This window comes from Sturnira hondurensis, unplaced genomic scaffold (assembly GCF_014824575.4).
Source record: "Sturnira hondurensis isolate 20B ecotype Veracruz unplaced genomic scaffold, ASM1482457v3 Scaffold0006413, whole genome shotgun sequence".
NCBI lineage: Eukaryota > Metazoa > Chordata > Mammalia > Chiroptera > Phyllostomidae > Sturnira > Sturnira hondurensis.
Genome location: NW_028079044.1, coordinates 53,106,461 through 53,229,033, shown reverse-complemented (window position 1 = coordinate 53,229,033; position 122,573 = coordinate 53,106,461). Strand labels below are relative to the sequence as shown.

The 122,573-nt window shown below is 63.6% G+C and overlaps 3 protein-coding genes across 10 annotated transcripts; 2 read left to right on the top strand and 1 right to left on the bottom strand.

The window, feature by feature from the left end:
- The first annotated feature begins 2,328 nt into the window (after positions 1 to 2,328).
- Positions 2,329 to 63,130, top strand: ZC3H3 (zinc finger CCCH-type containing 3). Of its 4 annotated transcripts, none has more exons than XM_037048815.1 (12): positions 2,329 to 2,715; positions 3,218 to 4,067; positions 5,437 to 6,730; positions 7,863 to 8,059; positions 26,574 to 26,727; positions 44,133 to 44,320; positions 48,300 to 48,342; positions 48,418 to 48,579; positions 48,674 to 48,743; positions 50,461 to 50,592; positions 60,103 to 60,287; positions 60,751 to 61,848. In XM_037048815.1, the coding sequence occupies exons 2-12, from the start codon at positions 3,638 to 3,640 to the stop codon at positions 61,217 to 61,219; spliced, it is 3,324 nt and encodes a 1,107-aa protein (XP_036904710.1). In that variant the 5' UTR covers positions 2,329 to 2,715; positions 3,218 to 3,637; the 3' UTR covers positions 61,220 to 61,848. The 4 variants fall into 4 exon arrangements, with proteins under 4 accessions (XP_036904710.1, XP_036904712.1, XP_036904709.1 ...); XM_037048816.1 differs by lacking the exon at positions 2,329 to 2,715 and adding an exon at positions 62,664 to 63,130 and having other exon boundaries at positions 3,003 to 4,067; positions 60,751 to 61,112; XM_037048814.1 differs by lacking the exon at positions 2,329 to 2,715 and having other exon boundaries at positions 3,002 to 4,067.
- Positions 63,131 to 69,477: 6,347 nt separating this feature from the next.
- Positions 69,478 to 72,017, top strand: MAFA (MAF bZIP transcription factor A). Its single transcript, XM_037048964.1, has one exon. It carries the CDS (start codon positions 69,863 to 69,865, stop codon positions 70,934 to 70,936), a length of 1,074 nt encoding a protein of 357 aa, XP_036904859.1. The 5' UTR covers positions 69,478 to 69,862; the 3' UTR covers positions 70,937 to 72,017.
- Positions 72,018 to 96,738: 24,721 nt separating this feature from the next.
- Positions 96,739 to 108,744, bottom strand: RHPN1 (rhophilin Rho GTPase binding protein 1). Of its 5 annotated transcripts, none has more exons than XM_037048872.1 (15): positions 105,213 to 105,661; positions 103,958 to 104,073; positions 102,904 to 103,032; positions 102,693 to 102,768; positions 101,995 to 102,072; positions 101,415 to 101,539; positions 101,146 to 101,312; positions 100,810 to 101,003; positions 100,349 to 100,505; positions 100,161 to 100,271; positions 99,666 to 99,860; positions 99,176 to 99,252; positions 98,894 to 99,040; positions 98,611 to 98,772; positions 96,742 to 98,206 (listed from the first exon to the last, which is right to left on the bottom strand). In XM_037048872.1, exons 2-15 carry the CDS (start codon positions 103,984 to 103,986, stop codon positions 98,000 to 98,002), a joined length of 1,854 nt encoding a protein of 617 aa, XP_036904767.1. In that variant the 5' UTR covers positions 103,987 to 104,073; positions 105,213 to 105,661; the 3' UTR covers positions 96,742 to 97,999. The 5 variants fall into 5 exon arrangements, with proteins under 5 accessions (XP_036904766.1, XP_036904767.1, XP_036904762.1 ...); XM_037048867.1 differs by lacking the exon at positions 105,213 to 105,661 and adding an exon at positions 108,459 to 108,742 and having other exon boundaries at positions 96,743 to 98,206; XM_037048868.1 differs by lacking the exon at positions 105,213 to 105,661 and adding an exon at positions 108,459 to 108,742 and having other exon boundaries at positions 96,743 to 98,206; positions 102,904 to 102,969.
- Between the last annotated feature and the right edge of the window lie 13,829 nt (positions 108,745 to 122,573).

Below are 122,573 nucleotides of genomic sequence, written 5' to 3'. Positions count from 1 at the left end.
GCGATGTCCGGACGCCGGGCCAAAATCCTGGGGCCACACGACGTCACCCTGAGTGCAAGAAGTCACCTCGGAAGGCAATGTCTCCCCCAACACCCGCGCACGGGGTGTTCAGGGCGGGAGAATCTGTAGAGACAGGTGGTTGCCAGGGACAGCCCGGGGGAAGGATGAGCTGGTGGGGATGTGAGGAAAACGTTGTATCCGGTTGCGGTGCGGGTTGCGCAACCCCGAATGTGCTGAAACCCATGGAGGTTTACACTTTAATGTGTGAGTTATATGGCATGTGAATTACATCTTTTTAAAAATGTTATTGATTTGAGAGAGAGAGACATCAATTTGTTGTTCCACTGATCCCTGCCTTCATTGATTGATTCCTGTATGTTCCCTGCCTGGGACCAAACCCACAACCTTGGTGTGTGGGACGATGCTCTTCCCAACTGGGAATGCTCCACCCAGCCAGGGCTGAGTCATATCTTCATAAGGCCCGCACAGGCCCCTCACCACCCTTACTGTCCTGGGCCACATGTGAGCCCTGCCTGGCACCAGGCAGCTGGACCCCACAGCCCTCCCCCCGCTCCTCATCTCGCCTCATGGCTGCTACCTTGGGGCTGCCGGCCCTACATGCCCCACCCCAAAGGTCTGCACAGTCGGTCACCCCATCAGGAGGTGTGGATCAGCACCTGTGCCAAGTGCTCTTCCCACACGGGCTGTCACAGTCACCCAGAAGGCGGCTTGCTGTGCCAGTGCGGTGCAGCTGCAGTGCCCACCGAGCAGAAAGGAAACATTGTCTCCTGCAAGCCTAAGTCCCTATCAGCTGAGTGCCCTGGGCCAGACACAAGCAGAAGCGGCTCTCCAGGGGATGGGCGGGGAGGGGCCTGGTCTGCTCTGGTGCCTGCCTGCAGCCCTGCTCACGCTGGGGCCCGGGCAGGCGGGCCTGTGGGCTATGCGGGCTGAGGGCCTCTGGGGGCTGGGCGCTCAGCAGCCTGGCCGGGGACTCCCAGGACTGATCCGGCCCCTGGAGCCACTGGCTTGAGGGAGGGCATCCTTGCTGATGATGGCCGGAGGCTCCCAGAGCCTGAGCAGGGCGGAATGTGAGTGTGTTCACGTGTGTGTGCAGTTTGTGTGGTGTGTGCATGTCTGTAGGTGCTGTGTGCTTCCACGTGCTGGTCCAGCCTCAGGGCCCCCCTCCAGCGAGGCCTGCTCCTCCCTCCCCAGCCACAGCTCCTCTGGGCCTCCAGACCCTCCGCTTCTTATCTGTTTCTTCAGTGGGCAGGCTCCAGGCCAAGGTCAGAAGGTCTCGGCCTCCTCAGTGGCGTGACCTTGCCGTGGGTTTCCAGCAGGGATTTGACCAGCCTCGTTTATTTTCCTGGAAGGCCTTGGCTGCTCCATGGGAGAATGCGGTGGGGGCAGCAGCACAGCTCTGGAGCTCAGTCTGTGGCGGAGGTGCCATCCACATGGCACCTGGGGACAGCATGGCACACTGCCCCCACCTGCCTGGCTGCAGGGACCTAGGGCTGGATGGGGCTGCATGTGGCCTGGCTCATGCTATTTCTTGTTACATCTTCAGCTCTAGCAATAACCAAACCAAGCCGCACTGTCAGGAGTGGTGGTGTCCCCTGGGTTTCTGACTCAGAGAGGACAGAGGTCAGCCTCAGGGACAGGAAGTGTGCCTGGTGGGGAGAAAAGGCGGAAGGAAGACGTGTGGGGCAGACAGCCAGAAACTTTGAGGTCACCCTGGACAAGGTCTGAGCAGGCCCTGGAGGTCCCAAACTGGCAAGGACCCCACGACCCCAATGGCCATCTGTGATCAGGGCTGCGAAGTGGGGAGGGGGCCTCTGCCTGTTGGTGGGGAGGGGCCAGCCTCGCTGGGCGGGCACTAAGGACGAGGAAACACAGGTCTCTGGGCCTCTGTTTCCACCCACCTGAATAAGGATCTGGTGCCTGGCCACACAGACTGCTGAAGGCAGAGTCCCTGAGAGGGAGGGAGCAGGTCATTAAGGTCTCAGAGGCGAGCGGGTTAGCGCACTGGACCGAGTGGAGGAAGCGGATGTGAGATTCTGCGGAGGAGATGGGACACTGGGTTAGAGGGCTGCATGCTGAGCCAGGAAGGAACAAGAGGCCAGGACAGTGTGAGATCCAGTAGGGGTCTGCGGGCTCGAGGAACCCACCCACGCTTCACAGGAGGGCTCAGTGGGCCCCGCCCTAGATCTGGACTCCGAGCCAGGGAAGTCCCGGCAGTCCAAGGCCGCAGAGGGACCCGGTAGGCACATGGGCGGTACTGTGAGCTCCCCAGAGTGGGCACAGCCTCCTGAGTGCGAGCGGCGGTGGTAGCCTGGGCCACCACATCCAGTGCAGGCTTGCCGGGACACTCTGGGGGTTTCTCCAGGGGAGACCACGCCCAGGGCAGCCCCGCCCCCTTCGTCCTTACAGTCCCCCTCCCCACCCCGCCCGGCCTGTACCCAGGTCTCAGCGGGCCCGAGCCACCTGACACTCGTGCCCAGCTCACAATTCTGCAGAGTGCCCCTGGCGAAGAGTAGCCGGGACTGAAGGGGTGCCAGCCCGGCTGCGGCGGCGGGGCCTGAGCTTAGACAAGTCCGTAAAGTCCTTTCCTTTGGGGAGCTGAGTCCCGGAGAGGCCACCCCCCTTCCGCTTGCTGCCCCAGATCCTCGGCCGCGGCCAGGACGGCACCCCAGTGCCCTTTGGGCTGCGGCTCCGACGGTTGGTCCACAGGCCCTGCCCGTGGGGAGCTCAACCAACGTTCGGAGGTCGCTGGGCAATGGCGGTAGTCAGTAGGCCCCAGAGCCGGGCAGGGGTGGGGAGGTGTCTCGGGTTCAGAGGCATCTTGGGAATCAGGAGAAGCATGGAGGGCAGGAAGGCCTGGCAGAGGTGGTGGGGGTGGGGGTGGGGGAGGTGCAGAGAAACTACCCTGGCCGCTCCGAGTCACCCAGAGGCTCATAGGAGGGGGCTGGCTCAGTTGGTTGGAAATCCACTGCCCAGGCCCCACCTCAAGGCAACCCTCCACAGTCCTGCATCCTTTTGGGGTCTCTGGCCCTGTGGTCGTGTGTCCTGCCTGGCACCCCGGGTTTTATGCCGGCTGGGGGGTGGGGGATACAGCACTCAGTCCACCCCACTGGGCCTCTGCAGGGGAGGCAGCCCCTTGGTCCTGCTTCAGGGGTCTTGAGTGTGCTCATGTGCCCCAGCTGGGGTCTCTTCCACGCAGGTGCTGGCGGGGATACTGCCGGAGCTTTGCCCAGTAGGAGGGCATGTGGAAGACTGTTGTGAAAGTCGCACCACCCATCCGTCGTGGTCCCTGAGAGCCTCGTGGAACTGTCCGGATGAAGGGAACGGCTGGCATAATCTTTTCTTCCGGGAGGACGTCTCAGGGTCTGAGGATCACGCTTGGCAGTGAGGGTCCATGCGAGATGTGATGTTGGGGTGAAGGACCTACGGGGTCTCGGGGTCTCGAGGGCATTTCTCGTATTTCTCTCCCAGTTACGTCCTGCTCCCCCAACGCCGGGATAAAGGCAAGTGGGCATCCGGAAGGCGTGGTCCCAGCCTGCCAATCATCTGTCCCATCGGAGAGCCTGCGGGGAGACAACCCCAAGGCGGTGCAGGCTGGGTGGGCGGAGGAGGCATAGAGATGGAGGGCAGGTGTGGACTGGGGAAAGAACTTAGGCTGGGGTGGGGTCCAAGTGTCGGCACCCCGCCCGGTCCCGCAAAGAGGGAGAGCCGGTGGCGGAGAAGCCCGCCGGAGCCCCTCCAGCAGGCGATCACCTGTAGCCCGCTCCTCCAAACACGAAGCAGGGATTCCTCTGCACTCAGTCCTGATGACTCCTGGTCCCTAGCTATGCGCGTGCGCGATCCCGCAGGCGTTGCCAAGGCGACCGTACGTCCCAGACGGTCTGGGCCTGGCCCCAGTGCGCAGTCTCGGAGTCTCCCGCGCCCCGCCCCGCCCCGCCCGCAGGGAAGCGGTCGCGCGGCGATGACGACGCGGAGGGCTGGCCGGGCGTCGCGGTGTCCGGAGATGGAGGAAAAGGAGCTGTTACGGCGGCAGATCCGCCTCCTGCAGGGTGGGTCGGGCTGAGGGGGGGTCGTGTGTCTTTTCTTTCCCCTCACCTCCCCGGGCTCGCTCTCCGCCCGCAGTCCCCACGGCCGGGCGGGGTCAGGTGGGGAGGCAGGTAGGGTCAGACGGGAGGTGGGAGACGCAGAGGGGCTTCCGGGCCGGCCGGGTCGGCGCTGTACCCGGGTTTCGTTGGACGGATAACGCATACCCTTCCGGCGCTGCGGCGGGACTGTCGCTTACTAACCGGCCGGAGGCGGCCCCCCACTCCCACCGGTGGACGAGTCCTCGGCGTCCCCGCGCTCCCGGGCCTTGACGCGGGGGCGGGGGCTGTGGCGCGGGGTGGCACAGCACCTCCTGAGGGGGCGGTGTTTCTTCCCAGACTCTGGAGTGCTCCGTACATTCGCACTCCCCTTGGTATTCAAGACCCAGACTCCCCAGGCCTCAGGTTCCAAACTTTCATTTTTAGACGCAAGTTGGGTTTTCTGCACTCTAAAGAAATCCTTTTCAAGTTATTCCTGTAAAGAGAAGGTTTAAGGACTTGGAAAGTAGGTATAGGGGAGAGTCTAGGTGTGCAGGTCCCTCCTTTGGGCCACTTCTTGGGCTTCATCACACTTGCCCGGAGGTGTCGCCAGTCTGGACGTGGCTCTCTTTGGGTGTGAGGGCAGGGCCTGTGGGGGAGGGTTGTAACTGGGGGCCGTGGGGGACGGGCCTCCTACTAGCTGTGGAGCTGTATAGGGACGGGACTCCTACTAGCCTGGAGTCTTGGGTTGTTCCTGCGCCGGGGCAGCCCTCCAGGGGTGTCCTGGGGAAGGCCCTGCGCTGGACTTGTCAGTCCACTTCGCTGGAGCTGGGGCTCCAGACCATCTCTCTCTCCTGGCGGGAGGACTGTGGGCCATTCTTATCAAGAGTTGAGTGCCCAGGGCTGTCGTTCTTGTGACACTCAGTGCCCTGTGTGACAGGCAGGGAGGTTGTTGAGGTGCAGCCTTGCCCCCTTTCTGTCAGTGGGCGAATCAGAGGGCCTCCTTCTTGCCAAGGCAGCACAGTGTGGGGCCTCGTTGGTCTCTTCCTACGGAGCGATGCTGCTCCAGAAAGGACTGGGCCCAGGAGAATATTCCCAGCACAGCGGAACTAGGGTGCCACAGGGGTGGGTCTTCAGGGTGGGCAGCTAGAGACAGGAGTGAGGTGGGGCAGGTAGAGAAGGGCTCCTGGAGGAGACAGTCCCGGGAGGTTTGGGCGAACTGTTGGAGGTTCTCAGACTCTGAGGAGCCCGGAACGGAGATGGGGTTGTGGATGTCTTGTCATCTGATGCCCCTCTCACGGACTGTTGCTGATTTTACTCTGACCCTCTGGTGAAGCCTTTGATTCTGTCTTCTTAGGTTTGATCGATGACTACAAAAACCTCCACGGCAATGCACCTGCCCCAGGCACCTCAGCCACTTCCCGGTGGCAGCCGCCGTCCTACAGCAGCAGCAGGACTTTTGGTGCTCGCTACCCTCGTCCAAGCAGGAGGGGCTTCTCCCCTAGCCATGGGCCTGCGTGGCGCAAGAAATACTCCCTCGTGAATCACCCCCCGGCATCCTTGGACCTGCCTGGCGATGGTGCTGCGCAGCCAACAGTCAGGGCTGGGAGCGGTCAGGACCCTGAACCCCAGCAGCATGTCTTGGAGAGGCAGGTCCAGCTCAGTTCAGATCAGAGCATGGTCATCAAAATCAAGCCACCATCAAAGGCCGGCTTGGCTAGCATTGCAGGGGCCTCTCGGGGCTCTTCAGAAGAATATGAGGGCCCACCCTGGAACAACCCCAGGCCTCGGGAAGGTGAGGGTGAGCCTCCTGGCGGGCAGCAGCAGCCCTCGAAGCCAGGAGGAGCCAAGGGGACCTGCAGCCCAGAGGATCCCCTTCTGGTCTGCCAGAAGGAGGCCGGCAAGCCCCGGGTGGTGAAGTCCGTGAGCAGCTTGAGTGACAGTCTCTCTGAGTCCCGGCGGACGGTCAGTGAGAGTGCCCTTTCTGTCAAGGCGCGCCTCCTGGCTTCCACCCAGTCCCCACGCAGTGGTACCGCCCTGGCCCGGAAGGCAGGCTCTCTCCCTGTGGCCCGCTCTGCTGCGCAGCTCCTTGGGGACGGGAGAGTGGATGCTGGCCACCCAGATCAGCCAGCTCCCTCTGGCTCTGTGGCAGGCTCAGCTAGACTGGCTTCTGGACCCAGGCAGGCCCGGGAGGCCTCGCTGCTTGTGTCCTGCCGAACCAAGTTCCGGAAAAGCAACTACAAATGGGTGGCTGCTTCGGCAAAGAGTCCCCGGGCCCCTCGGAGGGCCCTCAGCCCCAGAGTAGCTGCAGAGAACACATGCGTGGCCTCCTGTGGGGCAGCCGAGCGCGTGGACAAGCTGCAGTCCAGAGTGGACCTGGATGCCAAGCCCAGGAAGTCAGCCACCCCCAGCAAGTACAAGTGGAAGGCTGCCAGCCCCTCAGCTTCGTCTTCCTCCTTCCGTTGGCAGTCAGAGGTTGGCAGCAAGGACCGTGCATCCCAGCTCTCTCCAGTCCCATCTAGGTCCCCCCCAGGGGACAAACCAGCGGTGGGACCCAGTGGCTCGAAGCCCCTCTTCAGTGAGACCACAGGGCTCTCAGCTTACAAAGTGAAGAGCCGCACCAAGATCGTCAAGAGGCGGGGGAGCGCTAAGTGCGTGTCCCAGCTGCCACCCTAGGGTCCTGTGGGGGGGAGCGAGGGAGAGGGCCTGGCATGCCTTCCTGCTGCGCAGAGCCACTGGGGTGGAGAGCCCGCCTCCAGGGGTATGGGAGGGATAAGCATGGCGTCACCTGCCAGCTCTTGGTGACCACCTGGCCAGGCCTGTGTGAGAGCAGAGCTCTCAGCATGAGGCTGGCTTACTGCGAAGTGAGGGAGGCTCGGCCTGGCTTGGGGCCCCTGGGCAGGAACAGGGGACTGGGGGGCAAGTGGGCCCACCCTTTCTCCTCCTGGGAGGGGCTGCTGGGGTGGCCTTTCTTCTGGGCCCACAGGCAGGAGGCTTCATGCCTGGCCCAGCCCTGGGGGAGCAAATGCGGAGTGCAGGAGCCTTTCTCCACCAGGGAGGAAGGCTGCCCCCTGGTGGCCCAGGGACCACATGTCTCCCTCCCAGACGCTACCCTTGTGGCCTGTGAGGAGGCTCAGAGATAGTGCTGTGGCCCCGCCCTTGGTCTGGGGTCAGGGACTTAACCAGTGGTGGCCACTGCTGACAGAGCCTACCTCTGCCATCAGACAGGAAGGCGGTGTGCCCTCCCTCCCTGCGAGTGCCCCTCCCTCCCTGCGAGTGCCCCCTCCACAGGTCCTTCCCCGTGTCCCGCCATGGTCTTTGACCTATTTTCCCTGTGCGGGTGGCCTTCTTTTTCTGGACGGTGGCCTCTGATGTTTCAGGAGGGTGGACGGGGGAGCTGTGTGAGAAGCTTTTGTGAAGAGGGCTGGGGTGCTCGTGGCTGTCCCCCTCTGGACATTTTTGGTCTCCTTTGCCTCCAACCCAGTGCCCCTGGGGGCCCACTTAACAAACTGGGTGGGGGTTGGGCTGGCCACTGCACTCTGCTCTTTGCCTGTCCTGGCTCAGGGACCCTGGGACCCTCCCCGAATGGCTAGTAGCTGACAGCCCTGCTGCTGCTGGCTGGTGGGGCGGCAGAGCTGGAGGGGCTGGGACCCATCAGGCTCAGCCCGCTGTTTCTTGGGGCTGGTTGCATGGTGCTGGGACCCTCATGGGCCTGGGTGGGTGGGCCAGCCATCTGCCGGGGGAGGGGTTCTGTTGAGAGCCGCCTGTTCTTTGTCTCCGCAGCCTTCCGGGGGACAAGAAGGGCAGTCCCCCACCCGTTGCCACTGCCAAGAGCCAGTTCAGCCTGCGTAGGAGGCAGACCCACCGAGGGAAGAGCGGTCCCCTTCAGAAGAAGACCCCCACCAAGGGCCTGACACAGGTCACCAGACAGCGGCTATGCAGCCCGCCTGCTGGCGGGGCTCATACACCCACTAAGGAAGGTATGAGGACCAGGCTCTGGGAGGACTGGCTCTGGGGAGCCCTGAGCTGGGCCTGTGCCGGCCTGGGAGGGTCAGCTTTGCCCTCTATGTGAGTCGCTGGTGTTTTGTGGGCAGCGTGGGGGCAGTGTCCTGGGCTGTGGCCCCACCGAGGCGATGGCAGCATATTGGGGGGCTGCTGCCAGCGGAGGGTCTATGGGGGGGGACTTGACTGCATAAATCTGGGGCTGCGGGGGTGGACAAGAGGGAGGCGGGCGACCACCGTGGTGCTGTCCTGGAGAGCCAGGATTCATCTGGGGGCACTCGGTCCTGTGGTGTCCCTTTTTCATCCCCTGTGAGCCCCTGGGGGGCTGTGTGGTTGTGGCTTCCCAGGCCAGTGCCTTGGTACCTGGAGGTAACAGGGTTTAAGGCTGAGCAGGTTGGGCCTCAGGCTGTTCGGCTTGGGACTGAGGCTGTGCTGACTGCTGTGGGGAGGGCTTGGGAGGAGCCCAGCCTGCGGGGTTGAGCTTCTGCACTGGAGTGGACTGTAGAGGGCAGGTGTGGGGCCATCAGGGGCCCTGAGGAGGTTAGGCTGCAGGGCCCTGGTTGCCCACCTGCCCTTTCTGGGTGTCATGTCCCATGGGCTATGGCGAGTGTGCAGTTCATCTCAAGGTGACAGGGCAAAGGGAGCCCCATGGTGGTTGCTGGTGGCAGAAGCCCAGCCCCAAGTCCCCACTTCAGCTCTGCCGTATGGCCTGGTGGCCAGTAGAGGGCGTTCTTGCCCCTGTTTTCCCTGGGTCCACCTCCTTCTGGTAATTGATTGCCTAATTTCCCCTTTATGTGAAAGAAAGCAGATATCAAGTAATTTGCAGCAATAACCTGCTAATGCCAGGCTAGTATCGAAACTCCCCTGTTCATTTCAGGTGGCAGATAAAACACTAATACATAATTATCCTTGCAAATTGGATTGTTTTAAATAACCGAAAGGCTACGGCCAGAAGGGGACAGGCTCCCTTGCGTTTCTGTTGCTATGTAATTGCCCCATTCAGTCAATTTCCCTGGCATTAGAAATTCCATCACAATCAACATTAAGCTTTATTCATCGCGATGGCTGAGAGCCGGGCCATTTCTCCTCTTTTTCTTAACTGGCAAAATTAATCAGGGAAGAGATTTTAAACATTTACCCGTGCGAAAGAGGTCAGCTCTGCCACTGTATTGCTCAGCAGATAAGGGGCTAATAAAAAGGAAATTGAATTACTAATGATCACCAGGAACAGCGTGTGTAAAACCCGGCAACCGCCGGTTCAGGGAAAGGGAGAATCAATTTTCCTGGGACGAGGTGTGCTCGTTTTTTATTTGGGCGCGTATTATCAGCAGTTTAATTTGAGAGCGCATAAACAGGAGGAAACAGTTAAGGAATAATGAGCCTGGAGGTGTAGCGTGCTGCAGGATATATGCTGTACACAATTTATTTGGCACAACAGATAATCACTTTAATTGAATTCAAAACTGCATTGTTCAGCAGGCGTGGGCCATGGCTGCCCTGGGGATGGGCTCTGCGGGTCCTAGCCTGGCTCCTTGGCTGTCCCTCCTCTGTCCCTCCTCTGTCCCCTCACCCCTCCCTGTTCCCTGCCCTGTGAAGGGTCTGGCTCTTTGGGCTTGGAGGCCCTTTGGGCAGGGCCCTTTGGGCAGAGGCCCATGGGCAGGGGCCGTGGGGTCCTCACCTCTGCAGCCACTGTGTCTCTTGCCTTCCTTTCTTCTCTCCCCCAGGGACGCTCTGTCTGTGTGCAGCTGGGGGGCTGAGGGGCACCTGCAGAAGGGCCCAGGGGAGTGCAGCCTGTGGAGCGTGTGGGGAGGGGCAGGGTTGCCACGCTGCGGCTGCCTGGAGATGCTGGGCCCCCTGTCTCCTGACGAACAGGCGCTGGAGGAGGCAGGAGAGAACACCTCTTGCAGACCTCCCAAGTGGTTTCCAGCTTGCCGCCCATGTAATTGTGGCAATTAGCAATCCCAGAGAAGGGCATACGCCGCACACATGCCCTGGGCACTCAGGGCCAGCTGCGTGGCTCGTCTTCTGACCGCACTGGGCCGCAGTGCTGTGACTTGAGCTGCCCTGGAGTGACGGGCTGGATGCCTGCCCCTCAGTCTGGTCCTACGTGCAGAGGGGGTGCTGTCTGGCTTGCTTGCGCCCAGGTCAGGGGAGCCTGCTGCGTGGGACTGGCGCCCCACCTGTGCTTGGGCCCCAGGCCGGGGGCGTTTCTGGTGGGAACAGGTCACAGGACGCCTATACCCAGTGGGCAGTGTTTTCTGTGGTGAGCCAAGGAAAAGCCACGGGTGGGCATGGTGTCGGCACTTCCCAAGAGTCACCGAGGTGGGGGAGTCCCGCTGCTTCACCTGCTCAGGACAGTGGGTGTAGCCGTAGCCCACCCTCCTTGTCTGCCCCTCCTTGCCTGCCCCTGAGCCAGGGTCCTGCTGGGGAAGCCCCGGACTGCATGGGACGGGCTGGTGTGACGGGCTGGTGTGACGGGCTGGTGTGACGAGCTGCTCGCAGCCGTCCGGGCAGGGCCGTTTTTCATCCCGCTGATGAAAACTGGGCAGAAAGGGCCGGGTTTTCATCCCACTGACCTTCACTGCCCCTCACCAGCCTCTACCTCCTCTCACCAGGCCCGCCTCTCAGAACAGGTGTCCAGGTGTGCCCAGTGGGCCAGGCCGGAGCCTGCTGCTTGGCGCTGGGCTGCCTGTGTGTGGGCTTCTGGACTGTAGAGGGCCCGTGGGCGGAGGCGGCCTTGCTCTGGGTGTCCATGGTATGGAGGCATTTTCTTACCACCTGCGCTCCCCCAGGCTGCTTGGGGTGGTGGGGAGCAGAAGGGTCCAGCTTAGAGGGGCCAGGTTGCTGGGTGGGCCATGAGCTGGGAGGCTGGCTGTCGTGGAGTGCCCAAACTTCAGGGCTCGGCACTGGGGGAGCGGAGAAGCCTGGGGTGGGGGCCCTCCCCACCCTCCCCGCCCAGGGCAGCCTCTGGTGCACAGCATGATGTTGCCCTTTCCCATATCCCTAGGCCACCAGTCCCAGTCTCGTGGGGAACGGGAGCCCCGCAGTGAGCCCAAGGAAGGCTCTCTCGACCGGTGTGGTGGGCAGGGGCATGCAGCAGGTCTGCCCCCGCCCCAGAGCTGAGGAGGGGGAGGGCAGGCTGTGTGGGGTCCTGGCAGGGGTGGGTGCAGAGCCAGCCCGGCGACTTTCCCATGGCGGTCCCATTCTTGTGCGGCTCTGGGAAGCAGCCCTGCATCCCATGTTCATCCTGAGATTTCCTAGGGTGCTATTGTAGCCTCACCCCCGCCCCTTGGAACATCTGGGCCCCGGCTGAGGGTCGCCTCCCTGGGCTGCTGTGCAGACCATGGGAGCAGCCGTCAGGGGCGGGACTGCTGCCAGTGCTCTGCCACTGAGGGGTGGGTGGTCCCTCCTGCTTGCCGTGTGCGGTGGGCTGTGTGGTGGGCTGTGCAGTCTCCCTACGGCAGACACCAGAAGGGGCGCGAGAGCAGTTAAACCTGCAGTCCCGCTTTCCTAGGGGAAAAAGGAAATGCTGAATGAGGGCCTCGACAGGCAGGCACCGCCCTCCCCGTTCTTGAGGCTCCGGTTTTGCATTTGCCTTGGTTGCGATCATTAATTATGCCACAAGAGCTGGGCGGGGGCCGTGTGTACATGAGGGGCCCCACCAGGCTCGGCGCCTCCAGGGGGACCTCTGTGGGCCTGGGGATGCCCAGCTAGCCCCGAGAAGCTGAAGCCTGGAAGGAGGGGTGATGTTCTCAGGACAGCAGGAGCTGGCACCCAGGAAGCCTGGGGATGGGGAGCACCTGGTCTTGGGTTGGGGCCAGCTTGGGTTTCCCTTGCACCTAAGCAGAAGTGGCATGCCCACAGTGTCACCCCTCCTGTTCTGTCACCCCTGTCGCCCCTCCTTGCCTAGTGAGCCCTGTCTCTTCTCGGCTTGAGGCCCTTGCTCTTCCTGCAGCTGCCCCTCTGGGGTCTGTCCCACCAGCTGGCTTGGGCCCAGCCCCTCCCTCACCTGAGGCAGGGCTGGGTGTGACCAGATCACAGCAGGATGTGTGGCATGGCCCCCTGGTGGCTGGGTCCAGTGTCCTGCTGGCAGGCAGAGACTGGGGAAGCGAAGGCCTGTGGGGAGGAAGCAGCCCCCCAGTGCCTCCTGCCTGCAGAATACCTTGCTTTCCAGCTAATTACTTCTCTCTGTGCTGTCCTTGCCCCTGGTTAAGCTGGTGGTCACTGAATGGCACAGAGCCCCAGGTGCTGTGCTGGACAAGTGGCCAGTAGGCCAGCCTGGTGAGGCTCCCACAGCCTATGGCAAAAAGGGGTGATTCCAGCATAGGTGTGACTGAGTAGCAGAGAGAAGACAGAGTGGCCAGCTGGCCAGGAGGCAGGGGGCTGGTGCCAGGCTGGGCAGTACTTCCTGAGGGCCAGACGGGGGGGGGGGGCGGGGGGACCTGGGGTTGGGATGCGGGATGTTTCTGAGCAGAGTGCACAGTGAGTACCCAGGGGGTCAGTCAGGTGTTGGAGCAGGTGTGGTTTTCCTTCCCCTGGAGTTACCGGAAATGAAGGGACTTGGAACCGAGAGCCAGTGCCCCAGGCCAGAGGGCCCAAGTCACCCACCACTGCTGCTTCTCCAGCCTCTGGGAGGCTGCAGCCCTGCCTCCTCAGCGCCTTAGAGTGTGAGGACAGCTCCCTGCTCTGCCTTGCTGCGGGGCCTCCCAGTCACCTGGCGGTGGGGCACGGGGCACGGTGTGCTGCCCCAGAGGTGCTGGGCACAGGCCAGAGCACTGCCGCACCATTGGTGCTGCTTGATGGGCACTGGGCTTGCGGGAGGTGGCCAAGGGGGGCCAGGAGCCACGCTGTTTGTTACTGCCGTTCCCTCTGCCCAGAGGCGGAGAGGAGGCTGGGCAGCCCAGCCCTCCCCCGTGTGGGCAGCCCTCCCCCGTGTGGGCAGCCCTCCCCCGTGTGGGCAGCTGCCCCCCAGGAAGTGCCGAGCCCTGGGCTCTGTGCTGGCATTGGGTGAACATGGCATTGGCACCAGAGTGGGATGGTGGGGACGGCAGGAGTAGGGGCTGCGGTGTGACCAGGGAGGTCCAGATGCTGAGGTGGTGGCCCAGGACAGGGTACAAGCCCCAGCCATCCCTCAGCAAGAATCGGATGCAGGCTGGTGGCCAGCCTGGCTGCCCAGCCTGGCTGCCCAGCCTGGCTGCCCAGCCTGTCCCGGGTGATGGAATTCTGGTGGTGCAGCCGGGAGCTCCCTGGGAGTGCTCCTTGTAGACGTGGGTGGGGCCAGGGCACGGAGCCCTGAGTGCCAGATGCAGTGTGGGGGCCCTCAGGTGGGAACCCCTGAGCCGTGCTGAGGGACCTGGCACCCAGTTAGTAGCTGGTGGCCTCAGCAGGTCATCGATCCTGCAGTGTCTGCGTCTTTCTGTGCATGCTGGGGCTGGTGACAGGTCCTCTGGCTTGAAGTCTGAGGGCTGCGGCTGGGCCAGGGCTGGGGGCTGCAGGTCCGGGGCCCTGAGGCAGTGGTGCTGCCCTGAGTGGGGCCTGGGCTGCCCTCACCTGTCCCTCTGCTCTGAGTGGGGCCTGGGAGGGCTGAGACAGGCACCTCGCAAGGGGACTCCAGAGGCATTTCTTCTTTGGAGTCCCCTTTAGCCCGGCTCTCCTCACCTTTTGTCTTGAAACAGGGAGGTGCGGGGTCATTAGGTCAGGCTCAGGCTGTACCCCCCAGTAGTGCACTGTCCCCCTGCTGTGGAGTGGGTGGGGCTGTGGAGCCGCCCCGCCCCTCCAGCTGTCCTGGGTGCGGAGCTGACCAGCTGGTGGGGCTGGTGGCCTGGGCTCTGGGAGGTGAGGAAGTCCCCGAAGGACAGCATGTGGGCAGAGGGGCCACTGGAGGGCAGGGGCTGCTGTTCAGGGTCCAAACTGCCCACACAGCAAGCGCCGGGGGCCTGAGCACAATGGAGTGGGGTGCGGGCTGCAGTATTTTCTTTCTGAAATACATGATTGTAAGGTTCTAAACTACCTCCTAGGCAGAGCTGTATTCTAGAAGGTAATTTTCTGTTTTCCTCCCAATTTTTTTCTGTCCCATTTGGAGTTTCCTTTGACCTATAGGTCATTTGCAAGGGTATTGCTTCATTTCCAGACCCGAAGGGTTGGTGTTTGTGCCTCTTACTTTCTAGTGCAGTGGTGTGTCAGACCCCTGCACCCGCTGCCTGCTGGAGCGGGCGGGGCCGTGGAAAGTGACCGAGTAGCCCTGGTTTTTCGATCCGGCCTGCGCTTGCTGATGGGGCGGGGGTCTGTGGGCTGGCAGTCATCAGCGGCTCACACCCGCATGCCTGCCCCTCTGTCCCTCCCCGGGTTGTTGTCCTCCGGGAGCTGCTCCCAGGCCGCCTCCTTGCACGCAGACCCACCGGAGCTGTTCTGTCTCCCTGGTGGGCTGGGTCTCTGAGTGCTCCAGGTGCCCGTTTTTGTCCCAGGAAGGCTTCCTGCCTGCAGGTTCTCTCTCTCAGACACCAGTCTTCCCTGGCCTCTCCGTGCGAGCCGGGCGCTTCGTGCCCAGTGAGTGGCTGGGGTCCGGGCCGGGGTGCAGCCAGGGACTGCACGGGAGAGGGTCTCTGCCCAGTGTGGCGCCCTGGAGTCGGTGTGCAGTTCCGTCTCACTGCCCACCGCTTCCACCTGCTCTGTGCTCTTCCCCTCTTTTTTCAAGTGTCTACTTTGCATTCCCTGTCTCCTCGGTTAGCTCACTATCCAATTGTTGCTGGAAGCGGTTTCCCAGAGGTCAGAATGCACATTCCTGATTTCCTGATGCTTTGAGGTGACCACTCGGTCCCTTCCCAGCTGCCCTGGAACCGTGGTGACTCGCTCTCTGCCCGTTTGGTAGCTCAAGAGGAACTTACTTACACAGTCGGGTCCTGCCGAGAGGCACCTGCGTGCTCCTCCCCGTCTCCCTTCATCCCCACTCCCTCCCCTTCTGGGGAAGAACACTTCCTGGGTTTCCTTCCTCACGGGGGTCTCTCAGCACTGGGGTGCCTGAGCCATCCTTGCTTTTCTCCCCGATCGCTGCGGAGTGGGGAGCGCTGGGCTGCAGGCGCCCGGGCTCAGCTGCTCCCCGGGCATCCTCCCCGTGCGGGCGGCCTCGCCGCTGCCCTGGCCGGCATTTTTCTCTCGCTGAGCTTTCGGCAGCCATGTGCCTTTCATTTATCCTGCCAGTGTTGGTGATGCTTCTTGAAGCCATGGCTTGACGGTTTTCCCCTCTTGGGGAGAATTCTCAGCCGCTGAGCCGCCAGTGCCACCTCTGCCCCACCTCCGCCTCTACCTCAGGGCGCTCAGTGGCGCCTCCTCGGGGGTCCCACCTGCGTGCTTCCCCGCGTTCTGTCTCCGTTGCTTCTTTTGTCCCCTTGCCCGATTGCACTGTCTCCTCTCCCTGTTTCCTAGCTTACTTCCTGTCCCTTCAGCTTCCTGTGGTCTGCTAAGCCCATTAATTGAGGCCTGCAATTTACATTTGTCCTTTTACATAGTTTCTAGGTCTCTGCCAAACTTTTGAGTCTTGTCTTTCCTTTTTTTAATATTTTATTTATTTGTAGAGAGAGGGGAAGGGAGGGAGAAAGAGGGACAGAAACATTGATGTGTGGTTGCCTCTCGCATGTCCCCTACTGGGGACCTGGCCGGAGCCCTGACTGGGAATCGAACAGCGACCCTTTGGTTCGCAGGCCCACGCTCAGTCTGCTGAGCCGCACCAGCCGGGGCTCAATCTTGTGTTTAAGCAGAAATTGTATCAGCCATTTTGAGGAGTCCACACCTGACCACTCAGTTATGAGGATGCCCGTTCATTTCATTGTCTGGTCGTTTATTCTCCTTTCTTCTTCTTTGGTAAAACCCGAGTTGTGTTTTACTGACTGTGCTGTTAGAGTCGTCCCAACTCGTCCCTCTGCCGCTGCCACGCCCGCGGGTTGGCCACGATGCTGGGGGGACCAGAGAAGGCCAGGATTTATTTATAAAAGGCTGCATTTATTCTGACACACTGGAACTCCAGTCGCCGTCAGAGCCTCTGTTTGGTGCACTGCACCCATGGAGACGCTTTGTCCACTGCTCTCGACAGTTTCAGCTCGGTGGTCTGAGGCCTTTCAGTGTCGCTGCTGTGCCTTGTTTCGCCTCCTCCACGTGGGTGAAAGGTTTCTCTCGGAGGACTGTTTTTTCATCTGGGGAAACCAACCAACAAACAAAAAAGTTGCTCCGGGAGAAATTGGGTGAAGAGAGAGGGTGGGGCACGGGGATCCTGCCGTTTTTGGTCAAAAACTGCTGGACACTCAGCACCATGTGGGCAGGTGCTTTGGTACCCCCCCCCCTCCGTGAAATGGGCGAACGTGTTGAAAGAGTCTTCCAAAAAAAGGCACTGTAGCGAATGAACTCAGCCTCTTACAACAACACCAGGTGGTGCACTGAGCCAGGTGGGTTCCTAGCACACCCATCCAGCGGGGGAGCCTGTACTGCAGGGCCTGCCCTCCAGGGGGTAGTGGCCGTTTCTAGGTCCCCCTGCACGTGCTCTTTGGTCCTCTGTCTCCTGCTCTGTGCTCTGCGTGCCCCCCGCTGTTCTGTAACTGCCAGTTTGTGCTGCTTCGTCCCTCACTTCTTTCACTCGTTCCCCCGAACCCTCCCGTCTGGCAAACCTCAGGACATTCTCTGTATCTATGATTCTGTTTCTGTTCAACTTTTTTACTTTGTTTTTTAGGTTCAATAATACGTATGTTTTTTTATTTTTGCTTATTTTTTTCTTATTTGTAGAGAGAGGGGAAAGTAGGGAAAAAGAGAGGGAAACATCAGTGTGTGGTTGTCTCTTGTGCACCCCCTACTGGGGACCTGGCCTTCAATCTAGGCTTGTACCCTGACTGGGAATCGAACCAGTGACCCTTTGGTTTGCAGGCTGGCACTCAATCTGCTGAGCCACACCAGCCAGGGCTAATCCAGCAGTTTCTAATCACTGAGTGTCTGGTTATTGCTGGTTTGCCTAAGACTCTGTCTCCCAGGCCTGGCGGGAAGGCATGCTGGCTTCAGAGATGAGCCTCAGGCCCCCTGGCCCTTTCTGTGTCTCTGGTCCAGGGGTTCACAGGCCTGCAGAGGCCAGGGCCTGTCAGGGCTGGTCCACACAGCACTGGGACGTGGTGTTCAGCTCAGGGAGCCTGGCGGGTCCCCCTGCTGTGGGGCTTCCTGCGCGTCCCTTTCAGGCTCCTGGGGGCTGAGTCCCAGGGCCCTGCGGCCCCAGCACTGCTGGTACTCCCGAGGGTGGGAGTTCTGCAGGCCCCTGTGGGACCCAGAGCCAGTGCTCTCTGGGCAGGGCTCAGGCCACTGTCTGCCTCTGCCCCATGGCCCGTCCCCACCTGCAGCAGCTGTGCTGGGTGAGGGTACCGTGTTTAGGGATAGCTGTGGGAAGCTGGGGTCCTGGGGGTGTCTAGTGGGTGTGGCACTGGGCAGCGCCCTGTCCCAGCTGGTTAGGGTTCGTGGGTGTGGTAGGGCCCTAGGAGCTGGGCTGCCCCCTCACGCGCCCCTGCCTGTGGGGGGAGGCAGACCGGGGCCACCCAGCAAGCTTGGATGCGTCAGCCTGAAGCGGATCTCTGGCCCCTGGTCCAGGCGAGCCCTCCGGGCCACCCTGTTGGTGCTGTCATTCTGTGGCTCTGGGCCTGCCGGCTGAGCTCCCGAGCCAACCTGTGGCGTACCCTTCCTCAATGGGCCCTGGGCTGCAGGACCTCGCTAGGCACCTACAGCCTTTTTGCCTATTGCCCTTACTGCATCAGCAGCGGTTACGCGGCGCCAGGGCACTGAGGAGGCCGTGGGTAGGGCTGTGGGTGCACAGGGCTCTGGGAGGCAGCAGCCAGTCTGGCCGAGACATCTTATGGAGTGAGGAATGGCCAGGGATGCCTCCAGGGGCGTGCGTCCTGTGCTCTACATGCCTGTGCAGCAGGGAAGCTGCCTGCGTGTGCCACTTGGCCCTGAACCGGCAGGAGTGGGGACCACTTGGGGGAGCCGAGGGGCCGGCCCTGGTTTGGGTACACCTCTGGCTCTGCCTGCCAGAGTGCCAGGCCGGTGAGCGGACATGGGGGTGCTGGAGCAGCCAGTGATCACGTGCAGCTGGTTTCTGGCCCCCCAGCCAACAGGCCTCCAGGGCCTTCTACAGGGCTTGGCTCTAGCGGGGGCAGAGACTCTGGTCCTGGGTGGCATCTGGGCCAGCCGAGGGACAGATGCCTGCAGTGCCTGGACTTTTGGGACCAGGGTCTGTGCCTGGAGGCCGCCTCCCTGCACCTCCACGCCATCATCCCCAGGGGAGACTCACAGCTGTGGTGAGCTGAAGGGTGGGCCTGGGTGGCGGCTCCATGATGTGGGGACAGCTCCCGTGGAGAGCAGAGGCAGATTTCCCGGGCCAGAGGAAACCGGGCTTCGTCAGAGCCCCGTGCGCCCCTGGATGCGGCGTGCGGCCGTGCCGAAAGGGGGCTGTGCCAGAAGGGGGCCTGCAGCTGAGGGCCCTGCAGCCCCTTGGGTTCAGGCTCTGCAGAGACGGCGGGCTGTGAAGTTCGGCTCTGGGTGAACCGTGCCCTAAGGGAAGAGGGTGAGGACAGGCCACGTGGCCAGCACTGGAAGGGCCTCAGGGACACATACCTGGGTGGTGTGTCCCCTTCTTCCTGATGCCCCTCCACAGAAGATCCTTCCCTCCTGGGATCCGTGGCCGCAGCTCGGAATTGCAGTGTTTCTGGCTGCTAGTTGGGAGTGCCGCGTGGCCGTGCTCTGTGCTGCCCACCTGCCTGCCCACCTGCCACCCCTGGCCTGCTCATGGACACATGGACACTACCAAGAGCCAGGGTGTGTCCCTCCTTTCAGGCAAGCTGCTTGCAGCTGGGGCTGAGACCATGCCCCTCCTTGCAGGACTGATCCGTCAGTCCCCTATGGCTGTGTAGAGGCAGCTCTGTGCACGTGGCAGGGACAGCATGGGGCAGACCTGGCGGCTGGGCAGTGCCAGCCCTGATGTCCCCAGAGGGGACTGTAGAGCAGAAGGATGAGGACAGGGCTGCGTTTCCCTGCCCAGTGCCTGAGTCTGGGGTGATGGTTGAGCTGCCCCTCTGTGGGTCCCACCTGCTTGGGGCAATAGACCACCGACTCAGCCGGGCAGGGGCCTGGCAGTGTGTTTGCTCTGGACCTGCCGCCTCCTCGTCGCGAACGGCCAGGGGCAGTGCTGGGCACTTGAGCTGTTGACCGGAAGCCAGCAAAGGGCCTGGACCTGGAGTTGGGTTCTGGGGACTCATGACGCTGGGTACGGAGGGCCACATGTGAGAAGGAGCAGCCCGCTGGCAGCACACGGGCTGAGGGGTCCTGGCTGTTGGGGAGGTTAGGAATGGCCTTCAAGCACAGGGGGCACCAGGCTGGCCTGTGCCCCAGGACCAGGAGGAGTGGGTCCAGGGTGAGTCCCCAGTCATGAGCTCTGTCTTCTGGTTTTTAATCCTCACCTGAGGGCAGGTCTGTTGATTCCAGAGAGAGAATCATCAGTGTGAGAGAGAAGCATCAGTTGGCTGCCTCCTGTATGTGCCACAACCAGGGGTCAAATCCACAGCCCGCTGGTGTACGGGACGACGTTCAAGGCCACTGAGCCACTGGCCAGGGCCAGGGCCAGCTCTGTCTTTCTAGGTTAAGGCTGGAGTTGAGCCCCAGGACACACCACATGCCATGGGCTGACCCCTGTGCTCTGGTGGGTGCAGCTGAACACCGCACCTGTGTGTGTGCTGGCCCATGCGGGGCCACGGGTGTCGTGTTGGCACATCCACACACCCTGATGCCGTGCTGGACACAGGTCCCTCCTGGCTTCTGTGGCTGCAGAGCCAGAGGAGAGCGTGGCCTCTGTCCTGTGTCAGAGGTGGGTCTCGAGTGAGGGGCATGAGAAGCGGGGTGAGACCCCAGCTCCAGGGGGTCTTGCAGCTGCTCTGGGAGGGCAGATGGGTGCCGGGTGGGGCAGCAGCCTCAGGGTCGGGGCTGACAGCGGGGTCCTGAGCTGCCCAGGTCTGCTGGTGGGGAGTGGGAACCAGCGTGCGTGTGGACAGGCCTGCACCCGTGTGGACTCTGCTCCCAGCCTGTCCCTTCTCTGGGCAGGAGGCCCAGGGGAGGGAGCTCCTGCCTCTGGGACGCAGGGCCTGCGCACGCTCTGCCTGGAGGCCACTGCTTCCCACCTGGCTGTCTCCTCTGCCTTGGGGACCTGCCCCTGGGCCCAGCAGCTGGGGCACACGGAAGGGCCCTTGCTCTCCCCTCTTCTCCCCCATAGGGTGGCTGGATGGGCTGGGGAGACCTACCACCCGTAATTGGTAGCGAGTGCTGTGGAGCAGACCCCCTGCACGCTGCCAGGTCAGGTGTCAGTGCGAGGTCCGTGGCCTGTGCACAGTGATTATCGGAACCAGCGGCTCATGTTGCTTGAGTGAGTCTGAGGAGAGTGGGGTCTCAATCTTCTCTCTAATAGGCCCTGACAGCCCGAGGCTTCTGCGCCACGTCTTGGGCTGCCGGTGTCGGCATTAAACACCAGGTAGGGCGGGACAGGCAGCTGACCGCGGCCCTTTGTCATCGCTGGGCTGCCTGTGCCCCTCAGCCTGTAAAGCTGGCTGCTCCGGTGACACGTGGCCCTGTCATGCTGCCGCTGCAATTTGGTCGTCGGTACATGGTTGTCAGAGGCCAATCCCCACGTGAGGTGATGTGGCTGCGAGGAGGCTGGGGAGAGTGCCTTCGGGCTTGTGGCCGTGGGCAGGAGAAGTGGCCTGGGAGCTCGTCTGGTCCCCCTGACATGCAGGCGTGAGGCCGAGGGGCTGGGCCGGCCCTGGCCTCATCCCCCCAGGAAGCGCCAAGCAGCCCTAGCCAGACCCTCAAGACGGGCCTGGGCCGTGACACCCCTCAGAGCATCCCCTTCAGGGCCCTGGGGCCTCCGCACCTCCATGGCAGAGCCATGCGTGTGTGAGGATGAGTGGGGACACGTGTACCCCGTGCTCCCCGTGGGTCTCTGCAGGGGGCCTCAGCACAGGCTGGGTGGGGCCCCGAGCCTCGCAGCAGCCCCCACCAGGCACCAGGGCCCAGGTGTCTGATGGCAGTGGGCTTCCCCTGCCTTCGGGGTGCTGGGAACCATCAGGCAAGCACAGGGAAAGTGGAGTGATTTATTAGACTCATAAAGATTCATACTTTGCGATCCCAGTCACCCTGCCTGTCTGGTGCTTGTTAGAGCGTGGTCCCTGGCAGCCCCGCCTCCCTGCCAAGGCTCGTTTGGAGCGTGCACGGGGCCGCAGGCAGTTGAGCAGCTGTTGCGGGGCAGGGCTTTGCCGCAGTGTTGTGGCGGTGTCCTCATGGGGCGAGCTGGGGTCAGGCCCTGCCACCTGTGTGCTTTGTACACCTCTGGGCCCAGGCTGGGGCTCAGGGAGCAGAGCACTGGGGGGAGGACAGGCAGAGCCCTCACTGCAGGGAAAAGCAGGGGCTGGGCGCTGGCGAGCATCCTGGGAGCACAGATGGGGTCCACAAGGGTGTCTAGCAGCCTTTGCAGATGGCGCAGCATGGCCTCCTCTGTGGTTTTCCAGGCTGGTGTCAGTGGGAGTGGAGCCCCTGCCTCTCCTTCCTGAGGGACCCGGAGCCTGCAACCCCTGGAGCAGCCCCGGCCTGGCTCAGCAGGGCAGGCGGTCATTTTCCTTCTCTGGGCCTCAGTTTCACATCTGTGCTCCACTGGTCACTGCCCCGTCAGCTGCACCATGCAGTGGGCACTGTGCTTCTGTGTGGAGGGGATGAGGCTCCCCACTTCTCCCTACAAAGATTGCCCCTCAGCTTCCAGGCGGGACCCCAGCTGCCCAACCCAAGCCAAGAGGAGCAGGAATAGTGTCCTCTAACCCCAGCTCACCAGCCAAACCTGGCTCCTGGTGCCCTCTCCCAGGTCCTGGGATAAGTCCCACTCTAGCTGCTAATTGCCAGCAGCCTGGAGGGAGTGGCATCTGGGGCCCCCAGCCTTGCACCTACATCTGTCTAGCCTGGCTCAGGGCAGAGCTGAAGGGCCAGGGAGTGGCCGTGGCATGAAAGGCCCCTGGGGGCCGGCGTCTGGCAGCCAGGTCGCGCAAGCAGGAATCACCCGCACAGGGTGTGTGTGTCGGGGGGAGCAGCCCCGGGTAGCTTCAGGGACTGTGGTATGCAGTCGTTGGGGCAGTTCCAGGTCAGTAGTGGGGGCCCTGGGGCAGTGGGGTCTCCAGGTCAGCTTCCTTGTGGTGGCTGCTGCTGCTTCAGAGACTGGGAAGGAGCAGGCCTGAGCCTGGGCAAAGGCACGGCGACAGTGCTCCTGGGGCCCCTTCTTTGCAGCACCGAGCCCCATAGCCCGCACCCCACTTGGCCTTCCTCCTGGCTACTTCTCGTACACGGCTTGCCCACACAGCCTGTCCCAGTGGCCCCTGGGGTCTGTCACCCTTCCTCAGAGTCCAGGGTCCTTTTTACCCCCAGATGCAGCCCTGGCTTCACCTTCAGGGCCGTAGGGGTCACTGAGGTGACGGCTCAGATGGGGCCAACTTCCAGAAATGCCTTGATGGATGGGCAGTGTCCAGAAAGGGCAGGATGGAGCCAGGCAGGGTGTGGAGGCCACTCCCCAGCCCTTCACCTGGGCCCAGCCCTCTGGGAGGTGCTCAGGGCCTGGTGCAGGACATACGGCTCAGGAGCAGCGCTTTGCCTGTGTGGCCTCCTCGGGGGCAGCGCCCTGCCAGGCCCGGCTTGCGTCAGGCTCTCAGGCTCAGGGGCCGAGCCTGCTGCTCTGTGATTGCTCCTTTGGGCCTTCTCCCCAGAGCGCACCTCCACCGTCGCTGGGGCGAGGCAGCCGACCCATGGACCCTCCTCAAGTGGCGCTCCTGCTCCCGGGCCCTCCTGAGAGGCACTTGGGGGCACGGATGGCTGACAATGGGCCGGCCGAGACCTGAGCAGCTGGCCAGGAGAGTAGTGTGTGCATGGGGCAGAGATCAGCACCGAACTGGCGGTGGGGGGTAGGGGGCTGTTGGTGAAAAGCACATTGGGGCAGTACTCAGAGTTGGGTCGTGCTGGGTAGGGGTTGGAAAACCCGGACTGGCAGACAGCCTTGACCACACAGCTGTTTCCTGGTTCTGCACCCTTTGCCCGGCCCCACTGTGTTGTCCCTGACACGCTGGTGCCTGTGCCAACCCTGTGGCTCCCCTTAGCCCCGGGGGCCAGCCTGGAGCCCTGCCAGGAGGCTCCTTCCACCTGGGAGCGGCTGCTGGGGACACTCACCTGCGGCCTCGGGCTCGGGCTCGGGCTTGTTTGGAGAGCAGCCTTCTCTGTACTGGTCGGTGGCCCGAGGTGGTTCTTTGCACAGATGAGCAGTCTTGTTTCATTTTCTCCTTACTCAGTAAACAATTGGGAAGTTAGGAACTCATTTTTTTCTAGTTCATTCTTTGAAGTTCTGTAACAATCTGAACAACCCTCAATCCCCGCTCCCCAGTAAAACAGCGAGAGCTGTGGCCTCCTCTGATGGCTCCACTGTCTTTGGCGGCTAGGAGATGGGATGGGGCGGGGACAGCCCAGGCCAGAGTGGTGCCAGCAGGGCAGGGTGCAGCCCCTGCCTCCCTGCCAGTTGGCCAGTGTGCTGGGGACCCGACCACCCCGTGTGGCACAGACTCGCAGAGGATGGAGAGCTCCTCCTTCCCTGACTGGGGGGCAAGCACGCACTGGGGCCAGCAGGGCGGCCTTGACTCTGCTCCTGGGTTGCACTTGTGCTCAGCGCGTAGGCGGGTCCCTCGCGCCCTCCCAGCCTCCCCTGGCCTTCGGCCCAGAGCGCGGGACTGGGAGAGGCCGGGCAGCTGCCGTGTGCAGGGGCAAGGGCCCCGCTGATGAGTGGGCTCATATCCCACTCAGATGTGATGCCAGCAGTTTTCTGCAGTTCGTCTTCCGTTGCGGCAGTAAAGTTTTTAATTAGGAAAGCTAATGAGATCGATTAGTCATTAGAAGTGACCCCTGCACGGCGGGCGGAGAGGGCTGTGTGTGCAGGCCTGATAACGCCTTGCTGGCAGTAAAGGCGAGCAGGGCTTGATGTGAGCGAGACGTGCCACGGGAATACTCCACTCAGGGGCGGCACCGCGCTGGGGGTCCGCAGCGAGGGGGTGGAACGGCGTCTGGTCTGAACGGCGTGGTTGTCCACACAGACCCGCAGCCAGCCCCGCCAAGGGGGTGGTGCGTGGACCGGGGGCCTTTCTGTCTGCCTCCCAGGACCCCCAGGGTGGGGGTGTGCACCTGGCAGTAGCACAGGGGGAGTGATGAGAGGCTGGCTTTTTTAAAGGGCACCTGCTTGATTTGTGTCCTTTCAGGAGTGACAACTGGCAGGCATGAGTGACATGCAGAAAGTTAATGGGAAGCTGGCTCCCCTGTGGTCCTGTCTTGCACAGGACTGTGCTGTGAACTCAGATGCGGGGCCTCCTTAGACCATAGGAGTGGGGGGGGGCTTCCTGCAAGAGGGGCTGCACCAGGGGCCAGAAAAGGCCACATCATGGGGTGGAGCCGAGCCCGTGGGGGCTCATGGTGATCAGAACCAGGGCAATGAGGTTGCTGAGGAGGGATTCGACCCCAGCAGGGACCGGCCCTCCTCCCTGGCCTGCACAGAGGTGGCCCTGCAGGAGTTGGGCTGCAGAACAGGGGCTCTGCGGCCCGTGGGTGCATGTCTCACCCAGAGCGGCAGGCACAGGTGGATCTGCAAGCAAGGGGTGTGGTCCGCAGGTGCCAGTGAGGGGCCAGAGACAGGTGGACTGTCTGGATGCCAGGGCCTGGGAGCAGGGAGCCTGGGGCTGTGGTGTCAGCTTGCGCTTGGCAGTAGCTTATAGGAGATCTCGTGTTCTTGGGCTCTTAGAACAACCCGTTACTGACTTTTGTTGGTCTGTCCTTGCTGATGAGACCTTGGAAGCTCAATCCAACAAACATTCATTCATTGACACCCACTGGGTGCTGGGCTATGCTCTCCTCACCAGGGGTGCACATCACGGGCCCGGAGCTGGAGAGCCGCTCCCTCAGCACGGGCAAGTCCCCAGGCGATGCCACAGTGCCTGTGACTCTACTCCCCAAATTTCCCCAGCTGCGGTCCTTGCAGGGAGGGGGCGACGGAGACAGAGAGAGGAAGGGGAGGGGGTGAAAGAGAGGTCTCTGCCCTCAGTTTCCATCATTCCCTGGGCCACGTGGCACCGGGGAGTGTAGCGGTTTCCTGTGGGGCAGACTCCGCCTGCAGCTCCCCAGCAGATGTCTCCTAGGTGCTGTGCGCTGGGGGAGGCCTACGGGGGAGGAGCTACCTGGGCACCACTAAGGAGGCCAGGCCTTGGGCTGGGGGCCTGCTTGGCCTGGGGCTTGAGAGGCGATGTTCAGCAATAGGTCCTGCTTCTGTCTCTGGACCAGCAGCAGCTCCGGTGGTCTGGAAATGGAGGGGCTCTAGGTCTGGGTCAGGGGCCTGTGGGTGCTGGGAGGAGGTTGTCTTGTGCCCAGCGGAGCAAGCGTGGGTCATGGGGCACTGGTTTGTGCCTCGGGGCAGGGTGGTGGCCACAATCGGGGCTGGTGCCTGGCTGGGGAAGTAAGTGCAGGGGCCTCTGGGTCTCAGGCCACTGTGCACCTGTCCTGCTTGCTGTCCTGGGCCTTCAGCTAAGGGCTGGCCAGTTCTTGCCGGGGAGCTGAGGGCTCACCCTGCTGCCATTGTGCTGGCAGTGGGACCTGGTCCATGGTCCTCTGGTGTCTGCCTGACCTCCACCCACCGACTGGCTGCCTGGCAGAGCTGCCCAGCCTGGGTGTCTCTGTGGGCAGAGCCCCTGAGGAGCCCATGGGGCCCTGTGGCAGTCCCTCTCCTCGCAGAGCCCTGCATTTTGTGCAGGCAGGTCAGAGGCCATGAGGACAAGCCCGAGGCAGCCCAGCCCTCGGGATGCTGGTCCCAGCTGCATTAGCTCTAATGACCTAGGCAGTTGGAGCTGTGTGCCGTGGAAGTCGGGTAGTTAGCCGCGTTCCTCGAAGCTGTGGAGAAAGTGCCAGCTGTCAAGTGGATGGCAACTCAGGCAAAGAGTCCCTGTTAATTGCGTGAAACAGTTTCTGTAAGAGGAAAAGCTGGGAGGAGCAAAACGTCAGGACACACGAGTGAGGAGTACATAAATCTGCGTGGGCACACGGTGAAGGTGCCTGTGCATACCCTGGCCTCCTGGACCCGCCTGAGAAACCCTCCTTGCTGCCCGCGGGAGCTCTGGGGAGTTGGGACCAGTCCCAAGTTTGGGGGTTTGGTGCTGCTAGCTGAGGGCCACTCGTCAGCGCCTCCCGACCCCTCTTGCATCACTCAGCATCCCAGAGACCTGGGACTCGGGCCTGTATCCGCCCTCCTGGAGCTCCAGGCTACTGGGCTTCCTGGGGACATGCCTGTGCCATGTGGTGTGGGGCTGGAATGAGGGGTGGTGGGTGTCTCTGCTGGCTTCTGCTGACTGCTGCACTGGGTTCTCTCTGCAGCTGTCCGCCTGAGTAGCCTGCGGAGCCCTCCCACCAGCAAGGTGATCCAGACCCGGTACCGCATCGTCAAGAAGACTCCGGTGTCGCCTCTCAACGTGGTTCCCTTCCCCCTGTCCCTGCCTTCCTGGAGGACTCGGCGGCTCTCCCTGTCCAGGTGCTTGGGCCTGAGGTGGCTGGCAGGGCTCGAGGCCACGCCAGTCAGGGTGGGAGGGGCGGCGTGGGACTGAACTGGCCACTTGCAGGTGTTGGGTCTCAGTTTGCTGGCTGGGGAATGGGCTCGTCTTTCTGTTTGGCAGTCTCTGCGCCAGGTAGATGGCTGGCCTGTGTGCCATGCAGGCGCCACCCCCCTCCCCATGCACATTGTCAGCAAGCCATCAGCTGGCAGTGTGTGGCCGTGGCATCTGTCAGGAAAAAACTTGTGGTGAGAGGCTGGACGCCCTTGGGAACCTGTGAGCCCAGCTTGCCGGGGCCGCGCTGACCGCCGAGACGAGGAAAGCTGCGCACACCCCCACCACAGGGCTGTGCCCTCGGCCTGGCTGCTCCTGCTGAGCCTGTGTGGTGTGCAGCGGCTCCACCTTCTTTCCGGGGTGCCCCGGGCACAGAAGCCGGGGGACTTCCAAAGCTGGGGTAGCCATGTGGGGGCTTCTCCTGGTACTGCAGCCACGGGGCTTTGGGAGGCCCAGGACAGGGGTGTGGCCCCATCTTGGGGACAGAAGGGGTGGCAGCCCTGGCAGATGGGCGGGAGACCCCTCCCCTCTGCCTTCCAGCCCCCCTCAGGAGCCTACTCCTGCGGGGCAGCGTGGGGCCCCTTGGTCCAGGGCATGCTTCCCGCTGGGCACAGGGTGCTCTCGGGCCAGAGGCTGTGGGGGGGCCCCAGGGCGGAGCAGCGGTGCTGGAGCAGCAGGGGCTCCCGCAGCAGGGGCTCCCGCAGCAGGGCCGTACCGCCAGCCCTCACGGGCCCTGCTGTGGTCTGAGCTGGCCTGGCTCCGGGGCCGAGCGGCGGGCAGTGCGGCCTGCTGGCCTCCACAGGCGTGTGGGTGGCCGCCCAGCCTGCCCCTGCCGTCCACAGTGCCCACTGCCCTGCTCCCTTGCTGCCAGGCCGCAGTGGGCTGGGTCCTGCCGCCTGCTCCTCTGGAGGCAAGAGCTGGAAGTATATTTTAAATTAATTTTACTGCACTTTTTGTAATATTTTTGTTTTAAATAGATTTATAAGCATTTTGGGGGCTATTTCTACAAATTTATGAAGACAATTTTCACTCTCTCGATAAGGTTGAATTTACACCTGCTATTTCCATACTAATTCGCTGCGCTAAATGGGCTTGTCCTCTTCCGCTCCCTGTCTGGTGAGCGTGGCCTTTCCTAATGCAGTCTCCCCCTAAATCACCAAGCCGCTGTGGTCGGGAGTCAGGGCCGAGCTGAACGAACTTAATAAATGAGGTTAAATTAATTTACTTAATAAGGGCCCTGGATCATCATGAACGAGGTTCGGATTTATTGATTCTTGCTCCTGCCGCCCCTCCTGTCATAGGGGGCCTGGTCCCACCTGCCGGCCAGGCCCTGCCTCTTCCGGGGGTGGCCAGGGCTGGGGGAGACTCGTCAGGGTGGCCCCAGCAAGCCTCCCCTCCCAGGACCAGTGAGGGTTGGGGTTTGGGTCCTGCTTCGGCCTGACGGGGTCACTGAGTAAGGTGGGTGCTGGGCCCGGCAGGGCAGTGGCTATAGGCCCTCCAGAGGCAGCCCTGCCCTGCCTCTTCCCTGAACCCCTGTGGGGCAGGGAGCAGCCTGGTCAGGGAGGCGGCAAGGCTGAAAGGAGCCTGTGAGCTGTGTGGGCAGGTGGGTTGGGTCCATCTTGGGTCAGGTGGATGGGGTGGGCCCCCAGGGGAGGTCCAGCTGCCAACCAGACATAGCCACTGGCCTGCTGGCTCCCGCAGGTGCTGGGCTCCCCAGCTCCGTGCAGCCCCTGGCGTGGTGCTGTGTACCAGAGGCTCGGCCCCCACGGGCCAGGCCGCAACACCTCCCCTGCAGGTGGAAGCATGGTGACCCCACCTCAGGACGGCCCCGCGGTGACTGCGAGTGGGTGTATGTGGGGGTGTGTTCAGTGGGGCCTTCGGGCACAACCTGAGTGCCAAGCCCTGGACCCGGGGCTGGGGCCTGCACGGTGGCTCCTGGAAGGGTAGGGGGCAGGGTGCTGAGGGCTGGGTGGCCACCAGTGGGCTGGGCTTTTTTTGCTGAGGTCACCTATGTCCTGGCCAGGCTGCCTTCTCAGCAGAGTGGCTGCCCACCTGCTGGCTGGCCACTGTTAGCAGTGCGTGCCTAGGCTCGGCTACCGAGGTGGCAGGAAGGGCTGGGCTCGAGGTGGGGGCTGGGGCCAGGGCCGGTCTGATGCCTACCCGCCCACTGCCTTCAGCTTCACCAGAGGGAGGCTCTGGAGCTGGCTGGTTTTGGCCGAGTCCTCGGCCTCCGCCAGGGGCAGCTGCGGGCTCTTCGGTGCTCCCCAGGCAGGAGCAGCCGTGGGGCTCAGGCCAGCATGTGCCACGGGGTGCTGCTGTGAGGGGGGTGCAGGACTGTCCCACTGGGCAGTCGGCCTGAGCCTGGGGACCAAGGGCTCTTGGGCCTCTTGATCTGTACCCCCTGGGAGGGAGGACACCTCTGGAGGGGCTGGCAGGCAGACACAGGCAGCCTCATGGCCCTGGACCTCGTTCTCTGGCAGACGCTCACTGAGGGAGTGCAGTCACTACAGGGGATGCACGCTGTGTGTGCTGGGGGCTGTTGTCCTGTGGGGCTGGGGCCCTAGTGGGTGGTGCACACCGGATGACCCTGGGCAAGCAGGGTGGCTGTTGGGGTGGAGGTGGGTGTCGCACCCAACAGCCAGGGGCTCGGCAAGCCCCTACCAACCTGCCGGGGGACGACCGCCCCCTCGTAGTGGCAGTGGTGTCACCACACTTGGTCCTGCACCATGCCTTAAAAAGACTGTGGAGGTGACAGAACCACTGCCACCCCTGTCCCCACAGGGCTCACCCCATATCAGGGCCCTTCCCCTCCCCCACGGAGCTGGCACCCCTCTCGGGAAAGGCCGTCTCTTCTGCACACTCTGAGCTGCTCCCCCCGCACCCCCCACCTCTCCGCTGGCCCCCACTGGGCTCTGGGCGGGGGTGTTGCTCCTTCCTGGTGTGCACAGAGGCCCAGCATGTGGGAAACTTCGTGACAGCCAGCTTCCTGGGTCCGAGGCCCACAGGGGGCCTGGCAGGGCCCAAGGACTTCAGACCATGCTGCCCAGACTGGCCCTGGGGCTCTGGGGTCTTCTGGGCCGGGGCCCGGGGTCAGCAGAGGGCATCCCAGGGCCGATGCATGGATGGGCGAGGGTGTAATTGTTTTGTCGTAAGATCTCTGGGTTTGCCCGTGTTCTCTCTGGCTTCCAGCTGGTTCATTAGTCCACACTGCAGTTGAAGTGTGACTTATATCCCTAAATGGCCTGTCACTTTTTTCCCTTCCCAAACCCATTCAATGTAAACATGCAAAATAAACAAGCCCTGTGCCTGAGCAGCTGTGTCCAGAGGTAGCTCCTTGGGCTGCAGACAGCTCTCGGGGCTGCCTCCCTCCGTCTCATCTCACATCGTGCCTGCGCGAAATCTTCAGGAATCTCCGGGTGGCTTGACACGGTCGGAGCTTCGGCTCTGAAGGCTCTGAGATGCTTCTCTCAAGTGACATCTCATTAAAGAGGCGCTCAGCCCAAGGACTAGCAAAGCCCCTGCCAGGGTTCTCTCAGGCCATCTTCCACCCCTGCCCAGGCCGACTGCACAGCCTCCTCAGGCTCCAGCAAGACCCGGCTCTGCCTGCAGCAGCACACCGGCCGGGCGGCTTTGACCACAGGCTCCTCTCAGCGTTGTAGGCTGCAGGCCTGGGGCCAGGTGCCAGGCACCCTGGTCTGTTTCTCTTGCGGCCGCGTCCCTTCCTTCGAGGACCCTCATCCTTCACGGGGCTCACCCTCACCACCTCCTCTAGCCCTAGTCACCCCCAAAGGCCCCGTTCCCACACTGTCACATCCTTTCAGTTTGTTGCAGGGTGTGTCCTGCTTGTCACCAGGCTAATGAGCAGAGGCTCCCACACAAACTGAGAGGGTCAGCCAGCTTTGGGTAGTGAGCCAAGAGCTGGGAAGCTGCTGTGTGGCCCGCACTTGGCAGTGTGGGTCAACTAATGAGTGACCCTGGTACAGCTGCTGCTCTGGGCCCCCCAGGATGCCCGGGGTCCCACAGGTGGTCACAGTTGGGTGGCAGCCTGCACAAGCCTCATTGCTGCTGGTGGCCCCTCAGGGGTCTCGGGAGAGGGGCTGCCATGTGGGAGGGCAGCGGGGGGGAGGGTCAGGGCAGGCCTGGGGCCAGGTTGCAGGCGGAGGAGGGAGGGGGGGAGGTCTGCCCAGACTCAGCACCATCCCTGTCCCCCCAGCTTCTCGCATTTAATAACCCTTGGGGTGAGTTTGTGCTGACACATATGCACCTCCAGGAACGTTGCAGGCGCAGCTCTCAGCAGCCTTGTACCTGTCACTGGGGTCATGGCTGGGTGCACCCAGTGCCCCTCATTACAGCCCTCTGCGTGAGCGTGGCCTCTCAGCCTCTCAGTGCGGGTCGCCACCCCTCAGCCCAGGTCACGCTCACGAGTCCTCAGCCTCACTGAGGCCGGAGTTGACCCAGCCCCACCTTGTCTTTTGGGACCTGCCGTCCGGGGGCAGTGGCTCTTCTGCAGCGTCCCTGGGCATGTCTGCGACGAGGCTCAGGTTTGAGGGCAGGAGGCTGTGGGGGTGCTCAGGGGCCCCGGGGACAGCCTGAGAGGCCCTGCTGTTGCCCTCCGCCTGGAGCCAGGGGGCTGCCCACCGGGCTGCTTGGTCTGAGTGCGCTGCTGCCCTTCGCCATGCCCCCCTCCCCGCCCCTCCCCTGGAAGGCGCAGGGCCCCTTATCCCCCGGCACTTCCTGCCCCCGCCCAGCACCAGGCACCCCTGTGCAGAGCATGGCCCCACCGCCAGGGCCCACGCTGCGGTGCCTGGTTGTCAGCCCTCCCAGTGGACGCTGGGGCCAGGCCCGCTCGGGCTGTGGTGGACGCGGGCCGCCCGCTCATGTTTCCATTCTCTGCAGTGGCGCCTGGGAGCAGATGTGGGGACTCGGGTTGGGGGTGTGACTTCATGTGGAGCCACTGTCCCTGCAGCCTGGGTGCCTTTTCTGTTTCTGTCGCAGCATTTGACGTCCCAGTCTCTTTAACCCTCACTTTCTCCGTGCGAGGCGGTGGCTTGCTGTGGTTTCAGTTTGCGCCTCCCTGATGACCACTGGTGTCGAACACTTATCACGGCCTAGTGAGGGCCTTTCCTTGCCTTACTCTGTGGGAGACCCTCAGGTCCTCTGCACATCCCCTTTTTAAAAAGTGTTTACTCATTTATTTTTGGAGATTGGGGAAGGGAGGGAAGGAAGAAGAGCGGGAGAGGAACCTCACATGCAAGAGGAACATTGATCAGCCACCTCTTACACACCCTGAGCCGGGGGCCCGGCTGCAGCCCGGGTGCACACCTGGACCAGCTGGGCCCGAACCGGGGACCCTTCAGGCACCCGCCAGGCAGGCGCCAGTTTAGCCTGGTGAGGGCAGGGCCCTCTGCCTCCTGTGCTGAGTTGGCCTCAGCTGCTTGGTTGGGGCCTTGTTTCCCACCCAGGAGTCTGCATGTGGGTGCAGGGGGCTCAGCCCTTGTGCCCCGTGGCCACCATGCCACCATCCTGCTCCCAGGTTCGGAGTGCAAGGTCAAGTGCCCCTCCCCCGGGCCCCTCTTGGCTGTTGTCTCTGCCAGCACTGCTGTACACCTGGTAACCTGCAGGTGTGGTGCCCCTGGGGGCTGGAGCCCAGAGGGGGTGCCTGGTTTTGTGGGGCTCCCGGGCCTACAGGGGGAGCAGGCTCGGGCTCTGCCCCAGCCCAGGCTCGTGCTGGCCCTGCCCTCTGCACTCGCACCTGTTCCTCAGCAGCCCAGCGCCCCACCTTCCCTCCGCCCTCAGGGAGCTGGCCACCAGCCCGTATCCAGGTTGCCATCCGTGCCTTTGCTGAGGTGGGATTTGAGCAGAAGTTTGACCTGAGACTAACCAGGAGGGTGCCTCAGAGCCCTTGGTGCCCAGGCTCTGGCCAGCGGAGAGGGAGGCTGGGTGGGCGCTGGGCTGGGGGTAGCCGGGGGTGACCCCTAGGTGGTGCTGAGGCGGTCCCCTCTGGCAGGTTTCTGAGCACCCTGTTTTATAGGAACCGGTGGCTCTAGCTCCCCAAGTGTTGTAAAAGTTAATGTGATGGCCTCGCGTACTGTGCTCATTTTTATAATTTTTTATTTTATGAAACAGGACAGGGAGCTTAGTGACTTATTACTATTCATTTCGTTTCAATGCAGTAAATATTGATTCAGTTGGGGGTTTTCAATTTAAACTACTCGGCGATTATATAAAATATTACCGCCTGTGAGATTACGCTCACCGATCCCTTCGGCTGCTCATTAAGGAAGGAGGGCCAAGGCAGCCCTCTGCCTCCATCACTCTGATAGATGGGCTGAGCCGCCACTCTGCGGGGGAGGTGCCAGGGCCTGCCTGCGGGGGCCCCGGCAGCGAGGACGCAACTCTTAATTTGGAAGTCGGTTCAAAGCGCGCCAGGGACAGTCATTTATTTATTTCTCTGTCTGTCTGAGGCAGGCGGGCCTCTCTGCTGTCAGCAGCCCCTGGCAGTGGGGACACCTGCCCGTACTCCCTAGCCAGGTGTGGGGAGGGGCTGGGGCTTGGTGGGGGCTTGGTGGGGGCACGGGGCCTTCACCTCACACCTCCCGTGTGGCCTGAGAGGTGGGTGAGGGGCACTGGCCTTGCTGGGCACAGCCACCCCTAGAGCGGCGCTGAGACGTTGCTGTCAGAGACTGGCCTCCCTCCGGAGCCTGGTCCGGAGGTTGGGGCCCAGGCCAGCAGAGCACGCCCTGCATGCCTGGCTCCCACGGGCGCACAGACCTAGACGGGCCCTCTGCCTCCATTCTCCTCACATGATTCTGTGCTGTCTGCTGGTGGTCAGCCACCCACCACTGAGGGCGGCCAGTGGAAGCCCTGCCAGCCTCTCTGGCGTCTGGCCTGAGCCCCTCGGGTCTGCTTGCTCGTTCGGTCCTGGTCCCCACTGGGTATGCAGCTCTGGAGCCGCCTCTGTGCAGTGCCGGAGGACAGTGCTCAGCGCTGCTGAGGGCGGACAGTTGCTCTCTGGGCCCCAGGGCCACACACCTCCCAGGGAGCCCCGTGCTCCCAAGGCCGGGGGTGAGGGAACAGCTGTGGGTGCTGACCTACCACCTCTGTCAGTCAGAACCTCTGGCCCTGTGACCATTGTCCCGCGTGCAAGGTCTGTGCTGCTGCTTCCTCCCTGGTGGGGCCTAGGGCACAAGCATTGTGGCCCAGGTGTGTATGTGAGATGGCGAGGGCGGCCAGGCACCAGGGGGTATCGGGAGGAGGTGGTGCCAGGCATGAGAACCCTCTTCCATTCCATCTCAGGCCAGGACCTGCCCATGGCTAGGGCTGGTCACCTGTTTCTGGACCCTTGGTGAGCTGGCCTGGGCATGCCCCTGGTGTCTGTGTCCCTGAGGGCCATGCTGGTAGGTAGGAGGTGACTGGCAGGGCTAGGGCCAAGTTTAAGGGCAGCAGGGCACAGTGCATTCTGCCTCCCTGGCCTGGGCTCTGCCACAGGTGTCTGCTGGGATGGTCCCTGCCCTCTGGCCAGGCCCCCAGACCTGCTGGTCTCCGGAGTCTGCGAGTGTCTCTCAGGCCCTTGGGCCTTTGGCCCTTCAGTCTCTGCCCTGCCTTTTCTGCCACTGCCTCCGGGTGTCTGTGTCTTTCTCTGTCCCCGGGGCAGGGGCAGGCTCTGAGGGTCCCTGTGCTGCCCCTGCTCTGGCACAGCCCCGACGCTCGCTCCCCTGCTGTATGGCCCTGGGCCTGGGCCCGCCCAACACCCTGCAGGACTGCCCCTGGGGAGAACTTGGCAGGAGGGGGCAGGAGGGCAGGCGTGCTTCTCACCCAGGCCTTGTTCCTTTTGGACAAAACCCAAGGGGGCGTGACCGGGCAGGGAGGGCCTGTAAGACACCACCACCACCATGGTGGAACTGCAGGGCAGGTGAAGCCCCAGGGCCCCTCCCCCTGCCCCCCCTGGGCCAGGTGGAGCGTTTCCTGACACACCAGGAGGTGCTTTGTTCTGAAAAGGGCAGGGCTGCTGAGGAGGGGGCCTCCTGAGGTCCCAGTGGGCTGGTCCCTGTGGGATGTTTGGAGGGTCACCCTCAGGTGGGACCCGTGCCCAGGCCACCCTTGCCAGTATCATGGGCCCTCATGTGACTGCTGGTGCCCCTGGGTGTCCCTGGAAATGAAGAGCAGGGGCGGCTGAAAGCGCTGCCCCTGCCTGGAAGAAGGAAGATTCCCCGTCACCCACGGCACCTGGTGGCCAACACTGCCAGACGCCATCTGAGTGCTTTGTGACCCGGCGTCAGAGGTGGCGGTGGGGGTGCTCAGTGACTGCTGTCATGTTGGCCTCTGCTTGTCTGTTGGCCCGTTGGCCCGATCACACCCAGCCGCTCCTTCCCTGCTCAGAGCTGGGCCAGGGCCTCTGCAGGCACGGGGGATGCCGTCCCGGGGGTCAGGGCACACAGCAGAGTGGGCCCCCCATCTCAGAGGACTGCCAACCACTGAGGGCTGTGCCAAGGGGCCCGCAGACAAGTGCTCCCCCGGCCCCAGGCAGCCCCCGGTGACCTGGCCATGACCTGGTTCCAGGACCCGTTCTCCAGTGTTATTCATGGCTCTCTGGCCAGGGAGCTTCTGTGGGGTGGGGGTGGGGGGCCACCCAAGGAGGCTCGGCCCCGAGGGCTGTGTGTACCCCGGCCCTGGCTCTGGTGCTTACCTTCCCCCACCCTGCCTTCCTTCTGAGCTCATCCCACCACAGTGTGACTTGATGTCCTCGTCCTCAGAGATGGGACACTCCTCCACCCCGTCCGTCCATCAAGGGGTCCTCCCTGGTCCTCCCTGGCCAGGGTTGTGGTGCAGAAGGGCTGTCAGCGGGTCTGTTGGCCATTTCAGGTGCAGGCCCGGGGTGTTTTGTGTAAATGTTTGTCCCCAGGAGGGTGGCAGTTGCAGTTGCAGATACCTCTGTGAGGGGACAGCGGCCCTTGCCTGCCAGTCCCCCAGCCGCCCTCTGCTGGCAGGGCCGCCACTGTGGCGGGGGACCTGCCGGCAGAGCGCTTTGTTTTCCTCTGACTTCCCTCGGAGTCAGCAAGGTCCCCGGGCCGGCCCTGCCCGCCCCCCAGTTTAATTTGCGGTTAGATGTCTGTTAGGGCTGCGTCCGCTGCCCGAGTCAGCACTTAATTGGCAAGGCGCTTGATTTAACAGCGTGGGAGCCTCCACCGGAAAAATGGCTTGAATAAATCACTGCCTGACGCCAGAAAATAGATATAATCTCAGCATTAACTACATTAATAGTAGCAGGAGCCGAATTAAGAAGGCCATAAAGCATAGGTTGGGGAACGTAAATTATGGCCAGGCCTCTGTCCTCTCTGCATGGTGGGCGCCTCCGTTTCCTCCAGACCCCGCCCACTGGAGGCCACGCCCACCACCCACCGCGCCCCGCCTGCGTGTGGGCGGGGCCTACAGGTAGGCACCTAGGCCCTGGAAGGGTTGCCTGCCCCCTTCTGCCTCTTGGGACTCCTGAGGAATTCAACGCCTTGCACCTCCAGCTTTCACCCACCTCTCACTCAGCACCTACTTGGAGCTGAACCCAGGCAAAGCCCTTTACTTCTGGGCCGTCCTCTGTCCAGCAGGTGTGAGCCGCATTTCATCCACAGTAGTGTTTGGGCGCCCAGCTCTGACCTTCCTGCCTCCACCTGCTCCCTCCCACAGATGGTCTTTGTCCTCGGTGTTGTCTGCAGCCTGGAAGACTTCTTGGAGGAGGAGACTTTTGGCTTGTTGGTTGGGTAGACACAACTTGATCACCATTTAGGTCCCACATTGAGCCAGCTATTGAAATCACTCCCTTTTATCATTGTTTCTTGTCTTCCTCAGGGAGATCTGTGTGTCCCAGGCAGGCCTGAGCTGGTCTGGCTGTCAGGGCGCCCTGCAGGGCTTTGGGGTGGGCGAGGCAAGCGCCTCCCATGGGCCCGGGTTGCATCGTCTCATGCCCCTCTCTGTGCTGGCCGCCACTGCCGGACTCTGCCACTCAGAAGAGAAGGCAGTCCCGTTGAGTTTCAGCTTTGTTCATAGTCTCTGTCAAGTTCAACACTTCTTTATGCGGACTGTTCATCTGCCTGTGGCATGGTGTTTACATGTGCGCAAGGCTCTCTGGGTGTCCCATGTGTCTCCTCCTACCACAGCCGTACTCGTCCCCATTTTCAGTGCTGCTTTTCAGTTCTGTCCGTGAGGGTCTTGGATGGAGTCCGTGCTAGGCTGTGCACCCACCCTGTTGCTCTTCCGGGTCAACATCTGGGTTCACTTGGAAAAGCTCCCGCCTGAGACTGCGCTGGTTCCTTACGTGTTCCTCACGTTTTACGTCTGAAGCTTTGATCTACTAGGAATTTATTTGGGGACATGGTACACGAGTAAAGTTCAGACTTGATTTTGTGTAATGGTTACTGGGCTGTCTCAGGACCGTGTTACAAGAGTGTGGCCTTCCCTCCTTGTTTAAAAACGCCGTCCTCATCCCGCACAAACGCTTGTTCCTGCACCCAGCTTTGACTTCTCTTTGCAAGACACTTGTTGCTTGTGTCTTCAGGGGTCAGATCTGTGGACTTCTATCTTGTGTACCCACCACCTAGCGGGGGGGGGTGCCCCATCCCACAGGGGCCCCTCCTCTCTTGGATCCAGAAACTTGTTCTGGATCCAAGTTTGTGAGCGTCATGGAAATGGGATTGTACGTTAGCTGCTGCGAGGTGTCTGAGCGCTTCTGTCTGCTGTTTGGAGCGAAGCCCTGACCCGCTCTGGCTGTTTTCAGAGGCAGGGCCTTTGCACAGGTATTCGAGGATAAATGAGGTCGCAGGGTGGGGCCCTCATCTGATGGGACCGGGCCCATGGGAAGAGGAGCCCCCAGAGCCACCTCTGCAGACACACCGAGGTGAGGCCGTGCAACCCAGTGTGAGTCTGCAAGCCGGGAAGAGAGGCCTCGCTGGGAGGTGGCACCTTGGCCTCAGACTTGCAGGCTCCAGAACTGAGGAGATCGGCTTCTGTTGTTGAGGACAGGTGGGTGTGGTGGCCCCCTCCGAGGTCTGAGTGTGCACTCCTGGTTGACCCTCCTCCTCCTGCACCGCTGCACCTGGAGGTCCCCTCGAGGCACCCTGGGGGCCTTTCGCCCACTCCTGTGTCTTCTCGCCGGCATGCTCCCGTACTCTCCCCGCACCGCAGACACGCCCTCCTCGGCCCTGCGCGCCATCCAGGCCAGCGTTTTGGGTTTTGGTTTTTGGTTTTTGGTTTTTTTAAAAATACTAGTTTAGTCTTTTTTTCTTTTTTTTTTAAAGACTTTATTTATTTATGTTTAGAGAGGAAGGGAAGGAGAGGGAGAGAAATATCAGTGTATGGTTGCCTCTCATGGGTCCCCTGCTGGGAACTGGCCTGCAACCCCGGCATGTGCCCTGACTGGGAATTGAACCAGGATCATCTGGTTTGCCGGCCTGCGCTCGATCCACTGAGCTACGCCAGCCAGGGCAGGGCAGCATTTTGATGACATCTGGTTCATCGGTCTTCCTTCCGGGAGTAGGGCCTTTGGTGTCCTGTCCCAGAACCGGGTGCCTGCCGTGAGTTGGCTCGGCTGCCCCAGCACTCACACTCAGCCTGTGACCGTTCATCAGCGAAGTTTTACTGGTGGCCGGAAGTGGGTGCCCAGGTTCCTCTGCCTCCTCACAGGTGTGCATTTTATTGGAACTGGCTGCTCGCCCTGTGCATCCCCGCGCAGGTGCCAGGCCCATGCTGCTCCTGGTCTCTGGCCTCTCTGCCCCCTGCCTCCCCGCCCCCGACGTCCCGCCCGCCACACAGGGCCGGGGGAAGCAGCGCTGCCCCCTGACCTTGGTGGCAGCAGCTCCGTGGCTCCTGTGTGGCGTGGGCACGCCTGCCACAGCCTTGCCCTCTCCTGGCCAGGTCCAGCTGGCCCTCTGGCTCCTTGGGTGGCTGCACACACCTGGGGGTGTTCACTCGGCAGTCGGCCGCCTTCGCTCTGACTCTCAGCAGCTTTTGTGGTTTCGCCTGTGGGCCTGTCCCTGGTGGTGCTGTGGGTGCTGCGGGTACTGCCACCATCCCAGAGGCCAGGCTGCCCTTGCTCTGTGACCCCAGGAGGAGACGTCCCACTAGGGTATTTGAGGGGTGGGTGCTATCCTCCTCACTTTACCCTCTCTGGGTGGCAGGGACACATGGGGTCCCCAAGTGCTCGTGGGATTCTGGGTCTTGTAATGTTTCCCCTTTGGCACACACCCCTGGTCTGGACTGCCCTCAGTGTCCCCCAGCCAGGGACGCAACTCTCCTAGGGGGCTGCCCAGCAGGCGGGAGGTGGCCTGCTGCTCCAGGTGGACAGCGCCACCTGCAGAGCAGATGGTGGCTGTGGCCGTGGGGCTGGAACCCAGCCAGGCCAGGTTGGGTGGGCACTCAGCTGACAGTGTGGAGTGTGAGGGCGGAGGGCCTGGGGTGCTCACCAAGCCGATGAGAGGAGGCCCCGCTGCCCGAGGCCACAGTGGGTGGGCTTTTGCAGCGGCCTTGGCCAGCAGGTCTCAGTAGGTGTGCTCTGGGCTGGGTGCCCGCAGCCTGCTGGTGAGAGTGAGAGCAGGGTGCGGGCTCTGAGGGGGCACAGAGGGGGGCCTGCCGTGTGAATAGGGGTGCAGGCCCCCAGGGTGGTGGGTGGGTCCGGCCTGAGGAGGCACCCCCTGGGTTTTGGGCTGGGCCTCCTCCCCCTGTACAGTGCAGTACAGCCTGCACTGTAGTCGGGAGGGTGGGGGCAGGACGGACCACCCACAGGGACTGTCACCCAGGTCCCAGGGAGCCAGGAGCCAGGGGGTCCTCGACCTCCCGAGGTCTTCCCGGGGAACTCTGGTCAGGAGCTGCGACGCCTGAGCCATCCACTCTGGGGCAGGCCTCTGGTGGGGAGCCCCAGGCAGGTGGTCCTGGGAACCAGGGGGACTGGCAGTGAGCAAGGCTGGATGGGGGTGGGGGACAGAGAGACGGAAGGAAGGTAGGCAGGAAGAGGAGGAATGATGGAGGGAGGGAGAGGTGGGGATGTGGGAGCAGGGGAAGGGCCAGTCCTTCCCCTTACCAGCCTGCACGGGCCAAAGGGGTCCTCGGCTGAGGACCCAGCCTGGAGGGGCCGCCTAGGCGCAGGAGTCTGGGCCCTGCCCTGTGCTGGGCCCGCCCCCTTGCCCCTTGGGCTGAACTCCGCACTCCCTTGTGGGGTCATTAAGACCCAGTAGTAATCCCTGTTTTTTGCAGCTAACGTACAAAACACCAATAGCTTCAGCTGAAATGGATTTTTAAAAGTGTCATTTTATGGAGAATTTTACTTTCCATCTTGTTGTTTATTAGGCTTTTAAAGGGAAAGCTTGTAATGCATCCATTGATCGGAGCACCAATTGAATAGATGTGAGCACATAAAGTAGCCCAGCCCTCGTGCCGGGGCTGCAGTGTGTGTGGTGGGCGCGGCACAGGGCGCTGGAGGCACTGCTGCTCTGCCTCCAGCTCTCCTCCTCTTGGTCACACAGCCCCGCACCCCCCAGCCCCAGCCCCGACAGGCGGCATGCCTCTGTCCCTGGGTGGCCGGCAGAAAAGGCTGGAGGTAGGCACGCGGAGCGGGGCCACTGCGGGGGAGCACGTTCAGAAGTGAGGCCAGGTGGCCACAACTGCTGCGAGGCCTGTGCCGTCCATCCGAGGGGTCCCTGGCCACCGAGCCCCGTTTCTCGGGCCCCTGTGAGGCCTGCTCAGGTCACCCCCGTGCACATTCCTTCTGCACTCTGGTGTTTCCACTCGCCTCTCCGGCCGCCAGCGCTACGCCCCCAAGGGGCTCTGTCTTCCTCCCTCCAGAACTGTCAGCACCTGCCCTGCAGACTGCCCAGCATGCCTGCCGGCTCTGGAAGGCGAGCAGCCCTGTGCTGTGCTGGCCCTGAGCTGCGGGGTCTGTCTAAGAGGGGCCCTGGGCTCACGCCACCTCCCTGCCAGGCAGAGTGGGCCCAGGCTGCGCTGGGCCAGGGGCTGGGGCCCGGGAGAGGGGGCGGGGTGGGGCCCCAGGGGACTGTCAGCATTTCTGTGGAAAGTGCACTTCAGCAGCGTGCAGCCCGTCACAGCGGCCGCTGGGCCTGACCTACTTGGAGTTGGCTGCACGGAGCTGCCTCCTGCTCCTGCTCCTGCTGACGGCGCACTCCCTGCTCTCCAGAGCTGCGCAAACCAGAGCTGCGCAAACCGTGCTCCGTTCCTTGAAAAACGCTTCCCCGGCTGTTTTCTCTGCTCCCCCACCAGCCTGTCCACAGCCTGCCCACCTCCTGCCCCATCACCACCACCTCCTGAGAGGCCTGGCCTAGAAGCGGCTGGCTCCCTGGCCACTCACTGGCCCTGCCCCAGCCGATGGGGTGGGGTTAGAGGTCGAATCCCACCCAAGAGACGGTGGAGCCCCCTGCCAGCAACCGCACCTGTGGCCCCAGTCTCCCCACAGGTGCCCAAGCCTCAGCCCACCGGCTGCGCACTTGTGCCCAGGCACTCTGTGTGGAAAGGCAGCACGTCTTGCCGGGTGCGGGGTCCGGAGGAGGAGGATGCTGGGCTGCCGTTGGGGCTGGGGGCACTGTGCCAGGGAAGGGCTGGATGAGCAGAGCCTGGGGGCCCAGGACAGACCTGTGGAGGGTGGGGTGGGGGGGCCTGGCAGACTGGGTGCACTCAGCTTCCCAGGGAAAGCCCCCCTGTCTTGTGCAGATCCCGGCCCTTTCTCTGGGTCTCTCTTTCCTGGTGTCTTCTACTCCACTTTCTGGCTTGGCCTGCCCTGACACCACTGCCATCCCCACCCTGGGCTCAGCGGGTGAGAGCCGCAGCCTGCAGAGCCCCTGGCCCATGGGGTGGCCTCGCCAGGGTGCTCCGGCCGCTCCCCACGCAGCCGCCTGCAGACAGCTGCTGCTTCTAGCCGACTTTCCTCATGTGCGTGCCTTCCTCCCCATCACCACCACTTCTCATTTAAAGTGTTAACTGCCCCCACCCAGCCTTCCTGCCCCCCAGGGGGCGAGGGGAACCCAGCCCTCACCCAGTGTAGTCAAGGTTATGGTGATAAATCCTGGGGCATTGTCACTTCTATCGGAGTAAATTGGCTGGCCGCTTTTGGGCTGAAGGGAAGATAATTTGCTGTAGTATTTCAAATGGATTAGAAATGGATTTGAGGGGAAGTTCATGCCTCCCATTACAAAGGCGAGAAAGAGGACTGTCTTAAGGCACGGCTCCCTCCCTGGCCTTCATTATCCATGCTTAATACCTTTCCTATTTTCCAGCGTTAATGAAATTTCCTGGCGGCCTGGGCCTGCCGGACGGGCCCGGAGAACCCTTTAGATCTGAGGCTCCAGTCGCAGAAAAGGAATTACCGGGCCTTTGGGCGAGGGGAGGCACCTTCCCAGGTCCCTGGCCCCCTATTATCTCATTAATTTCATCCCCTCTTCTCAATACACCTCGCTCCCAGAAGGCTGTTCTCTGTGTCAGGGTGACAGTTTGCTGGAGTGTGGTGACACCCAGGACAGTGAGGGGCGGGTAGGGCACCGGTGCGGGTGCCACAGGCCTGGAGCTGCACACCAGCTGGGGGGTTCTGTGTGCCTTCAGACTGCACTGGTGTCCCACAGGCGGGGGCCCCCCTGAGTCCTGTGGGTTTGCCCACCGTCTCCAGGCCACCCTGTGTGACACCAGGCAGGTCTCCCAGGAGGCGCCCAGGGCTCCCGGGCGCTTGTCAGGCTTGAGCTGGACCAGCCATGGTGGCCACTGGCCTGAGCTCAGCTCAGGCTTGTGGAGATTAGGGCTTGGGCCGAGCTGCGCCCCAAGAACAGAGGCCACGGCTCCTGCAGAGGGTCCACAGCCGCCTCTGAGCCCCGAGGGCTGATAGGGTTCTGCAGGGAGGGGCTGGCGAGGGAGTGGACCCCTACCAGCCCCGCCCCTCTCTCCTCACCCCCCCCCCGAAAGTCTGCAGAGAGCCTGGAGGCGCAGCTGCCTCCCCCAGATGTGGGGCAGCTGGAGCGCCTGCAGGGACGGCCTGGGCCATGTGGGGCCAGGCCCCTGGGCTCTACTGGTTCTTCTGAGATTGGTGTTTGTGAACCTGAATTTTAATTAAGGGAAACTGGGTCAACTGCTTCCATGCGGGAGGCCCCACTCTTCCCGCCTGCGTTTGCAGTTACCCCGCAGCTTCGGGGCCCAGAGCCGGCTCCCTGGCTCACGTTAACTCTCCAGTGGGCCCTGGCTGGGTGGCTCAGTGGATTGAGCGCGGGCTGTGAACCCCAAAGGGTCGCCAGTTCGATTCCCAGTTAGGGCACATGCCTGAGTTGCAGGCCAGGTCCCCAGTGGGGGCCACATAAGAGGCAACCACACATAGACGTTTCTCTCCCTCTATTTCTCCCTTCTTTTCCCTCTCTCTAAAAGTAAATAAATTTTTTAAAAATTTTAGAAAGAGAAAAAAGAAGTCTCCAGTGGGCCCTGGGGGGCTGCAGCTGGTGACACTTTCGGACGGAGGGACCGAGGACCAGATAGGTGACAGGGCTGCGTGGGACAGGTGGCAGCTGTGCCTGAGAGCAGGGCACTGGACCCAGTGCCTCATTTCTGGGCAGGTCCGCCTGGGTGCCCCGAGGTCTGCCTGTCCCCTGGCACTCGTCAGAACCCCGTCTGGGGTGCCTCTCCTCGTCCCTGGGTGACTAGGAGAGGGCTTTCTGCTGCCCAAGGTGGAGTTGGGGGTCCGTGGTCAGCCTCGTGGGGGACCCACTGTGAGTACCCAAGGCAGGCCCAGCCGGGCTCAGACCCTGTCCTCACTTTGCCACTGCAGCTGGTTCCCCTGTGGCGCCCTGAGCAGCGGCTCTCTTCAGGGAGAGGCAGTGTGGACACGGGATATCTGTGCCCCTTTGTCCAGATTGGCCAGTGGGGCACCAGAGGTTCAGAGTCTGAGCTGATGTGGAATTAAGCTCAATTTGCGTAAACAAGTTTCTGCTGAAATTGGCCTGAGGGGTCTGCTGGAGTCAGGAAGCTTCCTGGTCACCCTGAACATTCCCTGTCCCCTCATCTTGGTGGCAACCTGCCCATGTGACAGCTGGGGAGAGCAAGTCAGCCAGGACAACTTTCAGGACCACTGTGGGTGCCTCCTGGGCAGCCCTGAGCCGGGGGCCTGGGGCTGACCCTGTGGGGGTGCGTGGTGTCTGGAGGGTCCTCCTCCCGGGCTCGGGCAGTCATGTCCCAGGGGTGTGCATGTCCAAGGGGAAGCTGGTCCCTTCCCCATGACCCTTCAGGGGTCACATGGTCCCAGCCCTGATGAGGTGCCACCTCCTGTGCTGTGGAGGGCGGGCTAACTGGTGTGTTCCCACGTCTGCAGGTCCCTGACGCTAAGCCGCCTGCGCCACGCCCGCGGCGGGGGGAGAGCCCGGCCCGGCCCCCCTCGGTGGCGGGACAGGGGCTTCCGCTGCATCGGAGGGGTGCTCTACAGGGTGTCGGCCAACAAGCTCTCCAGGACCGGTGGCCGGCCCAGCAGCGAGGGAGGCGGCAGGCCCCTCCTGCGCGCAGGTGAGGCTCCCTGCTGGTGCGTCCAGGAGGCCCTGGGGCTCCATCCAAGTGCGCAGTCCCCAGCGGGCCATGCCCCGACCGGCACTCATTCAACCCTCAGTGCCCACAGAGCCTTGGCTGAGGCACTGATGTCCAGCTGGGGCAGTGGGGCAGGCTGGGTGCCTGTGGGGAGGCCTCACAGCCTCTGTCCCCAGGGGAGGCCCCGCAGGCAGCCAGAAGCTCTTGCTTGGCTAAGCAGCCCCTGATTTTCCGTGTTTCACTCCTGGACAAGGGAGATGGACCAGGTACAGTGAACAGGGACAGGCGAGCAAGCACCTGGGGCCAGGGCACCTCCGTTGCGCTGGCCACACCCCCCACGGCGGGGGGAGCAGGCTGACGGGATGAAGTGCTCTGGGCTCGCTTGTTGCACAAATTAACTAAAAAATACCTTGGTTTTAGTCCAATTTTACCCCCTTTTTTTTCTGTCAGAAAAAGGGGGCAGGATTGTGGGCTTTCGTGGGATAGCAGAGGCCCAGTGCCCCCAGCCCCATGCTGCAGCACCCAGAGGAGCAGGAGGAAGGAGTTGCCTGAGCTCCTCCCCACCTACTGGCCTCCCGGGGCCTGTGTGCTGCCTGCCGCCTTCCCTGCAGAGGCGCGAGGTGCCTGGGCGGCCGTGGCTCCACCTGCCTATGTGCCTCAGTTCCCTATTCCCTTTGCTCGGGGGAGGATTGGGTGCAGGGAGCCCGCCACGCCTCCTCACGGGGCTGTGGTCAGGGTCAGCCCACAGGGTGCCATTCAGGGTCAAGACCCTCCACCAGCAGCAGGTCCTGCTCCGGTGACCTCGGGCCCCAGAGCTAGAAGGCTGCAGCCTTGGGCGGGCTGGCACTTGGGGGCAGCTGCCCCCCTGTAAGAGCTGAGCTCTAGAAGTCACCTTCCCCAAACCACTCCCCAGCACCAGCCTTCAGGCAGTAAGGTGAGGAGGATGGGGTCGGGGACCCAGGTCCTAGGAGGCCTCTTCCTGGGATGTGCCTGTGCTGGCGACAGCCGCCATCCTGCTGACCAGTCCAGCCCTGGTGGCCTCCAAGGGGCAGCCCTGGGCTCAGGACTCCCAGCTTCAAAGCGAGGCCAAATGATAGGGCAGGACAGAACCAGAGCCCACTGAGGCCCCACCCACCCGGCCAGCACTGCCTGGGCCCCTCGTGGGTGGCCAGTGCCTTGCTGCCAGGAGGGTGGTTGCTCCCTGCCAGCACCCTGCCCGCTGACCAGCGGCCCTCTTGGATGGAGAGTAATTAAAGGAATAAATCTCCTCCTTTGGTGTCGGAGGGACTTCAGCAAGAAAGTGCAGCCTCCTGGGATGGCTCCCCTCCTCCTGGCCCTCCTGGCCCTCCTGGCCGCAGAGGCTCCCAGGCCCTGGCAAGCAGCCAGAGCCGGTCAGGCGTTTCAGGGGAGAGAAGTCAGAGCCACGGGGTTGTGCTTTCTTCCTGGGCCCAAGGCCTGCCCCTCCAAGGGCCCAGCCCCAAGAGCCTCCCCCGTGCTTTGGCTGGAGGCCAGGGTGCACTGGGCATGGCTCTGGCGGGTGCTCCACTGGGCCTTGCATGTGCCACAGCCCCACAGCCCTGAGAGCCTGCTTGTCCCTGCCGCGGAGCAGAGCCCCCTTCCAGAGCCACTGCGTGTGACTCGGGCTGCAGGGCTGGCCCTGGGCCCCAGAGTAGGGCCAATTCGGGCAGTCCCCTCCCGGTGGCCAGCTTGGCCACGTGCCCCTGGGCAGGTCCTGGGGTGGGCCTCTTCTCGCCTGGGACCTGGGGTGGGCCGTCCCTCCGTGGCTGCTGCCAGGTCCCACACTTGGAAGCTGGCGAGCCTGTCTACAGCCCAGATGCCTCTTTCTGGGGCTCACTAGGTCACTGGAGCCAGCCTGGGGTGTCAGTCTTTCCCCCAAGGGTGGCTGCCTGCGGCCCTTGGCCCCAGAGCCCTGTTGGACAGGCTGCCTGGGCTGGGGGCTGGCAGTGGGGGTGGGGCTGCGGCTGCCCCGCTGCTTTGGGAAGATCCCTGGGAAGTGCGAGTTCTCTCCGAGGCTCAGCACCTCCTGCTCCCAGGGTGCGATTGCAGCTGGACTTCTTAGCGCCTCTCAGCTCCCTTGGCCTCTGCCGTTGGAGCCAGCGACTCTGCGTTTCTAACACTGCTCGGCGTTTGAGAAGCTGCCTCTTGTTCCCGAAAACCTCTCGTGGGAGCCCCACGCCAGTGTCTTTGCAAGAGCAGAGTAGGGCAGGGAGAGAGCCTGCCCCGCCCACAGGGGCCCACCGGGGGCCACAGTCTGACAGGCGGACACGTGATGACAGCCATCACTGGCAGGAGCAGATGGCGCCACAGCGTCACAGCAGCCTGGGTGACAGCCCGGGAACCGTGATCACCAACAGCTATCAAATTGCACTCTGTCACCCACCGGCTGGCAGGTGTGCAGCACCACGTGCCACCTGCATCGGCCCCCGTGGGCCCCCCAGGACTGGTGTCCCCAGCCTGGGAACCAGGGCTGCACTGTGGCCTGGAGCCACCCGATGGCCTCCTTCCTCACACCACAGCCTCCTGCTCCGCAGCCAGGGCAGCGCCTTGCAGAGCACTCCCTCCTCGCAGGGTCCTGCTGTGCAGCCTAGAGATGCCCTTTTTAAATTCACGAGACGGGGCTCAGAGAAGGGCAGCCCCTGGCAGGGGCAGCTGCGGCAGGCAGTGGGGGCCGGGCCTGGAGGGGCACAGAGCACGCCAAGGAGCTGTCAGGGCTTAGCAGCAGGTGGGCCATGGGGAAGGGGTGTCAAGGTCCAGCCTGTTGGGGCACGGCAGTCTGGGGCAGGGCAGGCCCTGTCAGAGCTTCTGCCATGGGGGCTGGGAGGCGGGGTGGGTGGAGGCAGTGAGCCCTGGGAGAGGCCACTGGAGAGGGGGCGGCAGGACACCTGCAGGCAACAGGGGGCGCCTGCCCAGCTTTCCTGCGGCTCCGACCCGGCAGCTCCGGGCCAGCAGGCTGGGGATGGCCCTTTACAGCCTGGATGCTTTGTCATCGCCTCCGGTCCCCAGAACTCCTAAGTGATGTCACTTCTGCCTCCTGCCACCAGATCTATTTCAGCAGTTGCCTGTGGGAAATCGGAGCTGGTCTGGGGAGGGCTGTGTGTGTGTGTGTGTGTGTGTGTATGCGCGCGCCTGTGGAACTAGGGACTTGGTGGCCATCCGGAGGAGGCTCTTGCCTGCCCTCCCCTGCCCTGCCCTCCTGGGTCCGGGGGGGTGACCTCGTGTCTAAAAGACAGGTAAGGGCTGTGGGTCAGTGTGGCCCCTCCTCCTTCAGGGCTGGCTCCCACCCGCGCAGTCAGGACCACCTACACCCCTTCCCCATCCCATCACCATGGCCACTGTGTGAGCAGCTTCCCTCGGGCCAAACTCAGTGGCCTGGAGACACTTTGCTTGGTCTCTGTGCTCGAGGCTTTGAGGGGTGACTTCCAAGGTACCCCATGGTTTCGAGGAGCAGGCAGCTCCCCCCAGCCTAGGCGTGAGGAGGCCACACCTTGTGGCCAAGCACCCTTCACTGCTGTTTGTTTCAATTCTACAGCCCTTTACACATGTAAACACTGTTCTAGGCTGCAGCAGAGCTCGGCAGCACCCCCAGGGCCCTCAGGCCACGTGTCCTGGCTCTGCCTGAGGCAGAGGGGGTGGCAGGGAGGCTCCCACCACGCATGCCCCTGAGACCTCCTGCCCCAAGAGGAACCCACGGGAGAGCCACTAGCATGGCCTTGGGAGAGATCTTATCCCCCCCTTCAGGGGGCGGGGCATGGGGCTGGCCCGGGGGCTCCCTTCCCTCACCACATGCCCCCGAGGGGCCTGGCAGGGACCAAGCCTGAGGGCAGGGGAGGCAGGTGGCCCCCTTGAGGGGGGCAGGAGTGTCTGAGCCGAGGGCAGAGACCACTGGGCCTGTGCGGAACAGGTGAGCAGACAGAGCCTGACCAGGGCCCTCTCTCCACAGGCCGGTCCGACCCCACTGGCAGCTGCAGCCGCTCGCTGGCCAGGTATGTACATCCCTGGGGCTGCGTGGACGGGGCCCCGTGCACCCTCAGCCTCACCCCCCATCTTGCTGCCCACAGCCGGGCAGTGCAGCGCAGCCTGGCCATCGTGCGGCAGGCCAGGCAGAGGCAGCGCCGGACAGGGCAGGAGTACTGCATGTACTACAACCGCTTCGGCAGGTGCGGCCGCGGCGAGCACTGCCCCTACATCCACGACCCCGAGAAGGTGGCCGTGTGCACCAGGTGACCCGCCTAGGGGGCGTCTTGGGGTGGGGGCTGACCTCAGGCCCGCCAGGTCCACCCCTGGTCTCACCGGCCCACCGCACGGTTTGCACAGGTTTGTCCGGGGCACGTGCAAGAAGACAGACGGGACCTGCCCCTTCTCCCACCAAGTCTCCAAGGAGAAGGTGAGCCCCAGCTCGGTGGGCATGTTCCTGGCAGGGGTACCCTGAAGTTCTCCCTGGGCTGGAGGCACACTGACCCCTGTCCCCTGGTATCTGTGAGGAGCTGCGTGTGGGACCACATGGGGGCTGTCACATTCGGCCAGCTCCTACTGCATCCAACCTGGAGGGTGTCGACCTACCCCATGGGAGTCCCCCACCTGCCCTGTGCCACACTCCTGGTCAGTGGTCCCAGGTGCATATGTGGTGCAGGGTGCAGTCCCGGGTGGGCAAGGGGCAGCTGGGGACATGAGGCACTGGGGACTCACCAGGGCAGGAGCTCTGAGGTCCGGGTCATTGCTGGCTGTGGAGCGCCCGGGGACGTGCGGAGTGGAGGCCGCAACAAGGTTAGGGAGGTGGGGTTGGGCCGAGGCGATGCTGCTACAGCAGCTTTTCCCCTTGAGGAGCTTGAAAAGAATCAGCGTTTTTCCCTTGATAGACCTTCCAGGCTCTGTGGTGAGCCGTTTGCAGATTCACGTCGAGCTTCGGGTTCATTAGCTCCCAGCTCCGAAGCCGGCGTGCATCCCGGCTGTCTGGTGTGGACGCCGCTGAGTGCCCTAAATTAACGTTATTGTTATTTGTGCGGACGTGGAGGGTGCAGACGAGGTTAATTGAAATGAGGACGCGATTCCTCGGGATAATGGTCTTGCTGACAGCAAGGAGGAGCTCCGTTTGCTGTAGAGTTGGCTTTATTATCCTTTTTATTAGAGCTAATTTGGGCTCTAGATCAAAAGCCACATTAAGGGCTTGTCTGCAGCCCCCCCACCGGCCCCACACGGGCCCCTCTCCACTCGGAGTTGTAGTTAGAAGACAATTAAAAACGAACCCCCACTCAGGCACGCAGATCGCCCTTTGTTTCTCTGCTCTCCCCCTCCTTCCTCGTTCTCCCCTCCCCCACCTCCCCCCTGAAAAATACTAGTGGGGCACCCTCCACACGCCTGCAGAGGCCCCAGGAGGTGTGTGTGTGAGTCCCACAGGGCCACTGGGCACAGGGCTTTCTGGGCCCCCAACAGGAGTCTCCTGGAGCCGTGGCAACCGCACAGGTCGGGGTGGGGAGATGGAGGCCTTGTGCCGCTCAGGCCTTGCTCTCTGCCAGTGGAAGGAAGTGGCCCGCACACCTTCCTGTCCCAGCCTGGGGCCAGGGACTGCTGGGGCCACGCAGTCCTGTCAGGTTGCCTGTTCCAGGGCCCCCACCAGGCCTCCCCTGGGCCACCTGCTCACTGGCCAGGGCACAGGACCCAGACCCCCGCCAAGCCTCCACAGACCCGGGCTGCTCCCAGGAGTGAGCGGCCTGCCTGCCCACCACTTCCCCGGGCGGGGCAAGTCAGGTCTGCAGCCCAGGACCCTGCTGAACCCACTCAGGCTAGAAGGGCTGCCTGCCCCTCACGTGTGTCCCAACAGCCTGGAATCCGAGCAAGGGAGACTCGGGTGGACACATGTGTGGGCCTGAGCCACCTGGAAGGGCATGGCTGCCCGCCTGCCTTGCTTCCCTGTCCTGTTGTGTGGGCAGCCCTCAGCTGGTCCGGCCCCAGGTCCCCATGGCTGCTGCTGGCCACCCTCCTGCAGGCCAGTCTGCTGGAAGCACCAGGGAGGGGTCCCAGTGCTCTCACCTGAGAAGCGGGTCGGATGCCTGACGGAGGGGGCTCTGCGGGCCCTCACTCTCCCTCCCCCTCACCCCCCCCAGATGCCGGTGTGCTCCTACTTCCTGAAGGGGATCTGCAGCAACAGCAACTGCCCCTACAGCCATGTCTACGTGTCGCGGAAGGCGGAGGTCTGCACCGACTTCCTCAGGGGCTACTGCCCGCTGGGTGCCAAGGTGAGGGGCGCGGACCGGCAGCCTCCAGCTGTCAGCACCTTCCCTGCAGCCTGTTCCCCCCAGGTGGCCTGGGCAGTGCGGGCAGCCGTGTGGCTTCCAGCCCGCTGAGCAGACTGGTTCCATGCTCCACGGCGACGCCCCCTCCCCTCCCTGTCCCCATTCAGGTCTGTGGGGTGCAGCTGTGTGAGTCCTGTGGCACCCATGGGGGCGGTCTCTAGCCCCTGGACACCAAGAGGCAGCCTGATGGTCTGCCTGGGGTCTGGGTTGGGGGCTCCTGGGAAGTGGGGGGCACAGGGGTGGACTGCAGGCATCGGTGCAGGGCTGGCCCTGTGCACAGCTCTCTGCCTCTGGTAGGCCCTTCCTGCCTCCAGGCTGAGACCTGGGGACCTGGCCAGAGTGGACAGGTCACCTTGGTGCATGCTCGGGCCCAGGTGGCAGGGACCAGGTGGAACCCCCTTGGAGGGCGTGGATGATCGCTGTGAAAGATCACAGTGTAAGTGAAATGTCAGAGCTGTATTTAAGTTCCTCTTCTATCAGTGGAAGTGCTTACGGAGACCCTTTCGGTGTGCGTGGCTGCGGAATGATGGATAGCGGCCCGTAATTGTCTGCGGGAAAGCGCTGAGCAGGCGGCCTGGCAGGCGCAGCGGCAGCCTGGGCCCGGGAGGGTTAACTTGATTCTCTAAATAATACAAGAAGTGCTGAGTGGGCACCTCGCGCCTGGAGTACGCGTCCTCTAGTGGGCCCCAGAGAGTTTATGACATTCCCCGGATCAGTGGAGGTGTTAGCCTTGCTTCCTGGAGCGACGGCTTGTTGAAGAGTGCACCCTGCTCCCGTGCGTAATCTAGGCCGGGAGGAAGCCTGCTCAGCCTCCAGCCCTCGTCTCCCTGGGCTCTCGGGAGGGTGTGTCTGGGGTGGGCCCGTCACCTTGGGGCCTGACACCCCGTGAGGGTGCTCTCTCTCGGTTGTGACGCGTGGGCGCCCCTTGATGGCTTGATGCCATGCCCCGGGTGTCGTCTTCCTGCTTAGTGTGCGTGTCCTGGAGAGACTGCGGGACACCCCTTTTCACCCACCAGTGTGACGGCCGCCAAATCTGTCCTGTGCTGCCGTCGTCTGTCCACGCCATCATCACTTCTATGTTGGGGCACTAAGGAAGAGCCCCCCTCCCCGCTGCCTCCCCAGTGCTGGTGGACACCCGCCTGGGCTCAGTGGCTCACTACCCTTACTGGCCCCGTCCACTTGGAGGCGCTCACAGCCCTGCCTTGTCTCTGCGGTGGCACTGTGGGCCCTGCGGGGCCACCTGGCTCCGTCTCCCAGGGGTCCAGCTCGTCCCTCCTGTGTGAAGGCCTGGGTCCGGGTTCAGGGTGTGAATCGCCCCTCAGCCGGCTCAGCCCAGAGACCCTGAGGCCTCGCAGCCTGCCCACTGCAGCTCCTCCCTCCCCGTGCTGCCCCTCCCAGGACCTCTCGGCCCCTCCTCTTCTGTGTGCGTTTAGCTCTCTGTGGCTGGTCTGTCCCCCACCTCTCCTGAGGTATCCTCTGTCATTCTCTGCCTTTGGAATCAGACAGTGTTTCCCTGTCTGTGACCACCTGGTAACTCTGCCCTAGGCCTAAATCCTTCCTGTTTTTAGGGGCAGAGTCCTTCCATTTTTCACCCTGTGGGTGATTTGTTCTAGGATCTGCCTTGCCCTGAGAACCCAGGACCCTCCTCACCTTCTCCAGTGTGGCTTCCTAGGCCTAGTGGGGGTGGGCCCAGGCCCCAGGCCAACCCCATCCCTGCCCCTTGGAGCCATGAGCCCCTCTGGGCCTCTCACCAGGGTCGACAGCCTTTGCGTAGGCTCTGGACCTCGGGGCAGGTGCTGCGCCTAGCTGCTGGCTGTCTTCCAGGTGAGGGCCACGCGCCATGCTCTCACAGGGGGAGCCCCTTCCCCCGCCCTGCCCATGCAGTGCCACCCTCCTCCCTGGTGTGCGGCGCTGTCTTGTAAAAGCTGCTGTGTTGAGGCACGATTGATGGGCCCTCCCGTCCCTCGGGGCAGGAATGCGGCCACTGGCCCTCGGCACTTCTGTGGAGTCTCGTGGCCGCCTCCAGCAGCCTGTGGAGCCCTTCCTGGCCCAAGGCACCAGTCAGCTCGACGCGATCTCTTCTGGGCATTTCCCAGCTTGGCCCCTGTGACGCACAGACGTTCATGTCTGGCTCCTCTAAGCGGTGCCTGTTGCAGGGTCGCCTGTTGTGTCAGGGCTGCCTGCCTTCTCGAGGCCGGCCAGTGCCCAGGTGTGGGCAGGCCGCCTGTCATCTTTTCACCTGTAGGTGGGCCTTTGGCTTGCTTTCACGGCGCCTCGCTGGCTCGAGCGGGGCAGCGCATGCGGCGTGGAGGGCCCCGCCAGCAGCCAGGCGGGTGCCAGGGCTCCAAGGCTCCGTCAGGCCCCCTCTTCCACAGCCCCGGGGGCTCGAGGGGTGGTTCTGGTGTGCGTTTTCCTAGCTGAGCACGGTGCCGAGCGTCTCTGCATGTGCTGCTCTGTCACTGGTGAGTCACCTTTGCAGAAACATCTGTTCAAGCCCTTTGCCCAGTTTTGAGTTGGAAACAACCAGATTCTGGAGATGAAGCCTTTGGAATGACAGGGTTGGCGACTGCGCCCTCCTATCCCGGGAGAGGCCTCCTCTCTCTTGATGGCGGCCTTGGTGCTCGGTCTGTCACGTGCGGGAAGCTTTGTCCACCTCAGCATCGTGGGGCTTTTCCCGTCTTTCCTCACAAGAACTTGGTGGTCTTAGCTGTCAAGTTTAGGTCTTTGACGCATGCAGAGTTGATTTTTGTGCGTAGTGTCAGGGAGGGCCAACCTCAGTGTGGCGCAGGTGGATGCTTGGAAAGACTGTCCCTCCCCAGCGGCCGCCCCAGGCGCCTGCTGAGAGTCCACCAACCCCCCGCGAGGGCTTCTGGGTTTGCTGTCCTGATCCACTGCTCTGTGTGTCCGTCCTCGTGCCCGTGTTTTACTGCCACAGCTGTGTGACCAGCGTGGGGGTCAGGAAACGTGCCCTGACCGCTGTGGCACCGCAGGCCTGGCGCCGTCCCACAAACGGGAAGGCCACGCTGGCTGGAGTCCCGACCTGTGCCTGGGCTGCGGGCCCGGTCCCTGGGTGGGAGGGGAGAGAGGCACCGGTCGGTGTTTCTCACATCAGTGTTTCTCTCTCTCCCTCCCCCAACTCTCCAGAAGTAAATGAAAGAAATCTTTTTAAAAAAATTGATTTATTATTTTTTAAATTTAATTGTTCTTCGGGTACAGTNAACCTCAGTGTGGCGCAGGTGGATGCTTGGAAAGACTGTCCCTCCCCAGCGGCCGCCCCAGGCGCCTGCTGAGAGTCCACCAACCCCCCGCGAGGGCTTCTGGGTTTGCTGTCCTGATCCACTGCTCTGTGTGTCCGTCCTCGTGCCCGTGTTTTACTGCCACAGCTGTGTGACCAGCATGGGGGTCAGGAAACGTGCCCTGACCGCTGTGGCACCACAGGCCTGGCGCCGTCCCACAAACGGGAAGGCCACACTGGCTGGAGTCCCGACCTGTGCCTGGGCTGCGGGCCCGGTCCCTGGGTGGGAGGGGAGAGAGGCACCGGTCAGTGTTTCTCACATCAGTGTTTCTCTCTCTCCCTCCCCCAAATCTCCAGAAGTAAATGAAAGAAATCTTTTTTAAAAAATTGATTTATTATTTTTTTAATTTAATTGTTCTTCGGGTACAGTTTTCTGTCTTTTACTCCTATCCCAGCCCACCCCCCCAGTGCTCCCCACCTCCCTCCCATTTCTACCCTCCTTAGTTGTTGTCCATGTGTCCTTTATACTTGTTCCTATAAATCCTTCCCCTTTTCCCCTGAAATTCCCTCCCTTCTCCCCCCTGGCCCCTGTCAGCCTGTTCTCTATTTCAGTGTCTCTGGTTATATTTTGCTTGCTTGTTTGTTTTGTTGTTTAGGTTCCTGTTAAAGGTGAGATCATGTGGTATTTGTCTTTCGCCACCTGGCTTATTTCACTCAGCATAATGCTTTCCAGTTCCATCCAGGCTGTTGCGAAGGGTAGGAGCTCCTTCTTCCTTTCTGCTGCATAGAATTCCGTTGTGTAAATGTACCATAGCTTTTTGATCCATTCATTTACTGCTGGGTACCTAGGTTGCTTCCAACTCTTGGCTATTGTAAATTGTGCTGCTATGAACATTGGGGTGCATAGGTTCTTTTGGATTGGTGTTTCAGGGTTCTTAGGATATACTCCTAGCAGTGGAATTGCTGGGTCAAAAGGCAGATTCATTTTTAGTTTTCTTAGAAAACTCCATACTGTTTTCCATAGTGGTTGTTGAAAGAAATCTTTTAAAAAATCAAGAAGTGTCATTCTTTTCGACTTTTTTCTTCTTTGTTCTTTTCCAAGAGATTCCTGATGACTTTTTTTGGATGACTTTTTGTTTCTGGGTTGTTTTTATTAAATTTTATTTTTAGAGAGAAGGGGAGGGAGGGAGACAGAGAGAAACATCAGTGTGTGATTGCCTCTCATGTGGCCCCCACTGGGCTGGGGACCTGGCCCGAAACCCAGGCATGTGCCCTGACTGGGATCCAACCAGTGACCTTTTGCTTTGCGGGATGACTCCCGACCCACTGAGCCACAGTGGTCAGAGCAGCCCTAACAGTTTTTTTGTGGGTTCTTCATCTAATAACTGGTCGTTTTCTTCCCTTTTTATTTGGGTGCTTTTTGCTTTATTTTCATTTATTTATTTTTGCCCAGGTGCTGTGCTGGGACTCCCAGCACTTGTTGACTACAAGCAGCACAAGGGGGCGCCCTCGTCTGGCTCTGCTGGGCAGAGGGACCGCTCCCTGCTGGTGTGGGCTGCAACCAGCAGCCCTGATTCCGCGGGGGAGGGGGGGGGCTGCTCCCTTCCTGCCGTTGCCTACTTTCCTCAGTGTTGTTGTCATAAAGAGACGTCAGATTTGGTCAGATTGTTTTGCCTCTGTTGAGTTGATCGTGGCTTTCCCCTTCGCTTTTTTAAGCCCATTGGTCCATCTCACTGGCCACACAGAGTCACAGACACAGCGATTTGGGGGTCAAGCCATCCTTGCAGTCTGAGCGTAACCCCAGCTGGGTCGTGGTGTGCAGCCCCTTTGTGCTGCTGGACGCAGGTGTCCCGTGCCTGTCGGGGCGCCTGCCTGCCTTCACCAGGAGTGTGAATCTGCAGGTTCCTGTTCTCACAGTGACTTCGGCTTCGGTGTCCGGGTGAGACCGGCCTCCTGGACCGTTCCGGCTGTTCAGAGTCAGGATGTGCGTCCTCCTCTTCGGGTCTCTTGCGAACATTCGAGAGGGAGGGGTGTTGAACTGCTACGCATTTGGTGGGGCTCACCTCGGAGGCCGTCTGGTGGCCGGCCTTTCTCCATGTGGAGGCTCTAGTGACGGTCCCGTCTGCGCCCCGCACACGGCTGGCCGGGCCCCACTCCCTTCTCAAGTCACTGCCGGGGGACTGTGTGTGTGCGGCGTGAGGCTGTCCACTGAGCTGGTGAGCAGGTCGCCCTCTGGTGCCTGTGGCGCCCTCATTTCACTCTTGTGTGGAAGCGTGTGGCTGTTCTCTTTTCCCTCTGTCTGTTTGCTAGCACTTCATCGACACGGGCAGGGCAGGTGCAGGACGACAGTTATTTACATGGGAAATAACACGACAGGTGAAAACAGTAACAGAACGGTAAAGAACAAACTGGGTTTCGTGCACTTGGTCATTGTCTGTTGAAACACAGCTGTCAGAGTCCAGATCTTACTCAAACCCTGTGTCTCGGCCTGTTCCCTCAGCCCCCACCGACTCCGGAGGAGGGGGTCCCTGCCCCCTGGGAGCCCCCCTGGCCTGGGGAGCAGGGCCGCAGGGACAGGCCGTTGCTGGTCCTGGCTGACCGCTGACCATGTCGGCACCTGGTGACGCTCCAGGTTGCAGCTTCCTCAGCTCCCAGGCAGGGTGTTGAGGCGGAAGGATGTCCTGGGACCTGCTGCTGTGCCTGCTCCACCCCCTGGTCCCTGGCGGTCAGCCTGCATGCGGTCCACCTGCCAGGGTCTCCTAGCTGACCTGCGCACAGTGCTCGGTGGAGGGACAGGGGAACAGTGTCCACTCCATCTCCCAGGAAACGTGGCCCCTTCTCGTTCTTCCTAGGCCAGTTTGTGCTTATTTTCCTGGAATTGATCTCCGGGGGTGTCCAATCTTCGGCCCATGGGCCACATGCAGCCCAGGGCGGGTATGAGAGCAGCCCAGCACAAACTCGCAAATTCAGTTAAAACGCAGTAAGGTCTCTTCGTGACGACATGTCACAGTGTAGTCAGTGTGCCGCCCTGAGACGCCCATGGGCGGCCTCCTGCTAGGGCTCCAGCCCGCTGGTGCGTGGCTGCACAGGGCGCGCTCTCTGCTCCAGCCTGCATTCCCTTGCTTCCCCCGGGGCCCCCGCCAGAGTCTTGCCCCTTGACTGTCCCTCTCACGGTGTGGGGACACTCCCCTTCAATCAGGTCCTGTCACACGCCTGGTGCTTGACGAGTGAGTCTAGGCAGCCCCTGTACCGGGGCTCCCGCAGCCGTCCCAGCCCCCCCCCCCACCCCAGCCCCCAGCATGGGCTGGTTCACTGCCTGGGCCCAGCACAGACCGCATGTCAGCTCCTGTGGCCAGTGCGCCTGCGCCTTTGCGGTGGTTGTGGGCTTGCCGACACCTTGTGGAGACAGCGCCAAGTCCCATGCTCCCTCTGCAGATCTCCCTGCCGTCGACGTCTCACCTACTCGGCACCTGCCACAGCTGAGGAGTAGCCGTGACTCAGCGCTGCCAGCTCTCGCCCAGGCTTTGGGTGGGTTTTACCTGGTTTTCCGGCAGTTCTGCCTTCGGTTCCGGGAGGTCACAGTGGGCTTGCTCACCAGCCTTGGAGTGAGTGATGAGAGGAGGCCTGGGCCTCAGCAGCCACGTGAACTGGGGAGAGCAGGCCCGTCGGGGGCGGTCTGTTTGTGGTTCAAGGAGGACTTGGCTCCTTGTTCACCATCAGAGGTGCCCCAGATGCTCTTTGGGTGCCTGGTTCTCAGGTTCTGGTTTCAAGATCATTCTGCCCCATAAACTCGGCTGAGCTGTCAGTTCTGCCGTCCACGGGGTGTGTGGGGTTGGCGTCCTTGGGAACGGCCCAGGCCGGCGGCCCTGGATCCGTCACTCCTGACCCCACCTTGTTACGGCCGCAGGGGCGTTCAGTCGGTTGGCTCTGTCCTTGTGTTGGGTTTTCCAGAATGTGCCAGTTTCAGCTGCATTTCGCAGAGTGGCCACAGCTCGGGCTGCTGTCCCTTTCGTGTCCCCGTGCCGTGCGTGGAGCACACCCGTCAGTGTCTGCGGAGAGCTGGCTCCCGCTCTCCAGGCTCTCACGGCCACCCGACCAGCCCATTTCTGCTTGCGGTATCCCTTTTCTCCCTCTCCCTGTCCTCCCGACTTCGAGGCCGCCCGCGCCCCGCCCCCCCGCCCCCGCCCGCTTCCGATNCCTGACCCCACCTTGTTACGGCCGCAGGGGCGTTCAGTCGGTTGGCTCTGTCCTTGTGTTGGGTTTTCCAGAATGTGCCAGTTTCAGCTGCATTTCGCAGAGTGGCCACAGCTCGGGCTGCTGTCCCTTTCGCGTCCCCGTGCCGTGCGTGGAGCACACCCGTCAGTGTCTGCGGAGAGCTGGCTCCCGCTCTCCAGGCTCTCACGGCCACCCGACCAGCCCACTTCTGCTTGCGGTATCCCTTTTCTCCCTCTCCCTGTCCTCCCGACTTCGAGGCAGCCCGCGCCCCGCCCCCCCGCCCCCGCCCGCTTCCGATGAACTGTTCTGCCCTCACTAGGTTCTGAGTGTTACCGAATTTTCATGAGTTATTCACCAGTGACCTTAATTTCCAGAACTTTGGGGCAGTCGTGGGGGGCTCTGCTTGGTTTCACCCCTTCACTCGTGCGCCTGGCCTGGGGGCAGCTCTCAGGCCTTTGACATCTGGGGCCCTTGCGTCTGCGTCCTGAGTGGCCTCCTGCCACCATTCCGCTTTCCTCATAGCACTCGGACGACATGAGAAGGTTCTTCACATGCAACCGGGCATTTTCCATTGTTCTCGGGCTAGTTCAGACCAGCATGGTCAGTAGGAAGGTCAGCCAGGTGCGAACCACATGTGAGATTTAGGGTTTCCTAGTGGCTGCCTTTAAAAAGGGAAGAAGCTGGTGGGCAGCCTGGGTCCTGTCTGACAGGATGGGCTGGGCGTGCAGCCGTGGTCTGCCCTTGTCGGTGCTGGACCCACCCCACCCAGAGGTCCTCCCGGTCACCGCCCTCCTTTCCCACAAGGCCCCACCCCTGCTGCAGGTTCCACCGCTGCCCGCCCCGTGCCGGGGACCCACAACATGCTGTCAGTGGCCAGGCCCGGGGCAGAGGGGCTTTGCCACCACAGCGGCTGGACAGGGGGAGCCGTAGCCTGAGCCTGCCTTCTGCTTCGGGCAGCGGTGGCTCTGGCCCCCACAGGGACACACGGATATGAGGTACAGTGTCCAGGGCCCTGCCAGTTCCAGCCTGCTTCCAAGCACGGTGTCCTGGGCTGCTTGTCCCCTGGGGTCCGGCATGGGGACAGGAAGGCCCAGTGCACAGACCCTGCTCGAAGAATGGGCAGGCAAGCCCCATGTGGCCCTGGCCGAGAGGAGCAGGGCCAGGGTCCCAGCTCTGGGAACCGAGTCTGAAGAGGCTGTTCCAGGTGTGGCCGCGTGCTTGCGGTGTGTGAGTGCGCACCCCGGGCGTGGCCACTGCTCTGGCACCAGCTGAGCTAAACTCTGCCTGGCAGGCTTCGCAGAGACTCTGCCCGGCAGGCTCGTCCCCAGCTGCCTGGCGCCTGCTCTCGTGTGAGGGGCAGTCAGGGTGCCCAGGCTCCTGATACCCCGGCCTTCTCCGCCCTGGTCCTGCCCGCAAAGCCCGCTGCAGAGGGTGCGGGAGCGCAGGGCACCCCTCCAGTGGAAGAGGGTGCACAGCAGGCCTGCAGCTCCCACCGGGGTGGTGGGCAGGCCCAGGAAAAGTAGGCGTTGAAGCTCTGCACCCCCAGCACTGCCCCCCAAGGGTATAATTAGCCACGGTGACAGGTGTGGTGGATCGGGTGTGTGGTGGCCTGGACTGACCTGCCACAGCCCTGGGCCTGAGGCCTGAGCCCCGCCCAGTGAGGTCCCCCCCAGGTCTCAAGCCCCCCATTCCCACCTCTCCCACATCCCACCGCACCCTCACCCTGTCTTCCCCCAGGATGGGTGAGCTGTGGTCTGGAGGAGGGGCTAGCAACCCAGGAACCCCCACCTAGCCTGGCAGGACCCCCGGGCCTGCCCAGCCTTCCCACAGGCCCAGCAGGGCAGTGTGCTGGCCCTGGGGGTTGCTCAGGATGCCTGTTACAGCCGGTGGGGCTGCTGCAGCCTGGGGCCTCAGCCAGCTGGCAGGAAGCCTGGGCCCTGAGCCTCGGCCAGGCTGCTCCACCCAATGAGGGGCCTCCCCCAGCTGCGCCCATTTCCCCCCAGTGTAAGAAGAAGCACACACTGCTGTGCCCGGACTTTTCCCGAGAGGGCACCTGCCCCCGGGGTGCCCAGTGCCAGCTGCTCCACCGCACCCAGAAGCGCCTCGGCCGGCGGGCAGCTGCATCCCCAGCCCCAGGGCCCAGCGACACGCCCTCCAGGAGCAGGGCCTCTGCCAGCCATGGGTCCAGGTGAGCCGGAAGTGGGTGCCGTATGGGAGCCCCAGGGCAGGTCCAGAAGCAGCCCTCCCACTCCCGGGGTGTCGGGACCCTCTGGGGAGCCCCTCCACCCTACCCAGATCTTCCGGCTTCAAACCCAGGAAGAGACCTCAGCCCAAAGGTGAGGATCACGTGGTCTCCAGAGGTGCCCTGCCCCTGGGAAGAAGGCAGGGGCTGATCAGCCCCTCGTTTCTTCTGTCTGAAAGGCAAGGACAGGGTCAATGTGGTGCCAGGCTCATCAGCCCCATGATGTCACCAGCTTGTCTCTGGGTCCCGGGGGCTGGCCTTGACCCAGATGGTGATGCCTGAGGGGGCTGGGGCAGTGAGCTTGGCGGGGAGGGGCCAAGAGCCTAGCCCCTGGGACGGCCCCCCACAGAGGGTCGGCCAGTGTGTCTGGAGCCCACCTCACACTTCTGCTCTGCTCTCCTCCCTGCAGGAAGTCCTCGGCCACCCAGCACCCCTCCAGACCAACCTCCAGCCGCCCCACCTCTGTGGCTGCTCGCCTGGCCCCCCCTCCCTCCTCCACACGGGTGTTAACTGCGGCTTCAGCCCGTCCCTTGTCATCGAAGGCCCCCTCCTCCCCATCCCGCTCCCCCTCTCCACTCTGTGTCCCCTCCCCCTCTCCCTCCCCTTCCTTAGACCAGGGGGAGCCCTCTCTCCAGGAGGCGGCCACCTCGGCACGGACCGGCGCTGGCAGCCTCTCCCAGCTGCCAGCCTTCATCTCCCTCCAGTCCTCGCCGAGCCCTGGAGGCCAGCCCAGGGCCCCAGGCTCCAGAAGCCCCCCCACCAGGGACTCAGGTAGGCAGCGGGCCCCCAGGGCCCAATATGGCCAGGGTGTCTTTCGGCGCCCCCCTCAGACACCCGCCCCTCGAGTCAGAGTCCCTGGGAGGGCCGGATGCTTCTGAAGCGGCCAGCGGGGGCACCTGCCACTGCGGGGCGGGCCGGTCCCGAGACGTGAGCGCAGCAGCATCCGTGCACCGGCCGCCCCGGCTGAGGGCTGATTTAATTAGAAAGCACCCATTTCTGCTCATTTGTTCTGGAAGATCGGAGCGCAGGCCTGGAGAGAACAGATGCTCCCTCCCCCGATGAGCGTTTGGGGCTTGGTAAACGGCTCCACTCAGCCTTGTTTAGGGGAGAAAGGAGGTTTTTATGGCTGCACACGACCCTTTCTGTAAACACTTTACAGCTCCCCACGCGTTTGAGTGGTGATAAACCCCACGCAGCTCGGCGGGCTGCAAATTTGTGACCATACGGCCATCGTTTTATTGTCATATTTCACAGTCGTAACGTTAATGGAAGACGCTTGCCACAGCCGCCTCTAACGGCTCCACAGAGCACGCTCAGACGCCGGCCACGGAGGAGGGGGCCGGCCCACGCGCCTCACTCCCTGTTGCAGGGGCACAGAGCTGGGCCTGGCCCTCCACTGGCCCCCTGATCAGGGGACCAGCTCTCCGTCTGGGTGTGGCTTGCCAGGGCAGGAGGAGGCATGTGGGGGTCCTGGGGCAGCCGCCTCTTCTGTGCGATCAGAACCCGGCGCCAACCCCAGAGACAGTGGAGGTGGCGTGGCTGGGGAGGCTGCTCAGGCTGCACCCAGCCTGGCCAGGGCCTGGGGCTGGAGGGGCAGGGGGAGGTGGGTCTGGGAGGGCCCCAGGACAGGAGGTGGGGCTGCAGTTACTCAAGCTGCCACCCAGTAGGTGCCAAGGCCACAGGCCTGGGGTCCCCTCGTCTAGGCCTGGCTTCTGGACTTGGCTCAGCTGAGCAGTGGGTGGGGCCCTTGGCCCTGAGGGGTCCCACAAGGAGAGGTGGGCTTGCAGGGGTACATGGACACTCCTGTCTGTGTGCGGCTGCACAGGGGCATCTGGGCCAGGGGAACCCAGCCTGGGAGACGGCTTCGTGGGAGGGGGAGGCAGCGGCGCTGTGAGTGTGGGGCATACAGGGTGAGGCCCTGGGAAGCGGCTCTCCGTCCTCCGGTCCCTGGCTGCTGACAGCCTGCTCAGGGACCTCAGTGGCTCTTCTCCCCACACAGCCACCTGCTCACACCCACCCTGGCTTTTCCCTCAAAGGTGCCGTGTGGCCACCACGTGCACATCTGGCAGCCTTGTCCTGGGCCTGAGCATGGGCCAGGTCTGCGTGCAGTTTGAGCCCAGTGCTGTGGTCCCACCCAGCCCAAAGGCCTGCACCCTGAAGGACAGCCGAGCCCCAGGGTGGCTGGGGCCACTGTCCCCAAGTTCTAGCAGACCCTGCTGTGCAGGCCTGGGTCGATGGCTTCTCCATCAGGAGCTTTTGGGGGTGGGGGTACCCCTCCTTCGAGGGCCTTCTGGTTCCTGACCTCCGCCCTTCTCGGAACAGGGAAGCCTCTGCACATCAAACCCCGCCTGTGAGGCCCGGGCACCGGCCCAGGAGGAGGCTGCACCCGACACTGCCGCTGCCCGGAGGGGTCTGCCTGCCACCAAGCTGCCCCTGGGGCTGTGGGGCCCTTCCTCTGCCTACCTGGCTCTCAGCCCTCCCCGACCCATGGGAGCCCAGGGCCTCACCCCCCTGCAAGCCTCCCTACCCCCAGTCCCTCTGTGCCCCTCGCTTCCCCATTCCTGGGTCCTCGGCCTCCACCGGGGCTGCTCCCAACTCCCTGCCCTGAGGGGGTCCGGGCAGGGCCCTCCCCCAGGCCCTTCAGCACTGTGGGTGGGGCAGTGGCTGTTAGTGCACCCCCAGCAATGCCCCCCCGCCCGCCCCAGCTCCTGCCTGGAGAGGGGGCTGCCAGCCAGGCCCCAGCAGGGGATTTGTGTTCAGCAATAAAGGTTCTGCCCTGTGTTTCCACACTGTCCTGACTGTCACTGTGCCGCTAGCTCCTATGCACGCATGCTGCCTGCAGGCACCTACAGGGTCCCAGAGGTCCTGAGATTGAGAGGCACTGGGAAGAAGGCGGGGAGGGGGCTGGCTGCAGACCCCTGGGGGCCACAGAGTCCACCCCAGTCTTGCCCCTGAAGTGGCCTCTGCCCCGTCCTCCCACTTGCCCACGTGGCTCTGGCCCCGAACAGCACCTCCTCCCAGTGCCTCTGGGCAGGAACAGTGGCTCGCCCTGCTTCCCTGGGCCAGCCCCAAGTGTCGCTGCAGCCTGTCCCCTGTGGCCATGCCAGCTGGTTTGTGGGGCCCAGAGGGAGTCCTGGGGATGCGGATACAACAGGCTGGGGCCAGAGTCCCCCAGGCTGAGGTCCCCTCCAGAGACCCCTGGGCATCTTGAGAGAGTGGCTCCAGCCAGGTGGCTAGGGCAGCCCATGGAAGGAGGCAGCCAGTCCAGGCTCATGTGCCTCCCGTGCTGAGGCGTCTCTGTCTCCGGAGGGACGCAGGGAGGCCTGGCTGAGGGTTGTGGCCTCAGCTTGGGGGCTTGGGACAGGTCTGGTTTGACAAGGGGCACAGGGCCTTCCAGGGTGTTTTCTTGCTCCTTCCAGAGGAGGGGGCTTTGCTCCCTGGCCTGCAGCTCCACCCTCTGCCTGGAGTTGGGGTGCTGCCCAGCCACTCAGCCCACCTGCCCTCACAAGCTCAGCCCGCACTCAGTGCGGCGAAAGCCACACCTCCTCGAGGCCACCTGAAGACCCAAGGGTCTGGGACGCCTGTCTGGGAGGTGGGGCATCCCTGGACCAGCCCCGGAGGTGACAGGCTGGTGGCGCATCTGTGACTGCAGACGCTCAGTGAAGCAGAGCAGGGCGGTTTCTTGCTGTGGTTGCTGCTGGAGCCCTGTCCTGCGTGGGGCCCGGGGCTGAGGCCGCGCAGCACGTTCTGCAGTTCCACCTGTCTGGGAAGTCCAGGGCGCGAAGGCCCCAACCCAGTCGGGAACCACACTGGCCCCCGTGAGCAGCTGGCTCGCCCTGGCACAGCCCCCGGGCCGCATGTTTGCAGGCCCTGCGGGTGCCTTGGCCTAGCGGGAGCCAGGGGTCCTGGGCTGAGGGCCTCAAAGGGGCTACCTGCCTCCTCCCCAGAGGCCCCTCGACACTGTGTCTCCACAGGTGATGGAATGACCAGGACACAATTGTTGGTTCCACCAGTGAGAGCTGTGACCGCCCAGACCGCGCCGCCCCCCCCCCCCCCCGCCTTGCATGCCCTCTCCGAGGTGAGTGCAGGTGCCCAGTGCCTAGGCCGCCAGCTGCACACCAGGTGTGCAGGCCTGTCCACGGTGGACATCTGGACCGTGCCTGCCGGACGCCTGCCCTCCCACCCAGCACAGCTGCTGCTCTCTAGGGCCGGCCCTCCCAGCCCCACACTCACGAGGGAGCCATCCCCCCTCCAACAAGGCCAAGGCTTTTGGGGTGCACATGGGGAGGCCTGGGGGCAAAGGGGGTGGGCCCGAGACCCACTGCCCACGTGGCAGCCCAGCAGCCGGAGGCCAGCACGAAGGCTCCAGAAAGGGCTGGGTGATCTGGAAGTGGGAGGTGCCAGGCCAGTGGCTGCCCTGCCAGACCCCCACCCACCCCGTGCCCAATTTGGGGACCCGTTCAGACAGCCTGGTTGACATCCCCACTCCTGGTGGGAGCTGAGGGTGCCCACTGGCCACTCCAGCCTCCTCTCCCAGGAAAGACCCTTGAGAGTGAAGGTGCAGGTCACTCCCCATCCCCCAGACTGAAGAGGGGCAGCCCCTGCCTGGGAAGGGCTGCTGCTGCTCTGGACTGCGACGTGGCAGGTGGTGGGCTCCAGGACCGGCCCCTCGAGTGAGGGCGGCCACCTGTGGAGCAGGGAAGACCCGTGGTCTGGGTGGGACCCTGGGGCCATGTGTCCAGCAGAGTGGACCCTGTGGGCCCAGCGTGGGCTGCAGCAGAGCGTCCCTTGCCAACCCTCCAGCTGGGGGTGAGGCCCCTCCTTTAGGGGACCTGGGGCCGGGCTCACGTCCAAGCTCCACGCCTGTAGGTCTCCAGGCGTCCGCCTCAGAGAGGTGAGAGGCCTGAGGTGGGGGGTGGGTGGCGTGAGGGCACAGACAGGACCCCCAGGTGTGGGTCCGGAGGGGCCATGAGCAGGGGAAGGGGTGCCTGTGGCAGTGGAGCTGAGTGCACACCCCCAGCATGGTGGCCGGCACACGGTGGGCTCCTTAGGTGGGGTGGGCCACTGAGCCCAGGAGGAAATGGCCTGGGGAAGGAAGTGAGGCCGAGGGGAGGCTGAAGGAGGGTCGCAGCCTCCCCTCTTTTCCATGCAGGTGGCTGCCCAGGTGACCACTGGCCCCAGCTCAGGAGCTGCCTCCCAGGGACAAAACTGACCCATCTACCCCCGGGCACTGGCTCTTGGGCAGCACAACCTTTCTGAGGGCGCATGACCACAAGGATCAGGAAGGTGGCAGGCCTTGCGGCCAGGACAGCCATGGAGCCAGAGAGAGAGAGGTCACAGAGCTGCCCCCCCCCGCCCCCCCCAGGGTCAAGGGGCTCTCACAAAGAGTGCCCTACCTCCAGGAGGGAGGTCACCTGGAGCTCCAATCCCTCCCCACATCAGGCCAGGCCACTCTGGCTCCTGCTGACCTTTCACCTCACGTGCTGCAGGATGGACTGGCCCATCATGGCATGTCCCCCAACCCCGTGCTGCTGCTTCTGCACTGGCAGGGCCCCTTCCCATGAAGCCGGCGAGACTCGGGACCGGCTTCCAACCACAGGCCTGAACATGATCACAGGGCTTACGGATATCTGACTCCATGGAGGGGCCGCCAGCAGGGAGAGGCAGCCAAGGGCGCCCCCTTCCCCGGCCAGTGGTCCCACCAGCAACCTGAGGGAGCCTGGAGTGTCCTTCCCCAGAGGAAGCTCTAGAAGAGACCCTGGCACCCTGGGGGGACGCCACCAGTCCTGCGGACTGAACTGCAGAAGCTGGGAGATAGTAACTGTGTTAAGTGTGGTAACTAAGGAGCAACGGAAACTGACACACTGTAAAGGTCACCTGCTCTTTTCGGTTTACTTTCTGCCCTCAGGCCCCCAGCTCTCACAGGCTGTTCCCCAAAGATGCTACAGCGGGCGTGGCGTTTGTGTCCTGTTGTCCAGCACTCAGCAGACTACCGCCCGGCCTGGGCCAACAGCACCCCTTGGGACTCAGAAATGCCAGGCATACCACCCGGCGCTTTCGGCCGCTTGCCCGCTCAGGGAAGCAGCCGCCATGCTGGGGGGAAGCCTGGCCAGCCCTCGAGAGCCGCATGCGGCGACACTGCACAGAGCTGGTCCAGCCGATGGCCACCACAATCTGCCAGGTGTGGGCTCGCGTACAGAGCCCACGGCTCTGGCCACCAGCTGTTGGCACCCAGGACCAGTCGTTCCCCAGAACGACTGGTTACAGAACCCAGAACACCAAGTTCTGAGGGCTTGTTTTCAACCAGGGACCCCTGGGCCACCTCCCTGGTTGAAGGGTCCCCTGGGGCAGGCAGACGGGCATATAGTAGGTGCTCAATAAAGGTTTGGGGGGTGTGTTTAATTACAAGTCACAAGAGAAGTCCCTGTGGAATTCCGTGGGTCCCAGGGCCGATGCCGGGACGGGTGCGAGAGGCCCCAGGAGGGTGCACTGCCGCTCTGGACCAGAAGGAAACGGCCTTTTCTGGGGCAAGGAAGGCTGTTGAGGGAGCCGGTGGGACAGCGGGGCTCTGGCGCACACCGCTGTGGCCTGGACCCGCGGCACCCCTGTCTGCCTCTTCTGTGGTGCTCCTACTGGCCGCTCCTGTCAGGCAGGAAGGGGGACCTGGGCCCTCCCAGCCTCTGCTCCCAGGACCCAGCTGAGCGCCCCCTTGTGGTCCCCTTCTCTCCCACCAAGCCACCAAGGCTGGCACTTTCCCTGAGAGGGAAAACTGGAGACACCTACCCACAGCGGCCCGCTGGGCAGGATGGGTGGGCTGCTGAAGCCTGGGTGCTGGGACTCGCCATGGCTCTTCTGCCTGGGCCGGCCAGGACCAGCAGGCAAGACTGAGGCTGCACAAGAGGCCAGGGTGTGGGCCCAGAGGCCAGCAGGGGCCCTGGAGGGCCAGGGGCCTCTCAGGGGCCACCTGCTCCCAGGCTCAGGTGTGATGGCCAGGAGCACTTCTAGAAAGCCATTCTGACCAAGGCCAAGTCCCGGCCTGGGGGAGCTTGCCTGGTGCCTAAGCCAGCTGGGGACGCAAGTGCCCTGCTCAGCCCCAGGCAGCACCCCCTTCCAGGCTGCACTGGGTCAGGGGACCTTGAGCTCCGAATGCCCTTGCGCCTCCCCCCCCCACCCCCCGACTCCCAGTTGCCTGCTCAGCTGTGCTGCCCCCATGGAGGAGTGAGTGAACCGACGAGGTGAGGGATGGACACGTGTGTGCATCTCTCACCAGCACATGGAGGGCTGGCTGGCCCTGGGCTGCCGGCCTGCATCTGTGAGCCTCACTTTGTCCTCTGGGGCAGATTGTGGGGGCAACGGCCTTAGGGGTGGCTGAGCACAGGCCTCCAGGAGGCTCTGGGTGGGCTTGGGTGGGTGGGTCAGGCCGTCCTAGCCGTAACTGCCTGCTTGCACCTCTCAGGACTGGGGGCGCCACGCAGCGCGAGCATGGCTATGGCTCCAGGCCCCTCAGACTGAGGCCAGAAGCTGTGAGGAGGCCTACGTTGGCCCCTGGAGTTGGGCTCCTCCACCCCAGCATCCTCCTGGGGCTGGGGTCCGCACCTTTGCCTGGTCCCACAGCCAGGCTGCAACCTCAGTGCCAAAGGCAGAGGCCAGGGGCAGGGGCTGCCCAGGACAGGTGCCCTGCCCACAGGCCAGGCCTGGCTCCTGAGGCAGGACCCCAGCCCCACCGCTCCCGGACAGTGCAGGCTTTAAAGGGAGCCTCAAACCCGCTTGGCTGTGGGCAGCCTGTGTGGCCTGGGGCCTCGGTTCTGCCCACTGCTGGGCCGTCCCTGCAGCGTGGGTCCTGGTGCCCTGCCTGGCCCTGTCTGACAAAGGGGCCTTTGCCCGAGTGCAGGGTGTGGGGGCGGGGGGGCGGAGGGACGGACAGACGGCCCACCTGGCACAGCAGGGCGGGCCACCCCGGTGATGTGCGGTCCCGGGCAGCGGGCCTTCGCTCCCAATCGAACGACACGTTTTATTATAAATTACAGACATTTGGACCCGGGACAAGGCAGAAGGCCTGTCAGCTGAATGCCCCCAGTACGCGGCTAGGCTGCCGCTGGTGACTTTCCGCCCACACCCTTCCAGACTTCCTTCTCTGCATAGACGCTTACTTACATCGATCATTTGAGTTTTTGTACTGCACAGGTCCTGTAAGGGCAGTGCAGATGGAGCTGTACCCCGGGTCCGGCCCCTCCCTCCCCGGGGACCCTGCTCCGGTGCCCCCCGCTGCGCCGCCCTCTTCGCCGTCATCGAGCCCCGGGCCGCCAGGCAGGCGTCCGCTCCGGGCGGCCACCGCAGCCCCGGCTTTCTCCCCGCGCGCTGGGGCCTTCCGACCTCGATTCCCGGTGCCCGCCAGACCCGGCGCCGCGTCCGGACCCCCGCCTCGCGCCAGGCCCGGGCTGCTGGCCCCTGGGGCCGGGAGTCACGACCCCCGCCCGGTCCCCGCCGCGCGCCTCGGATCCCGCGGCGCCGAGGTGCCAGCAACTTTGTTGACGGAATTCCTGAACCCGCCTGAACCGCGCGCTAAAAATAACCCGCGCGCCCCGCGCAGCGCCGGCGGAGCCGCAGTGTCTCGGTGTCGCGAGGCCGGAAGGTCCCCGCACCGTCACGCCAGCGGCTGGACGGGGCCTCCCCACCAGCCAGGCCGGGCCGGGGAACGGGCTGCGGGGCCACAGACAGCGGGGCACCGAGGGCATCGAGGGCCGCCCTCTGCTCCCCGACGATCTCCGGCCGCCCCGTCGCGGACGCGAGGCCCCGGAGACCGCGGGCAGGTCCCCAGGCCGGCACCCCTCCGCTTCGCGCCCCCGCCCCCCCGCGCCCCCCCGGGGTCCTCCGCCGCTGCAGTCCCGGGCGGCGGCCGCCAGAGGGCCCTGCCCCCTCCTCCAGCCCGCGGCCGGTCACCACCCCCTCCTACAGCTGTTCCGCGCAGGAGATTGACAGCCGGGCTCCGGGTTGCCATGGCGATAGGCAAATGCGGGCGGCGGTTCTGGGGCTTCTATTGGCCCGAGGGCGCACGCCCCTCCCTAGGAGGCGGGTCGAGGCTCCGGGTTCTATAAAGGGGCGCGTTGGGCGCTGCGCTCCGCCGTGGAGGCGGGGCCGGCCGAGCGCAGGGCGCGGCGCCCTGAGTCCCAGCAGCCAGAGGTGGCGCTTGCACCGCCTCCGGCCCGGCCGCCGGCCACCTGCCCGGGCTCTGGCGCGGGGTCAGGGCAGTGCGGCTGGCCTGCGCCTGCTGGGGAGCAGCCCGGGGCAGCGCGAGGCCCGGGCCGGCGGCGTACCCAGAGGACGCCCCTGAGTTGACTGCGTGAAACTTTCCTGCGCGCTCGCCCAGGCGCGGCGGTCCGGAGCTGCCTCCCCTCGCCCGCCGGCCCGCCGGGACCCGACGCCCTGGGGATCGGAGGGGGGGGAGAGGCTCGCGGCTCCCCCCCCACACACACACACGCACACGCCCTCCTTCGGGGCGCAACCGGGCCCGGCCCCGGGCGATGGCCGCGGAGCTGGCGATGGGCGCCGAGCTGCCCAGTAGCCCGCTAGCCATCGAGTACGTCAACGACTTCGACCTGATGAAGTTCGAGGTGAAGAAGGAGCCACCGGAGGCCGAACGTTTCTGCCATCGCCTGCCGCCCGGCTCGCTGTCCTCGACGCCGCTCAGCACGCCCTGCTCCTCCGTGCCCTCCTCGCCCAGCTTCTGTGCGCCCAGCCCGGGCGCCGGGGGCGGCGGCGCAGGGGTTGGTGTTGGCGCAGCCCAGGCTGGGAGCGCCCCGGGGCCGGCGAACGGGGGCCCCAGCGCCGTCGGAGGCCCCTCGGGGAAGCCGGCCCTGGAGGATCTGTACTGGATGAGCGGCTACCAGCACCACCTGAACCCCGAGGCGCTCAACCTGACGCCCGAGGACGCGGTGGAGGCGCTCATTGGCAGCGGCCACCACGCCGGGCATCCCGGCGCGCATCACCCGGCGGCCGCCGCGGCCTACGAGGCCTTCCGGGGCCAGGGCTTCGCGGGCAGCAGCAGCGGCGGCGCGGACGACGTGGGCGCCGGCCACCACCACGGCGCGCATCACACCAGCCACCACCACCACCACGCGGCTCACCACCACCACCACCACCACCACCACCACCACGGCGGCCCGGGCCCGGGCGTGGGCGGCACAGGCCACCACGTGCGCCTGGAGGAGCGCTTCTCCGACGACCAGCTGGTGTCCATGTCGGTGCGCGAGCTGAACCGCCAGCTCCGCGGCTTCAGCAAGGAGGAGGTCATCCGGCTGAAGCAGAAGCGGCGCACGCTCAAGAACCGCGGCTACGCGCAGTCGTGCCGCTTCAAGCGGGTGCAGCAGCGGCACATTCTGGAGAGCGAGAAGTGCCAGCTCCAGAGCCAGGTGGAGCAGCTGAAGCTGGAGGTGGGGCGCCTGGCCAAGGAGCGGGACCTGTACAAGGAGAAATACGAGAAGCTGGCGGGCCGCAGTGGCCCCGGGGGCGCGGGCGGGACCGGCTTCCCGCGGGAGTCCTCGCCGCCGCAGGCCGGCCCCGGCGGGGCCAAGGGCGCGCCCGACTTCTTCCTGTGAGCTCCAGGCCCGAGACCGCGCGGCCGCCGGGGAGAGGTTCGGACTTCGCGGCCCGGGACGAGGACGCAAGGCCGTCCGGGGCCGACGCCGCTGTCTCCGGCCGGTCCAGCGCCGGGCGACCGGCTCCACGTCCGCAGGCGCCGGACGGGAGGCCCTTTCCCGCGGCGCCGCCCCCTCGTCCGCGCGGCCGTCGGGCCGCGACTCCCCGGCGCTTAGGGCGCATCGATCTCGGGAAAAGTCGCCGCAGGTCGAACTTCTTGCGGGCGTCTACGTGTACAGTTGCCCGCGCGGTCTCTGTGCCCACGCCGCCCTGCCCGTCGCGGGGCCCAGGGCCCGTCCCCGGCAAGCCGGCCCTCCTCATCTTCTGCCTCCCATCTTGCCCTTTTTTACTTCTCCGATTCGAAACGGTCTTATTTCCGAAGTATTTCTATTTATTTTGCTTGGTGATTAGAAAAGAGGGCCCCGGAAGAAGCTCGCAACTTCCCCCCCGGGTCACCCTTGGACGTCCGCGTGTCCCAGCATGTGTCGCTCGCTCGGAGGGGCCCGGCCCCGGTCTGCCCGCCTGCCCGCACCTGCGCCCCAGGCTGTGTTCGTCCTGCCGCCCCACTGCACCGGCCGGGGGAGGGGGCCTGGACCCTGCCTCTTTCTCTATGCACCGCATCGTTCCTATGACTCCGGGGAAGTGGACCTTATTCTAACCTTCAAGAAAGGTGAAAGGAGAAAAAGTATGCACAGTATTTCTAGCAGGAAAAAAAAAAGAGGAGGTTTTGGCCTGATCCTCCTGGCATGGGGGTGGGTAAAGAAAGTGTTTTTATTCCCATTTAAATTATGTTCCGTTTTGTTTGTGGCATCTTTCTTAACAGCCTGATCGCTTTTGGGGAGAGGGTGGGAGGCCCATGCTCTGGTCCCTGCAGGCCCCTGGCAGGGCCCCCCAGCCGGCCGGGCTCCCGCTGAGCCTGGAGCAGGGCGCATGGCTGCTCGCTCAAAGTTTTGTTGTGGTGTCGGCTTCTGTTTTCATTTGCTATGAAACTGGGGAGAGGGGAAGAAAACAAACAATAAATCCATTTAGATCCAAAAACAGTCACCGACGCCTGGCTGGTGGTTCTGTGGCTTTCGTTTCTGCCACGCTTCTCCTGCTGAGAAGAAAACTAGGGCCGGGCCGGGCCTGTGCCCTGCCTCAGCTGCGTCCTCCGCCTCCGGAGACACAGGCCAGGGCGGGGGAACAAGGAGCTGCCCTCCACCCCGCCCCTCCCAGGGAGCCCTGAAGGAGGAGGGCCACTGCGGGGTGGTCCCTGTTCCCACTAGGGCAGAATGAGGCCATCTTTGGTGCCCGAGTGCAGGGCCCCAACGTCCTGATGGCGAGCACTGTCCCCGGCTCTTCCCAGCGCAGTGCCCCCCCGAGAAGGTCCAAGGCCTGGACTGTGGGGGCAGCGGGGAGGGGCCCCACCGCTGAAAGTCTGACCAGCAGAAAGGGGCCCAGGTGGTTGCGGGGTGTAGTTCGCTGTCACTTCCCTGCCCCCGAGGATGGAGTCAGTGGGGCTCCGTAGTCGGCGCTTTTGGAGAGAAGGGCCCGGCCAGGCCCTTCTGGGCGCGAGGGCTGCCTGCTTTCCAGTGGGACCGCGCGGTCTGCCCCTGCCCGGCTGTGGGAGAGCCTGCCCCAGAGTTTGTTCCATTGTCTCCATCTGAGAGATTGGGAGAAGAGGCGAGGCTACCGCTGCACCCTTGTTTTAGAGCAAGACTTAGAGCAAGAAGGTCTGATCAAAACCCCCAAACCCCGAAACTGAGACCTCCAGCCCCCAGGAGGTGAGCAGGTGTGGAGGGTCTGCGGAGAATGTGCTTGTGCAGAGGAGTGGGGGGCGGGCGGCAGTGAGTTAAAGGGACTGAATGGGGGGCTGGGGGCCGGTCTCAGCGGCAGGGCAGCAGCCAAGGCTCAGGCCCCAGGACTCGGGGCCCAAGCGTCCTGGCTGGGAGGCTGTCTCACCCAAAAGGGGCTGAGCCTGGGCATGAGCACAGCAGGGCCACTGGCTTGTGTTTAATGGAGACACCGAGTTCTCACTGTTGCCCAAGAGTCAGAGGAAGTGGGCTGTGGCCAGAGGGGCGAGCAGGGCGCTGGGGTGGTCTCCATGGCTCCCCCCAGCCCTGTCAGCGAGCGGGGCTTGATTTCACCTTCCTGCCTCCCTCCCCCTTCCTCTTCCCTCTCTCCTTCGTCCCTCCCCGCCCGCCCTCCTTCCCCTAGGTACCCCAGGATGGAGCTCAGAGAAGGCCGAGCGATGGGGAACACAGGCTGATTGCCAGAGGCAGGGGAGCACCAACTCTGTGTTTAGAGATGCATCTTTTTGAAAAGCGTTTTGGGGGCACCCATGGCCTCATAGGAAAATAACCAACTGTGGAGACCACCTCTGGCTCTGAGCCCGCCTGGTGCCTGCCGGGCAGAGGCTGAAGAGTGAGCCCCCCCCAGTGCTCCCCTGCCAGGCTCCCACTGAGCCCCCACTGCCTCCCACCCACTGCTGGGGGGGGTGCACCCCGGCCTCCTTGGGAGGGACTGCTGCAGCCAGCCTGGGGCTAGGGACCAGGGGAGGGGACAGAGGAGGGAGGGGCTGTGTGAGATTTAGAGGCCTTAGAACTCACTGGGCCTGGGGACCAGAGAGCAGGGGTCCTGCGAGTGGGGTCAGATGGATGCTGAGGCGCGACAGTCTGCCCCAGCCTCTGTGTGTGTGTGTGTGTGTGTGTGTGTGTGTGTGTGCAGGTGTGTGCACAGCAAGGCCAGTGGGCCCCATGGGTGTCAGAGGGAGCTGGTCCAGGGCCCGGCGGGGGGGGGGGGTGACTGCTGTGTCCTGGCTGCATGAGGAAACTCCGCTTGGCTCAGCACCAATGTCCCCAAGCCCCTGCCTGGGTGCTGGGGGCTCATTCCCAGCAGGAGCAAGGCCCTGGCACCTGGGCCCTGTGAGCTCCGGGCTGCTTTGTGCCCTCCCTGAGGAGGTCAGTGACCCGGCTGCCCCCCGGCCCCTGGGGGGTCATTCATTCACTCCCCTGTCATTTTACTCAACCTTATTTGGTCTGACACCCTTCCCTGTGCCAGGCTGAGTGGCAGACCCCAGCGGGGACCAAAATGAGCTCCCGAGAGGTACACAGTAACCCACCCAAGCAGCCAGTGGGTCAGACTGCTGGGTGCGGGGGAGGGGTGGGGTTTCACATTCCGGGGTGGGTTGGGACACTAGAATAGAAGGGGCAGCTGGACGGCCGCATGAAGACGTCGAGTTCCCAGGAGTCGTCCCTCGGGCAGTGGGTAGTGGTCCCTCCCATGCTGGCTGCAGAGGCCTCTTAGGGCGGCGCACACTTGGGGCCCTGCAGGGGGCAGGCCTGGGGGAGGACGGGCGCGCGCACACGCACTGGACACAGCACACTGGTCATGCCCACGCTGACCCCAGGCTTCTCCTGGCAGCGCCTGGCCACCAGCCCAGATGGAGGTCACTCCAGCCCTCACCCCCACAGCTACACGCAGTCTGCCCAGAATTCCCGGGGTTGGGGCCAGGGCCCCTTGCACCAGCTGCTGGGCTCCCAGCCTGGGAAGGCTGCCTGAGTGGAGACCACCCCACCGCCGAACGCTAGCAGCACCCTCCTGGCACCAGCTGGGCCTCACCTCCCACACCTGTGGGGCCCTCGCCCTGCCCCCATGGGGGCACATGCAGCACAGCTGTTTCCCTGCTCCTCCAGCTGGTAGGGACTCCAGGAAACTCTGAACCCGGTCCTCAGTGCTACCAGCGAGGGCCTGGACACCCTTCAGGACTGAGCTGTGTCCCCCTCACCCCCAGGCCCTGCCTCAGTCGGAGCCCCAGCAGTTCCGCTGAGCGGGGGGACTGGGCGTCCAGGGCTCGTTGACCAGCGGGTAGCAGGTCCAGCCCTGAGCGGGCACAGGCCCGTGGGGAACAGACTGAGTGACCTGCCCACCACACAGGACCAGAGCCCAGGGACGGCACCTTCTCCTAAGCCCCATGGCAGGGCTGAGCTGCCCACCAGCCCTGACCACCACAGGATTCTCTGACCCAAAGCCTGGGAAATGGAACAGGGTGGGCGTCAGGAAGAAAATGGCCTTTGCCCAGCCCCCAGTGGAAGCTGACAAGTGGGAGCTTCCGTCGTTTGAGGGAACAGTTGGGGGACAGGGAAGGATCCCTAGCCTAGCCTGCTGCTCTTGTAGAGATCCGCCCCATGGCCTCCCTGTGCCCAGCTCCTGAGGCCCTGCAGGGGGTGCCAGGAAGGGGTCTCAGTGCCGCTGCCCACCCTGATTCCAACCTGCCCTGGGGAGGCCTGAGAGGAGACAGAGCCGGTGGGTTGGGAGAGGGGAGACCCGGGGAAGACGCGGGTGGAGGGACCTGGAAGAGGCGGGGGCAGCAGGAGTGGGGACCCGGGGCAGGGCTGGGGTGCCTTCCTGTGGGGGTGGGCAGCGTCCCCTCGGTCCACTTAGAGAGGGTGCTGAGGGCTGGGGCACCCCAGGACGGAGCAGGCCTGCGCCCCAGGGCTGCAGCAGGACCAGCCCCAGAGGCCTGCGGCTGGCCTCCCCCGGTGAGTGGGGAGGGCAGGCTCTAGACCCGCTGCCGGCGACGCGCACCGCCCTAGGGCCCAGGAGTGGGTGGGCGAAAGGTCGCTTTAGGAGTTTTATTGAAAGAAGAGCAGATTGATGTGGGTGCTGTTGGAGGGACGGCTAGAGGACCGGCAGGGGCGGGGGCGGGGGGAGGCTGGACCTGGGGGATAAGGGAGGGAAGCGGGAACTGCGTCCCTGCACCTAGAGTGGGGGACGGGGTCTGTCTCACTGATGTGGGAAAGGCCGAGGGGTTGTTGGGGAGAGTGCAGGGGCCAGCGCTGGGGGAGGGGGCCAGGTGGGGGAACCGAGGGGGAGCCTACAGGGCCCGGTCCGGAGGACGGCACCACCCACACCGTTCCCAGCCCAGGGAGGCGGTGCAGCCCCAGGCCTTTGCTCCTAGAGAGCTCAGCACAGCCGAATTCGCTGGTGACGTGGCTCAGCTGCCGAGGGCTCTGGCTGTCACAGGTAATGGCGAATCGCCTGTTGCCCCCCCAGCCCCCGCCACAGGGCTGGGGGGCCCAGCGGGGCAGTGGGAGGGACAGAGAAGTGGGGGATGAGACAGTAGCCTGAGTGGAATCCCACCCGACTGGCCATGAGGTCCCGGAAGGGGCAGGGGCTGGGCAGGAGCACCGGACCTTGACCAGTCCCCGCTCCGAGGGGACGCTGACCCTCCTCATTCTGTCCCTTCTCCTCTACCTCCCCAGTCTGCCCGTCCTTCACGCCCTGCTCCAGGAAGCCGGTGGGCTCTCAGGCCTGGTCCCGGCCCAGGGGGAGCTGTGCTGGAACCCCGCCCTCACAGAGCTTTTCTGACCTCGGCCAAGAGCCTGCATTTCTGGGGGACTGTGCTCTGAAGCCACAGGCGGGGGCGGGAGAATCGCCGGAGCCCTCCCCTCAGCCCCATTGGTTCAAACCCAGCTGCACCCCCACTGCCTTGGGCCACCACACAGCTCAGGAGGACACCGCAGTTTGGGAGGTGGCTGGGGGCATGGGGTGGGGGGTCCTGTTGGTGGGAGGGGACAGAGGGGGCTGGGCTGCAGGAGTGGCCGGTCGCGGTGGCACCCAGAGCCTGGAGGGCTCCCTCCTTCTTGTCATTAAGGGTGGGGGTTGCGCCCTGCCAGGGTGGGGCACGTGACTTCAGTGACAGTGGCGGACGCGGGTCTGGGTGTGTGAGGCGCTGGCTGGGCTGCCAGGTGCTGGTGGAAGCACAGTGCTGGCACCTGTTACTCCAGGGCGGTATTAGTGCTGTCCCCCCAGCGCCGTGGAGGTGGGAGCCCAGCCCACCAGGGACGAGAGCCGGTCAGCAGCCCCAGGAGTAAGGGTGGCAGGAGTCAGAGAGCGAGGCCGCGTGGAGGAAGGGAGAAGGGGAGGTGCGAGGGGTAGCAGGTAGGTGTCCTGGTGCAGGAGGCCTGGCCTGGCCTGGGGCGGGTGCAGGAGGAGGTGGGGCGCATGTGGCAAGACAGGCTGGAGAGACGGTGACGGCAGAGGGCAGGGGGTGGGGGCAGGTCACAGGGCCCAGCGGGAGTGCGAATGGTGTGTGGGCCTCTGCTATGGAGCAGGGAGGAGGCCAGCTGGCGGGGGCCAGGTTTCCCCCTCGGTCACCTGCTCTGTAGTGGGGGCCAGCCCAAGCCGTAGCTTTTCCAGCTGGAGCAGGGGCACCACAGCAGGACCTGCTGCAGGGGTGGCTCGGGGACCAGTGGTGGCAGACTGCTCTGGGTTTAGTCACCTCACCTATAAAAAGGACACTGAGCACCCCGGGCCACCCCTCACATCCAAACAGGGTCCTTGTGAGAGACAAATGAGAAAAGGCAAGTCTGGTGTCAGTCTGGGAGGGCTTCCTGGAAGAGGAGCTCTGTACAGGGAGCAGGGCATGGAGAGAGGGTCGTGCGTCTCCAGGAACACCAGCCCAGTGTGGGGCGTGCAGGGGCGGGGCTGCCCCAATTCACGGCCGGAGACATTTCAGCTGCATTTGTGGAAACTGTCGCCTGCAGGAACCTCACTTCAGGCTCCTGGAGGGGGTGGGGGAGAAGGCCGAGGCGGTACCCACCCCCAATCTGGGTCTGTCCCTGCACTGCCCCCACCAGATCTGCGCTTCAGGGGCCATTCTAGGGGACAGGCACTTCCTGCTAAGTCTGAGGGTCTGAATTCAGCTGAGTGGAAAGACCCCAGGGTGTGGGCAGGACACATGGGCTCTGGTGAGACTGTGACCTGGGAATCACAACGCACAGCCATGGACAGCGGCCCCCCCATCAGTGCCCGGGCCAGGTCCAGACTCGAGGATCTGCGCCCCCCACCATCGTCTGGTTCCCATGGTGGCAGCAGAGGGGACACGGAGTCAGGACTGGCCACCTGGAGTGAACAGAAGACAATGCAATAAATATGAGATGGACGGACGGATGGACAGAAAACGGGGTGGACGAACAGGAAGGTGGAGTGATGGAAAGATGGGTGGGTGGTGACTGCGTGGAAGGGCGTGGGGATGGCTGCTGGTGGTGAGCAGACAGGTGGATAGACAAATGGACACACGGCTGGACAGACAGGTGGACAGAGGGTAGGTGGGTGCTGCAGAAAGTAGGGTTCACGGCCCAGAACCTTCTCACACATTTCCCTTTCCCCCTCCCTTCTGAGCCCTCCTCGTTTCTTGCACCCCATTTCCAAGAGCCCCGAGGGGCCCCGGTTGCTGCTCTCTCCCCTCCTATGCGCGCCGCTCCCGTTCACTCACCACGCGGTGTCCGCTCTGCTCCGCCCGGGAGGGAGGGTCTGGGGCCTCACTGCAGCTCCTGGGGCCTTGGCGGTGCCCGTGGGGCAGGCGCTCTCGGCACACAGCCTCTCAGAGGGGAAACCGAGGAAGGAAGGGGCTGCAGGGACGGTCGCTGCCTCCAGCCCTTGTCCCTTCCCTCCCAGGCCTTCTTTCCCACGTGGCAGATCCTCTGCCCCCACAGCACCCCCCCCGTGGGCCTGGGGCTCCTGCTGTCCCAGACCCTCCCTCTCCATCCCTGCCCTCGCCTGTCCCTTGGAGGGCTCCCAGAGCCACTGTCCCTCAGAGGACCCTGCCCACTGCAGCCCGTTTGCAAGACACACACCTGCTTCTGCCTCCGTCGCCAAGTCCAGGCCTGGCATGCGGGTGGGGCGCCCAGCAGGGCTGACGACCTCATTGGCCTGTTCCCTGCTCTGTGCTCACTGGGGACCCTTTACCCAGTGACTGCCACCTGGGTCCAGGGGTCCCCATGGCCGTCGCGCACGGGGAAACAAGCGCACTTGGGCATGTGGCTTGGCCACGGCCTCGCTGCCCTTCCCTGGGGCGGACCCAGGTCCCGTCTGGTTGCCCGGTTCCCGGTGGCTGGGAGAGGCCGTTGGCCCTGACTGCAGGGGACCAACAGGCTGCCGCTGAGCCTCTCTGGGCCCTGAGGACACCTTAGGTCCGCCATCAGCCCTCCGTCCCCTCTGCCAGGACAGGCACAGCAGCTGCCAGGGGTCCTTCGCCCTCTCTGCTCCCATCCCACAGCCTTGCCCCCCTCTGTCCCCCTCTGTCTGGGGCTTTGGGGCAGCTGTGGCGGAGAAGTCTCCTACTCCAAGGCTTCCCCTGGGGGCCTGGGGGCTGGGGGCTTGGCAGGAGGGCCATGGCCACTGGGTCTGTGGGGGCCACAGGCCCCCTTGTGGCTGCTGGCAGAGGGGAGGTGTTAGGACAATGCACAGGGGTGCCCCTGCCTCCCCATTCCTTGTCCCCATTAAGGGGACAATGGGAGAATAAGCACTTTTCTTTCTTCATTTCCCCGCTGTCTGCTAATATCATATTGATGATAATTTCTCTTTAATGGGCTATTTGCAGTAATTATGATGCACTGAGTGAGTAATTGTATCTGACTCAGTGCCCACTATGGAGGGGGTGGGGGGCACTGGGCCTGCCAGCCTCTCAGCCCAAGTAGCTCTGCCCCTCTGCCTGGGACTGACCCCCAGCTGATGACCCCTGGCGTGATGACCCCTGATGTGGTGGCCGTGCTTGGCTTGCCGCCGGGGGGAGACAAGGCTCCGGCACCCTGATCAGAGCCCCCACGGGGCTGTGCACCCCAGGACAGAGCACCTTATCCCTCCCTCCAGAGTGGCGCCCGTCTGGGACTGACTTGGACTCTATGACTCCCCAAAGGGCCTTGTCGTGGGGCCCTGGTTTCACAGGCGGCCGCTGGACGCCAGCAGGGACTTCCAGCCCTGCTCCGCAGCCTGCTGACCCAGGTGCACAGAGGGGAGCCTCTCCACTGTGGGGACTGCTGCCCCAGCCTCCCTTGTTAGGCACCAATGTCAGAGACCCCCACCAGGGCTCCTGCCTCTGAAGCCCCGTCCCTGGCCCCGTGCTGCTGCTCTCCCCCGTCCCCATGCTTGTCTCTCCAGGTCCCTGTACACTCCAGGCCCAGGCCCAGCCGGACAGGAGGCACTGAGGTCTCCAGCAGCGATGGGGCCCTACCGGGTGCCCGGGATGTGTCAGCCCGGCAGGTGTCAGGAGTCTGGCAGAGCTCTGCTCTGTGGTTCCCTGCACAGGGGGAGACCTCAGGCCTAGGTCTCAGGAGGCACAGGACCCCCGAGTCTACTGAACCTCCGCTGAGGACCCTCAGCCCCAGCAACATCCGCCCAGTTCCCGGGGGCCCATGACCCCAGGGAAGGGGGCCTCCTTCAGACTTACTGGGCTGGGGCCAGGACACGCACCACTCCAGCCACGAGCAACACCCCAGGTATGGCACCTTGTGTTTATCAGCACCATCGTCTCCACCACCACCACCATCGTCGTCATCACCATCACCACCCTAAGACACAGCCTCTTGGACTGCTGAGGGACACTAAGTGCCCAGGTGGCCACTTTTGCCCACGAAGCAGTAAACAGGAAGCTGTCTCTGGGACAGCGGTTTTCCGAGGGCCTGGCCACCATGGCAGGCGGTCAGGAAGCACATCTGAGCCCAACTGCATAGCCAGGCCGGTTGGAGGGCGGCGTTTGGGAGGGCTGCGTTTGGGAGGGCAGTGTTGTAGGCACAGCTGCCGGCCCCAGCCAGAGGCGGCAGCAAGGAGCCTGCTGGCGCACAGGCCCCAGGAGAACAGGGCTGGGCGGGCCGTGGCCTCCAGTCTGGGGGCCCAGGCCACACACCAACCCTGCGGTGGATAACTTCAGCAAACTGCAGTCTGCGGGTGGGTGGGCCCAGGTAGAAACTTGGAGGTCGGAGGTGGACTGAGGAGGACTCGCCTCCACGGACCTGGGGGAGCTGGACGAGAATGAGGGAGCATCACCCCCGGGGCCGAGGGTCTCCTGCCTGCCTCCCCACTCTCTCCATGTACCCCACGCCCCACCCTGATGCCAGGGCCACACCTCCACATATGTCTTTTCTGGCCAATAAACCTTGCCTCCAGGGAGGCCTGGGGGCTAGGCTGATGGTGTGGCCCCACCCTCGCAGACTCGTTCTGTCATAATTAGGCATGTGCGGCCTAATTAATTGAGTGGTCAGGCTGCTAATTAGCGGCTCAATTGAGACTGGAGGAGGGTGAAGGGCAACCTTGGCGCTGAGTGGGCCTCCCTGCGGGCCCGCTCTCTGCAGCCCCCAGCCCTGCTGCGCTCACCCTGCCATCTTCCCCGCCGTGTCTGCAGGCCTGGCCCTGACCCTCACACCTCTCTGTGGCTCCTCGCCCTCCACCCCTGGCCCCCCACCCCCTGGCCTTGCTTGTCTCTCTCTGGCCACTTCAGACACGGCGCCCCCGTTGCTCTGGCTGCCCCTTAACAGCCCTGGCCAAGGACGCTGGAGGGACTGGTGACAGAGCCCAGGCCCTTTCTGGGGAACCCTGTGTCCCGGAGCCTGCAGCCACCCTCCCTGCTGTGTCCCGGCTGTGAGGGCTGTGTTCTTAGGGCAGGGGCCTGGCCCACCTGTGACCACCAGGGCTTCTCTGGACACTGGTTATCCCTCCCCCACTCCAAGCAGCCACAGACCAGTGGAGGACCCCGACACCCCGGCCTGACAGGCAGGCGCTGCGCCAGAACCCCACTCTTTCGGAGCCCATTTCCTTGGAGCAGCCCCCACCACGGGCTCCTGGGGTGAGTGGTGCGGGGGGGGGGGGAGCTGATCAGGAAGGGGAGGGAGGGAGAAGGTGGGGGTAGGTGCGGCGGGAGGGGCTGGAGTCTGTCCTGAGACCTCCCGTTGCTCTTGTCCAGCCCACAGTCCCTGGGCTGCATCCCACCCAGGCTTGGGGTACCCCGCTTTGGGAGCGCTGAGGACCACACCTCTCCTTTCCCTGAAGAAGGCCCCCAAGCTTGGGGCGCCCCCCACCAAGGCCCTCTCAGCCTCCGTCTCCTCCTCTGCGAAGCCGGTGGTGGTGACCGGGCTTCCCCAGGGCTGGGCCCCCTAGGGCCCCTTCCAGCTCCCACCAGCCGGGTCGCCGCGGGCGAGGGGGGCGGGGCGGAGTCACAGGTGGGGCCGGGGCTCCAACTCGATGGGAATGGCCCAGAGCGGTGGCTCTGCTTGAGGCTCCACGTGGAGGTCGGTCGGGGCACCTCCCCTCCCGACTGCAGCCCCTGCCGCGGGGCGTCGCTCCGGAGGGCAGGGGCTCCGCGCATTCAGCCAGGGGCCGGAGCGGCGGGGCGTGGGGCGACCTGGCACCGCTCCGCGGCAGACAGATGGCGGCGGGCGGGCGTGCAGAGGTGGATGGAGGGGGTGTCAGATGGTGTGGCCCGGGGCCGACCCCCGCGGCTGCCGAGGAAGCGGGCTGGGGCCCTGGGCTCTGCGCATCTGGAGAGGCCGGGCGCCCGCCGCGCCGCGCAGCTGGCAGGGAAGGTGACACGCCAAGCTGCTACCGCCGGTGCCGCAGGCGGCCCCGACGCGCGGGCTGGCGCAGCTGTCTCCCCTCGGAGGCGCGGCGTCGGGGCTGCCCACGCGCACGCGCACGCGGGGGGCGGGGCGGCGCTCGCTGCGCCGTGGGGGCGGGTGCTGGGGCCAGGAGTCGGTCTCCGGTCGTCCCAGTCGGGCTACGCCCAGGGTGGAGGGTGCGGGCTGGAGGCGCCGGAGGCCGAAAGGCGCGGTGGGCAGGAGCAGCTAGCGTGGGACTGCAGGGGTCCTCCACAGGGACAAGGGAGAGGGAGGGCGACCCAGAGAGTGGCCTTGTTCCTGGGTGATGGCTCTAGGGTCGCAGGGGAGGCAGCCAGCCCCCACCCCAAACTCTCAGCCGCAGCTGAGCAATTGTCTGTGAGCGCCTGCAAGGCAGAGCCCAGAACCCAACGCCGACTTCACCTAAGCCTCCCCTCCTGGCCACTGGGCCGGAGCGGCTTCTGGGAAGGAAGCAGTGTCGCCTGTGAGCAATCAGGGCTGCCTGGGGCAGGGGCAGGAGTGAGTGAGGGCCTCTGCGGAGAGTCGCGCCCGGGCAGACCTCTCTCCCCGCCCCGTCCTATGGGGGCCAGGCCAGCCTCCCGGGTCCCCCAGCCGCAGTGGTGGGGTTAGGGGGAAGGGGTCAGGGCCTGGGACGTGGGGTACACCCGCAGTGGGGGCGCCCCCGGGCCCTGAAGGAGGTGGTGACAGTGTCACTAGGGGGCAGCACTCTGCGGGGAGCAGGCCCTGGCGGCGCTGCAGCCAAGCACCCGTAGGCTGCAGCTGCGGGGTTAGTCCGACTGCCCAAGGGCCGTGGGGCCGTGGGACCTTGTCCTTAATTCGCCCCTGAGGGAGGCGTCCTGCGGCCCTGAGCTGGGATGGGGACACCTCAGGGGAGGCTCCTGGAAAGGAAGCCCAGACGGGAATTGTCCAATCGTTTGAGTGGGTGTCCGTGTTACCCGCCCTGGAGGCAAATGACTGGTGTGTGGTTTGAGAGGGGGTGCAGCCAGGATTGGGGGTCCCTGAGAAAGGTCTGGGGTGCAGCCTTTCTAAAAAACCACTCGGGCCAATACCCTTGTATTAAAACAACTGCAATTCCAGCCCGCATTTCCCATTTCCTCAAAGCAGTGAAATTCAGCTTAGTGTGTTTTCCAATCAAACCCATTTGACCAAAGCAGAGCACATTTGTCACAGCGCACACATTCTGGCCCCTGTGGGCGTGCTCAGTGCTGAGGGTGAGGCTGGAGGAGGGGCCCTGGGCTGCAGCTGGGTCATGGGGTCCTGCCCTCTGGAGCCTCTGGTTCTGCAGGGGTCCCAGCCCTGTGTACTTTCTGGGGGTGCTGTGACAGGCTTCCTCGGAGGCCCCAACCCAGTGGTCACCCTGCACCAGGAGGAATCAGAGGTGCACACTCCTGCCCCCCCGCCCCCGCCCCTGCCCTCCATCCCAGGCCCAGGGGTAAGCTTGAGAATGTGGAGGTTTACAAACACCCAGAGATCCTTCCTGCCACCTAATCTGATGGGGACACTTGTCATCAGGCCAGGTGTGCAGGAGGCCAGAGCTCTGGTGGGGGGGGGCTGTGGTGGGAAAGGAGTGCCGGTCTCGCTTGGGGAGGCATCTACAGCCCAGGGGACGACTGGGGATCCCAACAAGGAGTGGGGCAGGCAAGTGTTGGAACAGCCCAGAAGCCCAGGACCTGCCCAGAATGTGCCCTGGGGGAGGCGGTTTGGGACAAACAAGGGCCGGGCTGACCACGTGGCTGGGTCACAAGGGCCTTGAAGAGGTGGAGGGACAGTGGCCAAGAGAGAGGGCTTCCTGGCATCTGAAGTGACCTCCCAGGTGACCTACAGCCAGGGCAGCAAAGCCAGAGGCCAGCCTGTGGAGGGGATGGCAGGACCCTGCCCAGGTGACCGTGGCAGTGCCCCCGTGGTGTCAGACCTCACCCTCGCCTGCCTCACCTGCTCTGGCCCTAGAAGGTGCATGAGCTCCCCCGCCCCGGCCCCGCAGCGAAGTTTTCAGGAGGCGTTCCTGCGGCCGCCCGGGCTCCTCGCAGGGAACCGGAGCCGCGGGGTTGGGTTTCAGGCGGCTCTGCTGGCCATGAATAATGCAGCTGGCTGAGATTGGAAGGTGACCTCAGCCCCGGGGTGGGGGCACCCCCAGAGCCTCCTGCCTGTCCACCAGGACAGCGGGTTCCCAGCCCTGCCTGGGCATCCAGCTGGCTGTCCGCCTGCGCCCTGGCCTCTGCTGGCTCGGGAACAGGGCGGGGCAGCCTGGGGCCGGGTGCCCTCCCTGTACGTGGAGAGATGGGAGCCTCCCTGGTGGGTCCCAAGGGCCCCTGTCCACCCCCACCCCCCGAGCAACAAAGAGGGGAAAGGCCGCTGGGCTCTGACGGCCCCCGAGACCTGCCTCACTTCTGGGCCACGGGGTGAGAGAACCCTCACAGCAGCTTCCCCAGCTGAGGATGAAGAGAAGACCCTCAAAGCCTTGGGGTGGGGGGCAGGTCCCAGACAAAGAAAAAACAGAAAGGAGAGGCAGCAGAGCACCCCCAGCCCTCCACAGCCAGCCCCCAGTGTCATGGATGTGACTCCGAGGTGTGCGAAGTCCCCTGAGGGCTGCTCTCGACGTGCCCTTCCTGAGGGAGTGGGCGGACAGCAGGCGGGGCAGCCAGAGGCGGGGAGACATGGGTTCGGGACCAGGGCCTCTGGTGCAGGGGAGAGGCCCGGGGAAGCAACCGAGGGACAGTGGCCAGAAGGTCCGGAGGTGAGGCCTGGGAAAGCGTGCTGGGGCTCCGTCCTGTGACCGCAGGCCTGGACCGCGCCTTGCAGGGCAGGGACAGGAGAGCCAGTCAGGGAGCGAGAGGGCAGGAGGGACAGCGGGAGGACGTGGGGGGGGGGCGTTGCAGAAGCGAGAGACACAGAGAGAGACGGGAGCCGGAGAGGGGGGGCAGATCGAGGGAGAGGGACAAACCCGGGCCCTGGAAGCCCAGGACAGTGTGGGGCTGGCCGTGCATGGGGCCCACCCTGTCACGTGGCAGCCACACTAGGCAGAGGGGGGGTGTCACCCCGAGGAAGTGGGCAAACTGGGGTGAGGGGCAGAGACTCCTGCTGTGTCGGAGGAAGGCGGCTGGGGTGGATGAACCACCGACAAAGAGCACCTTTGGGACTCTGAAACACGGAGGAGCCCGTGGCCTGGAGCACTGGGAACGCCACCCCCAGGGGCGGCCGAGAGCCCCCACGCAGAACCGCAGTCCGGCGGTTTCTGCAAACCCAGACACACTGTTACCTCACGACCCCCCCGTGCTGCTCCTTGGCATTTACCCAAAGGAGCTGAAAGCTTACGTCCACAGAAAATGCCCACAAATGTTCACAGCAGCCGTGTTTGGCATCGCCGACTCATGCAAGTGGCCAAGACACCCTTCTGTAGGTGACAGGCAAACAAACCGTGGCCCCGCGGGACAGTGGGCTGTTACTCAGCACTAAGAAGGAATGAGCTGCCACGAAGACAGGGAGGAACCTGATGTGCGTGTTACTACGTAAAAGGAACCAACCTGAAAAGGCCACACACTGTGTGAGTGGCCACTGTGCGACACCCGGGAAGAGGCAGAACCAGAGAGACAGAGACAGGATTGGTGGCCATCCCCGCTCGGGGCCAGGCGGGCGGCCGGGACAGCCTGGTCACAGGAGGTTTGAGGGCAGTGAAACTTCCGTGGGACCCTGCGAAACACCACGGTGGGTGCCTGTCACCACACACGTGCCGCCCCACGGGACGCAGAGCAGCTGACTCCAGCCTCGGGCCTCAGTTGGCGCAGCCTCGCCAGCACTGGCTCCGCGGTGACAGCTGTGGCGTCACAGATGTCATCGGTTGGAAGGGGCCGAGAGGGTGCATGGGAGCTGCTTCAAAGTGGATCAGTTGTGTATCTACCAGAGGGAGCAGCAGGAGGGTGGCCCTGTCCCCACCGGAAGGGAAAGAGGGCAGGGGACCCCAAGCCTGCTCCCAAACCGGAGTCACAGGTGAGGACACGGGTCGCAGGCATGACCTTCTGCTGGTGGGGGGCCATGCCCCTCTTTTCTCTCTTCCGTTTCTGAGCTTCTTTCCCTCTTCTCCCCATCCCCCCTGCCCCCGCCCCGGCCTCTCCCCCACTCTGGGCCCTGCTCCCTGACAAGCTGATCAGTTGCTCACCATGGCTCACAGGAAGTTCCAGGTCAAGTGCAGCATCTTAAACAGCGCCTGGGCTTTCCCAGGCCCATCGACAGCCTGCCCCAAAGCTTGTCCTCGGACAGATAAGCCCATTGACTGGGCCTCTGCCTGCCTGCCTGCTGGGCTCCTGACCCCATTTGTTGGCCAAGGGGAGGACCTAGAAGGGATGCAGTGAGGGGGTGGGCCCAGGGTGCGGCCCACGAGGACACCTCCAGCAGAAGAAGCGCCCATCAGCCTGTCGTCACCCTGCCCCCTCTCAGGCCAGCCCCACCACCAGCCACCGCCGGCCTCCCTCCCACCTACATGATCTCCCTTCAAAAGATACCAGCACCCACCTCCTCAGCCTGGCAGCGGACGGCCTCCAGCCGCAGGGCGTTTGCACATGCAGAACGCTGTCCAGGCCGACTTCCACCTTCGAAAGTCCCAAAGGGTTCGCACAGACAGGAGGAGGAGACTACCCACCTGCCAGGTCCCCTGTTGGCCGCCCAGAGGCACAGGTATCCCTGAGGCCTGCACCCCACAAACGGAGTCGGCAGACCCTCTGGTATCCCCCCAGCCTCCTCGCAGGCCCACACACGGGTTGACACGGGCCCTCCCCATGGCCAGGTGAGCGGTGGCTGGGTAACAGCCAGCTCTCGGGCCCCTGCAGCCCCTGGCTCCTCTGCTCCCGTCTTCCCTGTAGGGGTTGGGGAAGGTGAGCACCATCTCTGAGGGGCCTGAGATCCCCCACAGCTCCTTCCCCGGTGCGCTAACCACCTCCGTAATTGCTCAGTGATTCCTGGGGCCACTGTCACCGCCTCCCCACCTCGCAGGAGCCCAGGGAGCCTGTGCTGTGATGTCCTCCAGGGCCCCATCTTTTGGGGCCTCTGACCCTGCGCTGCCTGAGTCAGACCCCGGGCATGGGAAGTGACACCCCCACTGCGAGGGTGGGTGCAGACCTGAGATGTTGCCCCTGCCCCTGATGGGCGGGGTGCAGGGTGAGCCCCAGTAGCCCACTCTCCGCCCCTGCTCCCAAAGCCTGTCCCAGGAGACCCCTGGCTCCCAGCAGAGACTGGCAGGCTCAAGGTCGGCGACTGCTCATTGACAGCGCCTGTCGGCCCCGGGCTGATGGGGAGGGAGGAGGCACTCGGCTCGATAGGTCCCATCTTGTGAGACAGTAAATTTGGCCATTGACCCAGCAAGCAGACATCGATAAATGAATAGTTAATATAAACATCGCCCTTCCCAAATTAATCCAGGCAGCGGGGGCAGGGGCACAGGGCACGTGGGAAGCTGAAACATGGGAGGAAGCAGGGGCCAAGCCTGGGCTTTGCCCAGTGGCTGGGCTGGGGGGTGGGGAGGCGTGGCTGATGGGGCGGGGTAGGGAAGGCGGGGGGCGTGGAGTGGGTGTAGGCACCTTCCTCCCCAGCACGGGCCCCACAGGCACCGGCAGGTGTGCAGCGGACAGCAGGACCCAGCAAAGACACACCTGAGGCACAGCTGCATCCAAGTTGCAGACCCACTTAGGCTGTGTCCCGCGCGGGGTTTGGGGACACTCCCACTGAAACGGGCCTGGGCTGTGCGGAGGGCACTTCAGTGAGTGTGTCTGATCTGGAGACTCTGGGGTGGGGAGTCTTGTGAGCAGGCCTGGGCCCGGGCACGCTACACGTGGTTCTGGAGGGCGGCTGTGGTGACTGTGGGAGCCCAGCACCACTGCGGCCTGATACCTCAGTGGCCCACACCTGTGTGACCCCTGCTTCCCCGCAGGTGGGGGGCTATGAGGGAACTGCTTCCCAGGGATGGTGGACTTGGGCTACCTTTACAGGGGGGGCCTTATGTACCTGCCTCCGGGGCAAGGAGTCTGCAGCCTGAGGCTGCACCCAGGGCCCCCCACCCCAGCCTCTGGGAAGAGAGAGGGAGCCACCAGACTTGGCCAGCCCCTCCTCCCAGGCCTGTGTCCACTGCTTAGGCCAATAAGGCCGGTGGCTGCAGGCCTCCCAGCCCCCTGGGGCCTGGCTGGCCTCCCATGCACCCTCTAGCCCATGTGATGAGCAAACCAGGCCCCAGAGCCCCAGCAGGGTCCGCCTCAGGTCCTGCGGGTGGGTTGGCCTTGGAGGGGTGTCGCTGACCAGCCCCCCACCCCCACTCTGCTCCCCATGGCACTTGCTCTGGCCGCCGCCAGGGCTGGGCTGTGGGGGTCTGGTGTGGGGATGGGGGGGGTCAGTGGTTGCCCTGCTGCTGCCCCTTCTGGCTTGAGGGGCTGCCCCCTTTCAATCAGCTCCCAGTCTTCCTAGGCAAACGGCCCTCCCCCACAGTAGGGGGCTGCCCTCAGAGGCCCCAGCCCAGACTAAGGCAGAGGGGCTGCAGACCCCAGGGTCCATGATTGGTGGGGACCTGGGGTTATGCCCCCCCCCCCCCCAGGCAGAGAGGAAAGCAGCCATCAACACCTAACCGGCCTCACTGAACAGGGTGGAGGGTGGGGCTTCCGGTCTGTCCCTGGGCCCCAGCAGGGCCCTGAGGGCAGGGCAGCTCCTGGGGCAAGAAGGGGTCTGCACAGGGGTCTGACCCCCCCCCCCACCAGTCCATGGCTCCAGGGGCCCTGGCAGGGAGGAGGAGGAGGAGGAGGGCGATGTGGGAGTGGAGGTCTCACGGGGGATGCTGAGCTCAGCACCTCTGGCCAAGGGCTTTAGGGGCCATTAAAAAAACCCTCCGGGCGGCCGGCCGCCTGGAGACATCAATTTGCTGTTGGACAGTAGTTACCACTGCTGCCTCTCCTCCCCTGCCCCTCCATCAACCCTCCACTGCCGGTCTCCGCCCCCACCCCCACCCCTGCACCACACCCCAGGCCAGGCCGCCTTCCCCACGCACCAGGAGCACGGGCCACGTGGGGGCCGGCTGGCCAAGATGGCTGGACACCACCACAGAAGGCCCCCGGTGGGCTCCCTGCGCCATCTGCTCAGACAGGAAGGGTGGGGCGCTGGGGGACACCTGCGGGAAGGTGTTTGATGGGGCGGTTTCCCTTTGGGAAGATGACAAAGTCCTGTAGCTAAGCGCTGGTGATAGCTGCCCAGCCGTGTAACCAGGCCTAGCGCCGTGGCACTGCCCAGAGAAAAGTGGCCAGGGTGGAGGACTGGACAGTCCGTGTGTCGTACCACAATGATGTTCTTACCAGACTTGTCCCACACATGCAGGCCCCACTCGCAGCGGCTGGACTGGGGGCCCCACACACCCTCCTGCCCTGTCCTCCCTTGCAGGCCCATCACGGGTAGGGCTGCAGGGACAGAGGGGCCCCGTGTGAGGGTGGCGCAAGCTGGGACAGGGGGAGGCGGTGGACACTTTTTTGCTGCGAGAGTTGAGAACCGGCGCAGTGCTGAGGACAAGCAGGCTGCCCTTCGCTTTCTGCCCTGCGGCTCCAGTGCCCACGCTGCCCTCCCCAGGGTATGTCACTTGCAGGCTGCTGGCCGTGGGGCAGGTGGGATCTTCGGGCCTGGGGTGGGGCCTTCAGCAAGGGGTTTGGGACTGACCATCTGGCCACCAGAGGGGCGCAGCCCCTGCAGGACAGGGAGCCGGCCTGGCAGGGGAGGCGGCCCTGGGAGGTGGCCCTGGAAGGCGTCAGCGGTGGCAGTGGCCAGGCGGAGGAGGATGTGGAGGGCGGCTTGCTGGGCCATCCATCGGCCCCGCCAGCTCTCCCAAGGTGTGTAAAACTGCCTGTTCTCCGTTAGAAAAACAGCCGAGCTGTGAGATGATTGATTTCCCTCTTCAGGAATATTCATGCACACCAGGTCCAAGAACAGGTAAATCTCAGTCCAGGGCAGAGGCACGTCAGTGCTGGGGGGGCTTTGTGCTGGATGCAGCCCCCTTACAGCCTCCCTCCAGGGCCCAGAGCTTGGGGCTGGGTTGCCCAAATGGCGGTGGCCACCCACGCAGAAGTGTGTGGTGGCAGAGGCTGGGCCTGCCCTTCAGGGGCTCCTAGCCAAACCCCAACAGGGTGCCCCGAGGGGCCTGGGGGTGCGTTTTGAGTGCACCAAGCCCTATGCAGATGCTGTGTGACCCTGGACAGGCCTCTGCCCCTCTCTGGGCCTGAAAACAGAAGCCCAAGCCCAGCCTCACAGACCCGAGCAGCTGTGTCGGTTCTAGGACACCTCCCAGCTGCCCCTCCCACCCACAGCCCCGCGGTCACCTAGCAGCCTTCAGATGCTGCTCTGGCCCCCCCGGACCCGCTCTGGCTGACTCCACAGATGCCCTTCCCTGCACCAGCCTGCTTCCAGCCTCTTCAGGCAGCCTAGAGACCCCCCGCCATCCCTCAGAGCCCTCCTGGTGTCCACCTGGCGCCCGTGCAGAGTCAGCCTCAGGGACGGGGAAATGGGGGGGGGTCAGGCACACTAGGCAGGAGGCTCCATCCACTTTTCTTGGAGACAGTGGCGGTGGACCCCCGATTGGGCAGGGCTGTGTCCTCTTTGTGGACGCCCCTGTGGTGGGAGAGCGCCCCCTGTGGCCCCCCACTGGATGGGACGGCCTTGCCCCTTAGAAAGCTCTCCCTGTGGAGATGGCTCTGGCCCGGGGATTTCTCCCAGGGCCCAGAGTCCCAGGACTTCACACGGACAGGCCATGCCTTGAAGGTCAGAGGTCACTGTCCCAAAGGCCATGCAGAGTCCTGGCAGTGAGACCTGCAGAGGGTACCCAGTAGCCCTGGGGGGCCCACCGCTGGGCCTTGGAGGCTGCTGGGGAGCCAGGAGGGGTGCACTCAAGCTGCACCCCAGTGTGGCTGCCGGGCTCCCCAGGGGGCTGAGGACAGCGTGGTGCCAGATGACCCACTATTGATGAGGAAGAGCAGGGTGGGGCCGGTGGCCTGGGTCAGCAGATCCGCTGGGCTCAGGATGTGCCTGGCATTGATCGGACGGCAGTGGCGGCCCAGTGGGGCCCAGAGGAAGGAGGGGCCCCGGACTGAGCTCGAGGGGTCGGTGAGCTTGGGGGTGGGGTAGAGTCAGGCCTGCCGGCCCTGAGGGCCTAGGTCCTTGGTGCTGCCCTGGCACCAGGGGCAGATCTGGGACCTGGCCTGCACCTGAGTTCCTGCGGCCTGGCAGGGGCCACGTGGGTGCACCCCCCAGCACAGTGGCCCTCCTGGGCAGGGCAACCTCCGCCCCAGGCAAGGTGGGAACTGGGCTGTGAACTCCCAGGCCTGGTGGGCACACTGACCAGCCGTTCTAAGGACGAGGGAAGGAACAGAACGAGAGAAGAGACATAGAAACCATGACCAGAGGGGACTCAGGGACAGAGGGAGGGGACCCATATGCCATGAGACAGGGCTGCAGGGAGGAGAGGTGCCTGCAAGACACACCGGAGACCGAGTGGGAAGCCGCAGCATCCAGGAAAGACAGCCTCCCTACCGTGTGCCAACCCCCTACCTGTGCCCGACCCCGCAGTGGGTAGTTGGCCTGCGTCAACCGCCAGATTGATTATTGAGAGTAGGTTGGCTTCATGGGACCTGGGAGCCTCTGCAGGCCGGTGGCCAGGCCACGGGGAAAACCGCAGACCACCAGGCCCCCTGCTGCATCCACCCTCCTCCCCCAACCCACACCGCTAATGAATCGGGGTTTGATCCCAGGACCACAGGCTGCAGCCGAGACTGTCTGGCTCCAGCAAGGCTGGGCCTGAGGGTGGGGGGCTACTGCTGGAGCCCAACCCACTGGCGGAGACCCAGGGCCCCCGGGCACCATCCTCCTCCACATCCCTGGCACCCCCAGCTGGGCTTCGCCCCCTCTGTCCCCGCCCCACCCAGGCCTCCTGCCCCATCCAGGGCCCTTCTGTCGGCCCCCCTTCTATAGGCCCTGCCTCTTTCCTACGGCCCCCAGCAGCCCACCCAGTCCTAGGGGCAGGGGCAGGGGCAGGGGCCAGCACTGAGGCCCTCCATCTGGGTACCCAGCACCCAGCAGGGCAGTGCCCTGGGAGAGCTCTGGAGGTGAGAGATGCAGGGATGAGCAGGTGGGTGGGGGCGGGGTGAGAGAACATCCAAGAGAACTTCGGGAGTGATGGTTTCAGGAAAGAACCCACTTGTAACATACTATGGGGGGCAGGCAGGGACACGGGGCAGGCAGGGAGCAGGCAGGGGAGAGGGGACGGCCAGAGGTGGCTGTCCTGCCGGAGTCCAGGCCAGAAGAGGCCCCCTGGGGAGCTGGGTGTGCAGGTGACAGGAGGTGCTACCTGGCCTCCCCTTGAGGGGTGGCGGGAGAGTGGCCACTGCCAAGGAAGCGGCTCGTGGGCAGCGAGGTGTCCAGACCGCGCCGGGGACTGGGGAGCAGAGGGATTTGAGCTCCCTTCCCCAGGTGCAGGCCCGTGCTGTCCCCTGGGGGGGGCTCGGACCACTCTCAGTCCTGACCCTGCCTCTTACAGGCAGGGAGGGCCCTGGGCCAGGGCCCGACAGAGCCTGGCCCCCTGCCTGTCCCACACGCACGCACTCACGCAGGCTGTGTGAGGGGATCACTACAGGGCCCCCGTCCAGACCTCCCGGGCCTCCTTTGGTGGAAGGGAGGGACAGGCATGCCACAGGCTGTCACGACTGCAGCCTCCCTGGTCACCCACACAGAGCCTGCCTGCCCCCACAGCCAGCCACATCACCACCAGCAGCACTGACCCCCTGGCCTCATGGTCACCACCAGGCTACCACCCCCGTGACCGCCTTAGCCAATAAGCAGACCACTGGTCCCCACGTCCCCACCCTGTCCACAGTGGCTCCACCGCACCATGGCCTCACCCAGCCTCTGGGGACCCCCGCTGTGTTGGGGGTCCAGTGGCCCACTCAGCCAGACGCAGTGCAGGGCTGGGGGCAGGAGGCTGGGAGGGGGGATGGGGGTGGGGCAGCAGGTGTCAGTCTCAGAAGTAAAAAACGGGGTGGGGTAATGAGTGGTGGGGGTGGGGGAGGTGTATTTAACAGCAGCTATGGACTGTGCGGTTCCGCCCGTAACCAACGCATTATGAAGGCTAATGGATTTTTGAAGCCAGATTGATTTTTCATTAATTTGGTAAAAATCTTTTTCCTCTCCCCTATAATTCTGTCTTAAAATGCTCCCCCTGACAGCTCGATAACTCACTCTTGCTGTAATGCACGTCTGGCTCTCCGCGGGGGTGAGGGGGTGGGTGCAGGCAGAGCCTGGGGCTGGCAGCCCTTCCCAGGCCGACACTGCAGTGTGCAGGCATTCCCATCCCGAGGGCCCCTGAGAACACCGCGTGGCCTCAGGTCAGAGACCGCTGGGGACGAGGGAGAAACTGAGGCAGGGAGACCCCACTCCCTGCAGGGGGGGGGGGGGCGCCTGCCAGGGCCTTCCTTCAGACCTCAGAGGGGCTGACCTCCAGTGCCAGGTGCCCAGGCCCCTGGTCTAACCTCTGACCCCCAGCTCAGGGGCCCGGTGGGGCAAGAAGGCCCCTGGCAGCCTGGCCCTGGGCTGCCTGACCAGCAGCCCTTCGCCTCTTGGGCTCCGCACTCAGAGAGACCTCAGGCCCCCCACTCACTGGGCCTGCAGCTCCAGCCCCCAGCTCTCAGCAAGGCTGGCCTGACCCTGGTGGTGGGGACACCGAGTCAACAACCACTTTCTCTGGCCTCTGGCACCTTGCTGCCCTCCTACTCTGCCGGCCTATTCCCTATTCCTCCTCCAGCATCTCCTCCCAGCCTTTCCTTCCGGTCCCCAGACTGTCCCCTCTCCAGCCCCAGACACACCTACAACTCCCTGGATGATGCCATGGGAGGCTCTGGGTCAGGGTGGGGGGACAGGCAGGGGGAAAGGTGGGGAGTCAGCCTCCAGCTTGACAGCCCCAAAATGCGGGTGTTCAGGCCACTGTGACACAGGGTGGCCCAGCCAAGCACCTCCGATCTAGGGGGTGGGGCATCCTTCCCAATGAGGGGGTGTCTCTCTGGCAGCCTGGGCTGAGCCCCGCACTCTGATCCAAGCCCTGAGGTCCTGTCTGATTTGGTCCGTCCTGCAGAAGGGCAAATGGAGGCCCAGACAGACTTGTGTGAGGTCGGTGGGCTGGTTTCCTGCAGCTGTTCTCACACATACCCGTGAACTTGGAGCCTTGAAACAACAGCGAGTGTCTGCCAGGTTTGGAGGCAGCCCCAGGGCAACCCCAGCCTGAACACCCCCTCCTGCATCCGGGCCCCAGGCACCCCTCAGCTCCACTCCCCTGTCCTGTCCTGTCCTGCCTCTTCTAGAGAAGCTTGTCAGCCGTTCAGGGACCTGGGAACACCCAGGACGACCCTGCCCCAGACCCATAACTCCTCAGGTATCCAGGCTGCATGCGGCCTGAGCCTCTGGGGGCCCCACTGAGCCCACTCTGGTGGGGCAGCAAACCCTGCAGGGTTCAGGCCCCAGCAGGGCGCCCGCTCCCCAGCCCGGTCCGGCCTCCACCTGCCCCGGCCTCCTCAGGCTCTTGAAGAGCTGCTGTGTTTTCCACCCTCCACCGGCCACGCACGGGCCTCCGTGTCCCCCCCAGGTGGCTGTGCAGTCTGGGGCGTCTCACCCCCTCTCAGACTGGCCCTGGGTCCCATCTCCTGTGGGCTCGGCCCAGGGACTGACATCTAGGGGCAGACTGAGGCTGTTGAGGTAGGTGGAGGGGCCTGGGCTGGGCGGTGGGAGAACCGATGGCGGACTGGCACCAGGGTTGGTGGGAAAGGAGGTGGGTAGGATGGGAGCACGGAAGGGAGTAAATTGAAAGGGGGCGGAGTCAGAGGAAGGCTGGGAAGGGACCCTGTCCCTGCTCCTCTTGTCCATCACCATTTCCAGCGCGCCCCTGGCCCCGCCCCGCCCCGCCCCCCAGGCGGCTCGGACTCTCACCCTCCGAGCGCCTTTGCGCACATTAATCTCTGCGCCAGGCTCACTGCTGACCCAAGCGAAACGGAGTTGCCTTTTCCCCTCTCTGCAGTTTTCTGTTGGCAAAGCAAAAAGGCTCACAGCGCGCTCTCAACCTCGACCTCCCGCCAGGGGCAGAGGGCTCTGGAAAGTGAGGAGTCCCTGCGTGGGCCGCCTTGCCTCCCGGGTGCGCTCAGGGGTGCGGATGGGCGGGTGCCCCGTGGGCCTCGCGGCCGGCACATGTGCTCGTAGCCCTGCTCCCTCGACCGGGATTGCACTGGGCGCCAGGGAGCCAGTCAGTCAGTGTCTTGCTGCCGCCCCTGTGGGCGGCACGCGCGTGGGACACCCCACCAGCTCGCCGAATCTGTCCAGGTGTTCACGAAGCTTGTGGATGAGCAGATGCAGTCCCTGCCTGTGGCCCGTGGCCCATCGTGACCCAGTGATAAACAGGGATGTGACTAGGTCAGAAAATGGGGCTGAACCCAGACATGAGGTGTGGTCATGTCTAGGGAAGCTTGAGAGGTGCCCGCTGGAAACCAAGGAGGGCAGAGAGCACAGGTGACGGCAGGAGTCAGGTTGAAGCTTCTGGTGTGGAGACAGGCAGGTAGGAAGAGACCAGATTCCCTGACACACCACGGCAGGGTGGGTGGGCTGGGCAGGTGCATGCCCAACCTTACACATGCACACCCACATGCGTGTACACACCTATGAGCCTGCCCTGGCCGAGGCATCTGCTGCCACTTGGGAAGGACCTTTGTCCTGGCAGGACCTCATGGGCACAGCCCCCTTGCCCAGGCTGGGCAGGCACTACCCCAGCACACACAGGGCAGGCGCTGCCCAGACCCCGAGCTCCCCACCAGCTCAGGACAGTCTGTCCCAGGGGTCACCCACTGTGTTAGCTGGAGGCCACCACCCTCAGTCCAGTGTGGAAGGGGCAGCATTGCTCCTAGGGTGGGGTGCGGACTGTGGGTACCTCCAGGCCCAGAGCCCTTGACCTCACTCCCAGCTCTCCTGGAGCAGAGTCGGCCGGCCAGAAGCCAGTTTAGCCAGGAGAGAGGCCAGGTGTTCGGGGCAGGGGAGGGCTGGGGGAGGCGGGAGGCTGTGCCCCACAGGCTGTCGGCGGTGGGAAGGACTGTGGTCCTTGGCAAAGGCATCTCCTATGCAAGTGGGAGGCTGAAGGCAGCTGCTGAGCCCGTGCTCTCCCCAGGCCCCAGTGCTCCCGGGCCCGGAGGGGCTGCAGGTGGCTGGGGAGCCACTGCCTTCTCCTGGACAGGGCCTGCCAGACCTGTCATCCCCGATTAGCAGGTAATGGCCTCCTTGATGCACAGTTTTATTAATCAAATTAATACGTGCTGAGGTGACCTTGGCTGGCTCTGCTGAGAGGGGCAGATTCTCCCAGGAGGGGCAGGTGGGCCACGGGGAACACGCCTGTGCCCCTGCTCACCCATGACCACCTGACCCTCCACCCCGACAGCAGAAGGGAGGTGGTGGGCCAAGGGGCCAAGCCCCACAGGCAGCTCCAGTCTGGGGGTGCACCAGGAGACGCAAATCACTGGAGGGAGGAGGGAGGAGGCAGGAAGGAGGGGCCGTCTCCTCCTGCCTGCCCACCCCAAACCCATCCCTGCCGAAGACCGGGCCTCCTGTGGCCAATTGCATGGGCAGTGGCTGCCCCCTGGTGGCCACAGTGACCCCTGACCATCTCGGACCCCCCAATCCCAACCTACTGATCTGCCCACCAGCAGGCTTCCCCCTGGCCTGCCACCCCTCCTTTGGGCCCCTGTTCTGAGGGCCCTGGGGCAGTTTGTCCACTGATGGCCTTTGGGGAAGTATCACTGCCCCCCTTCCCCACCACCTGGTGTGTGAGGCTCCTGGACACTGAGGCCTCACAGTCTGGGGAGCCCAGCTGGGATCACGGGGGCAAGGTGAGTGTGGAGCCCAAAGGGGCCAGGGCAGGTTGGGGGCACCTCTCGGTGATGGCCCTGGGCCTGGGGGGGATGAGGGCCTCTGGGCAGGTTCAAGGTGGGATAGCAGCCCGGGTGCCCAGGCTGGGTTGTGGGGGAGGCGGGTCAGGGGAGGGGACTGGAAGAGCAGAAGCAGGAAGGGGACAGTGATGGGTGTTGCAGAGTGGGCCTTGTCTGGGGCTCTGCCCAGGCTGCTGTGTGAAGGGCGGGAAGGTGGTTTGGAGGCCAGGGAGGGAGCCGAACCCTGTCCAGGCTGTGGGGTGCCAGGTGGGCTGAGGCAGGTGTCAGCATGGGCCAGGAGAGGGGGGAGGGTGCAGGGACCCACTGCGGCCCCCACCCTGCCCTGCCCCCGCTCTTGGGGGTGGCTGCTTCAGATTCTAAGACAAGCAGCTGGACACCCCTGCCCCCCTGGGAAGCAGCCCTTCTTGGGACAGGGTGGCCCAGAGGCAGCCTTCTAGCCCCTGGACTCAGGGTCCAGGGGGATGGTGACTCTCCCCACATGGGTGCAGGACTCAGCCCCCCACACTGGGCTCAGACACTCCTCATCTGACACTGACTTTAATGGGCGCTGGGCCAGGCAGTGGACTGGCCTGGAGGTCCTGCAGGGGGAGGGTGCGAGGGGGCCCTGCTGCCAGCCAGCTGGGGATGGCGCCAGGGTACAGCAGTGCGGGGAGCCCGCCCCTCACTGCCTCCCGGGGCTGCTGGAGGGTGAGGGTGCTGCAGCGAGGGCATGAGGGGCCGGGCACAGCCTCCCTCCAGGCTGGCCTCGCTGGGCCTTGCGGCTCCAGCCGAGGAGGGGCCTGGGGCTGACCCTCGCAGGCGCTGGCGTCTCCCAGCCACACTTCTTCTGGCTCCTCAGAAGCCCTCGCAGGGCTGGCCGGCGGTCCCCCTGCAGTCAGGACAGAGACAGGCAGCGGTCGGCAGCCCTGGCCCGGCCCACCCGTGGCCGGCCTAGTGGGTGTGACGGAGGAGGTTGGGGATTCAGGTGAGGGCAGCCCCACAGCAGGGTCCCCACAGGAGTGCCACGCTGGGGTGGATGAAAGCTGAGGGGCAGGGCTGCAGTGTCTCCACCTGGGGCCTCCAGGGCTGTGGGCCCACAGGGGCGTGGGCTGGGCTGGGGCCTCGTCCAGGGCAGGGGCTCAGTGCCAGGTGGAGGTTGTGGCACAGGTGGCTGCAGCCTGGGCTACCCCGGGGAGGGCACTGGTACGCCAGCCTCTGTAGATGTCTGTGGCCCGGAGGACAAGGGGCGGGGGGACAAGGGTGTGGGGACGCCCTCCCAGCCCCAGCGCTCACTGTGCTGAGTGGCTCGGTGCTGGGCAGCAGGGTTGCCACCTGCAGGCTCACGCCCTCGGCGCCAACAGCCCTCAGCTGGGCCACCACCTCAGCGTGCTTCCACCACCTGCACGGCTGCCCGTTCACGGACACAATGTAGTCGCCCTCCTGCAGGCCGGCTGCCTGCAGGGACACGGGGACAGTCTGGTCTGCAGTCCCAGGTGGACACCCCCTGCTCCTAGCTGCAGCCTGCTGTTTGCCCTCCACACAAGCCTCCTCCAGTCAGTCCGGGGCATGGCCCTACCGCAGCGTGGCCCCCGGGAATGACTGCGGCGATGAGCACGGGTGAGTCTCCCCGCAGCGTGAAGCCGAAGCCACCTTCCCCTCGGGTCACGTGGACGGGCCCCACCAGCCGCCAGCGGTTCTTGACTGAGAACACAGAGAGGGGCCCCTGGGGGGCATTGCGGCTCAGAGGCCTGGCCTGTGACGCCCTCACCCTGACCTCTGCATCCTGGGGCACAGACCCACGAGGAGTGGGGCCGTGTGGGAGCCTTGCCCGGGGCAGTAACAACGGACGGGTGCTCACCAGCCGGTGGAAGATGTCAGTCACCTTCACCCGGGAGAAGCTGGGGGCCCGGACCTCTGGCCTCCGGTGCGTCTTGGCTGGGCAGTGAAGGAGAACGGGGGCAGAACTGAGCCCGAGGCTCCCTAAGCCCCAGGCCCCTGGGACGCCGCTGGGTGTGGTTTGGCCACAGCAGAGTGAGTGACACTGGCCCCTCTTGGACATCCAGGACCTGGCTGCCCCCCACTTAGTGGAGGAGCCCTGGGGGTCCCTGGCTGGGGGGATCTGTCTTCCAGGCCATAGCTCCCCCGGGGCACGAATCAGGTGCAGGGAGGGGGACACAGAACAAGGGGACACACAACGAGGCGGGGGATGAGCGCCCCGCCCCTTCTTTGGGCTCAAACCCTGTGGGTACGGGGGTCCTGGCGTCTGTACCCACAGTTGTGGAGGGGGGTAGCTGCCCCCTGCCCCCCATGCCTGGGACATGCTTGTCCCAAGGGGCCTGGCTGCTCACGCTGGATGTCAGGGGCCTCGGTGGCCTCAAAGAAGTCGTCCTCGAGGTCCAGCTCCGAGTACTTGGCCAGCGAGCGCCGCAGCGCCTGGCCCAGCACGGCCTGTAGCAGGTCCACCCTGCGCAGGGCGCGGCACACTGCGTGCAGCCTCAGTGCCTCCTCCTGCCCCAGGATGGCGCGCTTCAGGTGGGCCTTGCCTGCATGGGACACGGCCAGCACACGCACGTCACACGCAGCCCCCTTCCCTGACCAAGATGTGACAGGAGGAAGGCAGGTGATGGCTTATGAGTTCATCCTGCGAGCAGGCCCAGCAGGAGCTGCAGGGGTTGAGGGTCAGGGCCCTGCTCTGGGTGCTGCCCCCAGACTGGGGTGTCCAGGAGGGGGGCTGGCTACTCCTCCCACCAGCTTTGAGACACCAGACGCACCCAGCAGGGGCGCCTTCTGAATGACCGGGTGGGGAGGGCCACCAGGCCCCATCCCATAGGGGGCTATCTCACCCAGCTTCCTGCGTTCCTCGGGCTCCTGGGGCAGCGCGGGGCGCCGGGGCTCCGATGGGGCTGGGGGCCCCTCAAAGACCTGCCCCAGTGCCAGGAGCTCTGCCTCAGCCACTGGGGGCAGAGAGGGCCATGACTCCCTGCACCAGGTCTCCACCGCCCCTCCCCCGGGCTCTGGTGGGGGCACTCACGGGAGCCGTCGCAGAGTGCAGTGGCTGTGTGGTAGTGGGCCAGGGCGCGGAAGTGTTCCGCCTTGACACGCACCAGGGTGGTCCAGGCGAAGGGCACGTAGTCTTGGACTGGGGGCCTGGCCATGGTCCCGTGCACCTGTTCGTACTGGGCTGCCACCTGCCGGTGACAGAGGAGGACAGAGGGGCCTCTGGAGGACTCCACGCTGAGTCCAGCCAGGCCCTGTCTTTCCACCCTGGACCCGGCCTCCCCTGCCCCTGGCCCTGGCCGAGCCCGGCTGTGAGTCTGCACCCCCAGGTCTTGCTCTGACTGGTGGTGCTCCCGAGACAGGGACTCGGGACCTGGGATCCTGACCAGCCCCCCAGGAACCATGAGACACCCTGGCCTGGGGGACACACAGGAGACACAGCCCCTACAGGATGCCTGCACAGGTCTCCTGGGGACAGGGCTGCCCTGCCTGCACCTGGGCGGCCTCCTGAGCCAGGTGCAGCTGGGCCAAGCAGTCCTGGGGCGCCGCGGGGGCCGGCAGCGAGAGGCCCTCGAAGACGCACTCCTGGGCCTGGGCTGCCATGAGCTGCTCCAGCGCGGACAGTGAGGCGGGGCTCATGTCAGGGCTCGGTGCGTGGGAGAACTTGTCCCTCAGCAGGCGGAAGGCCCCTGTGAAGGGGATGCTCACAGTGGTGCGATGGGGCTGCCCGCACCCCCCATGCTGGGGGCCATCCTGCCCATCCCCAGCTCAGGCCCCAGAGGACAGCTGGCACCCTGGCTTGGCTGTGGGTGGAGGGGGGGTGGCGCTCACCAGCAGCCCTCTGGAATGCCTCCGCTGCACGGCCGGCGCCCTCGGCGTGGGAGCGGTCCTGGCGCGCCCCAATCTGGGTGTGCAGGGCCCCGATGTTGAAGAGCACGCTGCCCTTCTCAAAGGCCAGGGCCCGCTGCTGGGCCGGGACCCCTGTGAGCGAGTCATACCTGCAAGGTTGGGTCCGGTGGGATGGGGCTCCGTGACCACACATGGAGGGCGCAGAAGCGGCGCGCGGCTGGGGAGGCAGGCCCTGGGCACCCAGGCCCTACCAGTGGAAGAGCAGCCCCAGGCTCCGGGCGGGGGTGACGAAGCGCGCGTCCAGGAGGCAGAGCTGGTTGTAGTACGCCAGGAGCAGCTCCAGGCCCGACTCGCTCCGGCTGGGGGTGCACGTGGCCTGTGGGGCAGGAGCCGGCTGGGCCCTGGCTGGCCCTTCCCACCACACGCACACCATCCTGGAACCTCCTTGGGCATCGCAGCCCTGAGGGGCAGCCAGGGTCCCACTGGGGCACGCCGGCCCTGGAATAGCTGTGCACAGCTCCGAAAGACCGACAGGGCTCAAAGGGGGAGGCAGGGTCCCTGGGGAGGGGACAGGCGCGGAGAAGCCACTCCCGCAGGGCCACGGTGCTGCCCTGCACAGAGCCATCACGCTGGGGGGCTGGCGGGGGGGAGGCCCCGGGCGGGCCTGTGTCCCCGCTGTCCCCAGAGCTGCCCCCAGGGGGCGACCCACGCAGTGTGAATGTCTACACTGAACTCTGTTTTGCTGTCCCCGCTGAGCCTCTCTGTGAACTGGGCGTGCAGGTCTTCCTGTGGGGCGGGGGCGGGGCGGGGGCGGGGGCGGGGCCCACCCACCTGCCGCAGGTCCGCCAGCTCCCTGATTTCTGCCTCATAGGAGGTGCCATCCTCTCCAAAGTGCTGAGAGATCCGCTCCTGGCGTGGGGGGGGGGGTGTGTGTGTGGCAAATGCTGGCCTTTGCCGAAACAGGTCAGCCCCAGCCGGATGTGGGGTACCTGGGAAGGGCTGACACGGGCCTCGCCTCCAGCAGGGGGAACGCCTACTGCCACAGCTGTGCTCCCGGAGACTCGGTGCAGTTTCGACTCAGGGTCCCTTATTAGTCCCGGTGGGCAGGCCCCATGTGCCCCCTGACAGGCAGGGATCCTCAAGGCACCTTTGACCTGGGCCGGTGGAGCAGTGGCCCACCGGCCCAGGACAGCCCGGCCCCAGATGAGGACCACGGAGCCGGCGGGTTTTCACAGCACAGGCTGACTGCAGGGCGGCCCCAGCCAGTGGGACCCTCGGACCAGAGTCAGAGAGCCCCGCGGCCACCCTGGGGCCTCTAGCAGGATGGCCGGCTCTGCCGCATCCGTCCGAGCTGGGCTCTCTTCCAACCACCCCCTGGTCAGAGCCCCTACAGCCTGGGAGGCTGGGAGCCTGCAGGTCAGACCCTCCCTCCCTCTGGGCCTCGGCTTCCCCATCTGCTCATGAGGGGGCTGGACCAGGAAGCCCCCAAGACCCCCCAGGCCCCGGCGCACAGGCCTGTGCTCACTCACCGTCAGGGCTGCAGACCAGTCCAGCTCCTTGGTCTCCTTCAGCCCCAGGGGGATCATGGGGACAGTGATTCCTTCACTAGAACCAGATGCAGCAGGGCCAGGCTCTGAGGAGTCCGCCCCACCATTCCTGCCGCACAGGACACACCTCTCCCGGAGGTGCACCCTTGCACACCCACACACGCCACACAGGCGCCGCTCCGTGCGCACGCACCTGCCGGGCCCATCCGTGTGCAGGCCGCGGTCGAGCTCCTCCAGCTCCTCCTTCAGCAGCTGCAGGCTGCAGTTGACGCCGCGCAGCTCCAGGGCCACCGTCTCCCTGACTCGGGCATTGCTGGTGGCTCTGGGGAGGCCGGGCAGTGGTGACACGCAGGCTGGCCGCCCCCGGCCGGCCGCAGCCCCGCCCAGCCTGGGATCCAGAGCCCTGTCCCCAGGGGGCAGCAGTCAGGCCTGCCCGGGAGATGCCCTCCCTCCTCCCACACTCATCTGGACGCTGGCCCAGGACTTCGGGACACAGCCACCCTCTACCTCCCCCTCCCCTGGGACACAGGCGCACCCTCCACAGACACTCCAAGCCCATTTCCCTGGATGGGTGGGGTCCGACCCTTTGTGCCCACATCCCGGTGCCCAGCAGAGGGGCCATGGGTCACTGGGAAGGCTGGACGGGTGGGGTGGACAGAGAGGCCAGGCTGCTAAGGAGAAGGAGGGGCCCCTCGGGCCCAGCAGAGCTCCACCTTGGAGCCGCCACCACCCAGCCACTGCCCCCCCCACCCCGCCGTACCAGGGGAGGCAGGTGGGTGTGCAGCCAGAACACGTGTGCAGCTCTCCTGCTCTAAGGGGAGGGGCCTTCCCTAGGTCCCCAGTTGTGGGACGCTGGTCACTGGCCAGAGCTCAGCCTAAACAGTGCCCCTTCTGAGAAGCCGCTGCCGGTCACCACAGGCATATCAGAGGCTCCCCCATTGCCCACCAGCGAGAAGGCCCCTCAAGGTCCGTTCTAGCCCAGCATGGACCTCAGCTAGCCCTGAGCTGGCCCCTGCCAGGGACCCACCTGCTGGGGGCCTTGGTGGGCGGTGAAGGCCTTGGCTGCACGGCGTGGCCATCCCAGGTCCTGGTGGAAGGCCTGCCCTGAGTCCTGGCAGCCAGCACTGGCCATGGGCACCTGCTCGGGAGTCCCTGGCCAGACCTGCCCACAAGAGCAGGTGCTGCCTGGGTCACCACACTGCCCTCATCACCCAGCACGGACCTGGCTCGGGGCGGCCAGCGCTCACCTGTAGAGGTTCTCAGCGCCTGTCCGCATCCGTAGCTCCTTGCTGATCTGCTGGTGGATACGGGCCCTGCGGCTCTGCAGGTGGCCACGCTGGGTCTGCGCCAGGGTGTCACTGCCCTGCAGAGAGGCCACTGGTCATAGGCCAGCTATCTGCTGCCCGTGGGGAATGGGGTGGATGAGCATGGAGCCTGGGCTCAGAGGGGGACCCCAGGAAGGGCACTGGGCCAGGAGAGATGCAGCGGGAGCGGGACATAGCTGGGCTGGGGGCCCTGGGGAGAAGTTTGGCTGATTCTGTGCAGCCTGCAGCAGTGTGGTGGGGCTCTGGGCCTCAGCCCAGCCTGGACGCCCAGTCGGCTCTGGGAGCCCCGGGCAGGCGGCGGCCAATTGCTCGCACACATCTGCCTGCACTTTGGAATTCCATTCCGGAGCCCCCACAGCCCACCCTGCCCACACAGGCTCTAGCTCACCATTCGGGCGGGTGCCAGGGGCGGCGACCCAGGCCTGAAGGTTGCTGGAGGCTGGCTCTTGGGCCCACCCCTCCGTGCGGTGCTCCGCCCATGCCGACCCTGTTGCTGGGCGCTGTCCCCGCTGGTGGATGACTGGAGGGGACTCTGGCAAATGCCCGAACTGCAGGCCCAGTGTTGCTGGGCTCACAGGCAGCAGGCCAGGCTCCTGACTGCCCCCGGCCTGCCTTGGCGTCAGTCCCTCACTGCACAGGGCCACTGTGCCAGCCCGCCTGTGTGCGGGGCCCCAGGCGAAGCACCTGGAGGCAGCTTGAGGCTGTGCCTTTGTGGGCACCTCACTGAGGTGATGCTGAGCAGGGGAGCTGCTGCAGCTGGGGGTGGAAGCCAGAGGCTTCCATTGGGGCAGGTGAGGGGAACGGAACCCTGAAAGGCTTTCAGGGCCTCCAGGGGACCCACTGGTGTCTGACGCAGCCACCACGCCTCCTCCTATCCATTTCCGGACCTGCTGTCCTGGTCAGTCACCAGCCTGGGAAACAGGAAGGACTTCTCAGAATCACCTTCCCCGGTCAGTGTCCACCCGGGCGTACACTGGAGCCCCGTCAGTGGGGCGAAGACACAGCTGAATGTTGCCGGCAGCACAGGCCAGAGAGAGGTCTTATCCACGAGGCGCAGACCTTGGGCTCCTGCAGCGGCTGCGGTCCTCCCTACACCTGAGGGGTGTGGCTTCTTTTCCTTGGCGCCCCCAGTGTCACACTCAGACCCCTGGACTCCCTCGCTCGCCGCAGCACTCACAGGGAGCTCCCTAAAAAACCGGCCTCACAGAGAAGGCTGCTGCCGGCACACGGCCCCTCGGTTACAGCCCAGCGTTTCTGGACTCCAGCGTTCTCAACAGAGTTCCGTCAGGGAAGACTTCTTGGAGAAGGAGGCACTCTTCTGGCACCGGAAGGTCAGGAGACTGCCAGTGGTCCTTAGATAACTGCGGAGAGGGGATACACTCCCCCTGAACCCCGGGAAAACAGCAGTGGTGGCGGAGGACACCCTGCCCTGGGACCCCGGGCAGTTCCTCATCTGCAGATGGTGGGGGGCTGGTCTCACAGTGGCACCAGCAGGGAATGAGGCGAAACACGGCTCTCCTCCCTCTGCTCCACTGGCTGTGTCTTCCTGCCGGCCTAGCCCTCTTCTCCAGCATCCCCCACACCCGCTCTGTGCTGGAGGAGGCCTGAGAATCTGGGGAGGGAGCAGCAGCCAGAGCCCCCAGCTGCATCCCTCTCCTTCGGAAGGTCCGATGGCAAACTTCCAGCAGGTTCCAAGCGTTCTGGGTAAGCGGCCATGACTTGTTGCCCGGGGTGGGGGTGGCCAGTGCTGGGCAGAGGCTGGGGCTCAGCAGCGCTGTCCTCGACGACATGGTTCACCTGGTCTGTGGTGTCTTGTGCTGCCGGAGTGTCGCGCTGGGTGCGGGAGAGCCCCAGCCTTGGAGCCGAGTCCGCTCTGCACTCCATAGCGCTGCCCACAGACTTGATGCTAATGCTCCCCAGTGGCCTGGGCATTGCTGGATGTGCCTCATAGCTCTGCTCACGCTTGTCCGCCCTGGCAGAGCCAGGGCCCCATGGTGAAGGGGTCTTCCAGCAGGGAGGGCGCAGGAGCCAGGCAATCAGCATTCGCCCCATCCGGAAACCCAGCTCATGTGGGAAGGGTGCGGAAGAGTGAAGTGACCGCCCCCCGCCCCTCACTATTGGGGCCCTGACAGGACAGGCCTGGCTCCTCTGGCTGCCTGGAAGCCTAGGCCCATGGCCCCCAGCGGCCCAGGAGGAAACGGTGTGGGCGGCAGCCAGAGGGAGGCAGTTATGACAACACAGGCCAGAAACAAACAGCAAGGGCCCCACGCCCTCCCCAGGCTCCCCCTGCCTCCGTCAGTTTCCAGGGAGAGACTCCCTGACCTGGGAGACCAGCTTCCTCCTCCCAGAGCCTTTGGCTCTGCCTGCTGATGCCCACCCGCCTCAGGGACCTCCTCTGAACACAGAAGAACTGGACGCCCCAGGAGGGTGAAGCCCAGCAACCCCCACCCTTCACCCCTGCCACCCGCCAAACACTGTTAGGGGGACAGAGCCAGGACACGGTGGCTGAACCACCCACAGACTAGACTGACCACAGATCAGGCCACTCAGGCCGGCTGAGTGACCCCCACGGTGCCCTGGCTGAGGCTCGCTCAGCACTGGCAGTTCTTGGGAGACCTCGGGCAGCCCCACACCCAGGGCCCCTGCTAACTGGGCTGGGCTGGGCTGCTCTTCAGCAGGCCCCTACCTGGTGCTGGTAAGTCCCCACCGGACACCAGGGCCAGAGGGTGCCCTCTGGACATCTGCTCTTGGCACTTTTGGAGTCGAGACACCACCCATACTGGTCCAGAGGGGCCCCAGACCCAGGTGTGGCTTTCACGAGGACAGCTGACCAGCCCGTCCTAACTCTGGACGTCATGACCAGTGTGGGGTTAGCCTCTCCCTCCAGCTTGGTGTTGGAGGGGTTGGTTAGGCTTCCCAGGGGGGCAGAACCACCGGGCCATGGGACAGAGCCGGGTGCGAGGGTTTGCAGTGTCCCCCAGGGCTGAGCTGGGCTGTGGTCCACACCCCGCCTGCCTGCTCCCAGCCCGAGGCCTCCCCTCTGGGACACAAGCCAGGAAGCTCCAACTGCTGGGTCGTCCTAGAGAGAGGGCTGTAAACAGTGCCTGCCTCCTCCCCAGGTAGCAGTGGGACAGAGACTGGAAGTGTCCACGGAGCCCTCCGGAGTGTCTTAGGTGAGCGACCTCCTTAACACTCAGTCCAAAACAACTCGAGCTCTCTCCGAAGGCCACTGCCGGCCTGCCCTGCTGGGCTGCAAGGAAACGAGTTCACAAAGGGCCGGTGAGGGGCCTCCTCTCTCCAGCACCCATGCTGTGGGACCCCTGGCTGGCATTCTCCCACGGCTGCTGCAGCACCTGGCATCTCTTGGGGGCAAGGAGGGAGGAACCTGCCCCTCCAAGGGTCTGGTCAGCATCTTGTAGCCAGGAACCTGGAGCCCTATCCCACCTGGACCCCCTGGGCCTCCCTGGGAGGCCCCGGGCACACAAAAGGTGAACAGAGCAGCTGGGGCCCACTGTACAGCCAGACATGGAAGAGGGAAGGGGGGCAAGGCGTCACCACAGGTGCAGGTGCCACTTCTGCTTGGCGGCACCAGACTGCATGACTTTGAGGCGTGGAAGCCCAGTCTTAGCATGAACACAGGGGCAGCCTCGAGCTGACCCCAAGGGACACTCCGATTCTGGGCCACAGAGGAAATCAGCCAGAGCACCCCCTCTTCCCCACTCTACCCCTCCTGGGGCTTCGCAGAGCTTCCCAGTGCTCCTAGAAATGGTCCACAGTCAGTGCCTGGGGTTAGGGAGCTCACAAGGGGGTGGGTGTGTGGCGGTGGCGGGGGGCGAGAGGAAAAGATGAACTCCCCAGCTGTGAAATCCTCCAGCTGTTTCCTGTATCTGGGAGGCTTCAGCCGCCTGCAGCTCAGAGTCACCAAATACAGAGCTGGGTGCCCAGGGCAAAGCCAGACAGCCCTGAGGAGAGGGAGGTTTTAGGAGAAGTGAAATGAGTAGCCTAAGAACATTCCCTAGGGCCCCGTTTGTCACAGACCAGAGCCCAACACCTGCCAGAGAAGGGAGCCCAGAGCGTCCAGAAAACAGTAAGCTGAACTGTGCTCCCCCCCATTCCTGAGCCACACAGGAGGGGCCTCCTGCCTCTTCCCCGCACGTGACCGCGAACAGACATGAGAGGAGCCAGCACAGGCAAACAAACTGAGGCCGGGTTCTGACCCTCCACCGGCCTCAGTTTCCCCAGCGGCACGCCTACCTTGCCCTCTTGGGGCGAGCGAGGTGTGGGAGGCGGCCGCCTGAGAGACCTGCATTGCCATTAGACGGGAGACTCAGCGCTGGATCTGCAGCCCCGCCTGCTCGCCGGCTCCGGGGCCCCCCACTGGCCCCTTCACCCGGAGCCCCCCATGCCCCGCGGGCGCGCCCACCTTGCAGACGCTGCCAGTCGCTTGCAGCCGGGGGCTCTCCTCGCTGGCGCTCGGACCGTCTTGCGTCTCCTCGGGGATCATCGCAGCCCGCCTCTCGGGCGCGCCCGCCTGGAAGCCGAAGCCCGTGCAGGTCCCTCCGGGGCCCCGCGCCGGGTCCTGAACTGTCCTCCGGTCCCGGGTGGCAGGGCCGGCAGGAGGGAGGGGCGTGGCGCCCCGAGCCAAGCGTGCGAAACTTTTCTCTGCCCAGTCGGCGACAGCGGCGGCTCCGACGGACAGCAGCCTCGGCCAACCAGAGAGCGAGGGAGGTGGCTCCGGGCGTCCAGGCCCCGCCCACCCACCCGAGAAGTCGTGGGGGGGGGAATGCGGTTACCCCTGGCAACCGCCGGGCGCGACGCTGAGCGGCAGCCGCGGGACACGCACTACGCATGCGCAGGCGGCCCCTCTTGTGTGCCAAGGTTGGGGAAAAGGGAGAAAATAACGCGAAACTCGCCAATTGTGCCAATTACGAGCCCCCCCCCCCCCGCGACGAGCCGCGGCGCGCGGCTCCCGGGCAGATTCCGCTGTTACCCCGTCCCACGGCAACAGGGACCTTCCAAGAGGCTCGTCCAAAAATGTTCACAATAGGGGTTTTAACAGTTTGGAGGAGCGAGCGCGGGCGAGTTCTTAAACAATGCCCGCTTTCTTCTCCCTGCTGCGGACGCGGGCTCCGGCCTGGCCCCTCTCCGGTGGGTGCCGCCTGCACGCCCAGAGCCAGTCTCCAGAACCTGCTTCCAGAATCCTTGTATGTCCACAACCTACTTCAGAACCGACCGCAGAACCGGCCTGCTTCCAGAATTGTGCTGGTCCCAGAACCTGCGCTCCGTGCAGAGCGGCCACCGGGACCTGCTCCCCCCCATCCTCCGCCCCGTCCCTCTCCTAACTTCCCTGCGTTCCTGGTGGCTCTGGAACCCACTCAGATGTCCTGTGGGCTCACCTCACCCAAGAACACACACCCTTTGTAGAGACAGGACACCAGAGCAGAAGCAGAAACTGATCTTTTATCAGGTTCCTCTGAAGTTCCAGCCTGGCTCGCCCTCCCGCCCTCCCACTCCAACTCCGCCGGCCACGGTGCGGCGCTGGGGCTTGGGACTCGTGTACACCGATCCAGCTTTACCCAGAGCTCAGTCCCGCGGCTCGCCGGCCGCAACAAAACACGTCGGATTTCAACTCCGGGAGGCAGAAATGGTGTGTGGGAAGTCAGAAGTAATCACAGAATATTACCGGGCTGAGCTGGGTGTTTCTTTTTCATGGCCGTAACAATGGACTCTAGATGTCCCGGCAACCTGACCCCAGCACAATTACAGCCAGAGTTAATTAGCGGGAGGGGGAGGAAGATGGTGGAAGATGATGAACCTTCATCCTCCTAAGGCTAAATCAACAGAGGAGGCCCAAATTAGAAAGTAAAATTCCAGAAGCTGAAGCTTGTTGTTCGGAATTGTGGAATCCAGTGCTACGTCATCAGCAGCAGGGTTACTGAAGGGGCTGCCCGTGGGGGAGGGCGATGGAGCCCTGGGGGAGGAGCCGTTTGGCGGAGCAGCTCTTCGGAAACTGCGTACCTTTGCCATCCGATCCCAGGGCCTTTTTAAAAAGACGGGATGTCTAGAAATTGACCGCAAAAAACATCCAAAATAAAACATAACCATTTGGAAGTGAAAAGAGATCTCTAAGGTTTGAATTAAAAGGAAATTAAAAGACAAAGCAGATTACCTAAAAAGTAACTAGAAAGTCAATAACCTTACATAACATATAATATGTAAATAACATCTAATAATGCTATATAAAATAATGTGTAAATTATAAATAACAATATATAAACAACATTGTAAGAGTGTTCAGAAAGTATCTAGCCACGTGCTATGAAAAGTAGAGACATTTATTAAGAAGATATGAGATACAAGTAACATTGTACAAAGGCCAATGACATCTCAGTCCCCTTCAAAGTAGGCACCTTGGGCCCTCACACAATTCTCCCAGTCGCCATCAGCTGCCCCATTGTATTTTCTTGAATCTCACTGATGATCTGAAATCTCTTCCCTTTCAAAGATTATTTTGGTTTGGAGAAAAGCCAGAAGTCGCAGGGTGCCAAATCTGGGCTGCACGGGGACTAAGTCACCTGGGTGATTTGATGTTTTTCCAAAAAACTCTGCACGAGACGTGATGCAGGAGCGGGTGCGTTGTCGTGATGAAGCTGCCAATCAGTTGTCGTGATGAAGCTGCCAATCAGTTGTCGTGATGAAGCTGCCAATCAATCAGCTATGGCCTCTGAATCATCTGAATAGTCTCCACAGAGGACTGTTGGAGCTTAACGCAAAATCTGATGCAGATTTGTTCCTCTACTCAGTCACTTTGAATGTGACGGCCACTCAGTGAACCTGCTCACCCAACAGCGTCTACCGCCCCCACTGACTGGTACAGTGAAGTGGTCATTGTTCACACATGTGCATTCCAGTCCACTCTCCTTGGCTGCCAGGTGACATTGATGTCATGCAAACCATTCTCATTATAGTAATAATGGCTGGGCTTTTTCTGGACAGACCTCATATAGGTATGGAATAAACCCAAGGAAATTCTGTAAACTCAGATGTGTTTCTCACTAAAAATACAGACATAAAGTCCTTCAACCAAATCAAAACAAAGTCACAGAAGGAGGTTACTCAAGATTAAGGTCTGACATGAGTCACATAGCAAATAAAGCTGAATATTTGGAGGAAAACAGGTTGACAAACCTGAGAGGCTTCGGTGGGAAACAGGAGAGAGACTGAGCTAGGCTCCGCCTCTGCCTGCATGTGGCTGGCACGCCGGGCGGTGGCTCAGCCAGGCCAGCGAGGGGCTTGCTGTTTTTCCAGGCCCCCATCCGGAGGCGGAGGCTGGGGTGTGGCCCCAGAGGTGCCCATGCCTGGGTCTCCGTGTGACTTCAGCCTCACAGTGGAGGCTGGTTACTCCTCCTCTGGGTTCTGTGTTTCAGGGAGGGAAAGAGAACAGCAAAAAGGCCCCCAGATGCCCTCAGAACTTTGTCACGTGGCCAAAGGTGGCTACGGGGAGGCGGGAACCTGTTGTTCCAGCTGGCACACTGCTCTGCCCAACACAGCTGGGGTCCTGTCCATCAGGAAAACCAGGGTGGGTTTGGACTGGCCACGAGGAGGGGCTGCCTCAGAGCAAAAACTCAAACACATGAAAGGCAAAGCGTGAGCTGAGCTGGGGGATGGCGCACACTGAGAGGACATCGTGGGAGGGACCGGAAGACTGGGAGGAAATGCAGTGATCCACACTGACCTGAGGAAAGGGAGAGGCCGGGCCAGGGGTAAACTGCCACGGGGGCCAGACTTCTGTCGTCCTGCAGAGTCCCCTGACCCGCAGCGATGTATGGTCCCCAGGCTGGTCCGGCGACGTCCGCTTGGGGAAGGGGCACCATGGCTCCTTGGGCTAAAATGAATGAAGAGAGGCTGTACTCTTCACCGTGGACTTGATCCACCCACACGCAGGAGCTCGTGGCCCTGTTGGTGGCTCGGCCCTGCCTACTTGCCCTGCGTGTCACTACAGAGTCCCCTCTGCGCCTCCTTGGTGAGGTCATGAGCTCCGTCACCTGCTCCAGTGAAGGCCCCGCCTGGGGAGGTGCAGACCAGTGGTGACCCCCAGGGGCCTTGGAACTGGGGGGCGGCAACGGTGTGTCAGAAGCGGGGTGTGAAATGACCCTCGGCACGAGGCACGCCTGCACAGCCACTGTCCAGCCTCCAATGCCAGTAGGACATGGTGATGGACAGTAGTAACCTTGGCCTCCGTCCCTTTGCTTAGGGTCCAGTGTTGGCCAGTTGGGCAACAGGGGTGTCTTCTGGGGGCTTCCGGGAGGGTCCCTCAGGGGAAGGCCACATCTCCCCTGCCCCCAGGCGGTGTCATGGCTAGGCAGGATGCTGAGACCTGCCCTGATGTCTTGCCTGTGACTGCAGGGGATGCCACAGACGCACTGAGGGTGGCAGAGAACCCCTGCCCTGCCCCTGTTCTCACCTGTTTGGGGAGAGGGCAAGTGTCCCTTTTGGCCCGGACGCTTCAGGTCGGGCTTTCTGATATTTAAGCCCAAAGTACCTCCGTGAAGACATGCTTTCCTGCACCAGGCATCAGGGAAGGCCAACCTGGCACTGAGGGGCTGCCTGGGGGGGGCGGGTCAGTCAGCAGCTGGCAGTGCCAGCCAGGCGCAGGGTGGCCCTTGGCACGTGGGGTGAGTTCAGGAGGGCCATCTGGAAGAAGCCGCCAGCCTCGGCCTCGGTGAGCCTGCTTGTGCAAATCAAGCCTTCTGACATAAAGTTGTCAGAATTAATGCAAAGAAACAAAATAAACACCTGGATGCCACAGCAGGTGTCCCTGGACTGGACAATTCTGCAGCCATCCTTCCGAGCTTGGGGATGTAATGAGGTGATTTCAGAGCTAGAGCTTCATGCAATGGTCTGAAGTGGAGTCCACGTGACAGTGAGGAACAGAGCGAATTGCGGACAAGGTGTCCGTGAGAAAAGGCCTGACTGGTGTGAGAAAAAGAAAGATGCGGAAGGAGCCCTGCCTGGTGTAGCTCAGTGGATTGAGCACAGGCCTGCGAACCAGCGGATCGAGGTTCCATTCCCAGTCAGGGCACATGCCTGGGTTGCAGGCCGGTTCCCTGCAGGCCAACTCCCAGCAGGGGACGCACAAAAGGCAACCATACACTGATGTTTCTCTCCCTCTCCCCTTCCCCTCTAAAGGTAAATAAATAAATAAAATCTTTAAGAAAAAAAAAAAGAAAGATGCGGAAGAAAACCGCACATGCACCTGTTTGTGGAATTGCCGCAGCACCGGCGAGGGGGGCTGGCTCTGCCCCTGCCCGTGGCATCCGGCTTCCCCCGGCCAGTCCTTCTGTGCTACTGAGCCTGTCGGTACAAGTGTGCGCGGCTGCACCTCGCAGTTAACAGCCAGGGGCACCGAGCGGACGGCAGAGCAGCGGGGCCTGGTGTGGAAGGGCAGGCGCGTGGGGCGGCAGCTGCAGGCGGCAAGCAGGGGCGCTGAGGGGCCTGCCGGACACTTGACTGGCCAATGCTGCCAACAGGAGCCCGCTAGTCTCCCGGTGGGAATGTACACGTCCAGATTCTTGGGCGGGGAGGAAACTCGGGCTCCTTTCTGCATCTCTGCGAGTCCCAGGTGAGGACCTGGCCGTCCCCACACTGGAGCACGTGCCCAAGACCCACGTGGTGGCACTCACCGCAGGGCCTCGCAGTGGGGCGTACCTGCGACGCATGCTGGCCCATCTCCCGGTAGGGACTGGCCACGGGGGTGCTGTGGGTGAACCAAAAACGCCGTCAGGAGGGGTCTGGACAGAACATGGAGAAAGCAGCTGATTCTAGAAAGTTTCCCCCAGGCCTGGACCGGGCCGCTTTGATGGCCGCCTCTCCCCCAGGAGGTGCCTACGAACTGTGCTTCCAGGTCTCTGGACTCAACCCGAATGCTGGTGACTGGGTGTTGCCAACCCTTGGGTCTCAAATCTCCGAAGGCGACAGTGCCGCTTCCGTCTGTGCATTTTCAGAACGAGGTGCGGGACTTGGGAAGCCAGACTGTCACCTCGCACCTGTCCGCTCACGGCAGCGGCCTGCCGAGGCCCTGGAGCTCTGTAAGGGCACCTGCACTTTGAGGGCACACGACATACACTCAAAAATAAATAACCACAAGGCATGAAGAGAACATGATAGAGCGTCTCGTGCGAGCCGCCACCAGTGACAGATGGAGGAACAGGCAGACCAGGACCGCGGAAGCCTTAATCAATGGCAGTAATAGCGGGCCATGCATCAGCCGGAGAGAGGAGTCAACAGGACGTGAGAAATGAATTGTTTGTAAATACAATCAACAATTTTGTGTTCCTGAGAAAGCCATCCATCACCTGGTAACCACCTTTGGTAAAAGATGCACCTGGCTTGCCGGTGAGACGGGGCCATCAATCCCGCCCCAGACACGGGGCGGCTCAGGGCTGTCCAGGGCCCGGAGCCAGACACACATATTCATTCTTGTTCGAAGACGAGTTGACAGCCCTGGAGGCAGGGGGTGTTGCCAGCAGGAGCATGGGCTTGCAGTGGGTGCCATTGGAGAGAACACTTTATTAAAGCCCTCTCTGTCCAGGCGCCCTCCCAGGGGCCCTGGTGGAAGAAGCCGGAGGGCCTTGAGGGCTCACCCCACTCTGGAACCTTCCCAGGCCCTGTCTTTGCTCTCAACCTTCCTGGACACCAAGGTGCTGAGCTTGTCTGATTGAGGGGGTAGGGGCTGGGGGGTGGGGGCAGCACCCCCCATCCCACCCTCCCCAGCCTCTGTGCACATCCCACTGTTGAGGGCCCGCCGTGGGCTGGGGGAGGCAGGGTGCTTCACAGGGGCAGAGGCCAGGTGGGGGCAGGCTGCACAGCTGGAACAGGGGGAGGCCACAGACAGAGCCGCATGTGAACGTGGGCGTGTGCATAAAGGGCTGTTTTGATGGGGACCTCGAGTGAACCCACCCATGTCCAGGGAGTTCTGCGCTAGGGGTGGGCACAGAATGGCATGACACCTGGTTCTGGGGTCTCGGGAGAGTGGGGGCAGGGCATCTGGCCCTAACAGAGGCACAAGCAGTCTGACCCTAATAAAAGAAGGCGGAGGAACGGGGTGCAAGCAGGGCATGCAAAGGGCTGGGGGGCACGCACACTGCCTGTGAACTATTCTGGGTGTTGGTGACACAGGAAGCAAGGCCCCCACTTGGGAGTGGGTGCTGGAGGCCCTGGGAGGGCAGGGGCTCTGTGGCCACTGAGAAGGCAGAGGGCTGGGCTTCGCAGGGGGTTGTGGGGACTGTGCCTCCCTGATAGCCTGTGACACAGGCAAGGAGAACATTTAATTCCAAGGACACCTCCACTAGTGACCTAATCCAGAGAGAGCCGGATTCTGGACGGTGGTGGCTCTGCTGCCACCACGGAGCATGCTGCTGTCCGATGGTTTTGGACGTAACGGACCAGGCACTTTCAACACCTGCTCAGGCAGCCCACCGACAGCAAGGCTCGTGCCCCAGATCCGGGGCCACCTAGACACAGCCGCCCTCAAAATGTACATCATCTGAAAACACGCATCATTTATTTACCAAGCAAAAATGGGGGCATTATTCAGTGGAACCAAAGCTTCCTTCTCCCTGAAAACCCGTTTCTATTTTCCACGTATGACTAATTTTTAATCTTGGTGACTGAGCGGTAATGCGGTTGTCACTGATGCTGACAATGGGGTTTTTAAGAAGCCTGTGATGGATGTTGCCTTCACGCTGTCCTTTTTTGGTTATTGTTCCTGTGGCGTTCTGAATAAAATGAGTTCAACCTCCGTGGGGCTTAGGAAATCCGGGCGCAGTTGTAGATTAGATGCCATCTTTATGCAAAGCGGCCCAGCTCACACTCAGAGCTCTGCGTGCAGCCTGGCCATCACTCACCCACGAAGGAAAGCAGCTATTTACTGCACGTCCATTTGTAAAGAAGGCAGGCAAACGGCATCTTTAATAACCGTGAACAAAGGCGCTAGAACTTGCAACACAACCACACTATAAAGTAAGGGTCATGCATGGAGCAGGGAGGAAAGCAGCCCCCTGTCTTCCCAATAGAAGGCTTTTAAGCTGATTTCCTGTCCAGAGAAGGGGTTTTGGGGTCAGAAGGCAGCCCCAACCACCCGGCAATAGAACTCCTCTGTCCCCACTTCCCACACCCTCAGCCAGCTGTCTTCACCACCATCTCCCACTGGACAGGGGCACGCAGCTCCCCACAGGCCCCCCACTCGAGGCTGTTCAGCCCACTGAGGCCCAGTCATCTCCAACTGCAACAGAAGCGTGTTGGTGTCTCCCTAACCTGGCCGGTGTCCCCAATGTGCCATGGCCACACCCACTTCAATTCCTTGAGCGGGTCCCACGGGGGCCCCTCCCCAGAGGGCTTCTCGCAGGGCCTAGCTGTGCTGGCCTGTGGGCCCTGGCCTGGGGCTTGCTGGAAAGCTGGAGTTGACCACCCAGAGGCAACGGGAGTCGTAGATGAAGACCCACGGCAGGTAACTGGGTCTGGAGGAGTGTTCCAGGATCCCCCGAGGCCCAAAAGTGGGGCGAGCCCACGGCACAGACCCGCTCCTCACCACACCACTGGCCACTTTCTCTCTCCTGTTTCACTTCCCCGATCCCCTACCTGTGCTTCCCCGGGCAGCCACCCAAACACTTCCCTGCTCTCCAGTGAGTGCAGCCTCGGACCCTCGCACACGAGGTCCGCCCGCAGCTCCGTCCTGGCCGCCTGCTCGCCGTGCCCTTGTCCACGCAGCTTTCTGAGGGCCTGGAGCCCACTCTCCATCCTGCCGTCTGCCAATATCTACTCAACCCTCCACACGCAGCTTGCGTGACATCTGTGGCCCCAGATGGGGTGGCACCGAGGTGCGTGCCGCACACGCCTGTGTTCAGAACGCTCCCGTTCCCCGAAGAATGCGCCAAGTTTCCCTCGCAGCCCAGCACCCAGCGCAGGCCCGGCCTCCAGGTTGCATGAAAACACTCGCACGCGCAGCCAACCGGCTGTAACAGCTCACTCTGGACAGCCTCTCTCGAAACATCCGGGGAGTGTTCAAAATAGCAAAAGCCGTGGCGACGACCCCATCTTTTGAGGACACTGAAGACCCGTGAGCTCCAACAGTCCTGGGCAGCAGAGCCGGGAGCCTGAGAGCTAGGGCGGTGACTGGGCGGCGCTGAGGGGCGCGGCCCCGGCCCCGGTGGCCAGCGTACCGGGCAGTCCTGCAACGGCGCCCTTAACCTCCCGCCTCCACGGCGTGCGCTGGGGCCGCATGCGTCGCAGGCCCCGCCCCTGGGACACGCCCGTGCCCCCCCCAGGTCAGCGCAGGCGCCGTCCTGGACACCTTCCCAGCGGCCCCCGCGGCAGCGTCTTTGAGGCGCACGTGGCACGAGGCAACGTCGGCTGCGCGCCTGCGTCCCTGGTTGCAGGGGTTGTGGGCGTCGTCTCCGGCGTCGGTGGAGCTGCGTTGCGGGTCCCAGGGACACTCCAAACGGCTGCCGCGGGGTTGGGATGCGGCCTGAGGACGCAGGGCTGGTGCGAGCGGAGTGGGGCTCGAGCGGGGGCCCGCCCTCCCTTCGGTGACCCCGTTCTCCTTGACCGCGCTCTCGCTCCCTGCAAATGCCTTCCGCTGTGCGGCCCGCTACCTGCTCGGTGAGTCCGCAGCGCCTGGCGTCCTGTTCCAGTTGCGGTGCCCCTGCCGCCTGGGCCCCGGGGGCTCCTGTGGACCCAAGCCCTTGCCCCAGGGCTTCCTGGGCGAGGTCACAGAATCCTTGACTCTCCCAGGCCCCGGAGGCCCGCACGGTTCCGCGGCCACGGTGCCGCCCCTCATCGTGGACCTCATGCCCTCCGTCCCCCTCCGTGTGGCCTGGCGCGTCATTGCGCGTCTCTGTTACACCTCAGCGCACTGCTCTTTTGTTTTTTCTTTTGGTTGGACGCGTGCAAAGCCATAGTACTCAGCTAGAACTGGCAAACTGGCTATGTGCATGCAGCTTGTGCCTGCATCCAAAATACATGTGATATTTTATGGTGGAGGAACTCGGGGAAATGCTCAGACCCGTTAACTATGCCTCCTGGGGACACGAACCACATACTGTGGGGTCAGCAGCGTCGCCCAAGGCAGACCGCGGGCTGCAGGCCCGTGTGGGTCTCTGGCCTGCGCTGGGGCTTGGCTGGGGCTTGGCTGTTGCTGCTCTGCCGGCGGCAGGCAGGACTGGCACAGACAGTCCCTGCCACGTGGCCCAGGCTCCTGCAGGAGCCCGCCTGCCACCACCCTGAGCGTTTTCTTGCAGTGGGGCCAGGCTGCAGGAGGACACAGAAGAGGGGATGGGAGATGGTCTGGGCCCCGGTGTAAATGTGCCCTCACCAGGTAACAGAGCGCTGTGGGAAAGAAGTGGCCTTTGCCAGGGCATTGTGATTTCTGTTTACGGGCGGCACGGCTCCTGTCCAGGCCTGGCCCCACCCCCAGCTGGAGGAAGGCGGGATGGGGGTGTGCACTCGGGGAGTCGAGTATCAGGCTGGAGGCTGCGGTGGCCACCTTATCGCTTCTCCCTGCGGTTTGTGTTTCTACCCGTCAAAGACGACAGGTCAGCGTCGGCTTTGCATTTCCTCCTTTGGGAGTCACCTTTTTCTTATTCTTTTTTTTTTTTTTAAACTAAAGGAAGAGAGAGAATACTGAGCAGATAAAGCTAGAAAAGTCAAAGACACAAAAAGTGCGGGAGCCAAACCTAAGAAGTCGGGGAATATGTGGGAAAGACCAGGCCTGCATCTGTTCTGTGCTTGAATGTTTCATTTTAAAGGCACAGTCTTCAGTCTAGTCCGTTCTTCATAGTTTTACCCAGAAGCCTTCCTCAGTGCCCAGGTCATTCTGATACATTTCCCAATGTGTACTTTGTGTCCATGTCAAGTGCACCTGCTTCTGGTTTCAGAGGGTGTGCAGTGGGTGGGAGGCAGCTCCCGGGTGGGCCACTGCTCTCGGCCGCTGCCACTTGCTACATCCCGGGGAGCGGGCAGCCCCGGCTGGGGATGCCCGGTGGCCTGGGCCTGGCCTGCCCATGTCCCGAGCAGCACGTGTGGCCTCCCAAGGGGCTGAGAGCAGGATGCGTCGGCAGTGGTGTCTGTCTCAGCAGCGGGTCTGACCATGTGTTCTGAGGTGCGAATGCCCTCGGTGCATGAGCTCTGTTCTCTTGTGACGGTAGCAGCAACGAAGGAAGAGCGCGCGTTCTCCACACGGACAGAAACTCCAGGCCCGATGGCCGTGGTGTCAGGTAAGGGTTGTCCCCTGTCCCTTTCCTGGGCAGGATGTGAAGTGGGGCTGGTGCCAAGTGGCCACGACGCCGAGCGGCCTCACCTCCTGTCCTCGGGGTCTGGCCTCGGCAGCGCCATCAGGACCCGTACTCCCTGTTCGCACCTGCTCTCCTGAGCAGAAGTCCAGAAGCTTTTGGAACCGTGGGGTGGTTGGGCACATGAGCCGCTGTCTGCTAGGCAGGAATTAACCTCCTGCTCACTCGTGGGAGCGCCAAGATGTGTGGCCCCATCCAGAGGGCTGGGCCACCCTCCCTGTGTCCGTCCTGCCTGCGGGTTCAGTTTCCTTTTAAATAAATGGTCGTGTCAGAAACAGTTGTAAACCTGGTAACAATCCACAAAACCACCTCTCTTTTCAAGACTAGAACCAAAAGTAGTTTGAAAGGCACTAGGTGCAGAAAGGCGGTTGTGCCGCCTCCCCCACCCTCCCGCCGGCTCCTCCCTGCTTTGCGTCGGCCGGGGCAGTGGCAGAAGTAGCTCCTTGTGCCGCGGGACAGGGAGGTGGCCTGGTGGGAGACCGGGAGGTTTTGCTTTTGAAGAGTACGATGCTGTAATGAATATGGGGCTTGGCGACAAGCTTTGTGTCTCCTTCCCAGTGACTGGAATCAAAGTTTCAGAATTGGGTGGTTTGAGCAATGTTGTGCCCACTGGGATTTCCAGTTTTTTTTGTGTTTTTTTTTAAGATTTTATTTATCTTTAGAGGGGAAGGGAAGGAGAGAGGGAGAGAAATATGAATGTATGGTTGCCTCTCGTGAGTCCCCTGCTGGGAACTGGCTGGCAACCCAGGCATGTGCCCTGACTGGGAATTGAACCGTGATCGTCTGGTTCACAGGCCTGCGCTCAATCCACTGACCTGCACCAGCCAGGGCGGATTTCCGTTTTTGACTGATGCACTTGGCCTTGCAGCATGGCAGCTGTGTGCTGTTTTCTGAGTCACATCACATGGTGGCTGCGAGTTTCCTGTGGTCTGCTCCCCACGGGGCATGGTAGGCGGCCCCTTTGCTGCCCGCCCTTTGCTGCCTCAGGCCCCCCAGCCCGCCCGCCCTGGCCCTGCTGTGAGCTGTGTGCTCCCTTCTGAGGAGATGCACGGGTGCGCAGGCCCACTCGCTCCAGGCTGCTGGTGGTTCAGGTGCCAGGATTCGGGGCTTTTGTGGTGAAATGTCTCCAGTGTTAAATGTTGCTGAAATTTTAGAAAAAACGCTTGGCTGGCCAAACAGAAATGCGAGTGGCCCGGATTTAACTCCCAGGCCCCCAGCGTGCGGCGTCCCGGCTGTGGGTGGGGCAGGGAGCCAATCCTCGCCTGGCATTCTGTTCCAGGCCTTTTCCTCAAGTGGACGATGTCAGAACGCATGGAAACTTTCCTTTTGTGTTTTTCTTATCGTGGTAAAATTTATATACTGCCAAAGTCACAGTTTTAGCCCCTTACGGTGTACAGTTTGGTGGCACCACACACCTTCAGCGTTGTGCAGCCATGGCCACCGGTGCCGGACCTGTCTGTCACCCAGAAGGCATCCCCGTCCGCCCATGCCGCTGTCCCCCAGCCCTGATGTCATCGGCCCACTCTCGGCCCCTGCGGGTGTCCCCGTCCTGGTCGCTCACGTGAGCAGATGCGACAGCGTGGGTCCTCTGTCGGGCCCTGCTCAGCTGGCACGTGTTGGAGACTCGTCTGCGTCACGGCACGTCCGTGCTTCCTGCCCCTCGTGGCTGAGTCTGCCCCATGCAGGAGCCACGTCCTGCTTTTCCACTGGCCCATCGGTGGACATTCTGGGTTGTCTCTCCTTTCGGGACAACCCAGACGAGAGTCCTGCTGCTGCGAGGGGTCACGAACAGCGCGTGCCGAGCGACGGTGTTTCGTTTCGAGCATTGGCCTCACGTGCCGTTAGGGCGTGGACGAGAGTGAAAAGTGCTCCCAGGCCAGGGCCGCCGTGTGCGTGGGGTTTGAGTGGTCAGTGTCTCCCTCCAGACTCACCTTGTCTTTTGTCTCTCACCGCCCGTGGGTGTGAGGTGGATGGGGCAGGCCTGGCGCCCCAGCCCTGTAGGCATGCACATCCAAGGGCGGCCGCTCTGCTCCTGGCTCAGGCTAAGTCACGCCTGGTCTCTGTGTCACGTGACTTCTGTTTCCGACTATGTTTTGCACACTGGCTGCCTCTTTAGAGGGCGCTTTTGAGGGCCACTTCGCTAAGTTGATGATTCCTGGGCACTGTAAGCCTGGCAGGGGTGGAGGCGGGCTGTGGGTGGGAGACGCACCAGAGTGGCTCTGGCAGCTTCTGCCTGTGCTCAGACTGGAGCTGTGCCGTGCACTCTGTGTGGAGACTCCTGTCCTGTTTGCTTACCCATGTTTCAGAAAGAGGAAGAAGTCTGTGGAGGGCCGGGGGCGTCTTCCCCCGGTGAGCGGCAGGTTGGCATGTTCGTGCGTAAACCTGTGTTCCAGATCCGCACAGACCAGCGAGCCAGTGGGGACACGTGAGCAGGAAAGGCTGTCCAGGAGAGCGGGCCGGGTGAGCCGCTCTGGCCAGCTTCCGAGCGTGCGGTGCTTATACCGGCAAACGGGCGGCAAGGAGTGAGCTTGGGGACTTGCTGCAGGGTAAGTCGGGACAGGGGCGGGGAGTGGTCTAGGATGGTGCCTCTTCGCTCCCTGCCCTGGTGTGTGCGCCCGGAGGCAGTGGGCAGGGGTGCAGCCTGGCCTGGCTGCTCACACACTGCTGTGGGTCCACTTCTGGCCTGACCTGGGCCATGGGGCTGAGGCACAGAGGGCTGGTTTTCGAAGATCAGTTGGAGGCGGTTGCAGTCCCCATGGGGCAGGGTGTGTGCGAGGCCCTCACTGCGGGGCTGTGCGCACGCTCTGGTTCCACTTCTCTTCGGTGGAGAGGCAGCCCCTCGTGGGCCCCTCCACCTCAGTGACCTGGGGGGGTGCCACCTGCGGCGTGGGGCCCACTCATGGGTGTTCTCTCTGTTCTGGACAAGGTTCCAAGGCCACGAGAAGGTGGAGATGGGCTGCATCTGGCCCTTGGCGCATGTGAGGTGGTCCCTGATAACGGGGTCCTGCTGGCCCTGCCACCAAGCACCCGCAGGAGGGAGATGGCACTGGAGTGGACACCAGCCACAGAGACAATGTGGGGAAAGTGAAAAGCGAACAGAAGAAGAATTCTTAAAGAAACTGGAAGAGGAAAGGCCCAAAGGGCTTGAAGAACTTGGGGGATGTGGGAGCCGTGCAGAAGCATCGGCCCCA

Bases quoted from the DNA above. Each gene is read 5' to 3' on its own strand.
- ZC3H3 (XM_037048815.1), top strand. From the start codon at position 3,638: ATGGAGGGCAGGTGTGGACTGGGGAAAGAACTTAGGCTGGGGTGGGGT. The intron at 4,068-5,436 runs GTGGGTCGGGCT...CTGTCTTCTTAG, and splicing joins GCAGATCCGCCTCCTGCAGG to GTTTGATCGATGACTACAAA. The intron at 50,593-60,102 runs GTGAGGGGCGCG...ATTTCCCCCCAG, and splicing joins ACTGCCCGCTGGGTGCCAAG to TGTAAGAAGAAGCACACACT.
- MAFA (XM_037048964.1), top strand. From the start codon at position 69,863: ATGGCCGCGGAGCTGGCGATGGGCGCCGAGCTGCCCAGTAGCCCGCTA.
- RHPN1 (XM_037048867.1), bottom strand. From the start codon at position 108,539: ATGATCCCCGAGGAGACGCAAGACGGTCCGAGCGCCAGCGAGGAGAGC. The intron at 103,033-103,957 runs GTGAGCGCTGGC...CGGCCTCCCCAG, and splicing joins GGCGCTGAGAACCTCTACAG to AGCCACCAGCAATGCCCGAG. The intron at 100,506-100,809 runs GTGCAGGCAGGG...TGTCACCGGCAG, and splicing joins TGGCTCAGGAGGCCGCCCAG to GTGGCAGCCCAGTACGAACA.